The 144,179-nt window shown below is 35.9% G+C and overlaps 1 protein-coding gene and 1 long non-coding RNA gene across 3 annotated transcripts; one reads left to right on the top strand and one right to left on the bottom strand.

Moving 5' to 3' along the window:
- Window positions 1-23,424: 23,424 nt before the first annotated feature.
- Window positions 23,425-132,844, bottom strand: LOC147652672 (uncharacterized). The gene is made up of 4 exons (XR_015288209.1): window positions 132,658-132,844; window positions 56,423-56,483; window positions 35,155-35,258; window positions 23,425-25,356 (listed from the first exon to the last, which is right to left on the bottom strand). It is a non-coding gene; the product is annotated as an uncharacterized LOC147652672 (long non-coding RNA).
- Window positions 91,539-110,516, top strand: LOC147652673 (uncharacterized). 2 transcript variants are annotated; one of them, XM_086893527.1, is made up of 5 exons: window positions 91,561-91,831; window positions 92,053-92,135; window positions 96,354-96,546; window positions 102,626-102,734; window positions 109,105-110,516. In XM_086893527.1, exons 1-5 carry the CDS (start codon window positions 91,825-91,827, stop codon window positions 109,175-109,177), a joined length of 465 nt encoding a protein of 154 aa, XP_086749653.1. In that variant the 5' UTR covers window positions 91,561-91,824; the 3' UTR covers window positions 109,178-110,516. The 2 variants fall into 2 exon arrangements, with proteins under 2 accessions (XP_086749654.1, XP_086749653.1); XM_086893528.1 differs by lacking the exon at window positions 109,105-110,516 and having other exon boundaries at window positions 91,539-91,831; window positions 102,626-106,233.
- Window positions 132,845-144,179: the final 11,335 nt, after the last annotated feature.

Genomic DNA, 144,179 nt, shown 5'->3' with positions numbered 1-144,179 from the left:
TGGCCTCTGAAATACTAAATAACAATAATAGTAATTTTGAAGTTTTTTCAGAGTGTCGAAGTCATTTCATAGGAACATTCAATAAAAGTTCAAATATAAAAGAAAATCTTCAATGGTGCATGGAGTAACGCAGGAAAACATAATAAGGTATGCCTCAAGACCTAGAAAGTATGAAAAAAATGTGGCTAAAAAAGGCTCAAAATAAACCTTTCAGGCTACTATGAAGGTAAACTGAAGAGCTGGACTGGGAGAAATACATTTAACTGAACAAATACAGTCAAACATCTGCATGCCATCATTTAACAGAATGGAGAGGGTAGGAAAAAAGTTCAAAGGACTTGAAAGCCTTAAAGCACTTAAATGTTGAAGGGATTTAAAATGAAACTTAACCTAAGAATTTCAGCTTGAATACTATTTTATTTAGTTATACTTCCTCATTCTCTTTTTTCCTTCCTCCAATCCTTCATTATTTTCTTTTTTTTCTTTGATATGACATTAGTCTGGAATTGTTCTTCTTGTTTCAAAGTGTCTCTTCACAACATCAACCTGTGTCTGAATAAAATCAAGCTGGACAGCCCTATAGCCATTGTGGGGGTTAAGCCAATTCAGTGTGCAAAAAGTCACTGTAAATGTCAGCAAATTTCCCAGAGTCAGTGTAGCAAAGTAATTTTGTGATTATTGGCTTCTCTTCATCCATTTAGTCCTCCACAATAAAAAGGTCTCCAGATACCTTTGGAGAAAACAAAATACAAGTTCCAGGCTTTTAAATGAGGGAGCTATTTTTGATCAGAGGAGAAAGAAAGGATGGCAAGACATAATAAATCCATGACATCTCTTTTCTCTTGACTACAGGCAGTTCCTTTATAATCTTCCTATATATTAAAAAAAAAAAAAACAAAAAACCCCCAAAAAACCAAAACAATTTGCATAAAGCTCTCAGATTGTGGAATCTTCAAAATATCTGGATTCTGCTTGAATTTGGCATTGGACTGTACTGGTCTCTAGGCTACCTATTGCTAACAAATTAACGTGATTATGTTAATATTGCATGTTCTTTCTATACCCTTATTGTTTTCATAGAACAACATGATACAGACATTTCTGGCTCCACCAAGATTTTAGAATGATAGATTTATTTATGTTGGGAAAGACCTCCAAGCTCATTGTGTCCAAACATCAACTTAACACTGCCACTCAACTGTGTGTCTAAACACCACATCTATATGTCTTTTAAATACCTGCATAGATGGTGACTCAATCCCTTCCCTAGGCAACATGTTAGAATGCCTGACCACCCTTTCAGTGAATTTTTTTTCCTAACATTCAATCTAAACCTCCCTTGGTGCAACTTGAGCCCATTTCCTGTTTTCTTGTGTATTGTTATTTGGAAAAAGAGATTGGTCACCCTCCTTTCAGGCAATTGTAGAGAGCGATAAGGTCTCCCCTGAGACTCCGTTTCTTCTGAGTGAGCATCCCCTGCTCCCTCAGCCACTCCTCATCAGATTTGTGCTCCAGACCCTTCACCAGCTTCACTGCCCTTCTTTGGACACTCCAGCACCTCCATGTCCTTCTTTTAGTGAGGGGCCCAGAACTGGACACAGGATCCAAAGTGAGGTCTCAGCAGTGCCCAGTTGAGGGGGACAATCCCTGCCCTGGTGCTGCTGCATTGCTGATACAAGCCAGGATGCCTGCTACCCACCTGGGTACACTGTTGACCAACACCCCTGTTTTTTAAAAACAATGTATTTCAAAGAAGACTTAGTAGAATGTTTCTGGCCTAGAACATCTTAGGTGACATAATTTTGACACCGTCATGATTTTTCACCAAAAAAATTTATTTTCACTGTCTTCAGATAAAAAGTTGGATGTTTATTTCTTCTTAACTCTGAAATGCTGTGCATCAAATCCATCAGCTTATGTGACCATTTTTCTTCCTTCAACTTTATTCCCAGTTTAGTGCCTGAGATTTTTTTTTTTGCAAATGTCCTTCCAAAACCCTGAGGTCTAGCAGTAATAACATATTTTGATGTTTTTTCTTGATACAACACACAATATCACATTATTTCTTTATTCTGTTTCCTTTGGGCTTTTTCTAACAGTGTCTGAATTGCTTTAGAGACACTTGACCATATCTTTGAATAAACTTTATTGTCCTTCTTTATCGTTTTGTGATTCTTCACAAAAAGGTTAGTTTTTGCTTCCTGAGTACCTTGTGACTCTAGTGTTGAGCAGTAGAGTCTCTTCTGTTACTTGCATGACTTCCTCACACATCAAAATTTCAAAATCCCTGAATTCTTTACTGTAAGGTAACATCTCATAACTCCTTTAATACTGTTCTCATATTTCTATTTCCCTTAAAATTTTTCCATGTCTTTTTTTTTTTATTATTGTGACACTGATTCACTTTTCCTTATCTATTATCACCAGTATTATCACCACCACTGCTATTGTAATTTATTCATTTTAGCTATTCATCCTTCCTTTCTTTTTTTTTTTTTCTTACATGTCTTTTGATAGTCTGCAAAATCCTGCAACTCAGTTTGGAAGGCACCTACTTCTCACTAGAATGCATTTTATAAGAGTTTGCAAAAAGAATGCATTAAAAATAAAATGCAGCATTATTTATATTCATTTTCCTAATTTTGTGCAGGCACCAGCTGCTGCTCTTGTGAATAGAGTTATTAGGAAGCTAGAAGTGTCAGAAGACAAAAAAGCAAGAAATTTCAATAGGAAGATATTTTTAAATCATCTAAAAGGCCAAGGCACAAAAAAAACCCCAACCAAATAAAACCCCAAAAACCAAAAACTGAAATAGATTTTTAGCTATTGTAAATAATAGACATTCAAGTCCATATCTAAATTTTTAGAATTTTGGGAAAGAATTAATTACTCAATGGAAGCCTGTATTTGATGAGTTTTCTAATGACATGTTAAAATAATTTCTAAAGGGGTTATTTTTTACCTCCTATCATTAATTCAGTTGCAGCTGTCTCCCTCCTTTGTAATATTCAAGCTCTAATGCTTTTCCTCTTAATTCTATGTTTATAGGGATGACTTTTGTTTTCAGGAATATTGTCTCATTTGTGAGAAGAAAAAAGAATATATGCAAGAATTTTCTGTTCATGCATAGCACATCAATCTTGCCTTGTTTTATGGTTACTACTTGTACTTCCAGAAAGTAAACCATTACCAGACATATCAGAATTAAAATATCATTTATGTTTTAAATCATCGCCAAAATGTGTTTCAATCATCAAGTTTTGTCTTCATAAAAGGCTTGCAGGTTTACTGAAAAATTGAAATTTCACGGCATTCATCAAAGTGTTTTTGAGAAAGACAATATCCTGAAGGTATAAATCCAATTACATAGTTTCCATGAAATTAGCATAGTTAAAGTTATTTTGATTCCTGAGGGGATCATTTTTTACATTTCTGAAAAAGGGAAGACATGATACAGTAAAATTTACAATAAAGTAAGAGGAAGGCCAATTTCAGATACTTCTATTCTGGGAAATCTCATAGCTGTAGCCAAAATCTGTGATAGTTTCAATAGGATCAGATAGAATTTCTGATTGTTCCAAATTTGAATTTAACTGCTTTTTCATAAGTAATTTTTACTCCCTTGGAACAAATTGATCAGAGCATTAGTTCTAAAGTAGAACATGATAATATATTATTCCAGTGGAAAATTTTCTGGGAATTAGGGAAAACTAACCATCAGGACAGATCAATCGTAAGAGATTAAACAAACTGTTCTGATCTAAATACATGCTCATTAAGCTCTCCAGGACTCAAGCATATATCCAGACTAATCTAATTCTCTTTCATAGAGTGTTTTCCATACATATCTGGAAGGCTATGTGTCCCAAGGATATTGGGATCCTATTGAAAGGCACGTGATGGAGAGGACTCTGAAAGGAAAAATTAAAAAAAAAATAAAAAAATACCAAGCTAAACTGATATCAGATGAATTTTCAATAAGTATCAAAATTCAACTCCTCTTTCAAAGCATAGAAAAGAGTACATAATATGGAAAATTAATAACTATTCTTTCAAGTAACTGTAGAGAACTGTGTCCTCTTCCACAGGCTAAACAGCCCCAATTCATTTGAGTTCTCCTCATAAGACGTTTTCTACAACGTTCACAGATTTTGCTGCCCTTCTATGGACACGAGAACACATATTTTCAGAAATGCAGAACAAAACTCTAAGATTCAGCTGGATGATAAGAACTTAGTATCTTTTGAAGAAAAATAAATGCAAGAGCTGAAAACAATATACGTCATCTATATTTTAGACATAGAAAATGAGAATAACTTGATATAAACTTTACATACCTGCAATGCAAATTCCAACATCTTGTCTAGTCTATCTTGTTTTCTGTTAAATTTAATGGAGTGAATAAGGATTTCAGGATTAATTTGATAAATGCTATCTTTTTTAAGATTAAGCACATTATGGCTAGATCCAATTATAGCTCATGTGGTATCTGGTTATGATTATTGTATGAGACAGTACACCTGGCCATTGTCCAAATAGCTTTAGGAATGGATCATTACCACAGTAATCTTTGTGTAAGAACACCTCTGTTCTTCACAATAAATCTGTGAAATCTTTTATAGGCACACATGATAAGTACGTCAGTTCAAAATTAGACTACAGGTATTTCTGAGGCTGTGTGGAGAGAATGGTATCAGTCACCAAGAAGTTTTTGGAAAAAAAAAGCTGTAGAAATTCTCTGTGTGCAAAACACTTTATTGTTTGTTATAAATATTTAACAAAAACTTCAGATTTGGACCTGAAACACATCAAGATGCAGGGTTGTGCAAAGTCCAATTTTTGGTTAACTTTATTGTTTTTATAGGTTAACCAAAACTAACTATTCATGCACTCATATGGATAATTTTTGATTTATTTTTCTGTAAAATGGAAAAGCAAGCAAGAAAAACTTGTACTTACTTGGAATCTCTGAAAAACTCGAGGAATTGTTTTAGATGAAAGTAATTTCATGAAGGTTTTTGGGGTTTTTTTTCTGAAGTTAAACTTGAGGCAGAACAGACAATGTTTCATTTTATGCTAAAAAATTGTGACATTTTAATAATTATGAGAACATGCTGATCATGACTCACTGTAAGGGTTTTCTTTATGTGCTAAAGCTCTTTCTTTCCTCAGTTTATAAGGTCATTAATCAGCTCTTGAGCCACTGCTTTTAAGTTTAGTCTATCTCGGAAAAATACGTCATGTAATTTAAAAGAACATGATGGATACAGATATGTAAATGAATAACCTGGACATTGTACATTAGGACTGAAATTATTGCCTCCAAGAAGGAATTTTAAACAAAAATGTGATCAAATCCAGACATCAGAAAGAAAACCCTGAACTCTTCTGTAGGGTATTTAAACTCCAGATCTACAGATCAATCAATTGATCAAAGATCAGCACGCATCCAAACTTCTCATGCATACACAAAATTTACTCTTTTTTCATAAACATATCTATTCCATTTCTGTTAAGTGCATTCTTCATTTTTTACAGAGATTGGTTATTTGTAAGGTGAAAACATTCTGTAATAAAATTTGGACACTCTTGAATCATAGCGAGGGATACAACTTGTTGATGATGCAAAGGTCCTCAAACAAATTTCGTGCCCTACTTAAATGTTAACTTTAATGGCAGTGTTTAAATCAAAATCTATCTCAAAATACCTGTAGAAGCAGCAGGAATTCTAATGCAGTGTTTTATAACAGATAATACAGAAATACAGAAGTTTATCATTTTGGAAGCCAGGAGAGAAATTCCTTTGTTACAGTGTCCTCTGCCATACTTTTAGGAACACATACTATGGTCTCTTTCATGCAGCCTTATCAAGATCTATGTTTAAGCTGGCTTCCCTGTTAGAAGACTGTTTGAAAATCTCACTTTTCTGATAGTTAAAAATTTTGAATAATTTTTTCACTCTGAACTGGTTTATATGTAATTCACTTGCCTTTGCTATACATGTACACAAAATAAGCAGGTACTTTGGTCACTACATTCTCAGGGGCAATAAAAAGACAAATTTGCCTACAGCAAAACCCTAGAGAATCCTTGCACAGTTGTCATTTTGATGCTGGATGAGATGCATGCAGAACAAATTATCAAGTTAGTATGCATGTTTCCAACTGTGTGGCATTTTCACAACCATCTCATGTGCTCCGTTTCACTGGCAGCCAGACACTAAGACAACAAGCTATCCCTTTTTCTGAGAGAATGTTAAGCATAATAATGTGTCCTTTTTGTAGGAAGAGATGACTCCTGCTGCAGCAAACATTGCCAACGTGGAAGACAATATGTTAAGATTATTATTTATTTTACCATATGATAATCATATTCAGGAAAAAAAAAAACAAATAGGTATTTTATTACCTTTTTGTAGTTCACTTGGATGAGTAGTTCACTAATCGTGTATCACAAATTATTATTGGCAGTGTGATGCCCAGTTTTGCAAAGGAATTTATACAATATTTGCCTATGCAATGCTTTTCCGGTTCTTTCCTTTTCTCTCAAAGAATACTCTTTTGAAATTAAGTTTTAGCAACACCAAAGCATCTTGTTCATCATGAAATAATTTTGCAAATTAATAAATCATTCAGTGGTAATTACTGAGTTTATAATGGGTTTTCTTCCAAATGGTCAGTTGAAACATATTTCAACATATTGACTGTGAGTCTCAGAACATATCATTTATATTTCTCTGAAAGTTCTGCATTTTAAACTTATTGAGGATATAACTGGAACACTAGAGTAACAAATTAATCAGCTGATAACTTGATCAGTTAGAATGATCTTCCTTAGAGAAAAGGTGTCTAAAATTTCAGTCAACTGAATGCATGTTTTGTTGGATTGGAGTAACTCAAGGACAGTATCACAGGTTTTACAATCTGCTATTTGCTTTGGCTTCCTAAATGTCAGGAACTGTTGGCAATAAGATGTGCAGTTATTCTGTGATAGATACAGTTTTGTAACATCACTGTCAAATTAACATTACAGCTCTTCTGAACCACCAGCTCTTAAGGACAAATCTCAGTCAATACATAAAGTGTTAGTTGGAATTGGGACTGTTTGGAGTGTAAATTTCATCCTGAAAGTTAGGTTTCAGATTATGAAAAACTGTACAAACTAAAAAAAGCAATTACTTTTGCTTTGGTTTTTTGCAGCAACTCTGCTTTTCCAGACGCATACTGGTTTGTGATCCCCAAATTTTTCTCAACATTGTGGAAGGAAGCAAAGTGGGGACCACCCCAACTCGTACCAAAGTATGGACTCAGGCTTCAAAGACAACATATGCTCAAGGGGCCAAATCAAATTGGACAGCTTTCCTGGAGTCAAGGAAAAAAAACAGAAAGCAAAGTTAAATACTCCCCTTGAGGGTACAAAAGAACGATGTGCTCTGAGGGCTGGTGAAAAGAATGAAAACAGGAAATGTTTTAACTCTGAGGGGAGTTTAGATTTAATAGATTTGAAACACTGAAATCTTGCAACACTATAAAAGTGAAATATGACAGAAGTTTTCTCACTGGACATACAGTTCTCAAAGGTCAGCTGAAGGTAAGCTCTTGGCAGTCAATTGTCTGCTTTTTTGTCATGAAGTAGAGGGAATAAAGAAAATCAAAATTTTCAGTGATGCAGAGGGTAAATTACTTCGTAATCAGAGTGTACTAAAATGTTCACTGAGAGAATGTTGAAAAAAAACAACTGTGTATGAGCGAAATGTCATGATAACAAGACACCCTTGATCCTGAAAAAACCCCAGAAATAGTATCCTTGAAAGGAGGAAAGAACAGTGAAAATGGGTTCTGATTCACTGCAATAGGAGAGATGTCTGCCTACTAGTTGGTTTATTGTAGTAGGACTAGCTCCATATATTGGGAACATCTAAAGAACATGTAAATTCAGTGTAATAAGAAAATTTTTATCCAGACACATAGGAAAACCAGACTTTTTTCTTTAAACCCTATGGTGCTATCACTCCCTAGACTGTAACAACTCAAAAATAGATGAAGTGAAATGTGTCCCTGAAGCTCTATTGACAAAAATAAAATAAAATAAAATAAAATAAAATAAAATAAAATAAAATAAAATAAAATAAAATAAAATAAAATAAAATAAAATAAAATAAAATAAATAAAATAAAATAAATAAAATAAAATAAAATAAAATAAAATAAAATAGCTATTTGCTGTAGCTTAAATGTAATTATTTAATATAATTATGATAATATATAAAATTTATTACATGTAATTATTTGATAATTGCATATATGTATGTATAGTATACATATTGTAATAAATAGACAAAATATGTATGCACAATACAAAAATACATATTTACATATAGTTATATGTAATTTATAATAATATATAATGATGTATTATATAATTATGCAAAATTATGTTACAAAATATTTTTTGGTAACAAAATTAATATATCATGGGAACCTAAAACTATATCTAAAGAGCTCATATCCTGATTAGCATAATAGAAGTAAGTATATCATGGAATGCAAGTTCCACAAAAGTGTGTGAGTGTAAAATATTGCATTAGACAAAATTTCCAGTAGATTTGGAAATAATCTAGGAAAACACAAACAACCAAACTCCTTGAGGATACTGTGGAGTAAGGTTAGCGATTCCTGTTAGGCTTGCTCAGTTTTAATTTCCACAGAAATGCCACATGCTGCATTTTAGAACACAAGATCTCTTCCCTGAATTAACTGGTTACTTTGCCCTTCATTTATTTTGGCTTAGATTAGTCCAGTGTATTGTTCTGGATAAATTAAAGGTCTGGGCAATCACCAACCATATAAAGTTCTTAACCCAGAGCGTGGTTGGGCACTGGAACAGGCTCCCCAGGGAAGTGGTCCCAGCACCAGCCTGACAGCGTTCAGGAAGCATTTGGATAATGCTGGCAGGCACATGGTGTGACTCTTGTGGCTGCTCTGTGCAGGGCCAGGAGTTGGACTCGATCTTTTTGGATCCCTTCCAACTAAGGATATTCTGTGATTCTAGAATTATATAATTCCTCTAAAGCTTAATTTTCACTTCAAAGAAGAACAGCTGAAAGAGTCCCCTGTTACAAATATCAGAGCTAATATAACTGCCTTCCTTATAAATGAATTGTTCAAAAAGACCTTTAATATTGTGTGCATTTTTACAGGAACTGACTGCTACCTTATACTCACTTCAGTTTCTGATAGTCATAAAAAAGGAATTTAAGTGAAACATGACTGTGGGCACTATGATAAATATTTACATTTTAAATGTATGGGTTTGGTTGATTGGTTTTATTTGATTTGGGGTTTTTAATGCTAAAATTGGCTACTAATATCACTGTTGATTTTTTCTTTTGGATTTGTTATTGGACACTAGATTTACTAGTGTCCTGTTACTCTTGATCCATAACAGTAAACCTGAACATGACAGTAATAAAGAGCAGCCAGACGAAAAAACTGATTCATATTTCAATCAAATTTAATTGCCACTAACAGCTGGAAACCAGAAGATACACATATTTCCAAAATTTAATTTAAAATTACATAAATTCAAAAATTTCCTTATATTTTGAGGCCATAAGAAAATTATGATCGTAAAAAGAATAAGTGAAGAAAGTTCTCTATGGATACTTGTATGAATACTTTTGAAAATCCTTTTTAGACCATGGGTTAACTTAAGGCTGAAGTTAACAGAGTGCATGGAAACCTTCTGCACTAGTATTGTGCTAGATAAATAGTTTGTTCCAGTTAATAGTTAAAAGATTTTAAATCTGAATCCCAGAGAAGATGATTCTTACTTTAGAGATTTTTTTTTAGTTCATTGCCACTGCTTTCTCCACTATGAGAGTACTTTCTTTTGTCAGGGCTATAAGCACAGAGCTACAGTGAAAATGCAGAAAAGGGGTTGTGCAGCAGCACTAGTGAAGTAAATTTGGTGATTTTAGCATAGTCTTTCACTGTGTGTGCCTGAAAGAAAACTTTTCCACTAAGAGCAGACTACTCAAGTAATGTTCTGTCTGCACGTAGTGGTACACCCTCCCCCTCCACAGGCCTGCACTACAATCTCAGGAGCTCCTGATAAGCCTTAACCCAACCAGCAGAGCAGTGAAGAGCTCCTTCAGAAAGAAGGAACGGTATGAGGTTTGTGACTCTCTGCAATGTTACACACTGCAGGTGCAACTACACAGCTCATACACTGAGCAGCTGTCATCCCTACTGAGGAAGACATAGAGAAAGAAAAGAGAAAGCTTAATAAAGCTTAATATGATCAGAAATTAAAATTGAAAGTATTTATGAACTAAGTTGTAGACAAAATTCCATATACATGACAGGCTCTACTTTAATTGACCCATGTTAAATGTAATTGTTCATAAAAATAGATAGTGTGTTCATAAAAATAATAATGTGCAACAGCTTTAACTCCTGACCACATCAAGGCTTAATGGAGTCATTAGATGCTCACAGGATGGTCTCAGTTCATGAATAACTTCATGAACTCTTTGGGGGTGCATTTCCTCCAACGTATTAGAAATTACTATAGAGAGGAACATGGATTGCTGTTCTTAACTTGTGGTGGTCTTTGCAAACTAAATACACTAAAAAAAAAGGGGTTTCCATATTTCTTACCATTTCCTTTCTGCTTCTTACTGACCGTGAGTTTACAAATTCATGCCTAGTATGTGAGAAGTTGCTAGCTTTTCTTTTTTTTTTTTCTTTTTTTTTTCTTTTTTTTCCACTAGCAAATTCATTTATCACTCAGTGCATTGGACCATCATAGAAGTATACAGAACTGCAATGTAAAAAAAAATTATTAACACCAGCCTTCTTGCCAAATGTAGCAAGCAGCTGATTAATATCTGCAGCTGTTGTGTACCATAGTTTTATCAGTTCAAACTTATATGGACCATAATCTAGAATGTTTCTCCCCTGCTTCATAATACTGAAATAAATTAAATTAAAAGTGAAAAATAATAAACATACCAGTACTTAAAAAGTAACATAATTTCTTTATTAGTGACCTGGTTGCTTACAGAAATGACAAATACTCATTTGAAAAAAAAAAAAAACCCAAAGATTATTTTCATACCATGAATGAATATGCAAAAGTGCAATCAGAACACTGCTTGTGCACCTCTAAATATAATAATGCTTCCCACAGAGGTGGGAATACAATATTACAAAATATCCTTGAGGTTTCATTTCTTGCAAATCACACACAAATGGTTCTCAGTATAGTTCCAACTGAAGGGCCAAATAGCTGTATTTTAGAGATGCTTTCAAGATTTTAATTTTTGCTAACTTTGTCAATGCTCCTGCAAAACAGCCTGATTACAGTTCCAACTAAGGTTGATATAAATATTTCCTTCAAGATATTTTTGACAGGTATTTTTAAAGCAGAAGTCTTTCATATTAATACATTTTTCTTGCTGAATTATCACTGTAACTAACCATAGATAAATAAGATTAGTCTTGTGCAGGTGAGCACAAGTGTTACTGGTGAGAGCTCTCATTTGGAATCTTATGTACAGTAACCAAAGAAGTGTCCATTTCACACCTAAAAATCTGTAATATAGATAGCTGCTCTATACCCCTCATGATTCCTGGATACCAACAACTACTTGCAGCCTGTGGATCTCTCTGGCTTTCTGTGCCTGGTACAGCTCATCCCTTTCTTTCTCCCCTCACAGAGGAGATGTACAGTGATACAACATTCATCGCATACCCTACAGCAGGAGTGTACTTTCTTCCCCACTTAGGCCATGTCCAGCAAGAGAGGAACGTTTCTACTCCTAGTCAAGGAAAATCCCAAACTTTCTCCTCTTTGTCGTTCAACATGAGGAAAAGTATGAAAGATAAATTGAAATATTCATGCTTCAAATAATTATCACAGGCGTTAGGAGGGGACAAGGAGTAATTTAAGAAGATTTCTTGAAACAAGATAGTTTCAAGCAGATAGTCCCTCATATTTCCAGAAATGTGGTGAAGAACCTTGTGCAACTTAAACCTTCCCTGACACAACTTCAGGCCATTCCTTTGGTTCCTGTCACTGGTCACCAGAGAGAAGAGATCAGTGCCTGCCCCTCCTCTTCCCCTCATGAGGAAGCTGTAACTGCAGTGAGGTCTCCCCTCAGCCTCCTCCAGGCTGAACAGACCAAGTGACCTCAGCCACTCCTCATGTGGTGTCCCCTCAAGGCCCTTCACCACCTTTGTGGCTCTCTTTTGGATACTCTCCAATAGATTGGTATTTTTTAATGTTGTGGTGCCAAAATCTACACACAGTACTCGAGGTGAGGCTGTACGAGTGTGGAGCAAACCAGGACACAACAGGCCCTTGCTGCCAGGGCTCACTGCTGACTTGTATTCAACATTGCCTGGTCTGTAAATACGTTCAGGATAACCCCACCCCAGATTCAAAACCCACCACTTGTCTTTGGTAATTGCAGGCCCTCTAATTTTCTTGATACTAGGCTTAGCCATTCTGACAGACTAGATCATGAACTGATTGGATCTTTGCTCTAATGTGGTAGTATTATCCTTATGGCCTGTGACAAAATATTCAAGATTCCAGCCAGGCTTGGTCAAAATATCTTTGTTCTGTTTCTCAGAAAGTATTTTTATAGACTTCAATTGTAGCATATAAAGTTCCTTATTCTTTTGTGATGTTTTCTTCCACTTTAATTGATTTTTTTTATCTAGCTTTTTTCTCTGTTAATCCAATACAGCTAAATTATTGATGACTTTATCTTTCTGATTCACCTCTGAAATAGAGTCAGAGAACAGTAGTGTCCAAGTGAATTAACTATGGTCAGCTTAATTTTGAAAGGTTACAGAGCTCTCCTTCAACTCTATTTCAACAATTAAGACAAGACTAATTCACAATCAGTGACTGTTTAATACGCAGAAAAGACCTGTACCAGGAATACAAAAAAGGAAAAAACTGGATAGGATTGACAAGTTGCACAGCCAGAGCTCAACTGAAAAGTTATTCTTGGACATCTGAAATTCCTACATGTTTTATTAAATTATTGCTTCACTTATATTTTCAGATTCTTAGTGTTACAACACAGAGTTACACACCTAAGACACTTTGCCTGCAGTAGTAATGTTGTTTGTTTTTTAATTGACTTCTGCTTTTCTCAAGGACATTCCTCTTAAAAACTTGCCTGGCTCGGGATTTCTGCAGGCAGCTTGTACAGTACATTTGTCTTTATGACTGTGAATTACTGACTCTAAGTAATGGCCACATATTTATTTTACTTAGATGGCACCATTTTCTTTATATATGTCATTTTTAGAAAGGTTAGAAATGGTTCTCTTAAAACAGAGGCAGAACATCTATCCAAGTAAGTTAGTTAGTGGATGGTATGAAGGATGATAAATCATCAGGGATCTTCCATCCTGGGCTTCTTAGTCTGTGTCCATGGCAGCAAAATCGAGTAGGTCCTTACAGGAATCTCATTTATTCAGTGCTAAGCCTATTAACGGCTCCCTCTAAGTGGCAAAATACTTGTTATCTTGAAATACAACATGTTTTACTTCCAAGAGAAAATTTTTTGTAACACTAAAACAAAGTACATAAATGCACAAAGCCATTAAGACACTCTCTAAAAATTCACCTTTTCAAGAGCAAGAGAAAGGAGTGAGCCCAGAGACAAACTTCCATGAACCAAAGAATGCTTCATTTAAGAATCAAAGCTTAGCCAATGCCATACAAGGAGCCTGTTACTGTACTCCCAAGTAGCTTGTGCAACAGGAAGCAACCTTGATTTCATAGAATATTCTGAGCTGGAAGGGACCCACAAAGATCTTTGAGCACCACTCAAATTGAATGGCCCTTAGGAGGATCTAACCCACAACTCTGGTGTTGTTAGCACCATTCTGTAACCAACTGAGCTCATCTCAGGGTATGCAGTCCTTCCTTATGCATTACTTAACACCTACTGTGAACATCATACTGCCTTTGGCATCACAGTTCTTCCTGTGTGTGACTTTCTTCAGAGATGAAGATACAATACCAGCTATAAATCAATGCCCAGAGTCTGGGAAAAAAAACCCAACAAAACGGCAAACAAACCAATTGGTTGAAATTCATTGAGAAAGTCATTGGCACCTTCTAAATCATTACAGCTGCCTAATAAGTGAGTGCAGTTGAGTCCATTATGGCCTGTGATGGCCCATCAGCAGAGATGAGCACCTTCAGGCTAGTGGGAGTGTACTTCCCCAGCAGAGGAGTTATCACAGCTGAGCTCATTTGTGTAAGCCCAAAGAAACAGTTCCCACAGCTTTTAGGGTCTGCCTCTACATGCATTAACCTTTTTGTGTTTGAATTTACTTGGTTCTTTTCTGTATTTTTTTTAACGATTTTCTTACTTTATCTTTTTTGCATTCTTTCCCCATTAATGTTTGACTGTTTTCATGCATTACTGTACGCTTCCATAACAAGCTCCCATGGCTCCAATCTGCACAAAATGGCTAAAATGCTAAAGATGTTCTCTCTTTGCTCATTGCAAGATTCTGTGTTTAAACCTATTTCAGGGTTAAATGCTTGGCACATTTCTTAATGTTTAGTATCTTCCCACTTCCCTCCTTCCCAAGAAAGAGAAAAAAGGTAGGATACCCAGTAATCAATTTTAACTTCATCCTTGGTATTATTGGGAAATATTGGTATATGATGAAATAGATGTAAATGGCCCAGAAATAATATTAAGGTGACAACTGGGAAAATATTTCAAGCTGTAACACTCAAGTCCATAACAGTTTTCTAAGTAAGGGACAAGGAGCTAAATCTTTTAAAGATTGTTCCCCAAAAATCAAATTGATCATTTATCAATGCAGCAGTGATACTGCAGATGCTATATTCAGCCTGTAATGGGTGATTGATTTTCTTATTCTGAGGGCATAATGAAGTAAAAGTTGAATTATGTTTTTGTATCAATATTTTTATATTACAATTCTATCTCAAAACACGTACTTCAGGGTCTCCCAACGAACTGTAAAATGTGAATTTTCCTTCCTGACTACCAGCACCCTCCCACCTGCAAATCTAAAGTGGGGAAAATATGAAGAGGAAAATTGTATTTTGAAGTGTGATAGTTTTCTACAGCTAAACCCAGAAGAAACCATGTAATGATTCCAGCAGAATTACATTTTTGTTGTTATTCAGGAATGTTTTTTATTTAGCTGTAAATGACAGTATCAAAATGACATTAAGGAACAAATTTTATCCTGTTCAAGTTGTCAAGAAAATAAGATGTTTTCATTTTGTGATTTGCCTTTCTCTCTATCATAGAATGTAGTCTATTCTTGAAGGAATGAAGAACAATGAAGAAGATGGTTTAATATTTCCTAGTTTATACTATAAACTAGAATTTTCTCCATAAAGAATGAAGGAAGTCCTTGGTGGCTCCAGGGAGGAACTCCTTAATGAGTCTGGATGGGAAACCCCAGCAGCTCTAGAATTCCAAGTCTTCCTCTTGATGCATCATTTAGAAATGTAATGTCTAAAACGGTACCCTGACTAGGGGAAGTTACTTGGGCGAAGTAACAATAGGTGTTACGTTTGGCTCAGACCTAAACACTTCAAAATATCTCATGATTGTAAATATCTGCTAAAACTGCCTGATGTTATCCATTGTGCTTCAGAGTAAAGTTGAACTTTTCTGGATCACATGGAAACAAATAACATCCCACTCACTGTCTAAGGACTCAAAAGGATTGTATGCAATAATGGTGTTTTTCTTCATTGCAGGGTTTATCAACAAGAACCAAGCAGCAGGGGCAAGCTAATGGGGTAGATAAACCTAGGGACTCTCCCTCCATGTTCCTAGAAATCATTTTCAGCAGAGATATTTTTGCAGGGATTACTTACTGCTTCAATACAACGTCTGCCAAATGGCATAAACATACCCATGCAATGACTTTTATTGTTCAAAATAAAGATATTGGCAATTTTTAACAGTTGTGAGGCTTTTGCAACAATGAACTCCCTAAAGTGTTGAACTGGAATCTCAAAAATAAATACTGTGTTATTTTTTTTTTTAATATTTGGATTTAATTATCAATATAGAGCTTCACTTCTCAGCAATATTGTAAAGCTTTTAGATATATAAACTTCTCCCACTTAATTTTGATTCTCTCAGAATTGCTTAAATAGCTTGTGCCTATTCACACAAAGGAGCAGCCAGTGATAATTACAATTAAGCGTGTTCTAGTAACATGCAGATACTTATGGCAAAGCTCATGTAAAAATGGACAGTAAAAAACAGGCTGAAATGAATATAATTAATTGCATAGGGCTCGAAAGCCTTACTGTGAATTCTTCCCTTTGTGCCAAATAGCTACTAAAAGTCCTGGATGCTGCTATTAGTTATCTGCAAGCTGTTCTGGTGGTTTCCAAATGTTTGTGACTCCCAGCTATGTTTCTAATGCGCAAAATAACGAAGTCCAGTGAAAGTGTTACTTTTTTAAAATGCCAAGTTTGAAATAACCCAGAACCCTCTTTGCTCAATATGTTACACCTCCATCTCCAAACCTACAAGCAGTATGGCTATGAAATTATATTTTCCCCTGCACCTTTTTTAAGTTTGAGGTTTTTTTGTAAATTTTGAAAAATAATGATGTTAACTCTCCTGTCTCTGTATTTTAGTACCTCAAACTACCATAATTTGGTGTATCTTTTCAGTTCTCAGCTTTGTAGATATTGTTCTGCTCTTTCTGTGTGAAATTTTCTGTGTGAAAATTTAGTCACAGGATCAAGTCCACTTTATATTGCAGCTAGTGGTTTGCAAGACAGTCATGAAAAATAAGCCAGTAAAATAAAAAAACTCTTCAGTAACACATTATTTTTTTTTTAATTTGAATTTTACAGCAATGAGTTTATATCCATGCCTCTTTTATTTTTTTTTTAAACTGAATTAATAATGATTCTAAAATCTGAAAATAAACCTTTTTATAAACTTTCTGTATTGTATGGTGCTTCTTCCTGCCTGAAACAGTTCCTGTAAAAGAGTCAATATTTTAATGACTGCGTAATTGGAAGATTCATAAATCTCTGCAAGAGACTCAAGTTCTGAGCCATGGGACTATTTATATTTTTGAGTTGCACTATTACCAATTTAATAGTGTTTATTAGAAATGATCATATATGGAAAAACCTCAATAATTTGCTAAATCTGAAGATCTGGCTGATTCCAATGAACAAATAAATTTTATCTAACCAAATTTTGCATTGCTATATCAACTTACTGCAGCACTCATTGTGAATAATAGACTACTTTTTTTCAGATTCTGTGCTAAATTCGGCAAAATTTTGGCTTAAATTAATCTCTCTAGTCAAATTATTATGTCTGTATCTTATGTATTAGCAGAGTGGCTGCCCAGGAAATTACTACTCCAGACCCATTTCATGTGGCAAACTAAGCAAAAGAATTACAAATGAATACTCTGATGCTCTTTTTTTTTCTTTTAGCTGTGTCATGCTTCATACATTAATATGAAGACCTTTAGACAATGACTGTCAAATAAAGTGTCTGCCATTTATGATAACCTACCATAATTAACAGTTGTAGTTAAAACATTACATGTTAACATGCAGAAAAGGACTTCAATAACAGGTATAAATCCAAATGACCAGGACTCTGAAGATCATCTTCAGTTAGGATTTCTTTTTATTTTAGCAGCAGAAAATACATCACTGGGTCTGTTTCATGAATACACCAAATCAGTTCTTCTACTGGAAAAAAATTCATTTTAAAGAACATGAAATTACTGAAAATGCCATAAATTACTCAAACTTTCATTTAAAACTTAAACCACTCACAAGCCAATTCATTCAGTCAATGAGAAACAAAACTTTATTTTAATACTTTTAGCGTTACAAAGTTCCAGATAAACCAGCCAGTTATCATTAAAATATCAGCCAAAACCTGCAACACCTGGAGCTCGTTTCACACTGTTACTCAGGCATTTTGCTTAAAGCAATTTCCTAAACTGTCTAGTAACAGAGGTATGGGCAAATAACAACTTAGGTCATGACTTAAGGGTTTGTATCTTCCCAGTGATTACAGAGGAAAGCAACGAGATGTTTAACTTTTGATGGTTAGTGTAAGATGAATCCTTTTTCCATTATCTACCATTTGTTTTCCCAGACATTTTTTTCTAAGAAACTTATTACATTAGATCTGACTTTGTACTGTATATGTATGTACTTGAGCTATTGGCACAGATATACTGTCTTCTTCCTGCCTTCAGAAAAAAATATAACCAATTTCACAAAACAGTCTAGAATAAGATGCTGGAGTAGCTATTCCCAATGGAGTTATATCAGTTTCAAATATCAAGGGGTTTTTTAGTATAAAACTAATTTGGAATCATATTAGCCATTCCAGAACAAGCCAAGCAGCATGGTAAAAAAAGCTTCTCAAAGCCAAATTAACTAATGCCTGAATTAAGAGTTATAGAGCACTCTCAGCATGGTACTAATTAGTGCTGCCTAAATCACCCACATACATCTATTGTAATTTTAACTGATGCTACACCAGCAAGAATTACAGTTCCCTCAAAACTATTTGAGTGGTGTCTATTCTGCATTTTGCAGTACAGGAATGCCCACAGGCACACATATTAGAATCTGGATTGAGATCTGAGCTCTGGTGACCTCAGAAGCTTTCTACTGACCTAAGCAAATTCTTTCTTCAGTTTCTGTTCTGAAAGGCTGTGCAGCCTTGCTATGCTGCTCTGACACTCGGAGATCTTTCCGCTTGGAAATCGCTGTTTATGTTTAAGTCATTTTTATCCCTTCCAGAGTTTCTTCCAGACAAAGGTACTGCAACACTTCAGATGCCCTCAGGGATCTCCAAATCTAATTATTTACAAGAGTCAGATTTTAAGACTCTAAGAAAGATTTTACATCTCTAAGGAAAGTGTATTGTAAAGGTTTCCAATGCAATGAGAGACTTCAAAAGAATTTCCACCAAGTGAGACTTGTCTCAGTCAAACTAAAGTGGAAAAAGCTGGAATTTTAACTCTGGGAGCTCTTGATTTTGCCTATTTTTGCCTGGATCTTTAATTTTACTTCTATCCCATGATTTAGTATTTTATTAAGGCTCCAAGTAATGGAAAGCATTTGGACCTGAAATCTCATCAACATATCCAATAAAATGCTATTAAATTCTGAATAATTTAAATATCAAATAATTTAGGGGACTTATGTGCTTTTAAATATTTAAATGTGAATAGGTAAAAAATATATTTTTGCAGTTCAAGGCAAACTGTCACACAACTGAATTATTTTCCATTTGTGACTCTTAATCCACCTGTTCTTTTTTTATAAAATATTTAATTTTGGCTATTGTATATATACAAACATAGTTCTGAAACTTGCTTGAGAAACTAATTTGTTTATCAAGCTTCTTTGGGGTGGGATAACCAGGGGATAAACCACTTGCAATTTGACTACAGCATATTTTAAAAGAGAACTCTAAATAAAATCTGAACAAGTTACAACAACTGTAAAATTATTAAAATCACTTAGGTCCTGAGAATAATGACTACGTGTGTGAATTCAACTTAACCAAGGGTAATTGCTCTAATTCAAAGGTGGTTCCAAAGCAAAATGGAGTTCCTCAGGGGAAAAAAAAATGTCCAAAACTGACCTTATTATGCAGGTAACAATATATTCAGACTAGATGTATTTTTAAAATACTGAGATAAAGTAAAGTTGATTGAATACATTTTTAAAATAAAAAGTTGTCAGGGTCCAACACCAAATCATTTTTCTAAGTAGCTGTATTCCATACCTGTCTTCCCAGACCCAAACCTTTATTTCCAGATACTAATCTGCAGAAAAACCAACAAATAAACCTCCAAGCAACCAACCAACCAGAACCCCACAATACACAAACACAAAACAGACAAAAAAACCCAGATAAACTAACCAACCAACCAAAAAAAAAAAAAAAAAAAACAAAAAAAAAACCAGCCAAAAACATCCAAAAACAAACCAAAACCACCAAAAGACAAAGCAAAACACTCTTAAATACTCATTCCAAGGCCATGTAAATATACCTTTGATGTCAACTGTCTTAATGAAATTGCTGGTTCTAGGTCTGCAGATAAGATAGGTACCTCAGAGTCACTGAGATAAGTATCTATAGGAATCAAAAGTGAGGAATAGATGTTTGAGAACAGGAAATCCCCACTTATACTGAAGCAGTACATGAATTTATGAAAATACTGTTGGCACTTTTTGAAGTCCATAAAATGTTACAGTGCTCCCTCTGTAATGTCATTCTGGGAATTCTGTAGATAAATGGGGGAGAACAACTTGGTGATTAAATTAGTACTGAGAGCTCTAACAACATGAGTAGGTCTGCTGTAGTGTACTGTGTAAGAAATACACAGGTACTTCAGTTTACTCATCTTAAAGTGACATGCATTATTAATTCTTATTCTCCAGACAACTTATAAAGGTGATTTAACAATCTTGTCATGTTATGCATCATAATTTTTACTTTACCAAATAACTGTATTAAACATAACAGGGACAAAACAATTAATTTTTATGCATGTTCTCATTGTATCTGACAAATACTATTCCAGAAAGTTTCACTGTATCTGACCTGACTGAGATTCCTTGCAGTGGGTTTGTTGGTGGATAGTCAGACAAAAACTTTAAAGGTCACCATTATCTTTCCACCTATTTTTACAGTAATTGTCCTCTGTTAATTTATTAGAGATTATATTTTAAAAGTACATCTACATTCCCTTCCTATAGGAAAGGAAGAATTGCTCCACACTAAACCAGGGTAAGAAAAGAAATTTTCCTTCAGGCCTACATTTAATTTTTTTTATTTTTTTTTTTCTTAAATAATGAGAGGAAGAAGAATTAGTTAACAGAGGGTAATATCAGCACCATATCAGTGGAGATGTTCCCAGAGATATCAAAATATCAAAGCTGAGGGTGGGTAGCACAGTCTGAAGAGACTCATTCCTTTGTATGACTGCATAGCAGTGATAAATCACAGCAATCAGGAATATTACATGCCAGCTTTTGTTACTCACAGATTATAAGATTTCAATGCCTCTGAACCTGTATTCTCAGTAAGTTTTAGCAACCTTGTGATTTCTGCATAAAGATATCTACTTCTATTCTGTTTGTCTTACTTTTGTGTAGAAATTATATATAGTGGATCAGAGGACAGCAGGCAGTTTTAGTACTGCCTCAGATAATACATCTCTGAGAGCTGTAATGAAACATCAGCCATGTGAAGCATCTGAATGAACATCATGGCCATATCCACCACCCTACAAGGTTTTCTAATTGCCATTCTCATAGTCTTGAATATGAACAATAGTATAATGATGGTTTCTACTTCTATTCAGTACTGTTTAAAAACCAAGCTAGCAAAGTTTTATTGTAACAAAAATGAATTTGTTTTTTATTGAGGAAAAATAATTTGCTGTCTTTAAATGTGATGTTAATTCTCCATGTATGGCACAATAAAATGACATTCCATAAAGATAAGAATACAGCTTAATCTGATAAAAGACTTTAGATAGCAGTCTCTTCAACTCACACTTCAACTCTACAATCCTACTGCTCTTCAGGCAAACCTAGCCTTTCAGTTAATGAACTAGATAGCATTTTGTAAGCAGATAAAGTTTTGCAGACTTTTGCTAAAACTCTTCTAAAGCAAGTGTAAACAGTTTCTTATTCCGTGTTTTCTCTTGCAAGCAAGTTGCACTTTTAGCACCATTAGAGGAAATTCCAAGTATCTTTTTAGGCTTTAGAAAATTAAGTAAGTGAAAGTGAGCTTCACTTTATTTCATTTTTGTTACCTTAAAGTGAGATACCTATTTTGACTATGATAATATAATCTCTCTTTGCAATCAGTGGTAGCTGATAATCTTTCTCATGGGCTCACCCATGCTATCCTGGAAAAGAGCCTATGGAAGCCTTAGACTTTCCACTTATAAAGCCAAAATCCCAATTCAATCTGCTTGAAGAATAAATTTGTACTTCTGTTTGATCTTTATTAATCTTTAATTATGTTTCAGTAACCTTTGGTACCTATTTATATTCCTGAATAAGAAATAATACCTTCTTTAGGCAGTATTTTAAAAAAAAATATCGCATGGTGCACATAAATATAGTTTAACCACTGACAATAATTTCCCAAAATGCCATGCTGTCTTCATGTACAGTAAAATATGTCTTAAAGTTCATGTGCTTCATTAAAAATGAACAGGAGGATGACTTTGTTCCTTTCTTCTGAAAACTGCTTTTAATACAATGTGGATCCTTTTACTTATAATGCCTTTCAGATCAGGCACTTCAGTATACATGTAAAACATGCTATTCCAGGGGGGCAGAATATTCTCTGCTTTCCTCAAACCTTCCTTATGAAAACAACTCTGAATGATAGCTACAGGTTTTCATTAGTGGGTCAAACCACGTTAATGAGGTCAGTGTCTTCTCTGCGTTTAACCCAGAAATCGCAGTACTAAGAAAATCAATTTGACTAAGGCTAGTCAGTTCAGTGACAGAACAAGAAAACATGTTTTCCCAGAGTGTCATTCCAAGTCTCTAAACTAGACTGTTTCCAAACTAATGGTTTAGAAAAAGGAGCATGTAGGACATTCACAAATACAATTTGATTGTCTGTCTTACTTTTTAAATATTTCTTTACAGAATAGTAGTCATTTTTTTTCTGAAATAATCACATGCATACAGAGATACAAAGTCAGTGAAGTGAGAAAAATATCTGCAATTTCTACAAGTGCATATCCTGAACTTGTACCCTGAATTATTTCCTGAATGGGGCTTTTTTGAAAGGTTTGCCTCTTGCCTTAAGAACTGCTGATATGTCACAGAAGATTTTAAGAGGCTAAAGAAGAGTAAGAAGATGTTTTTTTCTGTAATTCTAAGATTCTTTTTGGTTTTTTTCCTCATAAAGGACGAATACTTTCCCACTGTGTTTGAGTTTGTTGTTTTGTTGGGGGTTGGGTGGGGTTTTGTTGCTGTTGTTTTGGGGTTTTTTCCTCAATAAAAAAAATGATCTGTAGAGATTTTGATCTGGTCTTCAGATTTATTTTATACCTAAGTGTTTATATCCTCATTCACTCCAATCTATGCTGGCATTATACTTTAGTATTCCTATTGACTCAGTGTTCAGAACACAGAATTAATATTTGGATGATATTCAAAATCACAAATCACACATCTTACAAAGCCTTTTGCAAAGCTTTTTCCAAAATTTGTGGCCATCAACATATTTTATATGTGATCATGAAGAAAAGGGTATATAGAAATGCCAGGCACAAAAATATATATATGTGTGTGTGTGTGTGTATATATATATATATATATATATATATGTATATATATATATATATATGTATATACACACATGTATATATACATGATTATTCAGTCTTTAATTGCAATGTGGCGTAGACACAACAAAACCTGAAGAAAATTTCCAAGTTTCTGTTAAACTGGTATGTCCTAATATTGTGTGGTTAACACAGCCCTGAAGTATCTTTTCAGAAGTATTTATTTCACAAACAATTTTGTAATAATTCTGTGCACAAAGCAACAAAAATAAACTCTGCTTTCTGCTTCTTTAATAATCTCTCAGCTGTGAATTAAAGTTTAAACAATGTACTTTCAATACTTGAGCATTTCATCAGCAGAAGTTGAAGAGTGTCTGTCTATAACCGAGTCAATGGAAGACTTAATTTCATATGCATCAATTCCACATACTGTGCTGATGAAAGGTATTTTTTTCATACAGTTCCCTTTCTTAGAAGAATCTTTTTGTATGTTTAATAAAAGGATGGAGGTGGTGTTTTCCCAGATCTTATAAAACATTTACCAAAAGTTCACCAAGTTCACATGTCTCCTGGGAACCCTCAGACTTTCCATGTATCTCTAGGTAAATATCTGTCCATGTTTCTTTTGTCATTATGAGGCTTTTAAGTTTAAATGTTTCCATTATTGACTTGATCTATTCCCAAAACTTTTTTAAGAATTAAGTGTCTGAGAACTGTGGCCTATATAGGTAGTTTCTTAGAAAACCAAAACACAATTTGAAATAAAGGGAAGTTCTCTAACCTGATGACTTTCCTTGGAAAATCCTTGAGATGCAGTGTAAGTAACAGAGATGCTACCATTTTTATAATTAAAAGTGTTGGGAAGCTAAATGCAGCTGTCATTTTCATTTGTTTCTATAATAATTCTTTTATAATTTCTTTTTTCCACCTCAAAGTGCTTCACAAACTGAACCTACTTCCCTTTTCACAGAATAAGGATCTTCCAGATTAAAAAATCAACTGCTATTTTAAACAAATAGAAACACCAGAGGTACTTGAAGATAGAACTTGAAACAACTTCTTTTATAAAGGACAAAAGAAAATTCTGTGGTATTTTTGCAACAGAAAAAAAAGATATTCATTTGTAGAAAGATAAGAGATGTGAAAAAGTGTGCTAAGTATCAGTAAATTTCAATTATTTCCTATAAACTAGAAAGCAGTGATAGGTGTATCATAATTGGTATGATAACAAAGCTGTTCTATGTCTAGATAAGCTTTTATATGGACTAACATTCAATACTTCAAAATGACCACCAAAGAGAAAAAAATTCTGAGCTAAGGGTTCTGCATGTTTCAGGGATTTTCACCCCCAACTGTGTATGAGGAGGGAGAACTGCTCTAATTCAAGTTCTAGTTATCGAAGAGGGCATAGTGTGCTAGAAGGGTAATATGCCTGCTTCCCTACAGTTGCCACGTTAAGACAAAATAAATTAAACCATTAAACCCAAGCTTTCAGGATGGTATTTAACTGCACTGTAATAGGTCAGGAAGTAGCAGGTGTCTTTTAAATGAACTTTTGCTCCAAACTAGATTGTTTTACAATATTTATTAGGAAGAGGATTACATCAGTACTGCACAAGATTTAGCACAAAGATTCATATAGATTTTCAACCCAATTGCTTTTTTTGTGTTCTCTCTCTCTCATACATACTCATATACAACACTCTATAGACAAATATTCATTATTATGAATTTTGGAAATTACGTGCTGTGTGAAACTGGTTTCGTTTTCAAGTGGTATCTAAGAGAAAAAACTAGTTCCTGACAAGAAAAGACTATCTGGGTTTTTTTTGTTTGGTTTTGTTTTTTGAAGTCAATTCTGCATATTTTATACTTACAGAATGTGCAGTCATCACATATTTCACAGCAGTTCCCATGGAAACTCTGTTGCATTTCTTTGTGTTTCTGTTTTGGTTTTTGATTTGATGCAGTAACAGCTGGTGGTCATCCTGCAAGTTAAATTAAATAAAGAGTTCACTGATTTTACTGCCCTCATATTCTCTTTCTCTCTCCAGCCTTGACCTCCTCTTCACATACTGGCTAAGAAGCATATCATGAGTGAATCTGTATATCCCCTATGCATTCACTTATGCCATATGAGCAAGATACACAAAGGAACATTAAATTATTTGGTGGGACATATGGAAATAAACGGAGCATTGAAAATGGCATTATGAAAGGGGTGAACTGGTACCTAAGAATAAGATATGGGCTTTGCATATGGCCAAGCATAAATAAATCAGTTTGGGTACAACATGAACTTCAACCAATGCTCAGATAAAAGTTATTTTAGTTCAAATAATATTATAAAGCATTTTTTCAGTTGTCATGTGCAAAACACTCTCAATACCAGGAGTATCACTTCATTTTGTTTATTTACAACTAACATAAAATTTTAGTTATGGTTTCAGGTATTGAAAAATGAAAGAAAATCAGCTTGAAAGAAAATATACCTTTTATGCTTGTTTCTCAGGTTTTCTCCAGTCCACCATCTTCCTTCCCCCTTTTCTAGTCTCAATTTCCCTTGCTTTTGTAGCACAATACAAGCTTCCCACACCTTTTGGAGAGGCAATGGGCAATGCAAGAGGTTGAGGCCAGAGCACAGCTGTTTGTTTCTGCTGCCCTTTGCATCTTATTCTTTTCCTCCACTGCTCCTCACTTTTTAATTATTTCCTGTGCTCCAGTGTGGAGCATTCACGGGCGGCTGTACACTTCAGGATTACCCTGTCCGGGTAAAGGTCCCTTCATGGGCCCCAGTCCCTCCACAGCTGCATTCTCTGTAGGTCTGCTCCTGCCCTAGTGTGGGTTCTCCCTGGGCCTGGTCCCTCAGGGCTATCTGTGACCCAGTGTGGGTTCCCATGGACGGTGCCTCCTCTGCCAAACCACAGCTCCTCCCCAGAGAGCCTCTCCAGCATGTCTCCATCAATGCCCCCATACATGTTCCTCTTCCATTTCATCTCTGCAGACAGGCCTCTTCACATTCCTCCTCACATGTCCTCTTTTTTTGTATCTTCTCCTGTCTTCTCCCACATCTCGTACTGCTTCCTCCTTCATGTGCTCTCACGGACCTCCTGCACTGGTGTCTACCATGCTTTCTCACGTACATCTGGGCTGGTACACTGTGTACTTCTCTGACAGGCTGATCTTCCTGCATCCAGTGGGACAATCTGTCTCACTGGGATTCCCTCACTTTCTAAATTAATTTCTGGTAGCACTTTTGTTTCTTTTCAGATGCTCTCTTAGAAGTAAGAAACTCAATTGGCAAAACAGCCGAAGACCTTGGGACTTGGAAATCAGCAGAAGTCTGGGCATTTCTAAATCATAACCATGCCAGATTGAATAAAACTCAAAGTGAATCAAACTTCTTTTCTTTTATACATATGGTCAATATTGGTTCCAGATGCCTCCTACAATCTCCTGTGACATCTCTAAAATATCTTTCAGTACTCTTTGCTAAACCCAGCCCTCATCTTTTCACCCTCTCAACTCAGAGGTAGAACTAGAGTAGATAGAGCAGGCTGCAAAAATTAGGGATCCTTAATTTGAACAATTATGAATTAATTTATATACAATCCAGACATTTCTTCTGTCATTCCTGACACATATCTGTGCACATGGGTTGGCATAAAGTGTAATGTGTAAGGAAATGTCTGCAACAACCTGGTGAAACTGAAAAATAAATGCTGTTTGGTGTCATTTTGGCAAGTGAGGATTTTGCACAACATCTCCCACACTACAAGCAACGGAAATTTTTCTATATGTAAAATTATATAAACTTTCATTTGCTAATCACTCACTGACTTTCTATCAAACACCCAAATACTGGTAAAATAATTTCTTTTTTTTTCTTGGTCTAATTATGTGATTTTGAATCCCACTTTTAAATATTTTCGGCATAATTCAGGGCACCTTTCTATCTCTCTTTCCTCACCTCCATTTTCCTGCAGATTAACACCAAAGCAAAAAATCTGTGGGAACAAGAAAAGCTAGGCAATTTTGTTAGGCATGTAATAACTTCTTTACAGGCATCATGACGCTCAAGAGGAATGAACTCATGACCTTTTACTCTGCTTATTAAAGGAACATCTTTATTACTGGCTGTAATATCAGACAGTAAAGTAAGGATATAAATTCTATACACAGAGAGATAATATCAGGTCTTATATTCACAGAAGACTAGATTAAGCTGAGGGTGACATTAGTTACTGGAGTGAGGTGTGAAGATCTTTTAGAGAAAAAGAAAATGTACTTTCACTCTCTGCCCTCTTGCAGCTTTCCATACACATATGCCACAGCAGACAGAAATTACTGATGGCTTTTCATTTCCAAACTCACAATTTATTATTTACTGTGTTTCTGTCTCACGCAAATATATTATAAAATTATAATAATATTCATTGTAACAATTGCTTAATTACAGACAACTAGCTTTTTACAAAGGTATGTCTATTGACTAAAAGAATCAATCAGAAAAGATGCTTTCTTTCTCTCCAAATTTTACTTGGTTTCAAAAAATCTAGTAGGGATACATGGATAACACATACTATGAAAAGAAAATTTTATAAGTAGGTATATAATCTGAAAAAGAGCTTAAATTTAATTTGCTGCTAGTGATGTTTTGTTCCTTTAAGAGAATCTTTCTCTTTCAAGGGGCAATATTAAAAGCAGTTTTACCCCCTTGGAAACAACAATTTTATTCTATTTCCTGCACAGAGAAACAGGCCACACACATGCTAAGTGCTAAGATCATTGCTACCCTGAAAATACATTTTTTTAATTAATATTTATATTCAAACAAATGAGATAATTTTTAAATGAAAGAGTGATTCTTCTGCAGACATTTCTGATATATTTGGCTTCCTTGGATTATAAGGATGTAGAATTACTTTTAGAAATGGAGAGCAGTAAGTAACAATGGTAAGGTGTCTGTTCTGAATTCTCTACTTTGAAGTTTTACTTATTAAAGCAGAGAATTTACACATCTATCCTAGTAACAATGAGAGATAAGTGACAACATACACCGGTTTTAAAAATTATGGCTGCACAATATTTAAATGAATACGTGTGGAAATGTTGCTTGTGCGGATATGCGGATGACTGAATGTTTTGGTTTTTTTAAATAGTCAATTATGTCAGTATATCAGTAAAAAGCATAAAACCTTAAACCTATTGTTGTCATTGCTTCTCTCCTTGGCAACTACAGCCATGAGAACGAAACGTCCTTCCATTCTGTCACAATTTTTCTTTAGGACTTTTTCTCTTTCATTTCAATGATTTATTTTTCCCCAAAATGTCTTAAATGGAATTTAAAAAAAAAAAAAAAAATTACATGTGGTGAAAAGACTCTTCCACTCTCAAAATATTGAGGATTCTGTACTATACTTATCAGTGAGGATTGCTGTAGTATAGATAAAGCTGCTTAATTTCATATTTTCTCCTTGTCCATGAGAATGCTTAAAAAACCCTACTGATTTACAGATATAGAAGTCTACCTGTGCAAATCTCATAAAAAAGGACTGAGAGTCCAAGAACTGACAGTGCTTACATCTGTCTCATGTCCCTTCAAATAGATTTCTGTGCTAGTTTTTGTAGTTACCAGATACTGTTTTAGTATCTGGTACTAAGTAAGTTTGTGTGTGTCTGATAAGCAGTTACTAGACACCCTCAGACAGACTGGAGGTGAGCACTTCATTCAGCTGTGTCACCATGGTCCAGATCTCACCACTGGAGATCTGACAGAGATTCTGTGTCTTTCTCTAATAGCTGCCTCCTTTCCTCTTGATCTCACTCTTGTCTGTGTGAATATTTCTTCAGACATCCACAACCTGCAGCTGTATAAACTATGTATGGGAAGAGCAAGCTTTAGAGACACTGTGCTATACTCTTCCATGAATGCTGCCATTGTGCTCTGAAAAGGTCATAGCCTGAGACTGATAGATTATGTGTATTTACCTTTCTAATTTGAAAAAATATTCTTACATTGTAATAGCTGTTTTTGAATCTGTTAAACAGCACAGAAACAGAAAAAAAAAAAATATCCCTGTACCAAGGAAATGTTAAGAAAAAAGTAAACAAAAGGCAAGAAAGAATTCTTAAATAATAAATATGTTTAATGCAAATGTCTTATCAGCAATTTAGGTGTTTTTCTCTCTGTTCTGGATAAATGAAATTATATCTTTCTGCTGAGCAGGTATGACATGATTTATTTTACCTTCTAATCAAGATAATGATCTATTGATAAGAGACAATGTTTAACAACTGAAAAACCTGACTGGAATCAGCTAGTCACCTTTTATAACAAATTTTAATTTGGATCATAAATTGCAATGGGAGATCATTGCCTAAAGATATAAGGAGACGTACATAGGTTGAGAAGAAAAAAATGTTCTTTTTTCTCTCTGAAAAAAACATCTCACCCTATTACTGTTTTTTTTAAAATGCTTATTTCTATGCTAAGAAATTAATATAAGTATCTTTTGAATTCTGTAATGTGATCCACAGGCATGAACTTCCAAATACTTTTATAATTGTTCATGTCAAGGGATTCTACAAAGATTTACAGGTTTCAAAACAGGATTGGAGTAATGCTTTCCTTTGTAAATAGATTTAAATCAATAAACCTAGGTTATTTCAGATACACAATGACATCTCTCTGGGCTGGCATAAATCTCTGTAGTTCAGCTGAAATCAGTACATCCACAATAGTGCAATCTGGGCTTTACAATGCATTAACTGAAATCTCTACTCCAAACTCCAGAGACCAGACAACAGCACTAGAGAAAGTAGCTACTTGAGAGTTAATAATGTGGTGAAAGGAGTAACAGAGGGAGCCTGAAAATGTAGAACATCAGAAAGGATGTGAGAGAAAAGCAAAGGTAATTGTTTAATGTAGATCACAAATGTCTTTTACAATGAAAGACAGGGGGCTAGAACCTCACAAACCACAATAAAAGAGAGAGAGAATGGGAATAAACAGAAATACAGGGGGCACAGGAGTGAATGAAGGAGCACTAGGAAATTTGGGAAAATACAGTAAATAATGTTATGCTTTTAATCAGCCATAATCTCAAAGTGCTATGATGTCTTCGAGGCTTTTCTTTTTATTTCTTGCAGAAACTATGTGGAAATATCCTTAAGCCATCCTGTAAGTATTCATTAAGACAGCTTCTGACTCAGATATTGTCTTTTGAAGTTATATGAAAATGACAAGGTTTCGTTGCTTGTATTACCCTATTTCCTCTTTTATTCTTATATATAATTTTTAATTCCAAGGTTTCTGTCTGCCCAGATTAAACAGAACTCCAAAAGGAAAACTGACCATGAGCTGGCTCCCTCGAAGCTTTATGTTTTGGCCAAACTTCCCCTTTAAACCCTTTAAACCATGTGATAAGATTTCATTCCATATCTGCATCTTTTTGTGTTCCCAAATCTAGTTATGTTCTATGGTTAATAAGAAACTCATTTGCATAATTGATCCAATTACCTAAAAAAAAAATTCTGTCAAACCAATAATATTCTTATAATAGCTTTATTGGTGATAAACCGTAGAATAAATCTAACTGAAGGAATCTTGTTTTGGCCTTTCCTGTAGGTATTTGTATATTTAATATCCATTACCTCGGTTTGATTTCATGATCTCTCTGACAATATATCCACCATATTCCTGCTTAGAAAACCCTCTCTACAGAAACATAAAGATTTTTTTTCACACATGTCAATTAATGTACCAGCTTTTGCTTTGAAAGAAAATTGTGTAAACGTCCCCAAACTTAAAATAGAAAACAGTATCATGTTAATTTCTGGTGTTTCATTTAAACTAAATCTTTCAAAGATCTCCTTGGTACTGTAGAAATATAGTCCAAAAACAATCCCTCCACTAAAGCACTCAAAATTCTCTCAGACATCCCCTGAAAGCATTTAAAGTAGTTTGTTTCAACATCTTCTGTGGCAGTAACAAATTTTAGGGGAAAGTGCATTTACAGATTGAATTTTGGGGTGATAAAAAGGCACTAAATTAAATTTTTAAGATAAAAATGCATTAAATTAAAATTTTAAGAGAAAAATAAAATCTGAAGCAACTCCCAGCAAAGCGCTTAACCACTGTTCAGAGTTAGCATTTATTGCAATTTCCAGAACAACTGAGTTCCCCGTTAGACAATCAAAACTTCACCCTATTCTTTCAATTTTTATGTAACCATTTTCTACCTATAGATACAGAGATACTGGGCTTCATGATTGTGGAGAGACAAGTGGAATACACTAATTACTAAGTAATACTTTTCCCCAACTATTTACTATATTAGCCTCACTAACTCCTTGTATATCATCTAACAGGCTTTGCATGTTATTAATCTTTTTCAGAAATCTTTGCTATGACTTTGTATTCAGTACTCCAAAGGCACAGAGCAAAAGCAAGAACATTTGGCTTGTTAAATAGTAATTATCATTCACCACAAGAGTGTAGATGAAGCACAGAACCAAATCTCTTGTAAGAAATATGCATCTTAAATAAACTGTCAGTAGGAAGCTGGTACAACTTGCATACTATTTACAAAATTGAGAACAGCACCTTTTTCATTATTTCTTCAAATTTTGTGCAGAAGATGTCTATCCACCTTAGATTTTACAGAACCTTCCCACAGAAAACAGAAGTGCCGAACCGAAAATGGAAATACAGTGAAAATGTGAAAAGACAATCTCATTGCAGTGAAGAAAGGGACAGGTTTGTTGGGCGTTTTTTTCATAATCTAGGTGTTTGAACCTCTTTTAGGGTAAAATGTCTCTGCAGCATCCATCATACGTATGTCTGTTCTACTGTCACTGCCCACTCGCAGTGACAAACTGTAGGTGTCTCCATTTAGCAAACAATTGCAGAATGTATGCAGCACACACAGGCAATCCTACAGTCCAGGATGCTAAAATGCATCTATGTCTTATCATCAAACAACTCCTACTCCCAGCTGTCCAATTCCCCCTTCTATCAAGGACTTAACTTTCAGTTTGCATCCATGCTAAATTACCTTGTGTTTTAATGGTAAGGTTTGTAAAACAGCAAAACCAATCTTAGTAACTTTGAACTGAGGATGCAAACTCCTTAAGGTCTTAATTTGTGTGGGCTAATTGAGTTCAAAAATCCAGGAGGACCTGTGAAATTGGATTTTTTTATGAAGAGGGATTTCTAACTGGTTTCCTGGTTCTCTTGCATTCCTGTAAGACTGTTTTTGGTTTTTTTCTTAATCCCTCTTTCATGACCACTGTTTTCTCTTCTACATTCACTTTGGTAACTAAGGAATATGTGCAGGTGTATATACAGAAGCAACAGATTTATTTCTTTTTACATGTGTTCCAGAACAATGCTATCTGCAGAATGGTCTTTGTGTCCCATACTTTGGCCATACTTTTCAAAAAATGTTGCTACTGCTAATAATGTAGAGGTTCAAGTGCTCTGAGACTACCTTGTGGGTGTAAGGGTACTGATGATCCTACTGGTGTTTTTTAAGGCCTTCAGTCTTTATTACTGAGTACACAGTCCAGCATCCAATTCAAAAAATCTACCTTGATATATCTAGAAATATCTATCCCAAGGAACCAAGAGGTATCAGGTTAGGAATCTTTTATGGTTTCATAGCTGAAATAAAAATGATCTAGAAAATAATAAATATATGTGGATATACAGATTGTAATAGAGTGGTGGATGCTTCTTTAGAAGTCAATCCCTCCAGCAGAAATGTTTGCTTGGGTGAAAAACTGTTTGCATATTTCTAAATACTTCAACAGAATTTTCCTCACACTTTGTTAGAGCAATTTACTCATGCAATTCTTAGGGAGAGGAAGCAATAAAGGCCTTGAAAGGTATTTACTAAATATTCCTCTGCAACAAGAATGATTTGTGGCTTGCTCATACATCATGTTTTAGTGGCAGGTCTATCAAGTGAAGATGTTTCTGTCTCACCCACCACCAGCTGTGCTGCTGCCTCCTGCCAGAAGTTGCCATGCCCTCAGATCTGCCTGGGCTCTGCTGCTCAGCTCTTCCCTAGCCCACTGCAGCCAGAACACGACAGCAGCAGCACTCGAGTTCAGCTGCCCATTGCAGCCCATATGGCAGGCTTTTACTTGAAAGCACTGTGCAATGCAACTCGAAGGAAATCACTGCCCTTCAACCAGGAGGCGCTTCAAGGAACTAATCAATTGTGATGGGCAAATGAAACCTGTCTACATAAGACATCAGAGGTTCCTTTGAGCCTGAATTTCTACAATCATGCAGTTCTCAAGTGTAACAAAATGAAAAGGATCTGAGATTTAGGTGGGTAAGGCCAGAGCAAAAAGAAATAGAAAAAATTCTTAGCTTTGTATTAAATGAATTGTGTAAATTTTTCCATATGAGAATAATCTCAAAATAAAGCAGAACATTCTGTGATGATTGAAGATTTCTGTAAATAATCGTTATGATTGAAAAATCATAATTTTTCAAATGTTTCTGTTGCAGGTAGTACACAAGATGGTGTATGCATGTGTATGAATATATGTTTGCATGTCAGTGGTCACAATTCTGAGAAATAATGCTTATCAGCATTATTATTCTTACAAAATATGAAAAAGTAAAACTATAGTAAATGTAAAAATGTACTCCAATACCCAAGATATAGATGAAAACTATGAAATAAATTCTTAAGACTAGACAAATTGGCTAGAAAAAATTATTTTTAAGAAAGATACTTTTTTCCTCTTTTGATTTATATATTGCATTCTGAACTATCCAGTTTTTATTTAGAAATTCATGTAGCTTTTTTTAAGAGGTAAAACCAGATAAGCTGATATGATACATTAAGTTTTGATTAATGTATTTGATTGATTAATACATTACTATTGTATATTAATATTATATTATTGTTATTATAACAACTTGGAATGTAAACTGAAAATTAATCTACTTGTTTTCCAAATGATTTTAAAAGACCTTTGCAAACACACTGAGCAACGAGATTAGAACTCAAACTGATTCTGGTAATTGGAGAAGTGAACAAAAAAATTAACCAAAAGAACTTCAATAAATAGAAATGCAAAGAACTACACTCAGGAGAATCAGATGAATAAATGCAAAACAGAATACTAGGAGAGTCAGACAGAAATACGTATATTGTAGTGGAGAAGGGCCAAGGAAAGAACAGTAGTGTAATGGAAAAAAACATCTTTTTGGAATGTATTTGGAGGATAAAGAACAAGAGAAATTGTCCTGTTCTACTCAGTAGTGTGAAGACCTCTGTCAGAGTATTGCAGCCACGGACAGCAGAGACTATTCTGAAATATTTCATCATGAACACACAGAAGGTCATGTAAGGCTTGGAAAATAAGCTCTTTCTCTCTTCCCAGATAGATTATCTTTTTTGAATTCCACTGTGCATCAAGAATATACAAATTAGTATCCTTGTGAATTCATTCCTTTAATTTTACCATTAGGAACGCTTGGAAATGAAATATGAAATTTCCCCAATATTGCTACGTTACGAGACTAAAACATGAAGAAAAACATGAAAGCATTTTTTAAATTTTTAGAGGCTATTGTAAACAAAGAATAATTTCCTGTACTCTCTATCCAAGTAGATAAGAAATTTTTAGTTTTCATTTTTTAGATAAAATTTAGGATACAAAAGACCTTTCACCTAAAAGGGCAAAGAATGGAAATGAACCAAGGAGAGAGGTTGAAGAATTTATTTTATGGTTTCAACTGCATATTGATAAGTACCTACCTCAGGCAACCCTAAACCATCTTTGAAGAGAAGAGAGGTTTGATGTTCTTTTGAGTTTCTTCATAGTCCTCCATTTGTTTCTTTTCTTCTTTAACTTCATGAATCTGATACAAAATGTAAGAAATTTAAACATCTTTCAGATTCCTGTAGGGCCACAAAAATTACCAAAATTTTAATGAGTTTATATGACTATAACTTCAGAATTGCCCAAGGTTTATTTTAGGTTATTACAGACAGAACTACTGTTTAGCTTCAGAAACAAAAATTATAAGTGAGGTTTTCAAGTGGAACTTTGGTAATTTTTGCCTTGAGTGCTGCCTAGAAGAGCAAAGAAAATGAAATGAAAAGAAAGTGTAAGGAAACTCTCTGCAAGTTCAAACAGAAAAGAGAATTCTAACGTAGTTCAAGTTTATGTGTGTTATATAAACCCTTAAAAAATGGGTATAAATTTAGAATGCAAACATCTGGTAAATAAATCCAGTAAGAAGACCAAAGGAATGCCAAAATAATGTATGCATTTAATGTAAGGCATAATAGATATGCTACGTACTAGCGCTCTAGAACAATAAAAAATATAGTGTCAAGGCAAAACTAAAAAACAGACTTTGCTTGTTTATTGTAAATAAGATTTTAGCCAAATGCAGTGATCATGCAAGATGCATTCTGTTAAAATAATTCCTTACAAAGGTTTTGCTTTGCTTATAGCGAACAGGTACCCAGTGATTTGTCAGCAGCAGCAAAGTAGTAAAGGAAGCATTTTTCATTTAATATGTTTTAAAAAACTGTATTCAGATTTATGGCAGAATTGTTACGAGAGTATTACTAGAGTATTAGTAGTTACTTACAAGTTACTTACAAGTATGAGAGTAAAAAAGATTATGAGGAGTCCTTCCAGTGGTTTTTTTTTTTCTTTTTTTTTCCTTCCCCACCTCCTTTTCTCCATTTATTACCACACAATACATAATGGACACAATTATTAGAGGCTTTGCTTATTCTTGAAATTATTAAGCCTCAATTATTGTTTGCATGGTTGTATCTATGGCCTCACAGAATTGCCTCAGAAAAGCCTGATTTTTCTTTTTGTACAAAAGCAAAATTTGAAGTTCACTAGCATGACCTGTATTTTGAGGAGGGGATTGGTGACTGTTCTAGGTAGTTATTTTTTGAAATTTATTTCTAAGAATGATGGTTGCAGTTACTGGGAAACTGCCTAGGTCTAATGACATTTAATAATTAAAAGAGCAAATATAAATCTGAAGTAACACCATTATTGTTATTTAAAATATAGCACTTTATATTAATTCCTTTTTTTTAAAATTTCTTTTTTCTGAGGCCATTAAGCTCTGAGTTCACTAGCTCCCATGTATCTCTTGACAGGTAGGAGGCAGACTGGCTAAGTCAATAGGTGTCCATAGTCAAATGGTGTTTAATTAAGTGTTCTAGCTGTAGTTTATCTCTAAACAGACTGGGAATTTTTTTTTTTTAGAAAAAAAAAACCTGTTAAATTTCAAAGACTAGAACTTAAAATTTTCTGAATATAATGGTACCTAGGTAGGAAATTATTTTGACATTTGCCATCTTCTCCTTAGTCCTTGTAATTAATAAGAGTAGGATCATATACTCTCCTCGGGGGAAAAAAAAAAAAAAAAAAAAAAAGAAGAAAAAGAGTGTCAGGGATTGCTTTAACTCCTTCAAATTAAAAGCAGAAATGCATTTTTATTATTTCTGAGGTATGTAGCTTAACACACCTAAAACACAGCAGTTATCTTTGTCAAAAAACCAGATGTCAACTGTTTATACACATAAAAATTTTCATTATCAGATAAAATTATCTGTTTTTGTGTCTTTCAAAACTATATCACAGAATTACAGAATGCATGGATAATACAGGATTGGAAAGGACCTTAAAGATATCTGGTTCCAACCCCATTGCCATGTGCAGGGACAACTTCCACTGCACCAGGCTGCTCAGAGTCCCATCCAGCCTGGCCTTGAACACTCCCAGGGACAGGGCACTGACAACTTCTCTGGGCAACCTTCTCCTGTGCTACACCACCCTCATCCTAATTTCTTTCTAGTATTTAATCTAAATCTACTTTTTCAGTTTGAAACCATTCACCCTTCTGCTGTCACTATATGCTCTTGTAAAATGTCTCTCTCCATCTGCGATGCTGCAGACTCACCTTGAATATTGTGTGCAGTTTTGGTCACCACAATATGAGATGCAAAACTATTAGAGAACTTCTGGAGGAAGGTAACAAAGATGGTGAAGGGCCTCGAGGGGAAGCCATATGAGAAATGGCTGAGGCCAGCTGATCTGCTCAGCCTGGGGAATAGGAGCCTGAGGGGAGGCTTCATTGAGGACTTCAATAGCCTCACAAGTGGAAGAGGAGGGTAGGAACTGATCTCTCCTCTGGTGATCAGTGACATGACCCAAGAGAATGGCATCAACCCGAGTCGGGAAAGGTTTAGGTTGGATATTAGAGAAAGACTTTTCACCTAGAGGGTGTCTGGGCACTGAAACAGGCTCCCCAGGTGTCACAGCACCAAGCACCAAGCCTGACAGAGCTAAAGAAACGTTTGGACAATGCTCTTTGGGATGGTGCAGTGCATGGCCAGGAGTTAGACCCAACGATCCTGGTGAGTCCCTTCCAACTCAGCTTGTTCTTTTTTTGTAGGCTAACTTTGGGTACTGGAAGGCTTCAATTAGGTCAGCCTTCTCTTTTCCAAGCTGAATAAACCCATTTGTCTTAGCTTTTCCTCATAGGAGAGGTGTTCCATTCCTCTATAAAGACTACGAAACCGAGCTAGTTACTTAGTGTGAAAATACTTTTCCTTTTTCACTCAGTAAGGACATAATTTCAACCAATGTAACTGTGTAAGACTTATGCTATCTGAGAAGCTAATTCATTATTCTTTGATAACAAAAAATCCCAGATGAGATTTTTAAGGGGCTGGTAGAAGCCTATAAAGGATAATTACTTAATTTATTAATGAAAGTCATCAAATTTTTGGATAGATTGTGTGGCATATGGCAGAACTACCACTGGAATGCAGTTTCTAGATGAAAAATGGCAAAATTAACATAATCAGAGCAACTTATCATGAACTGAAATGAGGGAAAAGTCCTACAAGCATTCCACACTCTTTCAGAAATTGATTTGTGATATTTATTGATCCATAAATACTGTTAGCTATGTCTAAATCAAAAAGCATCATCTGGCTTTCCTTGCTTGTTTGCTGTGACAGCAGTGTTTATTGCATCTTTCTACACTGTTTCCTTCCTTCCTACTGGTATCCTCTGCTTCATCTCTTCCCTGTGGCCAAATATTACATTTTTCATGATAGGATCTCAAAACTTCAGCTTTCCAGAAATACATTTACTGCTATCTGAAAGTTTTATACAATCATAAGTTTTTATCCTTTAAACCAGAAATTTTGATCATTCATAAGAATAAATTCAGTGGAAGATTGCAGTGGCGTCAGTGTTTTAAGGTGGGTCAGGTGAATACATTAACATATACAAAGATTTACATCTTTGTTTAAATTATTATCATTGTAATTGCAATAAATAATAGAAATATATTGAATATTAAAAAATTTTATTCACAGATTTTTGTGGAATGATTTTGCACTGATATCTATCCAGTACCCCCAAATAAGAAGTCTGAAATCTGTATATAAGTATAAAAAAAATGGAGAAAAAATGTGCACGCAACTGTAGTCAAAGCAAAAAGAGTACAGATATCACTGACTAAACCACTCCATCTACTCATACTTCACAGTTCCAGAGTCCACTCTCCTCACCTAAAGCCAACCACACCCTGGACTGCATCCAAAGCAGTGTGGCCAGCAGTCTGAGGGATGTGGTTCTTCCCCCTGAACTCTGCTCTTCTGAGACCACACTGAGAGTGCTGTGCCCAGCTCTAGGATGGCCAACACAAGGATGAGGACCCGATGGAGCAAATCTGGAGAAAGGCCACAAAAATAATCAGACACCTCTCCTTTAAAGACAGGCAGAGAGATCTGGAGTTCTTCAGCCTGGAGGATAGGAGGCTCCAGGAAGACCTGGTACCTGAAGAGAGCAACAGGAAAGGTGAAGAGGAACTTTATGGACTGACAGGTCAAGGGGGAAATGGCTTCAAACTGAAAGAGGATAGTTTTAGATTAGATACTAGAAATAACTTCTTTAAGGTGATGGTGGTGAGGCACTGGAACAGGTCCCAGAGAAGTTGTGGATACCCCGGTACCTCATCCCTGGAGGTGTTCAAGAACAGGTTAAATGGGAAGCTGAGCAATCTGGTTCATTGGAAATGGTCCTTGCCCATGACAGGGGTATTGGAACTAGACGTTTTTTAAGTCAAACCCAAACCACTAAAGGATTCTCTGGTATTATCTCCAAAACCTGTATTTCAGAAGGAACAATGAAGGTTGCACAGATTTTAAGGGAGAGTCAAGTCAGCACAAACAACACTCACAGCTAATAAAATATCACAGGACATAAATCTTTGCTTCCAACTATTATTTATACCATTTAATACAGCAGAGAGGATTTTCACTGTGCTATTCCCTGAAACAATGTTTTTTGCACCATGCAACCAACAAATTTCATCTTGTCTTTATGATGTTCTTCATTGTACTTGTAATCAGCATGAAAAAAATGTTCCCCTCAGTTCATTAGAGCAATTATCTTACTAAGAGAAATAAAGTGACCCTGAAGTGAATTCAATGCAAAAAGAGTGTGAAGCATCTGTGTACAGTATGATTGTGTTCTTCTGTGAGTTAGAGCCCCATTAGACATATAGACAGCATCTTGAGAGCATCAATCCCAGCTCCTTAAAGGAAAACTGTAAGCAATGAATCAATGATATTCCAAAGCAGGGGAAGGCTGTTAAACATTAGAACTTTTCACAGCATGCAAGATGATTAACAGCATGCTAGGTAATGATGTAAGTGCCATAAATTAGTTTATATTGTACAATGTAAATACTCAGCACAACTGATGTCTGAACAAAGAAATCTAGACTGAAAATGAGAATTTGGACCAAATCCAGTGTGCTTTCCAATTACTTGGTTTTGTTTTGTTTTGATGAGTAAGTCCAGAAAAATTTTCTGCATGTATATATAAAATATATAGCACATAAATATATTTTTATATGTATATATATTCTTTTTTCTAATCCAAGTCTCTCATTCTCCCTGAAAAGTTCCTCTCCCTTTCTGCAGAGGAATAAAATTTATAATTATTTTTACCATTTTTTAAGTACAAGCCTTGAAAACTAATTTTGATTAAATTCTACCAGGTTTATCTTTATAATTTGAATAATTAAAAAAAATGCAGCATATGTAAATGTTTTCTGTGAATGTGTGTTCGTAAGTAGCACTAAATGAAGTCAAAAGGTCAGAAAATAATTCTTTAAATAGTGCATGATTAAGCTACTGGGCATACTGAAACCAAGGATTCTAACGAGGTTTAGATATCACATGGGATAATGAAAACACAGAAAAATAGCATAATTGCATAATGGAAAAAAACAGGAAAAAAAAAGTATACTCACAGTATACTGTTCATAATTCAAGTGCTGTTTAATAGGTGTTAGGAGGACATGTCTATAATTGTTCACTCTGAGGGGTTTTGGATTTTTTTTTCAGATGAGTGAGAGTAGAGAAGTGGTAGAGACTCCAGCTAGATGCATTTCTGGCATGAAATACTTTTGTTACACTTCTCTTGAGATTTAGTCTTATAAATTTACACCTCAGAGGGTGATAGGCTTGTAAGCATTGACACTGTATATAAAAAACAGTCTAGCAGACTTACAAATATGGTACCAATGTGCAATAGCGGCAAATGTGCAACCAGAGAAAAATCCTAGTTATGACAGTGACTGCTAAATTAATTTTTTGGTGTCTATACTGAATTTATTTTCAGTTTGGTAGCCTGCAAATTCCTGTGGCTTAAGCATATTTTGCAGGAGTTTGAAAGAGGGTCATAAGCCTTTTTCAATACTGTTCACACAAAGTGCTGGAAAGGAATGGCTTTTTTCTGAGTAATTCTCAGACACATCTGTTTAAAGGGTCTCCAAGTAATCTGTGTTTCCATGTCCAAGATTTAAAGTTAAAACAAGGAAATTCCACATTTGAATAATGTAACAATAATGAAGGAAACTTATTCTGCTGTGACAAAGCTCATACAAATCTTTTACTTGCTTCACTGTAATGGTGCAATGTTCTAAACCCTTGAAACATTGTACTTCTAGAAATATGAAAACTAATTCCAGTTCTTTCAAACCCTGATTCTAACCCTGGAACTGTGAATTCTCTTACATCTTGTAAGACCACAAAACACTGATTATAAACAACTCAAGTAATTTCAGTGACTCAAATGGATATTAAAAAATAAAAGTTATAGCTATCAGCAAAAACACTTTCAAACTGACACATTTTTTCTCAACTTGCTACAATATTTTTTAAAACTACACTTTTCTTCATTGAAATATGTCACTTAAAAAAAAATTAACTATACCACTACTTCATATATTTTATCCTGCCCTCTATGTACAAAGCAGTTTTATTTGTAAAGTTCCTTAAGGAAAAAAAAAAGCAATTCTATTCTCTTTAACATAAATTTCAAGTCTATCTTGCAAACAAAAAATAGTCACTGCATGTTAAATTTCACCAGACATGTATGAATAGATTAAGAAAAGGTCATTCAATAAAAATATGACATTCATACTAATAGAACAAGAGAAATGAGATGGCAGGAGACAAACAACATTACAATAAGAACAACTCAACACAGAAAAAAACATACATTCATGTGATGGAAGCCCAACTTGTACTTGAGTACAGGGGTTGATTAGGTCAGCAGTGACCAAAATTACTTAGAAAAATAGAAATCTGTCTGAACATAAAAACCTGAACTCTGTCAACATAGCTATAGTACTTCTGCCAAAGCTGAATAAAGGAATAAAACCCATTTGCAAACTGGTTAAGAAAAGAGTAATTAAGAAAATTAATAAAAGAGTAATTTTTGTTTTAAACATCTTTACACTGGAGCTGCTACAAAGCCATGTTCAGATCCCTTTGTTGAGAAACCCCCACCAGGTCAATCCAGAGATTTGCTTTTATCAGGGGCTTTGCAGGTTCACATAGGAAGAGAGCTTTTTCAATAAAATAAAGACTCCAATAATGGCTAGGTAAACAAATAAAAAAAAACTTAACACTCACTTGGATGCAAATAAGACACCAAATATTCTGAGTAATACAAGAAATCCAATAATACTGTTTGCAACAAGCTCAGTAAGTGACTCATTGCACACTTCCTGGAGTTTCCAAATCCTCTTATTTTCCATTATTTAAATCAAGGAATGTGTTTATCTTTATTCCTCACTCTCTTCTGCCTACTCCATCATGTTCTTTTTCTATTATCTAGACTATGTTAGGCAGGTTTGTTTTTTATTTTTTTCTTTCTTTTCTTTTCTTTTCCCCTCTTACTCTCTTTTTCTGGTCAGATAATTTGGTTACATTTTATTAGTGCTTGTTGAATTAAACTCTGCTCTCGTCCTTCTAGTAGAATACAAAGAGGTCATTCTTAAAAAGGAGTACAAATGGATAAAGCTTAATTCTCAGACTATTACTTCCTAATAGCCTGTTGCAGTGTTATAAATGGAAATTTTTGACTATGGCAGTGGAAGAAAGAGAAGAAATGAATAAAACCTATGACTCAGTGAAGTTTTTCAACAGTGAAGATGAAATAAACAGCAAAATGCTTTGACCTGTGAAAAAGTAATTATTGATGAAAGATTTTCAGAGATTTCTTTGAAACAGTATTTGCCTTTTTGTGAAAGTCACTGTCTGCTTGTAACAAAAACATTCCTCAGTTGTGAGAAGCAACACGTCTGGTGAAATCATCCCTTCTAAAGGAGTTTGCATAGCCTCCATCACAGAATAGCTCCCTTCTTTTTATATCTCTCTTCCCCATAATCAGGAAATACCATGACATCAAATTTCCTTTTATAGAGCTTTTACTTTCTGTTTATTTTGATGTCATAAATACATTATAACAGTGTTAAAAAGGCAACAAAGCCAAATGCCGTCATATCTGGGGGGGTAATTCATGTTTGTATCATTTACTGCCATGAAAAATCTGTTCTTTTTCTGGCTTTAGAAGACTTTTTTAATGAGTGTTTTATGATATTTCTGTTTACATAGTATTTTTACAACTGTTGCAAATAGATACAAATATGGTAAATTACAGGAAAAATCATCCTCAGCTTCTTTCAGGCTTAATATGAAACAGTTACTAAAAGGGGAAATGTGTAAGTGCTGCTAAAGCCTATTTGATGAATTCCACATGAAGATTCAAGTTGAGATCTCAAGTCATTAGAAAAATATGAAATCCCATATCCTGCCTTCATATCTTATTTTAAAAGTAAACAAAAATCCAACTATAATTATTAACATATTCTCATCAATTTATTTGTGATACACAGAGATTTAAAAAAACCTGCTGATTTCTTTGGCCAGAATACCTGAATATTCTTGGGAGTATGATGAGGCCACAAACAGTACTCCTGAAGAACTGAGAGGCCTAGACCTCATGCAGGTAGAAACACATCTCATATTCACTAACTGCATTTAATAAATTTATGGCCAGGTAAACGTTCAGGTAAAAAAAAGTGATTCATATATAATTCAAAAGGTAAGTAGATAATAATCAGTAAATCTGCTGAACTAGATTGTATTAGAGGAAATAGAAGATAATGCATCAAAGAGTATTGAAATGCTGATCACAGATGAGCGCTGCCCAGAAACTGCTCAGAGAGCAAGACGAAAACTCTTACAGGAGAAGGATTCAATACTTCAAGTAGTTTCACTGCAGTTCCTTTGAAGCTATTAATCACTCTCTGTTCATACAAATGGCCTAAGAAAGCATATTTTTGCAATATGTTTGTAGCATGAGGTTTTTTTTCAAAGTTCTGTTATTAGCACAATTTTCCTCCTTATGTTCGTCAATTACTTTTCCAATGTGATTGACAAAACAGCTCTCTGGAAATGCAAGCTTTTATATTTCTAATATTCAAACTCTTGTTACTGAACAAGGGTTTGTTCAAGCTCAGCTGAAAATCCCAGCTGTGATCCATAGAGTAATTCCAAATCAGGAAGTCCTTCCTATTCCCGTTATTTGATAAACAAAAGTCTTTAAAAATATAATTTTTGTGGCATGTTTTCTTTCCCAAAGATTCATTATCTATGAGCACTACCTTCTAATACCTTCTGCCAAGTATAATTTGTTCCTAAAATATTCAGTTTCAAGTAATCTTAACTCCCAAAAACTCAGTAGTTTTCCCCCTTTGATCCCTATGCATGGAAGATTCAGTTCTATAAAATAAATTCCCAGATTCAATTAATCACTTTGATAGAAAATGCAGCCATAAACCTGAAGAAAATTCATAGAAAGTTGACTAACAACAAGCTTACCAACAAATGTATGTGAGCTGATGATGGCTACATCAGTTAAAGACTTCTGTAAGTGAAGTCAGTTGTAAAGTGTTATTTCCTGCTTGTTGATAATGCATTTTTTAATTTTGAAGCATTTCTGGAGTATAACTCCTTTTGCCCACTGGTCCTCTACAGGCCTCTCAATTTCATTGTGATAATATGAAACCTCCATTGCTCTTCTATGATTGAGAAGCTGAATTAGGTAGTTTTACAGTTTGCACATAAAACATGTATTCAGAAATAAACATGGTTAACTTTCGCATGAAAAGTGTGTCCCACCACTTGAAACTTTGACATACTGATCCAGAAAACACACTAATAACTCAAGATAGTCACAAAAAAAGCTGTTCATTCAAAAGACTGCAGGTGGTGAGTGCTGACACAAAGAATGGAAAACTGTTCAGATTGACAAAGAGTAAGATTTATCTTTTTTAAAAACAGCTGTATATTGGAACAAGTGCATTCCTAGAATAAAAGTCATTAAATTTCCTGTTAAATATGAGATGAATGGGTTAACTAAGAGTACAGAAATTTTCATTCATGTTCTGAAGGCTTTAAAACCTTAAGCTTTATAACTAAGTAACTTGAAAGAACATTGTATTATTGATGCTTTCATACCATGATTGCAAAACTTCTACAACATAGTATCTGTTGTAATGTAGCTATTTGGTGACTCAGTGGCCTAGAATTCCTTATTTCAGACAAATTTTGTTTACTTCCCCCTTACACTTATATGGCAGTTTTTCATTTCAGTGAATGGTCTGAAATTTAATTGTCAGCAGACTGAACAGTCTTCTCTTTTAAACTACTTATTCATATCTGAGGGTTATTCATAAGGCATTGTATGATAGGCTTGTAGTTTTAAAGCCTATGACAAATATTGGCATTACAGAAAGTAGACTGGGGAATCCAGGACAAAATTTGAATGCCTTTTTTTAGAAATGAACAAATAGCTACTCTAGGAGTCATTCAAAGAACAACTGAAATCTCCAAACCCTTCTCACTAGTTTGGTCAGAAATTAATAAAAAAATACAAAAAAAAAAAAACAAGGGAAAAAAAAAAGAAATAATAGAAATAAAAGAAATAAAAATCAAAACCAACCTATAAACCAACAACATAAGAGCCAAAACCTCACTCACTTAAATAACAAGAAAATCAGAAATAAAAGCATTCATTTTTCTAGTTTCCTTTAGTGTAAGGGAACTTCTTTAAATATTGTATAGTTTACACAGGTCATTATTAGCAGGATTCTTGCAACCACAACTACTGTAAATTTTGCCTTCCTGCAGCATATTCAGTATATTCACATCAGTTTGTTTTCCTCCTGAACATGAGAAACTTGTCTTGTACTGCAAAAGTCATTAACACTTCAGCATATATTAAGGTCCATTACTCACATTCCTGACTATTTGCACATGATAGACCAGTATCTGACTCTGAATCATATTGCCAAGACAAGAAAAGAAGAAGGAAATATGTAACAAAATGCTCCATACGTCAATGAAGTAAAGTCTGCACGTTAATTTGTTTATGGAAAACAAGGCTTTGCCTGGAGGCAAATTTCAGTTTGCGTCTTTTTTCAGTGCACAGTTATATTTTTGCTTTATCACTGTATGAATTACCATTATAAACTACTGTATATTTGATGCTTGCCTATGGCTATCCCGAGATCTCTGCTAATGGAAGGCTGAACAGCATTAGGACTGCATTAGAAATGGCATGTTTTATTTAGGGGCTACGTTGGTAACTTAGTACCGTGTTTCCTTTTGCAATTTGCTTACCCTAATTGTCAAAACATTTCCTTCTTTTACAGAAGTGCAGCTGTTAGAAAAGCCTCCAGATGAGGCAGAACAGGCCCTACTAATAGTACCACACTTGCATTGTTGACTCATTGATAGTTTTTGCAACTTCTTGTTACGAAGTCAAATTTATTTCTTTCGTCTCAAAAGTTTCAAATATCAATTGTAAGACTAAATGACTCATGAATAGACAAAGCATTCTGAAACAAGCAGAATGCTTTAGATCTCTTAATTTTAACAACTGAGGACATTCCAATGACAAAGACAGAAGCAAGCCTTTGGAAAACATAACTTCTTATGTGACCTGCTTGAGGCTAAATTGCGTAACTGAAGGAAGAAAACATTTTCTGGAATTAAAAATGTTCTTAGGTTGTTTGTCTGTTTGTTTGCTTGGAGTTTTATGTTTGTTTGCTTGTTTGTGGGAGTTTTTGAGTCATAAATCCTTTCAGTTGAGTTCAGAGACCCTATATGAACTCCTATCTGACACAGTGGGATTAAATATTTATTCTTCAACAGACACTATAATTGAAGTCTGCATTGGCCTGAATGCTCTACTTTGCAGTCATTGGAGGCAACTTCATTCCTTTTCAAAATTGACTTTAGCTGACTTTAGTTCCAGTGATTTTTAATCTGACAGCCTATGAGAGTTATGAAAAAGCAAGTTTTGAAATTTGAATGCTTGCTGGCAAAAGTTTGGATATCTACTCATTGCCAGAAATGTTACTGATGTATGAGCATTTGGCTTGATACAAAGTGACTTCTTAAGGAAAAAATTAGTACTAAATACACTTTTGCATGAACAGTGAAAAGATAAACTTAATAAAACTATGAACTCATTGGCATGAGATATACTTTTATATGGCTAGAGATCAATTGCAAGATGTGGGGGAACATCAGGAAGCATTCCTTAATTAAACACAATTAACTACTTGAAAATTGCTGAAACTTCCTCTTGTTTGCATTATTTAAAGATGGATTATGCAAATCTCTAGGAAGCATACTCTTTGGAGCAATCGAGTCTATGATAAAAGGAAAAAGGAGGACAGGATCAAATAATTTCATAGTTATAATGTATTAAAACATCACATACTTTTGCTGTAAATGGAGAGAAAAAACAAAAAATATCCACAAACAAAACCCAATCATTCATGCTAGAAAAACATCACATTAGATTTTAGCTGCACATCCAAAGAATCAAAATTTTTGTACTTCAGATAAGGTTAATGTAACAAATGGAAATATAAATAACAGAACTGTGCTTATTTTTTTTGTCAAAAAATCTCATTTTCATTTCTGCTTTCCAACTATCATCAAAACTTCAGTATGCAGTAGAAGTCCATCACTCTCAGATTATTATCTGCCCAATATTATCTTGTGCTGGTATAAGCTGCTATAGTATGCTCTAAAAATCAATAGCTGCCAGCAAAAATTTGCTGCACATTAAGTTAATGACCTACTTGTGTAAGCTGTACAGTATATATGACAGTGCTCTATCAAAGACAAAATGGAACTTTTGCTGCAAATATAAAGACAAGAGTCATTCACCTCCATAAAGCAAGGACACACTGAATTGGCAGAGGGTATAGATTTCTTTCCCTGTCACAAATTATGTAATAATGATAATATATTGTCTTTATCATTATGTTGGTTTTAATCCATCATAAAAAAAAATTATACTGTACCACCTGGATGAAGAGATTGGTGTACAACAAAAAAAGATGGAGTATTTCAACCAGTTATTTGCTTTGTATTCAACTGCTCTAACATAAATCAGAGAAATAATAAGCAAGGTGATGTGGGATTTTACAGTAAAAAATATCTTAAGTGCAAGTAAGGGTAGAGTTTTTTTCCAGTTTATGAGTCAAGAACAAAGCCAATGAGGAATGTCATCTATATTGATATACTTTTCTAAATGCATAAAATATATGTGCTTACAATGCTGTTATATGGATACGAGAATTGCATGATGTGCAGAAGAGATAGCCTACAACATGACAGCTTTAAAGAGAAATGCCTTATTCTAGGTGATACGGGAGCCAGCTTTGCTGACAGAGCTTTTGAGGAGAAAATGTGCTAGATAAATATGTCATGGGCCAATATGCTAATATCTACACAGATCCTGTGCAGTGTATTTGAGATTGAAAAAAGAAGGAAATACTGTTAGAAAGGCAGCTCAAGAAACACTGCACCAAGTTACCTATATACAGATATAGGCTGCCTCAAGGTAAAACAGCATGGGCTTGGACAGGTGAACATGAGAGACATACACCAAACAATCACAAGCATCAGCAACCCAGGAGCAGGTCACCTGCTGAGTGACACTAAGATTTTTACAATGTGTAAGCACAGGTTCTATCTCACATGACAGGGTAGAAATCCAAATTTCCACATTCTTTTCTCCTTACTGTTACCTTTGTCTACAGCTGGCTCAGGGTTAAAAGGGCTGACCACCTGAAAAGTGATCAAATTTTAAAACACTTCAAGAATGGGCAAAAGTTAAGAGAAGCGAATGTATAAAATAGAAAAGGAAACATCATCGTAATAAATATGGCAAAATAGGGAAAGTATCCAACAGCAGAGTGGCAATCCTATTTTATGAGTTGATTTCAGCTACACTGCTATCTGAAAATTCAGTAGAAATGCTCAGAAATTTTATAGTTTTCTTTCTTGTTAGAAAATACATATTTATTATGATTTTTTAAAGTTTATCATTTCAGCTACTCTTTGTCACACAGAAGTCCAAAACAATTATTAAGTAAAAGCTGAAAGATTCAGTGACAATTCTCTGTTCTTTAGCTCCACTGTTTCATTTTTACACAAGAGATTTAGGATTGTCTAACTGGTTGAATTAAAAAAAATATCTAAAGAATTTCCAAAATGAAGAACAAAAAAGACTTGACATAGTTCTATTATTAAACTTTTATTCTCTAAAGGATGTATGGAGTAATTTCTACAGGCAATTTCAATTTTAAACATTTTCTCAAGTATCTCATGAGAGTAAGTAAAATTTAAGTTGTGCTGCTCACAGTTATAGAGAATACTCTTTTTTTCCCTATTAGAATGCAAATACTCAAAACTCCATTTTTTCCTTTGAGCTACTTCACATTTCTTTGCAAAGAGCAGTTTTCCTCCAACAGCTATTACTGCTGGGTATCACCTTTATTTTTTGGTGTGTAATTTCATTGACAAAAGTACTGGCAATTATGAAAATAGGAAAGATAAGTGCACTAACAAGTCAAACTAAATGAGTCAATATGCTTGCAGAGTAATGACTAGGATTGTTTTCCTTACTTAGGTATCTCTTTCTTTTCTTGGATCATGATTCGAACAATCAAAAGAAATCACCTTTGCAGCTTGGCTTAGAGAAGAATAGCTTACTTAAAAAAAAAAAAAAAGACTTTGTAAAAAATTTATATGTAGTTGTGCACATAAGAATAAAAGCAATGCAATGCTGAGTAAGTTTCATGAAGAGATTTGATTTGAAACAGCAAGTCAAACCAAAAATGCACAGATGTTTGGAGGTTTACCTCTGTGACAACTTGAAAGATAGATGATTTATGTATTTTCATTTTATAACCCCCTTTATATGATGGGAACAGAGTGAGGTGAACTGTTCTGTAAGTAATAAGTTATGAGATGTTGAAACATGCTGAAAAGCTCAGTGTCTTGATTTCCAAGCTCAGTTGTTCTGGCTTATTCTTTACAGCTGGGCTCACATAACTTCTGTTTAATATATTTTGCATTATCAAATATTATTATTAAACTCTTAAGAAGACATTCAGAAACAAAATCTTTTACAACTTCTCTATAAAGACGGAAACAAAGCTGCACAAACTTTCTTAGCTCTATATCAAAGAAACCTGGTGACATAAGGAAATATTAAGTGCTAGTGAAAGCAAGAACTGGCTAAGAAGGTTTTTCACAGAAATATGTAGAATTTTGCACACATCCGAAATATTCAGAACTATAAAGTCTCCACATGAACAGACTTCATATTGCACATGATGCCAAGCCAGATGATTGCAGTGTGAAAAGAGCTTTCAGTAGCATTAGAATATTTCCATTTTCTGGTAGACCAGTGAGTTGGCTTAAGATGACAATATAGCCAAATTTATGTCATTACTTTGATGTAAAAACAAGAATAAATTATATAACCTGTTTCATTAGAAAGACCAGCTGTTTCTGTCTTCTATTACTGAACATGAACTTTTTCTTTCCACTTTTCTTTCCCTTTTTTTCTTTTGCCAGTAATTTCTTCTTTTTTGTCTGCAAACCCCAGACTTACACCCTGCCTTAGTAACGATCATTTACCTGTAGAAATAAAGAATAAGCCTTTGAAAATTATTCTTTTTTTATATATTTGACATTTCACGTTAATTTTATAAGTATATCTTTCATAAACTCATGGAAACAAGAATTCTTTTTTCCAATTGTTTAGTAGATGTATATTTCCCCCAATTATAAGCACAATAAACATGGAACAGGACAAGCCCTCTCCTGAATATCCAGCAGGATAACTCCAAGACCAGCCATGTCTGGTAAATATTTAAAATACTGTACACAGAAAACTCTTTCAGCTCACTGCAGTAGGGAGAATTCCCAGAGAAGGATGCAGTGCCCATGAAAGCAGAAGAAAGCACTATAAAACCACATAAAATAGTTAAACCTGATTTAGAAGAATTTTGCAGTATGTTTGATGTCCTCCCCAGAAATTACATTGTACTTGGAAAGTTTGCCAGCAAATAACACAGTCTTTCAACTGAAACCAACCATATCAGTTCTTCCCAAGCCTATTGTTCTCCAAGGACAACAAAGATTGGTTCCCACACTAGGGGAAAACTTTTACGAATAAGAGAAGCAAAACGTGACTGGGATGTTTTCTGTTTTCAGAAAGTGCAATATCCATTCACAGGTTTCACTCCACAGTCTGTGGAGATATGGTCCTCTAGAACAATCTCCTAATGTAAAAGGAAAGTAAAATTAGTGTATGGATTGAGGAGTATGTAACACTGATGGTTCACAGAGATGTTTCCATAAGATTCCGAAGGTGACCCATCTGGTGGATGCAGGAAAGGCTGTGGATATTGTCTACGCAGACTTCAGCAAGGCCTTTGGCAGTCTCCCAAGTCATACTCCCGGACAGCTGGCAGCCCATGGCTTGGACAGCAGCACTCTTTGCTGGTTAGGAACTGGCTGGATGGCCAGGCCCAGAGAGTGGTGGTGAACAGTGGTGATGAATGGTGCTGCACCCAGCTGGCCAGTCACCAGTGGTGTCCCTCAGGGGTCAGTGCTGGGGCCAGTCCTGTTCAATACATTCACTGAAGATTTGGATGAGGGGCTTGAGTCCATGTTCAGTAAATCTGCAGATGACACCAAGCTGGGAGAATATGTTGATCTGTTGGAGGGTAGGAGGGCAGGCTGGTCAAGGGCTTGGAACACAAGTCCTATGAAGAACAGCTGAGGGAGCTGGGGTTGTTTAGCCTGAAAAAAAAGGAAGCTCAGAGGTGACCTCTACAATGGCCTGAAAGGTGTTTGTAGTCAGGTAGGGGTTGGTCTCTTTTCTCAAGCAACCACTGACAGAAGAAGAGGACACAGTCTTAAGCTGCTCCAGGGAAAGTTTAGGTTAGACATCAGAAAAGAATTCTTCACTGGCAGAGTCATTGGGCACTGGAATTGTCTGCCGAAGGAGATGGTGGAGCTACCATCCCTGGACATGTTTAAAAAAGGACTGGACATGGCACTCAGCACCATATTTTAGTTGATAAGGAGGTATTAGGTCACAGTTTGGACTTGATGATCTCAAAAGGTCTTTTCCAACCTAGATCATTCTGAGATTCTGTGATAAGAGGATGGTGTCCAAGTGCCAGCAAGTGTGGCATATTAATTCTATGGGGAAGGTACTAAAATGGGACAAAGGCAGGAACAAAGGGTGATGGGTGATGCTGGAAGCACAAAGAGACCTTTGAAGCTTGAATTTGACAAGATTGGGAAAGGAATTAATTGAAAAAAAGATAAAGATCAGAACGATGGTCTCAGTGCAGTCAACAAGAAAGATAATTTGACTGCAGCTTCCCTTTAGGTTCTTGAAGAAAGGTGAATATAAGACAAAAAAAGTAACTCAGTGGGATTAAACAGAATGTTCTGGAGATTCTTGGGAGAATGAACAACAGATATCAATATGGCTTTGACAAAGTGGTCAAGAGGAGTGTGAAAGATGGGCTAAAAAATTATTTGCTGTAGACAGAAACAACTGTAAGAAAAATTTTATTAACTGTTTCTCATATCTAAAAGTGGTTTTTGAATCAAGTTCTAAGTGACAGTTACAAATATGCTAAGCTAAAAATAAAAATCTCTACAAAGGAAAAAATAATTAAGTGATTCATTTGAACAGAAAGTCTCAAGATTATGAGTTATTATATTCCTCTTAGATATGAAATAGCAGAACTGGATTAATGGCAATTTCTATTGCTAATTCTTCAGCTAGTCATAACATTTAAGCAAAAAGGGAAGAAAAGTGCATTAGTGGACTCAGTGTAATAAAATGTAATATGAAAGCAACAAAAGTATAACACTCATTCATAAGTTCATTTATCATATTTATTTTTAAAAAAGAGAGCAAAACTTCCTCAATAATTGTCAAAATATGATGCTCTAACTGATGCCTCTCAGTTTGACTTGAAACATAAAAAGTGAATTTAACTAAGTTTGGGGAAGTTTTTGTTCAAATATTGTTTTGAAGATAAAGAGATAAGGTAGATCCTCTGCCCTAAAGAACATCTTAAACATGTGGAATGGTGTGAAGGACAAAGAAAAGCTTTAATGTGGACTGCTGAAGGAAGCACAGAAAGGTCAACACATGAAAAGAAAAGAGCATGTAGGGAAAAACAGGTGAATATAAGCTCATTTAACTAATCCACATGACCAGGGTAAGACCTGGGGAGAACTGAGGCATCTTCAGATTGCATAGGACGTAGGTAAAACTTCCATGCTTTTCACAATTCCTCAATGAAGTGAGGTATGAAAAGTACCACAGAAGAAAAAGAACAGCTCTGAACAGCAATCAGGCACGCCATGCTTATGGGCAATTCTGTCAATGTGATTTTTAGAACTGATTTTGTTTTCAGTGGCTCAAGAAGGACTATTTCTTCTTTCCCTAAGGATAGTGATATTTGTTTTCAGAAAAGACAATTAGATTAGATGAAATAAAACTCTATTACAAAAGTAAATGTAATTGCCAGTAAAATTCTGCTCCCAGAGAAGACCAAGAACAATCATGGGCTGCTCATAAAACTAATAATTTATATTCTGAATTGTTCTAATGACAAATGAAAAACTCTCCATCTCATAACTCTGCTGATAACAACCTAATTTCCAATCTAAAGCTCTCTCTCATTTCCCTGAAATTTATATATTATCATCAAGATTCATCAGTCCCAGGTGATTAAATGTCTCTCTCTGAAGTGGAATAATCTGTTTTCAGTAGGACTGAAGATATTTGATTATGATTTACCAAATAAAACTCTCAATTGAACTCAGGCAACTATCAAAATTTGGTCCAATATCTATATATATTATTAAGCTACAATATTAAATGAGCTTAGCTTTTTATATTTTTGCAGAAAAAAGAGTTAAAAGATAAATTTTGGCATTAACCTTACCTATTGCTTTCTTTATACAAACAGATTTGAGAAGAAAAGTCTTTCTGTGCAAGATGAAGCTGAAGTGAAAGTTTAGACACAAATATTCAGAGAGCTGGAGAAACGGCAAATTCAAAAATGGGATATCTACAAAGTTATACAAATAAGTGGATGGAGAAAAAGAATTAACAAGCACATTAATTAACACAAGTCGAGTGTAATTTACCTATGAAACTAAAATCAAGCTATTTTCTAACTCAGGAGCTACAAATGTATGCCAGTTAAGAATGCTCTTATCATGCATTTCAGAGCATCTTGAATTGTTGTATTATTATCTGAAACTCAACCACTTGAATAGGAAAAGGAATATGATTTTTAAATGGAATAATTATTGAGACTTTCATGGAAATGTCTCCATTTTGATTAGAATCAAAATGAAAAAAAAAAATGTCCTTGAAGAAGCCATGTCCTTCTATATAATAACCACATAGCGCTCTATGAACATTCAAATTTACAATAAGTTCCCTTTTCAAGCTACAAAATGTAATTACATAATTTCTCAGGTGATAAATCTAGAAACTAGATTCCAAACCACAGAACAGTGTCCTGGCATGTTTCTGTTGCCTGGAACTTAAGACAGGTAGAACCAGGGTAGATTTAAGAGAGAGGAAGGGAAGATTTAGCTCAGAGGAAGTCAGCAGAACACATTTCCACTAAGAAACACATTCTTGTAGGCCAGCCCTATCTTCCAAGGCATGACAGAACTGTCCTGATTTTGAAAAAAAAATGCATTATATACATGTTTAAGCTCCAGCTATTTATGTAAAATGTAGATATGTACTTAAAATGTAGATATGCACAGTGTATACACAACCTAAATTAAAGATTATTGCTTACCAAATATATCGTCCAATATCTACTGGAGGGAAAGCAGAGCAGAGCATAAGCAATCCTGGACATTCCTGGAATATGTTTATCATAACTTCCTTTTCCAAGTCACAGAGGATCCAGTGAGGAGGTGCTATGCTGCACCTTGTTCTCAGCAATGACAGGCTAGTGGGGAATGTGACATTCAAGAGCAGCCTGGGCTGCAGTGACCATGAAATCACAGAATTGGGTTCCTAGAATATCAGACAGCTTTCTTGGGCACCTGTTCAAGCAGGTTCCAAATGCCAAAATTTGACCTTTTGAAGTCCAGGGTAGTGAGCTTGCTGTGGGCCCTTCTTATTGCCTCAAAGATCTTAGCTAAATATTTTAAGATGACTTTGTTTTCTAAAACTTAAAAATAAATATTTCAAGCTGCACCAGTAGAGGTGCAGGTTCAAAATCTGGAAGAATTTTTTCACTGAAAGGATTGTCAGGCATTGGAGCAGGCTGCCCAAGGAAGTGGTGGAATCACCTTCCCTGAAAGTGTTCCAGAAAAGAGTGGACATAGCACTTAGCGCTCTGGTTTAGTTGACAAGGTGTTGGTCAGTCAAAGTTTGGACTCAATGGTCTCGGAGATCTTTTCCAACTTTAATGATTCTATGATTTAGGAACCTTATTGCATAATTCTGATTTATTTTTTTTTTTCCTTTTCACTAGATTTCCTCTACTGTGGAAATGGATGCCTTGTATAAGTTGTATGGCTTACCTGCTTATGAATATCAACATGATAGCTTTTGGTCATATGTATAACATGAAATGTAGCACAAGGAACTAGTGAAGATAAACATTTATTTTTACTGTTTTTCAGAGGTAAAAGTGATTCAGTATTTATAGAAAAATACAAAAAAGGCAAATTATTATTTGCTTCTAAACATAATAATAAAAATATTTTTTTAATTTGGTGATTCACATAGTTCTGCTCTAATTTCACAGAATGATTTGTATTGGCTTATAAACTGCACAATAAAATTTTAGTATGGTAGTATACAAATTACTGGAATATAAATATTTGGAGAAATAAACAGCCAACACACTTGTCTTGATTTTAAAATAAATAAAATATTTTTGAGAACACAAGCCTGAGTAAGTTTTTTTTTTAAAATGTCTCATCATGGAGTGGAAACTGGCCTATATTGAAAAATCAAAAGAATTTGCTGTTTTCATTTTAAACTACTAATTTTAAAATTATTTGTTGTTATTATCCATCTCATTTCCCAGCTTGAATGTACATCATCCTAATGATTACAGAAATCAATGAGGGCTTTTTCAAATATATAACAAACCACTTTTTCTTTCCTTTTTGTTCTAAAGGTTTTAACCTGGACATAATGGAATGGCTCAGAGTCTGAACCAAGGACCCAGTTTCCACTAAGTATGTACAATCCAGTCTTTGCCATGATTACCTTGAATGGTTGTTTCAAGAGATGGAGATCACAGCTCTAGAAGACTTTACACATTCACAGCCTGTAGTGAAGGAAAATCATACAAATATCATTAGATCTGTTTTGTATTATCTGCAGTTTCCTGAACAGTTAGTAAAAGGGTCACACAAAACTAAGTTTAGCTAGATCAGAATAGCCTTAGCTGCTATCCCAATGAAGTACAATTGGTTAAAACCAGGAAACTAATCAGGAATTGGTGAGGCAATTAAATAGAGAAATTGCTCTAAAAAAATTACCAAACAACAAAAAAACTAATAAAAATTAAGTGCATCAGATACACTGCTGAAGTTACCCCATGCTTTGAATATAGATACAGGAACACAGTTTTTCTTTCAGGAGAAACTGAACTGAAGCAGGTCAAAACTCCATGTTTAAGGCAAAGACTGTGTTTGAATTTCAGTTTTGAATTTGTACAAAGATTTCTCACAATGGTGAGAGGAACTGCATGGTCATCTGGAGTTGATCTTTCTCTACTTGCAAATCCCAGGATTTAGTGAAGGGAAAAAACAGTAGTAAGTAGCAACTAATATAAAATGCTCAGGTAGTATTTTGTCCAAAGCTATCCTGGAATTAAGAAAGATCAACTCAGAAAATTTGTTTTCAGCCTGGACATAGAAGCTAGTCTAAAAAACTTTAGAGTCTGAGTATTACATATTACAAATATCATGCTGTGTTGATCATGTTATGCCACACTAGCACAGCACTTAAAAAGTGCAGTGAGTCCAAAAGGACTAAAGCTGGCCTAGAACAAAGGAGATGAAATACATGCATTTAGACTCATTGATGCAGTTGTATTTCAGGCCAAGCAAAACACAAGCAGAGGAGGGAGAGTGTTTGTGAGTGGGGTGTATTTGACATATAACAGGAATCGTGTCTGGCTAGTGGAAAGCTTGTTTGCTAAAGTCATTATCACTTCTTTCTCTTATTCCTGTATCTAAGCTTTCTGCCATTCTTCCTCTTAAACCTGAAACACATGCCTTAACACAGAATGTTCTTTTCTCTTTTAAATCCCTCCTATCAGATGCAATTAAATAGATTGCATATATGTTAGGGATAAAAACCAATGGAAAATTAGTCTCAGGCATGCAAAAATCAGGTATTAATTTTCTGCACTCATGCCTCCAATAAGGTTTTATAATACTATGAAGTGTTACCCACGTAACTAACAATATGGTTCCTGCCACAGATTTTAAGAGTGAAAGCAATGAGGTGGAAACAAAATGAAAAATGCCAACCTGCATGTTCTCCAAGTGTCTCTGTACTTCAGATTAAATGCATTTCATATGGACAATTTTTTTATTTCCTAACCTGGATAATTTTTAGAGAGAGATTTTAAGTCCATTCACTGTCTTCCTATCAAAACCCCATTTTTTTTTAATAAAATCTTCAATTAAAAATTTGTTGGTTGCAGAAAATACTGCTTAAGAATGGCATGGTACTTAGCAGGCTAAGAAAGCCTCCTTGTGCAGATGGGTGGTTTAAGTTTGGTTCTTCTTAAATTCACCTGTAAATTGCTCTTCTAGCTCTATGTCTCCATACAGGTCAGAATAATCCAGAGCACTACACATTCAGCTCCCTACATCATGTACTGTGACATTTTGAAAACTCCTGGTTTTCAACCTGGTCCATGATTGAAATCTCCTAGTGGGAGGAAACTTTTCAGAAAATTTCCATTGAAGTCCTGCCTAGCAGATTGTAAATGTAGAAAATATCTGATGGGGTAGCTACAGCTCTTTTTGTATCAGGCTGTTTGGTAGCATGAGTAATTTCTGTTGTAGAACTGTGTTAACAGGTAATTCATTTTGTTGAAAAATGTCAAGTCAGCTTTCATATTAAAGGATATGTAAATATACTTCTCCAGAAACCTTGGATGCAAATTACTTTTGCCTTATTAGTTACAATAATGTGATTGCATCTTTTGTCTGGAACTGCAACCATATCTGAAACACTGTGTTTTCAGAAGATTAATATCCTCTAAGTTAAAAGAAGAGCTCCAAGTTCCCCATTAGTCCTGGTGTTTGGATAAAATGCAGGGGAAATCCATGACCAAATCTACAAGTAATAACATAGAACTAATATGCTGAGGGGTTTTTAGTAATATTACTAATTTGATGATGCAATATAAAATTTGAATCAGTTTTATGTGCCTCCATTTGCAATGAAATCATTATTACACAACTGACTGTTGTCTGAAATTCATTCAGCAAATTACCTTTGTTCAATGATCTCAGTGAGCCCTAGAGAAAGAAAAAAAACTAAATAGTTTAATACCTATTCTTGATCTGCCAATTGCTGTCAATATCAAGAAGCTGATATTGACATAGAATTCATTCTGTTCATTCAAATGAATAGAATAGGGCAAATGTAGATAATATTTTCTGAGAAGTACTGCTAGTGCCTCTTCTAGGTCTTTATCTTTTTTTGTTAAGTTTGTGAGTGGCTGATCTTAAACAGAAATCTGGCTTTATTATAGATAGAAGAAAACACTGCCATTTAGATCCACAAAGACAGAAAAGTTCTGAACATCAGCTGAAATCAATGAGATTGAAGTGTTAAATATTTCCATTCTTCAGTCTAGATTTATACATGATTTAGTTACCTAAATTATTAATAAACGTATCAACAGATTTATAAAGAATAGCATTGTTAAAATGAGACAAAATAAACATTTTTAATAAAAATACTAGAATTATTTTTATAGAAGAAAAAAAATTAGGGATTTAGAAAAAAACATTAGGGTGTAGCAATACTGGGTCAGCCTTTTCTCCCAGGCAACTAATGACAGGGTGGGAGGAAATGGCATCAAGCTATACCAGGAGAGGTTCAAGTTGGACATCAGGAAGAATTTTTTCATGGAAGGGATTGTTAAGCATTAGAACAGGCTGCCCAGGGTGATGGGGAGGTGCTCAAGAAAAAACTGAATGTGGCATTTTCTTCTTGGTTAAAATTACTTATATTTCTTTGTACATCTAAACATTATTATGAATCAGTCTGTCCAGTCAATGCCCATTATTATATTATTATATTATTATATGCCTAAGCATATTTCATACTCCATTATGTAGCTTCCAAAGATTAAATACCCCAAACTGACTTCCCAATGACCAGAGAGGTATCAAAACCTTTCTATATGAGTAAGTAAACCACATATTTAAGCGAACAGTCACAATATGTGTAAGTATATGTGATTTGTTCTAAGTGAGGCTCATGGCCAAAGATGTTCTCTGTTTTGTTGTTCCTGTCCTCCCCCCATGGCTATTGGGCTGAAGAGTGAGTCACCTCAAATTTCTCCTCGAATAGAAAATGTAAGTTCCATCAAACAAAAAGACTAACCTGTCATTAGGCTGGAAAGACCCATTGATTCATACAGCCTGAACAATGCTACTTGTTCCAGCATGGGAGAAGCAACAACAAAAAAGGGGAAGAATGGAGGGAAAAAAACCACAGATGCTATTTTTGACAGGACCTGGATACCTCTCAGGAGTAGGTTCCAACTTCTGACTAGGAAGGGAGGAGGACTCTGGTCAAGGTAAGGAAAAAAGATGGGAAAGAAAATGCAACTTGAAAGGCTAACCAGCACAATCAAGACAACCCATTCATCTGTTGTTGATTTCAGAGAATAAATATACTTTTCTTACATATTTCAGCATAGTAAGGACATTGATAAAACCAGAAACTCTCAGTAAATATTTTGAACAGAACCAGTTTTATTACTATCACCATCCCATTAATTTTCCAAAGCCACCCTTCTGATCCCATATTAGTAGCCAAGCTCAATATATCTTAAATTTCCTTGATGTAATAATGTAATATGTAATTAGGAATTCCATTTCATCTGTCTTTGCCATTTTATTTAAATCATTGAATCCGTAATATACCATTCTTATCCTTTATAAGAATTTAAAGAATTTCAAAGATGAATTTAATTTAATTTCAGCTTCTTATGGTAGTGTGGAATGCACAAAAGACCTTAATTCTGTGTAAGCAGTGCTCAGCAATAATGAAAACATCCCTGTGTTAGCAACACTGTTTTAAACACAAATACGTAACACAGCCCCATACTATGCATCAGGAAGAAAATTAACTCTACCCCAGAGAAAACCAGCACAGTTTAAAGTGTGAAACACATTAACCACAAGAGTGTTTACTGTGGCTTTTCAGTTATAAAGAGGACTTTTTTTTCTGCTGTAAAAAGGCTACACTTTGAAGCAGAAGCACTTAAGCCTTAGTGGATCTATTGAGTGCTACAGAATACACTTTCTGTGCCTGATTACAGCATGTTTTAGAAGTACTCTAATAGATAGTGAGGCTACTTTGGGCATTGCTGTCAACTTGTATCGCAGAGTGCATCTACCATAGGCAGCACAGAAAAACTGGGTAGAGGAAAACTGAGCAGGTGCTGTGTCAGTAACACATTACCATGCTCACTTCTGGGACCAGGGATGACTGAGGAATTTTAAAAAGGATATTTAGTCTTTTGGAGCAATAGGATGAAGATTGGAAATTTCTATCGTACAAAATTCTTGACTTGAAATATAGAATGAACTGTGCCATATGCACATGTATTTTGTTTTATGGATGCTCCATTAGAAGAAAAAAATAAATCCATCAAATCACAAGCTTTACATTTGTCTGATACTGCAGAAAGAGAGGATCCTACAAAAATATTCCTGTATTTCTCTTGATGAAATTTTATGGAAGGCAGATTAAGTAGGGCATCTGGATCCAACTCAGCGGCCAGAGGTCTAGAGAAAGGTACTGCTGATTTTTGCCATACTTAAATTATGTCATAAATAGGACTGTATACAGGAGAAAAAACCCAAAGACACAGAGAAAGAGAGAAAGGGGGGTAAGGGTTTGACATTTCTAGAGACAACCTTTCAAGTATTTCACATAAAACAATTTCGGAACATATAATCTTAATGTCTGCTCGATCTTGGACATTCTACACATTTTTTAGATCAAAATAGAAAAGTACCATTCATACTAGTTATGCATTCCTTAACATCATTGTTTTCCAGGCTGTTCCTGATGTATTCAGATCAAAATCAGACTAATGATAACCAAATCCAGAAGAACAACAAACAATAAGCACTCAATCATGTCACTGGAGCCAACCACTCTTGCATTTTTGATATTCCACTGATACAGAGGAAAAAACTATGACTTGGAGTTATTGCAAAAGTATTTTCATACATAAAACAAGCTACTCTACCTTTATGCAGTATTTGGTCACCCAAAGACATCTAAAATAAGGAATGACTGCCTATTTTTCCTCTTAAACAATACTGACAGAGATGACAGAATCACAGAATCACGTAATATTCTGAGTTGGAAGGGACCCACAATATGACTAAGGAGCTATGTGTGGTCTAGATAGTCTGCACCTAGGGCAAAAGTGCATTGCTCTGTTGCCCTGTGTGTTCAGCCAGCTGTCCTGCCCTCCTCTGCCATCCCTTTGTCACTGTTTCTCCAGGACACTGCAGGGTTGGGGCCTTCCACATGCAAGACTGAGCAAGAAGTATGGCACAGGGAAGTGGCCACCTCAGAACTCCCCTCTGGTCCCTGAGATGTGCAGATCCTTCTCCTCCTGCCTAAGCTAAGCCCCACGAGTCCCCCAGGTGGAGAGACTGTGTATGGGGTTATGAGAGGAATCAATGGCTGCTCCCTGGTTCCTGGTCCCAAAATATCAAACAAACACAGCTCTACCTGTAGGGTACACCTGTGGGCAACAGCACTAAAATAAAGTCTCAAAAATGTGTCCACTGTGTGAGCAACACAGTCAGGATATTTACAGCCAGCCTGGGCATTTGTATTGAGAACTGAAAAAACAATGACTATTAACAGCATGTGACTTGATTTTTTACCAAATTTAAAAAACTATTTATTGTTTGCTTTGTTTTAGAAAGCAAATGTTTGTTTGGTTTTGGTTTGGTTTTTGTGTTTTTTACTTTAGAAGGGTAAAATAGCAAGCTCATGGAATGAAAGGTGAGAACTTCATATAAACTCAGTCATGGTTTCTCTTCAGAACAGCAACAGTGCCAGTATGTCCTTATGCATGCTATACTGCAAGCTAAATTATAACAGCTCCTGGTTAGAATATTCAAGTCTGTGTAAAAGATTTATATGCTTCTCTTCTCAATCATTACATATTAAAAGTCACAGTATCACGTGAATTTACTCAGAGAATTCTCCTGTATAAACATATTTTATAATAAAATAATAAGACATATTATAAAGCATAATAAAACAAAATAAAATGTTAACTACGTGTATTTGCATTTAAAATAACAATGCAGGAAAAAATGTAACTATCAGAAATACTTGTGATACAGACAGAGAATTTGCATACATGAAAAATTACTGATTAAATCTTATTCAACTTGTTTGTTATCTAATTTTGACAGGGAGATCTCTCAGTGGCATTCAACATATCACCACTCACTTTGCAGTGAAATTAAGTACCTACTCAACACTAAAGTGCTTGGCTGCTATTCGACCGTGTTTGCTCTTAAAGCTTTTAAAATCCATTAGCTCTCATGGACCTTATTCAGACTGACTATGTTGTACAGAATGAACAGTTACCATTAAGTTAACTGGAAGACAAAACAAAACAAAAAAAATTAACTGTGAAAACTTGAGAGTTTATATGTATTGATCAGGAAATGCCTGCTACAAAAGAAAGGTAAAACCACATAAAACTGTAGGAACATCAATACATTTCCAGGGCTGAAAAAATGAGCATTTGTATCAGGGTTCCTCAGAATCACTTCTTCTGTTTTCACAGAGAATTGAGGGAATAGATTGATGCCTGGTGTAATTGATTATGTATTAACACTAGCTGAAGATGACATGAGGGGGTAATGATAATGCATATGATTTATTATAGCTATATACACTGGGTAATGCTACACCAACCGAACAATTATTACTGGCTGTATCAGCTCTCTGCACTGATCTCACGTTTGATATACAAGAATTTATTTATCCTGAAAAATCTCAAACAAACAGACTATTCTTTATTATTTAAACAAGATGGGCATGTTTTATTAGACATTACATCATAGTAAATAAGACTCTTGTGAATCACCTCTAAAATATTAATCTCCCTTGTTTTGGGAGATGGGCAGAAAATTTTCTCAGATCTTAGTAAAGAAAGTACAAATGTGTTTTGACTTCAGAAAAATAAGTAATGAGCCTTCCTTCTCAGAAGCCTTTTATATTCAATAAAATTCTAAAGATGCTACAACAGCAACTATCCAAACCATCCCAATTCTTTAAGTAGAGCTTAGAGGTATGTTTTAAAGTTATTTGGACTTTGAATAGATCTGAGTCCAAAATGAAGCCAGGTGCTGTACAGGCTGACCTCATCAACACTCAAACACAGAGCAGGCTCCTTGGCTTACCAAAATCTCTGTAGCCACTTCAAAGAAATGCATAATCTGAGTATTTTGAAACCTTCAGGGAACTCTGTATTGGAATCATATTGCCATTATCTTGACCTGCTCTCTAATTTTTAAGGGTTATCCAAAAAACATAATAATAAAAAAAAAAAAAAAAAAAAAAAAAAGAGAAAAACATATATGCCAAGAAAACTTAATTTAAGATATCATTTCCACAGAATGATGAAAGAAAGCTATTACATTTTCCATGTTACAAGATCTAAGCTTATGGTTTTCTGTGCCATGGCACACCATGGCTGCCCTATTTCAATCTTGTTTCTTGACAGTAATTGTTAGGAATGCAGAAACTCCAGCAGTATAAATCTTCTAAATTTATAGTGGTTTATAGCTCTAGATACAAAATTCCAGCTTTTTCAGCAGTGTAAGAATTGAGGTTTTTTATACCATCCTCTGTGAAAGGATGGAGTGTCTTGGGCAACGGGATTGAAGAAATTAGAAGTATTCAGGCCTGTTCTCTCTAGGATTAGGATAATCAAATTTTCCATAGTGAGCATTTGTTAAACATGCTGATGCTATGCATTGAAGTAACAAGCCAATACTTAATGTAAGGAAAAATGAAATAGGACAAAAAGTGCTATGGAAGATCAAGTGAGAAATTAACAAAACACTCAAAGTGAACCGAAGGGTTGTTATTAGAAAATGGAGCTTTGATAATTTGCTCCATTTTGTTAAAAAAATATTTATTTATTCTAAAACATGAAGATCAAAATTTAACATCTATTTCTGAGAAATTAATTTCTATCTGACAGGAGAATATTCCCCAACATCAACTCCAGATCTGCTGAAAGATCAAGATAAGACAGTGATCTCTTACACCAACAGCTGTATTGAGTAACACGAGTTTGAGTAGCCAAGTTGTAAAGTGTTTCCTTAGAGCAGAAAGCAGGTTACTCAGCTGTGTCTCTGGACAGTTTAAGAGACTTTGTTGATCGGTAAAGACAAAGACAGTTAGCAGATAGCTAATAAAGGCTGCACTTGTCTAACTCTACTTCTAATAAAATTAATAAAGATCACCCTTAATATGCAGGTATCAAGAGAGAGAATATGCAGCAAAGCTGTATTCTCCTACTGCTTTAACTGATCTGGGAACTGTTGAACAGGAGCAAAAGTGAATGCTCAGTTTGCTTTGCTTTAACATTCTCTTCTGTCAGGCAAATTTGACATTAAACTAAATTTATGATTTGTGAAAATATTCTTATTACATCCTACATAGATAAGCATAAACAAAGTTTACTGCAAAGCTGCATACTAAGGAAGAGTTTTGGAAAATTACAGAAAAAAAGGCCAACTCTAAGTGTAGAGAATCAAAGTCGTATCATCCCAGACTTTAGCTTTCTATCCATCACAAGACACTTGCCTCAATGTAAGTAAACTTCTATCTCTTTCTTGCAATAACTGGAACAAATCTCCTGTAAATAAAGTCCTTGTATATTTGAAGCTGCTTTCATAGCATTTTTTGTCATTGATAAGTTTTCCTGAGTCACCTTTTTTTACCTTAACTTTCAGCCTTTTCACTGAGCATCTGTTAGCTAAAATGAAGCCTATAATAAACATTTATGTCCCTCTTTATGCTGATTGTTGTTTACACCTATGTGGCAAGGCTGTAGGAATATATTGAATATTTATGTTGCAAGAAATTGCACCTCCAGACTATTAAACACTGAGTGGAGCAGCTGGGATTCTCTAAATGCATTCAGGCCACTAGCAGTATCCATTATTTATCTACACTACTAGCTGCACTTGCAAAGATTATTCACTCTTTCTCCTCTAACACCTAATGACAGCAGAATGGGAGCACATCCTTTTTAACCCCAGCGACATCCCAATTTGTTTGGAATTGCATTCTGGTCTGCATTCTCATTACAGTCAAGTGGCAATGTGAGAAAGTTGAAAGTCACTACCTGCTTTTTATGAGAAAGAAGATATTATGGGGATTGCTGGCTTCCCCCGCTCCTCCACTCCACTGCTGTGAGAAGCCACCTGGAGAACTGTGTCCAGATCTTGGGCCTCAAACATAGGAAGAATGTGGACCTGCTGGAGTGAGTCCAGAGGAGGGACATCAAGAAGATCAAAGGGCTGGAGCACATCCCTTTTGAGGAAAGGCTGAGTGAGTTGGGATGGTACAGACTGAAGAAGAGAAGACTTTTGGGAGACCTTAGAAAAATACCTAAAGAGGGTTACAAGAGAACTGGAAACAGAACTTTTACAAAGCCATGGAGTGATGGGATAAGGATCAATGCCTTTAAATTGAAAGGGAGAAGATTTAGATTGGATATTAGGAAGCAATTCTTTACTGTGAGGGTTCTGAGGCACTGGAACATGTTTCCCAGAGTAGTTCTATATGCCCCTCCCTGGAAGTGTTCAGGGCCACACTGGACAGAACTTTGAGGAACCTAGTCTACTGGAAGGTGTCCATGACAGGATTGAAAATAGATGATCTTTAAGGTCCCTTCGAACCCAAACGATTCTATGATTTTATGACTATTTAGCAAAATTCTGATCAGCTGCAGTTAAGTCAGTGCCAGTTCTTTTGCTTAAGTAAAGTCCAAAGAACAGCATGAATCAACTCTGGAACTTTAAATTTTAAACTTTAAAGTGAGTGTACAGAAAGTGTGTAAGAGAAAAGAACTTCTGAACAAAATGTGTGTAAGTGTATGAATATAAAGTGATGGACCTATTTTTCAGAAGGTGTAAAATTGCTCATTATTCGTTTTTCAACAGCACTGAGCTATTTGTATTGATCTTGGACTTGAGACTGCTGTGTTTTTAGAACTTTCAATATTGAAATGATTAAGGGAAATCACTGATGGTACAAACAGAATACTTCCTGCAAGCAGATGCAATGACAGCTTCCTCCATTTCTCTTTGTGGCTTTGGATGATGTATCTCCTGTCTTCTTTTGGAAATCTTGCAAAAGATGTTAGGTTGTCACAAATAAGTAAGAGACAATGCCCAGGACATAACATCTTACATTGTTTTCTAAAAAAATAAATACATTATGTCACAGAAAAACTCCTCTAAGTTTCAATATGCACTGCATTAAGCAAGGATTTATAGATATATACTTCTGGAATCTCTGTCAGAGCAATGAGAATATCAGTGAACCATAAACTTACATGCTTGTATCTTTTCCAGGTTTAAAGAACATTCAATGCACGATTTCAGTTAATTCTTGAGATACAGTTCAGGGAGTTCCAAGCCTTTAACTAATGTGTTTACCAGCCTGTTATCCAATTGTAAATTTACTTGTTACTTTTCAGAGCAATCATTTGGTGACATATTTATTAATGTCATTATACCAAAAAGCTTGTTGTACACAGTGGGATAGAATTGATATGTTTGCTGTGTACTAGTGTAGCTTATCAAACATGTATTTTGCCAGTACTAATAAAGGCTGTAGGCCTTGTGCTGATCTCACAGAGTAAGGTCTTAGGATTTGTCTGAGCTTGCCTTTTCATCTTTTCAGCTTTTGCAAATGTATGTAGGCACTGAATGATGAGCAGTAGCCCTTGAAGCTAAGCCAGGATATTGACAAGTCAGTGTGGCATCTCACCTAGTCCGTACTCCAGGAGCACTGTTATTGTCAGCCGAGAATCCAGAGCGATTTTAGAAAAGACGTAGTTGTTGATAAGGGGTTTCTTCATAATTGTTTTTAAAACACTATTATTAAGGAAACATTTTCTGTATTCATTTGTACTAATAGGTTAGTAATAGCCGTTTATTGCTTTTAATTAGATTGCTAGGATTTTAATTAATATGATAAGTTGTTGGCTTTACATATAAAGGGTACTATATTTTTGCTTATATTGATATGATGTTCTATTGGATGCATTCATCCTAAGAAACTTGCAAATTTAAGGTAATTATTTGCATCCAGTGGAATGTGTGTACACCAAAACAGGCCTAGAGTACATGCCAGCCTTCTGAACAGCAGTGTCATAAGTTGTATGCATGCTGAAGAGCAATGTTCCAGGAGGGTAATGTTCCTCATTAGCAGTCTGAAGTTGCCCTAAATCAAACAAATTGAGAGGATTAGACTGAATGTTTTTCCTAGAACAAAACATACAGAGGTCACAATTATTTGAAGACCATCTTAGGAAGGAAATTAAGGTTGTTAGATTTTCTGCCTAGACTTGTGCACAAAGATCTGGTAACATTTCCAATTTCTTCCTTGCAGAGCCCAATGCAGTGTTTGCTGAAGCATCTGAATCTTGTCTGGACAACAGCCTTGGTCCACAAAAACCCTGCCCTGAAACCATGCAGACAAACCTAGATTCTCTGTATATCCAGTTATATCCATATACCTTTAAAGTCTTTAAGAAGTACACAAATGATCTCTCCCAAACTGAAAACATAGGGAAGACCTGAAAGATATGGTTTAGACCATGATAATGCAATGCCTGTTCTAGAGGTCTGACTAAGAAGTACTTTATTAGACATTCTTTATAGGAGTATTCAAAAAGAAAAATAGAATAGAAGTTATGCTATTATTTTCATTATGTATCCGTGTTCCGATACCAGAACTCCATTAATTCAGGCCCCATTATGAGAATATAATACTGAGAACAATCAAAACCAGGTATCAGAGAAAATTTTATGCCATATAAATGAAAATGTCTTTAATTGTGCTTTTCAGTGCTGCATATACAGTCTTGTGATAATTTCTACCAAGATTATTTTTATTCATAAGTGGTCAAGCCAGTAACATTTCTAAAATAGAAGAAAAAAATGTCATTATTTTGCTTGCAAAAAAGCAGCAAAGGAAACCAGATCAGGCAATGCTACTTCAGAGAATTGTCTTTCTAATATGGTTATTTTGTTTATTTGTAACCAAAAAAAAAAATCCCAGCTTTAATTATCTGCAATCAGAGTTGTTAGAAATGTTTGTAATAAAGATCTACTGAACCTGAGAAGATTTTAATGCTTTAGAAAAACCAAGCATGCACTCTGTGTTTGTGGCTTTGGCAACATGATGACTCAAATGCTGCAGTACCCTAACAGGCATTATGCAGAATATGCATTACCTCATTTACAATTTTTTGTTCATTTTTAATTGATTGTCTTACATATGCTCATCTTTCTTGATAAATCTGCACTGCCTCTCTGCTAAATCTCTCCTTTTTCTACCTTCACAGACATCCTGATTTTCCCTCAAACAGCTTTATGCCGTTTTCTCTCAGGCTTCCTCCATTTTCTAAATCCTGTTCCTGTTCCTCACACCAGAGAACTGTCTGAAATTCGACAAAGGCAAATGCAGGGTCCTGCATGTGAGGAAGAACAACCCCAGGCACCAGTGCTGGCTGAAGGTCGACCTGCTGAGAAGCAGCTCTGTGGAGAAGGAGCTGGGGTTGGTTCCTGGTGGACAACAAGCTGTCTGTGAGCCAGCAGCGTGCCCCAGGGACCAAGAAAGCAAATGGAATCCTGGAGTGCTTTAGGAAGAGCACAGCCAGCAGGTGAAGGAGGAGAAAAAGAGAGAAAATGAAACTAAATAAATAGACACTTTTTTTTTTTTTATGGAACATGGACTGTATTCATCAAATGGTAGAGCTGCTGTAGATTCCTAAGTTAATTAAATTTTTTTTCAGCTTTCAGCACAGACTCATCTGGCATAGCAGATTTTAAGCACATTAAAAATGCACTGATTAGGGAGCTCTTTGTGTGTTATTCTAAACATCATTTGGAAATCCACATCATTTTGCCCTGGGAGGGATCACACATTCCTCTCATGCTCTCAGGAACTCAAATATTTCCAGTGTAGCTCATTCTATTTTCCTTCTTTGGATCCCCAGTTTGCGCTTCTAAAATGAGTTATGTGCAGCATGATTTCTACATCAACCATTAACAATGCTCATAATTAAATCCATCTCCCAAATGATATTTAATAGAGTCTTAAAGCAATGTTTCCTATTGCCACCAGAATGGCCATTCATTACATATTTAACATAGAAATAATTTTTTTTAGTCATCACAGTTTTTTTCTATCAATTTAATTTGAATAAGGGCTGGGCAAGTGAGGAAAATGAAAAATTAAATCCAGATGATCTTATTGATTAGAGAGATCTGACCCCCAATTTGAGCTTCATTAATTATCCTAGTTTCCACTTCAGAAAGCAGAAATTCAAAAGTTTTAATTACATTACTTCACTGCATGAAGCATCAATATCATTTATGATGTCTATATTATTACAGACTCATTAACTGCATGCAGTCTTTACTGTAAAAGGTACTGCACCTTCAGTTTGTACATGATGATCCAATTTGGGAGTAAATATAATCCTAGAAGTGCCTAAATTTAAGGATTGTTAAAACTCTATAGTGATGTTTGCAGCACTAATCCAAATGAAGGGGAAAACCAGTTAAGAAGTCTAATTAAGGATTCAGGTTTCTTGCAAATCACTTTTCAGAATACCCCACAAATTCTACTGATTTCATCTACAAGACAGACATACCTAAAGCACCAACCACTAGATTGTGGCAGATTTTCTACACTAGACAAATGTGCTAGACAATGTTTATTGCAAGATTTTACAGAAAAGGTAGACTGTTTTTTTCCTTAACACAAGAAGATGGAAGATTCGATATGTTACTAAAGCACACACTCAAAACTGGGAAAACTGAAGGAGGAGGTAAAACAAACCCAAAATATTTAAGTATCTCTTTTACTTTAGATATTTCTTAATTCTGTAATACATACATTCATCATTGATTATAGGGTGTGAGAACCAATTCTAAACACACCTTTTTTGAAAACAGTACAGCCAAATCCAGGATTATAAAGATTTTTTTTTTCCACCATCTTGAAGTGTATTCATAATAAACTGCTTTCCTTCTGTTATTCTACTTTCTAGATATTTAGGATATATCTGGCTCTAAGGAAGCCTTGTATCTTTTTGCTGAAATCTCAAATGGTCCTGAAACATGTTTTTGCCTTCGAACACAGACTTTTCTGTATTTATTTTTGGTGTATGGTGACTCCAGCAATTTCAATGCCATTAATATGATGTGATAAGAGATGATTATATATTTGTTGATTTCAAAAAAACATGCAATTTTCCATGAGAAACATGGTTATGTGAATTTTTTTATATTGAACAAGGGAAAAAAGAGATGCATGAAAGACCAAACAGGAGCATGCAACTCTTGGAAACAGACATAAAATATTACAAATATAAAATATTTATAGTCTTTAATGGAAATGTATGTGAATTTGCCAACTGAGAAGAGATGGAAAATGGTGCTTAAACAGAGATTATTCTTCAACCATCCATGAATATCTGAAAGCAGACTAAAATCAGTCATTCTTCCTCTACCTTAAATCCCTTTTTTCCAATGTGCATTAATTGGTCCAGTGGATTTTGCTCAAGAAAACAGGACTGTTATCTAGGAAGTTCAGGAGGCAAGTATCTTTACAATCTCAAGCATCAAATACATTAGTTGGTAAATAACTATGCCTAAATACTGCTGATTAAGTCATCAGATTAACTCAACTAACAATTCATATTTCAGACTATCTAAAAACATATTGTAGTTCCTGCTCTTAAAATAAGAGCAGAATGGATCTTTGAACTACTACTTTATTTAACATCCTAATTGTACCATCCACTAGAACAAGGTTGAAATCATCAAGGCCTTAAATAAGAAAAAACAAGTCAGGAACATATGGAGCAGCAATAGTTCTTCCGAGAGGTCTTGTAATTTTTTTTCTAGCCCAACTAATTGTATACTCATTTACCTACCAGGAAAAATTATTAATTTCTTGCTAAACCTTAGTTCCAGTAATGAATATAAAATGACAATTATTTGATTAATAGAATTTTGCAGTCAGGTGTTGTGTTTGCATGAAGAAATTTTAGTGCTGACAACATATGAAGATATCAAGAAAAAAATTAACATATTTGTTTCTCTCCTAGCTTTCTTCCAATGACTCATTTTGTCACTTTCAGGCAGAAAAAAGAAATACCCAAAGAGCCAAAATACAGTGTTCACTTTATTTTCTTAAATAATGAGCCAAGATCTAGAAATTTAAGAATTTGTGTGAAATTTCATTTTTCCTTGAATGAAAGTAATATGGCCTAAGAAAAGAGCCTTGATAGTCAAATGGCAGATCCCCCAGTAAGAAGCAAACTTCAACAGCCAAGTAACAGAAAATACAAAATTTAACCAGGTCTAAGAATGTCCTACTGTTGAATTATATAACTGAAATGAAGTCCTCTTCCACTTTCAGGGAGGAGAGGTCAGCTCTATCTATTCTTGTGAGACTTCAGCCCCCTGCAATTCCATACCCTGCAGCTCTCTTCAGTAGGGACTTGTGCTTGACCTCCCCATGTGACTGATAAATGGCTATGGATGAACGAAGCAGGAAAGCCTTGAAACACGTTGAGCAGTAAAGATCAGGCATGAATTCCTGTTTGACTGCCCAACCTAAATTTACCCAGACAGGTTGAATACCTCTGCCTGAAAGCAGCAGCTCTGCTGTCAGGAGCATGGGTACTAATTAATGACATGTTTTGGCCTGACTTTTTGTCTGAAGAGCCAGAACTTGGCACAGGAAGATCCAAAAAAGAGAGGAATTCATATTGAGCCTAACTGAATTGCTCATATCAACAGACTGGCATTTGCAGGTTTAGCTGCAACATCGCTCCCAGTATAACAGGTCTTACTGGTCCAGAGCAGAAAAACAAAATGCCACAGATTCCTTGCTGTCAAACTGACTTGGTCCAGTTTCCATGATCATTAGAGAATGACTTTTTCCAACTAAAACATAATACTGGGGGAAGCCAGACATTTTGTGATTGGTCTTAAGAGATGGCCGTTATCTGCAAGCTCTTATTCCATTTTGCCTGTTTTTTATGGTATGAAAATACAAATGTTACCTCACTCATTGGATTTTGTTCCCCTCATTCCTCCTTTCTTTGCCTTTTTTTCCCTGAATAATGGGGTTATATATAGCCAAGACTTTACTAACTAATGGGTATGTGTGAAGAAAAAACTCTTTCAGGTGTAACTGAAAAGATAATATTTTAACACAAGAGTGAGAGTGCAGCCCAAGGTGAGGGTTCCATAGGATTGTTTTGGACTTTTTTTTAAAAACGGATTTTAAGACAGTTTCCTGTGTAACCCAATGTAATAAAATAATATTTACATTCTAATATTTACATTGTGCTTCTCCCTCCAGAAGATAATTTAGTAATCCTCTATCACCTTTTTCTCTTGGAATATTTTCATTGTAGGAAATCAACACTATAAATGAGAAGCAAAGTTTCCAGGAAAGTAGAAAGACATACGTGTGAGCATGCCTGAGTGGCTTTAAGTCCATAAATTGCATAAATCTGAAAAATGAACAGTTCATGATTACAAAGCACAAGACAGTTAAAGACTGTAGAATACAAAAGCTAAATTTATGTTACTGTAGCATGTAGAAATTCCTAAATCTCATCTCTTTAAAGAAAAATTATGGAACTTCAATGTTTGCTGGTTATAGGCCCACTACACTGGGTTAGTCTCTCCCTACCTTCAGTTATGATTTTTCACTCCACCCTCCAGCATACAGTTACTTATACCTCACCATCTACAGAAAGGACCAAGAGATAACCAATTCTTTGCATAAAGTTTGCCTGGGAATTCCAATGGAGAGTCTAGAGAGAAGGTTTTGAAAGAGCTGTTGCCACAGACTTGCTGTGCTGGCAGAGCTCTGGAGGGATAAGTGGTACAGCCAAAGGTTTCTTACACAGCACCAACATATATGTGTGTAGTCTCCATCACAGGAAAAGCATTTTCTATGAAAAATGAAAACAAAGCTGAATTTGAGCAGAGATGGCTGCTTGCTACTGTTACCAATTTCCTACTTCAGAAACATCAAATTAAACATGTATAATGAAATAAGGGGGAAATGGTTCAGCACATCGATTGAACCAAGTATATAGTCAGGTTTGCTCACAGCCTTGAGCCCCAGGAGAAGTCAGAATTCTTTGAAAGCTGAGACAACATCTTTGTTTTCTGTATGTTTCTTCTTCCCAGAGTCAACAAAAGCTCAGCTACAAAGAACTAGCCCAAATGTCATTCTCTGTGTAACTAAAAGAGGCAAGGAAATTTGAACTTTCAATAACAATAAGCTACAGAATCTACCTCTTACTGAGTTTCATTCCCTCCAAAGATGAATTTTTTGCTCATCAAGCACAAAAGAATCCTGTATCCTTGTATTAGGAGAAATCAACAGCAGGATCAGCAAAGCAAAAGATAAATAAGATATATATATATATATATTTTCTCCCAAAGAGCTTTAAAAGTCATCCAAATATTTCCTGTTTAGTCTGTATCCTGATGAATCTGAGACAATGTTATTCCCTATGCATGTTGATTAAAGCAACATGGTTATTGATAACAATATTTAACATCAACAGGATTTGCAAACTCCAAAATTCCAGTTAGAACAACTTCCTAAAAAAGTCAATTATATTCACAAGGCCAGATTTGTATCAGATGCCTTCAACACAGTTACTCTCAGGTGACATTTTTTCTGATATTTGATAGCATTGTCAAATTTTGATTTGCTTTGCAGTGATTAATTCCAGTTGCAGGTTAATTCAACTCCTGAAACTCCCAGTCTTTCCCATGTTAAACAACAATGGAAGAGGTCATGACAGGTGTAACTGTATTTCCATTGATGGATACATATCTTAGATATGTTTGACTTACAGTTTAACCAAGACCAACATTCTGCTTTTTCACTGCTGTAGCTGTAGTAAATTAAACTTGTGCTATATTTAGTTCCTGTTCAAAAGTTTACAGAAGGGATATTATCTATCTATTAAATCCAGCAATGATTAAATTCAGTGACTACAAGGAATGACAGTACACTCAAAAAGGAAGTCAGAAGAAATGATAGGTAAAACCTCTTAGGTACATCTTCAATTCATAAACTCTATATTAGACTCCTTTGTGCAAAATATCTATTCAAGGCACCTTTTTGTCTTGGTCTTGAAATCAATCTGTAAAATCAATTATCCCATCACCCCATGGGAGCTGACTGCAGGCCTCTCATTCATTGACCTTAATATACTGTAAGGATCTGATAAAACAACTGAGGATTCGTATGTCAGGAGGAGTTCGCCAGATAAAGTCATCTTCTTCCTACCATGTCAATAGAAAAGTAAATCTGCTTTGATACTGCCACCAACTGAACTGGTAGTTTCAGTTTGCATCTGCTGTGGTTTAGTCAGCTGTGTTAGAATGAAATTTGAGACTAAACCAAACATTTACATGCCTGAATGCATATTTTTTTTCATGTAATGTAGGTATCTTGAGCCACATAATTGTCAGTGGATATCTACTCACTATAGTCAATGGAGCCAGAGCAGGAACAGTGTTCTCCTGAAGATAGTCATTAAATTACTGACTAAATCATCCTTACAATGCACATACACTTCTTCTTTCAATTTGTTAGTTTCTTCTATGCTTCTGTGTACAAAGTGAAAATAAACAAGGAAATCCATTTTTTTTAGAAGTGCATGCAGTAATCACCATTGGGTGGCTATGAGGACCTGGACAAGGAAATCATGGGCAAAATAAAATATTGTTAAATTAATTAAATATCAGACATGTACAGGCAATTGTAGTTTTTCATGCCTGAATACAGCCAAAATACCATCCAAGCTGACTATAGCATTGTGTATTTCAGCCTAACTACTGGCTTCATAACATAATGTTGTCACTGATTCTTCTATACATTTATTGAAAGAGTGATTCCATGCCAGCCCTTAGCTCTACATTTTTACATCCTTTTTCATTAAACTATTTATTGGCTGATTGCATGTTTTATCACTCAATACTTAGTTTCTAATATTTTTAGAATTTTTTTTCCAAAGGTTAGCTACCGTCAAAATTTGGGTTTCTCCAGACCAACTGAAGAATTCTTCCTTGTCTCTTTTGTAGCCTTTACTTTTATGTTATAAGCCTTGTTGGATTATAAACTGGGATTTTTCTGATGAAGTTCAAATGGATAGGAACTAGAGCTGAACTCAGTTGCCACCACTGATTCAGCCTCTGTTCCAATCCACTTCTGATGGAGAAGGATACTTCAGAATACAGTCACTGCTTCAATCCAGCTACCAGGAACACAATGGAAAATTGAATTAGAGAAGTACTTTGGTAGTTTCAGGCATATAGCTTAAACATTTCAGTCCCTCTTAGACACCTCAATGAAAGCCCCAAGGCCTGAAAGCAACTGTAGGAAGCTGAAAGTAAAAGAAAGCATTTGCTAAGTAAGAAGCAAGCCTTTCTTACAGCTGGGTGCAGCGGAATGCCAATGGAATTACTTCATCCATTAATGGGTAGGTTTTGTTTTCTCCCTAAAGAGAGACTCATCCATGTGAAAATTTCTAAAAAGGCTTCAGACCTGCTTTTAAACCTTATGCTCACATTAATTGTCTTCATATTTTACTATTCAATTTGTGAATGTGACTATGTTCTCAACAATAGTGAGAGTACACTACTACTGCAGAATAAGGATCAGCTAAAGGCAAAAAAAACCCTTTAAAAATCCCAAGAATTGTTACATTTAAATATGGTCTTATTTAGAAAAAATATAATTGTAAGAAAAACAAGAAAAATAGGACCATTTATATATATCAGTCTGCACCTAATTTGTTTGCTTTAGGTCAGATTTCCTTGGAGAATCAACTCAACCATTTCACCCACAAATATGTAAATCTACAACTTCAAACTGCTGAGCTGGAAGCCTCTGTGGAGGACTCTATGAAATCCCCTTGCAAAGCTTTAAGTAGTTCCCTTGGTTTTACCATACACAACCATCAGCACAAAACCTTCACATTCCTAATATTCACTAAACTAAACTACTTCAGATCTTCCTGGGTCTCTGTGCACAAAATTCTCTTTCTGACTGAGAGTACCAATGCCCTGTGTTGAAACTGAAATGGTCCTTTCCTCTAATGGGGCCAAATAATTATCTCCTATATTTGGGCATAAAATATTTCCCATAATTCCAATAAATTTAATCAATATTGCTGATTTTTTCATGTGTATACTGCACAGTAAATCAGAAATTACCAATCCCATCCCTGGTTCTATGCCAAGAAGGCCCAGCCAAGATTGTGCATAGAACCGTGCACAATCTAAGAACCATCTGTCCTTATAATTTTATTTATTATCTTTATTTATTTATTTTTATGATGCTCCTACATTTCATATAGCTGAACTACTAACACTTAAGCTTCTGAGCAACATCTTAAGACTTGTTTCCAGCTGATGTCAGCTAGGGTGAGGCAGAAGCATCATGCCACACCATCAGCAATCTAGCAAATATGTAGTGAAACTCTGGCTCTTTAAATCTTCATTTAATCACATGCTAATAGTAACAAATGGGATGCAAATAAGCTGTTCTCCTTCCGGACATTTCTGTATAGTTTTTAACATAGTGTTCTTTCTGTGAAAGCACCAGACACTCTCATATCTAATAAACTTCCTTCCTAACCCAGATTAGGATGAGGAAAAGAAATTAAAACACTGGAGTTATTTAAAGCTGAGGAAGGTTCTCTGGAGATGTAGATTTCAATCAGAAACAAAATTAATGTTGCAGAAAAAAAAGTCTAGTCCCTGATGTGGAGCCTGCAGAGCCAGTGTAGAGTTTGGCATGATAAATGTACTGATACTACATGATTTACCAGTGTCCAGGCTCCTTGATCTCATCCAGCACATTAGAAAATGTATCTCCTCAAGGCTGCTATAAATGTTTATACATTCCTGGACAAAGTCAAGGAGACGTTAGTCATATGGGATATAAAACCAGAGCACATCTCCTGTTTTTAAGAATAAAGTCATATAGTACTTCTGATTGAAACTTTTGGTCTTATTTAGTTCATGGAAGAGAAATGCCACTTTCTACAGAAAAGGGAAGGCACTTTGCCTTGCCATAGTTCTTGCTGCGCCTTGAAAAAAAACACATTCTGGACTATCCTCACTGGATTTCAGAGACTCACTATTTCTCCTGGTTTCTCTGTGATGTTAAGACGGTCCCTGTAACTGCATCCATACCTAAAAAAATATTATTATTCATCCTCCCTACAGACAGAAAGGTTGCACAGTAATATTGTCAAATGCTTCACTGGATATGTTGAGATTCATGCAACATGTCAGATGCTATCGAGAAATTTGCTGCCTGTTTCCATTTGCTCATGAAGAGTTACTGTTTGTTAATTTTGTACTGTATTTATTATTTTTCCTTACTCTGAAACAAAAATTATCCAGTTAAATATATCCATGTCTGATATTTTGGTGTATTTCACTGGTTTAACACCAGCTGGCTACTAAGGAACACAAGAGCCATTTACTTACTCTCCCTCCTAGGTGAGATGAGAGAGAGATTCAGAAGAGTAAAAGTGCGAAAATCCGTGGGTTGAGGAAGAGAAAGTTTAATAAGTAATGCAAAAGCCATGATCACAAGCAAAGCAAAAGAAGGAATTAATTCCCTATGTCTCATCCTGAGGCAGGTGTTCAGCCATCCCCAGGAAAACCAGGCTCCATCACATGTAATGGTTACTTGAGAAGACAAAACATATTTACTCTCAATGTTCCCCTGCCTCTTCCTTCTTCCCCCAGGTTTATATGCAGACTATGATACCATATGATATGGAACATCCCTTTGGTCTCTTCTTGTCAGCTGTCCTGCGTCTGCCCCCTCCCAACTTCTTACGCCTACTCAGCGGTGGGGTGGTGTGAGGAGCAGAAAAGACCTTGTCTCTTCATAAGCACTGCTTGGTGATAACAGAATCACAGAATGGGTAAGGCTGGAAGGGATTACTTGGTGCAACCTCCTTGCTCAGACAGAGTCATCCCAGAGCACATTGCACAGGATTGTGTCCAGACAGCTCCTGAGTCTTTCCAAAGAAAAAAAGCTCCACAACCTCAAAAGAGAAAAATTCTTCCTCATGTTCCAGGGCAACTTTCTGTCCATCAGTTTCTGCCTGTTGCCTCTTGTCCTGTTGTTGGACACCACTGAGCAGAGCCTGGACCCTTCCTCTTGGCACCCTCCTCTCAGATACGGAAAGACAGTGAGGCATTCTCTCAGTTGTGTGTTTGTGAGGCTGAACAGGCCCAGCTCCCTCAGCCTTTCCTTGTAAGAGAGATACTCCAGCCCCTTAATCCCTTACTCCAGCCCCCCATTTTTGCTCACTACTGGATCCACTCCAGGAACTCAATGTCTGAAGAGCCCAGAACTGAACACAACTCCAGCTGTGGCCTCACCAGGGGTGAGTAGAGGAGTAGGATTGCTTGCCTTGACCTGCTGGCCATGCTCCTAATGCACCCCAGGACATCATTGGCCTTCCTGGCCCCCAGGGAACACTGCTGGCTCATGGACAGCTTGTTCTTACACCATTAGAGTGTAACAAAAATATACCTGAGTTTTCAATACTGTTTCCAGCACAGAGTAAAAACATAGCCCCTACTAGCAATTATGGAAAAAAATTAATTCTACCCCAGTCAAAACCAGCGGAGGTAGACAAGCGATAATTGTGAGAAAATCAACAGTCAATAGAGAGGGAACAAGACAGTTCTAATACTGGGTTGTCAAAAGGAAGTGTTGCTTGGTAATTCTGGGTAAGTCAAGACTGTACAAATGTTCTAGAAGGAACTGTGAAAATACTTGCTGATAAATTATCTTTTCACCTATGTGCCATTCCTTTTTTCCAGAAATGCATATAGATAGATTATGATTTGCCTACATGTGTTTATTTGAAACAATGTGTCCTAAAGTAATATTAGATTATTATTGGTATATAGATTTAATTTATAGCTGCCTTCCAAGTATTGAAAAACTATAAAAAAAGGCATGATTACACTTTTAATTTGCTCAGTTGTGTGCATCTGTCTTTGAACTATGTGGAAACAAACTCACTGTTTGGTTTGGCAATTCTCTTCTGATGTATGCAATATGCATTATTTAAATTAATTTGAATACTAGTGATTTTTGAGAAGATACAAACACATCAAGATGTGCATCAGTTTCATAGGAAAATTAATATTAGTTTTAGAAAATTTCATATGTTTTAAGAACATCAATGTTTTTCAACCTACCTTTCTCAGTAATGTTATTGACATATGTCACTAACATTAAAGATTGTCTTTTTAGTGTCTGTGTGTATAAGGAGTCTAAGGGCTGAATTTGTGTGCTTATCAAATTTCAGTTTGAGAGACTTATACATTCCTTAATTTTCTACTGTTGTTACATTTTGTTACAGTGTTGTTATTTTTTCTACTACTCTAGGTCTTACTTGCTGAAAACCTTCACCGCTGACAAAAATTACTTCCAAACTGCTTTGAAATATTTCTAAAGCAAAAAGATAGAAACATGTGAGACAATATCTTCTACACCAGATGATGCTTAAAAACAATCAGTCAAAAAACCCGAAGACAATAAGCAGTTCATTTTAAAAGTAGCTATTTCTAAATCAGTCTTCAGTTTTTAAAGTACATTAAAATAAAATAACCCTCAATTTTACATGTCAGTTACTCTTTTGCCATGAGCTTCTTCACACAGACAAAACTCATAGCAGACATATCAAGAATGGTGGATTAATAGCTGTAGTAAAATAAATGTATCAGAGAATGAAATAGAAAAACAGCAGCTAATATTTACCAAATTCAAACTCAATTCTACAACCATCTGTGTCTTATTTAAAGCCAATCAAACCATTGTCTAGGATTTTGATAAGAGTAAATTAGGACAGGTTCCCAGCTAATAGGATGCCACTTCTGTAAACGACATCAAAGACTTCTCTGCTTGCAAAATAAATAAATCTCACTTCTTTAAAATCACTTTGTGGTAACTCTGGATTTATAAGGATCTTTTTCTTGACTGTAGCTCACTGTTCCTCCTGTTGCACATCCTAATCAAATTTGCATTATTTAATGAGTTAATATTTACTTTTTTTTCTTTCAAAGTGAAGAGAAAGAAGTGATGGTAGGATGGCTCACAGGCAGTGAGATGTAAACCTTACCCATCCTTTATAAAGTAGAAATACAGAAATGAAGCATGTATGTCACATATGTTTGGATGCCACTATACTGCCTTTTGCTGACTTCTTTGTATTTTTTTTACATATGACCCTTGAGAATGACCCTGCATTGTTGCTACATAGGATTGCAGCTGTGATTAATATAATGTGATTATACACAAAGGCTGCTGTCCCAGGGTGACTAAACCAGGACAGGTGTCCAGGGAAAATCATCTTCCTTGCTATCAAAAATACATCAAGCTTTCTGCTGTATTATTGCAGGAAGTGTGTTGTGCTGGATTCATCCTCTTCAAGGCAACCCATCTTCTGGTAGCATCCTGAAAAGGCTGCTACACTACATGCCAATTGTGCACATATTTTTTGTAGGCAACTTGTTTGCAGACTGACAATCTGCCCATCAGGCCTATGAGACATAAGGGCCCAGAAACAGCTCAGGTGTTCTGGTTCTCTTTATGTGTCAGAAACACAACCATCCTGTGAAAGGGGAAAACAAAAAAGGATTCTAGGAAACAGAAAGGCAAAATGTATTTCTTTGTATGAGCAAACCCAGTTTTGACTGTTTTCATTAAGACACAAATCTGCTCACGAAGAATCTTTGTTCTGTATCTCTTAAAATAGAAAAGGACAAACATTCCACATTAAAATATCACATGTGAAAAGGACTAGAAGGCTGTAATAGAACATTACTGAGAGAATGAGTCCAAAGAACTTTAAAACTATCCCATGAAAAAACGTAATTTATTTTCATTTTGTTAATTTAAACCTTCCCTTAAAGAGCTTTAAGTTTGCATATTTTCTGGAAAACTCTACTATTGTCCAAAAATCATCCTGTAGTTCTGGCCAAGCCAAGTCACACATTGCATATGCCCACTTTTAACCACAATGTGCTACCTACACAATGAGCAGATGGATGGTATTCCCTCTAAAGGATGTCTCACTAACTTGTCCCAGTCTTACATTGGAAGGAGTCTGGAGTAGGGTTGTAACACTGCACAGAACAATATTTTTTTTCCCAAGAACCCTTAAGTCGATCTAGGATTATGATAAAATGCCATTTGGAGATTGGCAAAGAAAGTGTAGAAGAGAAAAAAGAAAATTCACTTGTATATTCACTGGATTTTTTTGACTAAAAACTCATCCATGGTTGAGATGCTCAGCAGACAGGACTGTGGTGCTGGCCGTGTCTGTGTGTATGCAAACATATATGAAAGAACCAAGCTGTCCCACTTTGCTGGTCTCCTTTATCTTCTTCATACAGATGGATATGCTTTGCTGCAATAATTTCTGTGTGAAGATGAAACCTATTATTCATATTCTGGCCAGCTGCAGGGTTCACCTGTGTGTTTGACTGACAAGGTTGAAACCTACAAGAATGACTAAGGCTGATGTACCAAAGCAACAGCTCTAATCACAGCTGGACTGAGTGAGTGCTGCCACCACACTGCCGTGTGCTGAGGGACTGGGAAGAAGTCAATGTTGATTTCACAAGATAGAAGGGAGCTATGTAAAGGAAGGGAAATATTATAGGAGATGACTACATACGGCTCACACTTGGAGGAAGCTGGGCTTATTGAAAATGCATGATGAATACACATTTTCCAATAGTGATGGACTGATCTAAGACCATATGGCAGTTCTTTATTCTCTCCCTGTCCAATTTGAAAGTTGGAGCTGCAGTGCCCCAGTACAGATGTGTTGCAGGTTTGTAGATGGGATGGGAGGTCAGAAGTGTTTTAACAATACACAGTTTTCTTTCAGCTGGAAAAGTTCATGCATTTCTCTGTAACATTCCAAGGTCAGTAATATATTGATATATATATTCATGGAATATATGAAAAGAAACTTTTTACAAGAACTCTACATCTCTCCTGTCTGACCAGCTAGGGAAGGATCTTTCATTTTGAAGAGGAAATGAAAGATTATTCTATAAACATTCAAACATGTATGATGTGGAGATGTTTGAATACAGAAATATCACACACTTTGGAAAAAATACGTACCTGTTTTTGAAGAGACAGAAATAACAGTAAAGGCTTGAGCTTATTTGCACCTCTTAAAACTGGAAAAAAAAAAAAATAAAAAAAAAAGAAATTGTATCAGAGTCCTGAACCACAAATGCTCCCAACAGCAAAAGTTCTCCTAAAGGCCAATAGAGACACAAAACAGAGTACTGTGGTTTTGTGAAGAGAAACTAAACTTTCTGCTTGGCTGATGACACTGGCCTTCCTTGTGCTTGTTCACAAAAAATCTTTGAAGACTTATTTCAGAGGTGAAGGATCACACATTAAGACACAGAGATTTGGTTTTATTTCTCATAGTTTTCCAGTCTAGAACTGATGGAATATATCAGCTCCAATCACACAGAGCCAATGTTTTGATCAGAGTGTCCCATATCTATGAGATATTTCAGCAGGCCACAAGAAAAGTTTCAGGTTATCTACATTCCAGGAGAGTCAGAATCTCATATTGAGCAGCTTATGTACAGTGTGACATTATCAAACACCCAGGAATAAAGGTCTTATCCTGCCTATATGTTACAAAGCTATGTCTAGGGATAGTCTTCTGCAGTAGGTTATATTCTACTTCATGGGCTAGTCTGATAGGAAGTCCACACTGTTCAGGCAGGTGGTGAAATGAAGTCACAAACACAAAAGAGGCTTTTTAAAGTAGTTAGCAGAAGGGGAAAAGAATGTCCTTTTTTTTTTCATGGTACAATAACATCTTTCACTTGAGGATCTCAAAGCATTTTAGAAGCACTGTAATTAAGCTTCCAATCTCTCCATGTAACATAAAAGATTTTCAATGCCTTTTAGCAAGAGAAGAGAATAAAAATGAGCTGGAAATAAACTGGTGTTTGCTCATTTAATTCATAATGAGAAGAAAAATATGCACATCTTAATAATTGCTCTTATTTTAATTGTTCATAAGGAGCAATCTTTCTCCTTCCCACCCTAATTATGGAATAGACACGTCCCAGAGTTTGAAAAGCTATGGAGCCTGGGATCGCCCATAGCATGACAGGTTAATTCCATTAATGCTTTCTTCCCAACATTTTCCAACATTTTTTTAGAAGGTCTTTTCATCCACTGTTTTCTCCTGATTTAGTGTTTCAATATATCTTCCTTGACATACTTTTACTCTCTCGAGTGTGTTGATTCTTTTTTAATAAGATATTAAGGTGTTAAGATCTCAGCAGAGAGAGGAAGGGAAAAAAAGATGTGTTGTATCAATTGAAGAGTAAAGAATTTAATGTGACATAGTCTTCATTCAAGACAAAACATAAACACTGAAATAAATGAAAGTGAGAAAAAACAGTACTTCATGTGGTTATGAAATTTCATTAAACTAAAGCATGAGCTGAAATGATTTTGTTGTCCTAAAGAACAGTTTGTCCTTTCCTCTACCATGTTATCTTGATAGTCTACTACGAAATCTGCTCAGCAGGGAACATTTTCATGTCAGAATGTTGTATTTTTAGTCAATTGATTGGCCCTCTACCAGGGCAGAGGGTTAGCTGCCTTTCAAACTGGATGAGACATCTGCAGCCAAAAGAAGAGTCTCTCCATTTATTCCTGGCAAGACAGGAATTACAGTGTCTACCTTTGTGCACTGCAAGTTCAACATCGGTTAGCAGGGGTCAGGAAGCATTATCTCCCATCACACAGTGCAAAAGCAAGTTCAGCTCAAAGTTACCCACAGCCTTTCAGGAACAGTTCGTGGATGTTCCCTATTTTTCTGCTTCTGTACCCAACACACCTATCTGAATGATTCTGGGGTTTTGCATTTGTAGGAGCATGTGTCAATGTGTGTTGACCATTTATGCTGCAAGACCCCAAGAGAGGAGCTGTATCTGTCCTATGATTTTATAAAACACTGGACACTAGGAACTCAGAGTTTTTCTCTTACTCCTCTCGTGCCATTATTTTGAACTGGTAAGAACAGCAACAGTGTAATGTTATTTTAATTCACTTCAGTACCTTAAAACCTCCTCAGGAAAATTACTCATCTCTACCTATTCTATGCTGGTTTTTACCTTTGATTCCATAACAATCTAACCCCTAAACAATAACAGTGTTTTCTACACCTTAAAAAAAAAAATCTCTCCTGGGCACACTACTCTTCTTCCAACTGTGAATTGACCCAGAAATTGTAAAAGGTGCCAGCTTGTTTTATGCTTTATAGCTGCCCTGTTAACCAATTCTGAGGCCACCAGTGTATTAAATGTTTTGTGTTTGCTTGGTTTTTTTTCCTATTCTGATTGATTTAAATGTATTTTATAGTTGACAACTGCACAAAATGAGTTTATTCAGTAGTAATGGACCAGCATCAGCAGTACCTGTGACTCAGCAGGGATGGGCAATGAACTAGAACCACCTTGCAGCCCTGCTGCAATGAAGGGACCCACCCAGTGGCTGGTCCAGCTTCTATTTCAGACCACCTCAATGAGAGTCACACAACACTACTGTCACATGCCAACAGTTTCTGATCTCTTTTTTTCACTTGTCACCTTTTATAGCTGGGTTAGCCAACATTCATTCTGAAACTGAATACCCTGAGAATCTATCAAGGGAAACTGCTGTATGAAGAGACATTTAGTTGACACCAGGGCAAAAGGACATATACCCCACTAAATTCATCAGTGTTCCATTTTTAGTACATGACAGTTACAGGATTTATGGTGCATCTCTTCTCATGTATTGCTTTTCATTTACATAAAAATAAGTATTCTTAGCATTTTATATATTACATCTGTTAGTGATTTTGTGGCACAATCATTAGAATGTCTTACAACTGTATTAAGTATATTTTATATTTAACCATGACATAAATAGAGAGACTTGCAATGATCACTGGAAAATTGTCTTAATTAACTAACTTCACAACTTGGCCTTTGTAAGCCTCAGTGCATCTGAACACAGACTTACTGGTGACAGTCTGCTTTCCATCGAAGTCAGTGTCAGGACTTCTGCACTCTTACCCAGTAAGTCAGAGAGACAAACAGCAACATTTACTCATCCGGCAAATGAAAAGGATCAGCTTGGTGAATGCCCATTTTTACTTATGAAACATATCCCTCCAAATCTATTTAATGCATCTAGAGTCTAGTCCTCCTCTCACCGATGTCATGATAAGTCATGGGTCCCCAGTGAAATCTGTAGGGTTATAGCAAAATCAGAATGGCTCCATACTCCCTCATCCTATTCTCATTTTGGCAGATTTTACAGTGTGCGTGCAAATGCCAAGTTCAATGAATTATCTCCCCATTTCCATTCATGTAACTGATATCCCCACCTTGCCTTTGGGGTGATGTATCAAAAGCTAACTATAATAATATATCACCCCTAGCTAACAGAGATATCCTTGTGGGTAGGAAAGGTAAAGTTGCTATACCACTGAGTCATTTTTTTTTTTGTTGTTGGACAGGATGGGCTGTGTGTGTCTGCGTGTATGTGTGTGTGGTGCTCCTCATCTGTAACCTTGTCATCTCAACACCTTAACATTTTCTCTGCAAATACTGATGAAAAGTAGAATATCAGTAATAGAAAAAGGCTCATTTGCATGAAGAATGGCAGCCTTATCAAGTTCTTAACAGCCCTATGTGATCCATTCAAGTGTATTTGAAGTAGCATCCAGGTGCCTAGAGGAAGGAGGGCCCTAAACTGCCAAATCACTTACTGCAGTAAAAATAGGTGAAGAAGATGATTAAATACAGTTGTGTAATAAATTCAGCTGGAATATGGATGAATGACAGAAGTGTGTAAGGGAATGGAAGCCACTCTATCACCTCCCATTGAGAATGCAGTTAACAGATTACAGCACAAAACCTAAAAACCCACAAATGGGTTTAACTTGCCTCCAGTATGACAAAATCTGTAATAATCCCTTCTGTCTAGATTTTACATTACTGTTTCATTTTTTTTTTCCTTCAAAAGTATTGATTTCCATACCTCACATAATTAAGTATAGAAACAATAACCAGGATGATGAGAATTTGTATTTTTCAGCCTGAAAACAGAAGGCTACAGGGTGACCTAGCTGTGGCCTTCCTGTACCTGAAGGGAGCCTACAAAAAAGATTAAGAGAGACTTTTTATGGTAATAGACTAATAGGTCAAGGAGGACTGGTTTAAAATTGAAAAACAGTAGGTATAGATTAGACATCAGGAAAAAAATTCTTCATTGTGAGGTGCATTGGAACATGTTTTCCAGAGAAGCTGTCAAAGGCCCATCCCTGGAAGTGTTCGAGGCTGGGTTGAATTGGGTTTGCAGCAACCTGGTCTAGTGAATATTGTCCTTCACTCAGAGTGTTCTATTATTTTATGATGTTAAAAGCTCATGGTAATTTTATTTAGTGGGATTTTACTCTAAGTTGGACTACAGCAGAGATCTGCACCTTTCAGTAACTCACCTTCAAGATACAAATACTAAGACGTACACATGTTCCCTGATAAATTACTAAATAAACTGAAGGCAGGAGATCCTCAGTCTGACAGGGGTCGACACAGAAACTTACTTTGCTTAATGTTGAATTTGCAAGATTATATATAGAGTATTCTAGAAAGAACATGCATTTATTGTAACATCAAGAAAATTACAGAGGCAGGATGCTCTCAAATGAGCTGTCCTCTCCTCCCATTTGCTGTCACTAACAGTGACCATAGGACTGATCTGGTTCCAGGTCAGACTCTGCAAACAGATTCAGTTCGCAAAAAATATCAAAGCAATCAAATACACACAGGAAACGTATCTTTATAAATTTGTGCATGTGTGGAAATAATCCAACATACATAAGTATTTTGGTGTGTCTGTGTATTCATAAAGGAGCAAGAGAAGGGGAAGGGGGCTTGCAATTATGTGTTGTTGTCCCTTGAAAAATTAAAGCCTAAATGCCTGTGAGTCTCGGTTCTGACAGCACAGATGCTCCCACTGGTCAGGCAGGCTTCTGCAGCAGAAAGGTCTCAGTCCTACCTCCTTTGCTGGATGCGGTTCCAAGAAGCTGTGGCAATCTGAGGAACAGCAATTAGAGACTTGGAACCACCCACAAGAATTTCACTCAGATGCCCTTACTCTGACTTCTTGTTGGCGTTTACAAATTATACCACAAAAAGGGAAAAAAGATGAGACTGAAAAATAAGAAAACTTGTAGTTTTTAATGTTTTGGGGGTTTTTTTTCCACATGTATATGAATATTTCAAATGAGTGAGAAAAGTACCTCATAGTCCATCAAGAAAAATGCAGTGCATGCTGTTTTTGATGCAGAAGACATCATCTTTTGAGAGAGTTATCTGTAACGTTTTCCATGGATATAGGTCAAACAATAAATGCATGAATGGTTACAGTCTTGTTGGTCATGTCATACTGCCTCACATTTTTTGGGAAGTCCCTCTAACTCTGCAGACCATGATAGATTGGTCTGTCACATTTGCTAGCCTGCATTGCAGTGATCTTGCTTCCTACCTTCATCTTTTCTCTTCTACCCTTTCCCTCCCTCCTCAAGCCATTTCCATTTCATGGCAGTCATTCATTGTATCAACAGCTCCCCTTTAATCAGAGCACTGCTTCCATCTGAAATAGCTGGTTAAATTACTGAGGGTCCATTAAGTGAATTATTTCAAGCTCTTGCCCCTCTCACAAATCTGCCCCTAAAGCAACGCAGCAAGTAATAAATTTGAAGCACCTCTCAGTATGGTGAGGGAAGCAGACTGCATTTTACAACTAGCAATTAGCCTTAGGACTTCAGATATTTTTCTTTTCTCACCACAAATGAACTTGCTTGGGTTTTTGTTTGTTTGTTTGTTTTGGTTTTTAAGGGAAAATGCAGGCCTTGTTCAGGGTTGGGTGTCTGAGACTGCTAGATTGTCTTTAATATTCTCTTCCCGGGATTATAGCACCCTAATATATGGTGATATTCTGAAACATTTTATATTCACTCAGTGATGGAGAATTATGGGAAATTGTGATCCAACAATGCCAAATATCAAGTAGATTTAATGCCAACTCCATAAACACGTTGTCTGCTACTCACTGAGGTTCACATAGCTTTAGGAAATGCAGGGAAGCATAGGACAGGTATGTACAAGGTGGTTTAGAGAATTAATCACCCTGTAATTTTAATAAGCACCAGGATTTTAGTTCTGTAAGCAGTGACAGACATCATAATAACACCTAGAAGTATGTGAAAGGAAATCCTTTTTACCTCTACAATGTCATACAGTTCAGATGCTTGATTTCAAACAGTAAAATGCAGACAGAATCACAGACCAGTTTCTTGTCTATTCAGTATGTCATGCTGTGTGTAAAATATAGGTTACTTCACTACTTTCTTGCTTGGCATTCAAATTTGTCACTCTTTTTACCTTTTCTAATGGAACTTATTTTGAAATTTTATTATCCAGCTCACCAAACTTCTATCTGCTTTCTCCTTTCCCCTTTCCCAATTTTCTTTCTTTTTTTTTTCCTCCCTTGGGACTATCCACATGAGAAGAAATTTTTTATCTCTCTTTCAGCTTTATCTTGTAGTACTTTTTTATTTTCTGGCTTTTCTTTTTTTCCCCCTGCTAAATTTATATGCCTTGTGATACAGCTTTTATCAGTCTCACACGTTCTGTTGCTATTCCTTGTTCCTGATCATCCATTTATATGCCATCAAGTGCACCATGTGCTCTTGGCAGAACATCTGAAATTACTAGATAGTTTCTCATCTGAAAATGCAGGGTGTTACCATCACTGATATAATTGAAGCGAGCTGTGGTTATGGACTGTGATTAGGTGGGTTTTTTTCTGTGACAGAGATTATAAGGGAAACAAGAAATGCGGCCCTGCAGTTTTCTGAAAAGACAGAAGGGTTTTTAGCAAGGTTCAGTGAAGCGTAGAGCAGGCATAATATGCTAGAGACTTCAAATTTTGTTGTCATCAGAGGAGAAGCTCTCCATACAAATGAGACAGAAAATAATTTGGTTTGGCATCATGGTTAGTATTTGGCTGTGCAATAAAGGTGAATAGAAAAGTGACTGTCAATTTAGGGGGTATTCTGCACAGTTGACAGTGATTTGTTTAGATAAATATTGTTCAGTCTCAAATAAAATCGTGGTTTATGGAATACAGATGCTTTTCTCTACTCATACTAGAAGTTAGTAGCCATGGCCATTTTTTGTAAGTGAGATTACTATTTTTCAGTAGATTATCCTATTATTGTTTTCCCTTATTACCAAAGAAGCAGTGGAATTCAGTAATTGGTAAATGCCTCTTAGCTGATAGCTATAGATACTGTTTTAAACAAAATAAAGTTAGAAATATATTGCAGCAAAGCAAAGATCAGTCTGAATGTTCTCACCACCAAAAACATTTCAGATTTCAGAAAGGATTTTAGCAAGTCAGCCTTGGTATAAATGAAAGAGATTAAAAGACTGTCCAAAAAGATGTTCAAAAGTTTGACTTGCTGTTGTCCAATAACACAGGCAAATTCAAATCAGTGCTGCCATTGTAAGATCTTCTGTGTGCAGGAGTACCTCCTACACTATTATAATATATATGTGTGGCTATACCTAAAATACATGAATCACTGTTTTAACTAATTCAAGTATCTATTCACAATGGCAAAGTTCTTGCATTTGTTTGACAGTGAAGCCCACATACATCATGTAGTTTTACCTCTGAAAATTTCTCCTAAAAATTGAAGAGAATAATAAGACGGTGGTAACTCTGGAGCAATTTATCAGGAAAAAAAAAAAAAAAAAGCAAGTATTGTGTTCCTTTTCATTATATGACACTTAAAATATCACTGAACCAGTTTCTCCATCCTTTGCTGTACCAAGAGTTCATTTAGATTGGAAATTCTTAATGAACACCTGTTGCATCTCTCAAAACAAGCATAGGTTTCATCCTAGATTACGTCCTCCAAAAATAACACACAATGTTTAGTTATTAGAGAGCTTTCACGTGTTTGAGAAAGGAATTGTGCTGGGAGGAAAGAGACTCACAGAATTTCATGGAAAGGATGATTAATTTTGGTTTTGAACTGTGTTTTGAATCCCTCTTTGAGTCTAGCAATGACAATGGGGCACACAAGTGGTTGTTTGGCACTTATATTTCTAGTGTATGTTGATCCACGGGATAGATGATCTGCAGAAGACTTTTCTACGTTCTTCCCAGTTGTCACTAGTTATTATTTAGCATGATCCAGCCACATGTCTTCAGCAAGTTTTCCTTCATTGTTATCTGGATGGAAGCTCTCTTCTGATTCCCTCAGCCCTGAAAGAATTCCCAGAGGGCTTTAAGGCTTCTACATCTCCCTGTCATTAATAATAACTGATTATCTTTCTCTTAAAGCACATTCCTGATCCACTCCAGCACATCCAACTCCTTCCTTCCTTCCTTCCTTCCTTCCTTCCTTCCTTCCTTCCTTCCTTCCTTCCTTCCTTCCTTCCTTCCTTCCTTCCTTCCTTCCTTCCTTCCTTCCTTCCTTCCTTCCGCACTTCCGCACTTCCGCACTTCCGCACTTCCGCACTTCCGCACTTCCGCACTTCCTTCCTTCCGCACTTCCTTCCGCACTTCCGCACTTCCGCACTTCCGCACTTCCTTCCGCACTTCCTTCCGCACTTCCTTCCGCACTTCCTTCCGCACTTCCTTCCTTCCTTCCGCACTTCCTTCCGCACTTCCTTCCGCACTTCCTTCCGCACTTCCTTCCGCACTTCCTTCCGCACTTCCTTCCTCCCTCCCTCCCCCACTTCCTTCCACACTTCCTTCCCTCCTTCCGCACTTCTTTCCACACTTCCTTCCTTCTGCATTTCCTTCCGCACTTTTGCACTTCCTTCCTGTTTCCTTCTTTCATATAAAGACATTTTTTCCCTCATCTCTGTTAGAAACTGCAGATGGCAGGTGTGGCAGTAAAGAATTTCCCCTATGAACTTCAGCTTTTTTATACCTACTCAGAACTCCTTGCCTTTTAGAAAGCTTGCTTTCTATGCCTTGCTTTCCATCTCCTTTTTTCACCAATTTACTCTTTAGGACCCCAATACAGTTCTATTATTTATACTACAATTGAAAAAACAAGTACTTCTAGTATTTATCATCATCTCTCATTGTCTTCTTTTCACTAGCTCCTATTGATTTCTGCAATTACAGTGTTTGCAAGTCTGCCACAATTCAAGGCAATGGTGTGGTACTATTCCAGATACCCAAGGTATCACCGAAAAGTTGCTGTTTTCATTGCATTGTCAAGTTAACATTTCTGTGTTATACCACTGAAAATTCCAGTTTCTAAATATCATAATGACAGAGGACCTGGCTTCTACTCAAATTGGAGTAATTACTCCTTGACTACTGAAAATTATTCATTTGAATTCTCAGTGGATAAAGGAAATCCCCATCCATTGTTCTGAACAGTGAGCTTAACAATCAACCAGTATAAAATAGCTATTCACTTAAAAATACTGAAAATCTGGAATATTTTATTGCTGCTGTATTTTTCTCAGTGCTGCTTAATTTCAGACCCATCAGAGACTATAATTCATAGGGAAATGAACTGCTGCTTCCAGTCCATACCTTATAAAACAGTTACACTGCAACTGTCTCCTTTCTGCTGCTTTTATTCAAGACAGAATCCCAGAGGAACTACTCTAAACAGGTGCTCCTAGGACACAGAAGGGAAGCAGTCAGACCTTTTGGTAGGAAATGAAGTAGATGAACCTAATGTAATTTCTCAAGGTGAGACGTTCTAGACAGATATCAGAATTAAAAATAAAAGCACTGTTGACAATCTAGATACTCATGCTAGAGGTGTGCTCAAGTAGTGAATGCCAATTATTAGCAGCATTTGAATTAACAATGACAATGTCCCAAAGGAGATTTACTTCTTCTCTGTTTCTTTAAATTCAAAATGCCATTCAAGAGATGAACAAAGGGCTTTGTTGGAGAAGAAAACATTTTAAAGAGTACAAAGCAGGTATAAAGAGCTGTGGTTCTCCTAGGATATTTTGTTTGTCAATTCTAAACTCGCTCAAGCTCTAAACTTACACAAGCAAGCACTGAAGTCAAAGAGACAGTTTTGCCCTTTGACTCTCTGTTTGCCACTTCAGGATCCCAAGCCAGCTCAGATTCCCTTGTAAAAGAAGGACATTCACTCTCTGAGAGCTCTCACTGGGTGTGCCCTGCTCTACAGAAAGGTTTTTATAATTCATGGGCATCTCCTGTTTAACCACTTTGTCTAATGTAGGGTAACAGATTGTAGATTTTTAAGCCTTCAGAACCACATGAGCAGCGTGAATTTGAGGAAGTTAGACACCAGATATCCCAAAAGTCCAGATACCCTCTTGTTTTTACCAGAATAGGCTGCTACACTGGTTATAATTAGGCAGCACAAATATAATTAATAATTATATTATCTGATATATATATTTATATAATTCTATTACATATATATTTATACTTATATATTTATACAAATTATGTGTTTATATTATATTTTATATCATTTATAATATATAAACATATGACACAACTAATCTATTAATGGAAAGTTTTGCTTACAATAAATCTTAAAAACAACTAATCTTAGCTAAAAGAAAAGTTTTGCTTTGTTGGGAGTTAAAGCAGCATAAAGGTCATTCACAAAGAAAATACCAGCATACAGGGAAAAGGCCCTTAGCGTGAGTCCCTCACTTTTGAATGTTTCTGATTCATGCCAGATCCTTGCTCTCTTAACTGTAATGGAAATTAAGATATTAATTTTTACTGCCACTCTGCATATGTTTTCTCTCATCTGGTGTACTTAATAATAAAAAGGTTTCCCTCAGACATTTCCCATTTGAAAGAAAGAAATTAAGAAAAAATATCCTTTGCCCACTTCAGGATCTTTATCTTTGTTAGCACAACCTTACATTGGCCCCCTGAAGAACATAAGATGGGTTTTATTGTGCCCTGTAGGGCTTCTACATCCCTAGAATCCTAGGGCAATGGCAGTGGCAAGTTGGCACATTGTAGCAGAAATGTCATTTTTTAATTATGTGGTTCTAAGGGAATCTATTATCTACTGCTGAGATGCTGAAATCAGACGATTTATCTCCAAGGCAGGTCTGTCTACAATCTAGAATATATATCTCTTGTCACTGCAGGAAAATAAATGAAAGGATGTTTTTATTTCTGCTGCCTTATGTTTATAAATTTATTGTTTTAAGTTTTGCAAGCAGATTTGTGGGTGTAGGGTGCTGAGGGGCAGGGTATTAAGTCACATTCTGACTCTTCTCTGGGTTCTCTTGATCTCTCTAGTAGATTGTCAATTGTCAAAAGGGATCTAGTCTCCCTTCAGTCAGGGTGTCATACCCATTCAGGGCAGGCAGGATGTCATACATGTCCTAAAGGGCTCTTGTGCCAACCACAAACTAGCCTGGAAGTCATTGTGCTGAGAGTTCCAGGCACACAAGTGCTGAGAGCACTCTAAAAGTTAACACAAACAAAAAGGCCAGGCACCTTGTTTACCGTAATTAACATAAGTACTAACCTCTGCTTGACATTTCAGGGCAGGTATCTGCAACAATTTGGAAGAACCTTTATTTCTTACACACTAGGTGTTGTTATCTGAATGAATAATGATATATCTACCATATTATTCCAAATGACACTGAATTATTTCTCTTTTTTCTCTAAGTAAATCAAAGTTTAGTACATGGTGTTTGTATTTTTTAATCTGCAAAATTCATTACATGAACCACTCCATGAAGCAGGATCTGAGCTGCCAGCAGTTTGTATCTATTAACGAAGAGGTACATTCCAAGTACTTTTAACACAATCCCACTCAGACATATTTTGAATTAATGTATGCTTTCAGTATCCTATAAAAGTTTACAAAAAAGTTGTAGGGGAGGACAGAGAGAAAGAAGTATCAAATATTCCATCAAAACTGTAATTCTTGCATTGCCCTCTAGTGCACATGTAACAGCATGACACCCTTTTTTTTTAAAAAAAAAAAGTCTTCACACTATAAATTACTAAAATGAAATCTTTAATGTCTTTTGATGGTTTGCTGCATTTAATTTTGACAGAAACATATACAGATATACAGCTTGTTTGAAATACCTTGCCTTCTGGCGAATCTGAAAAACAGTTTCATTCATGTTGCTGGCAGAAATACAGGCCATGTCTGCATTTCAAAACTAAATAAGCATGATTCCAAAGAATCCAGACCCAAAAAACTTCAGTCATCAAAACCACCTGAAATGAAGCATGTATAAAATGGAGGATACCTATATTCTTTACTATATGAGAACAAAGTAAAGTCTTTAGCAGTATGTCATTAGTCTGCATACACTTTTAAAAGCCAACTACCTCCCCCACACAGAGAAAGATCAGCATACACAAGAACACTGGAACCTGCACTGTTGTTAAACTGGACAGAGAATTCACATACCAAGATGAAATCTATCATAAACCATTGTAGAGGCAAATATTTCAGTGACTATGGATTCAAATACCTTGTTACTTAAGTGCTTAGCCAGGAACAACCTCTAAGTTTCAGACCAACCATTTGTGGCTTTATGAATAAACTTCAGGGCATATTCAATACATTTGGAAGAAGTAAATTAAGTATAAATTTCCTCTAGTTTCACATAAATTATCATGGAAAACCCATTTCTGCCTGTAATAAGAGTCCTAGTAAAAGAAAATACTTTGAGAAATATTTAAGAAAAAAAAAATACCAGGTTACAGTAAGGAATATTTTAGAAATCCTTTTTTACTGTTGTACCTGCAAAATGCACTATTGCTAAATTTTGGGTACTACAGTATGAAATGCTTTTGCATTTCAGAGTTTTGAGGATCTTATTTCACCAGCTCTTTAGCATGTAGTCCTTAAAAGCATAATATATTTAGAAGTTTTTATGTTATGTATCACAATATCACAGACAAGAAAATTAATTTTCTTCTCCACCTCTGCCTGGCGAAGTTGTGGACTCTTCATCCCTGGAGATGAAGGGAATCCCCATCCCTCTAGAGAAGGTTAAGGTGTGATTAGATCTAGATAAGCTCTAGGTAAGAGCTGCACAGGGCTCTGAGTAACCTGGTCGCCTGGAAGGTTCCTTGTCCATGGCACAGGGGTTTGAATAGTTGTTACACAGATTCTGTAGAATTATTTGGGTTGGAAGGGACCTCAAAGTTCACCTGGTTACCACTGTGCCACTGACAGGGGCACTTTTCACTAGACCAGGCTTCTCAAAACCCCATCCAAACTGGCCTCAGAACACTTCCAGTGATGGGGCATCAACAACTTTTCTGGGAAACTTGTTCCAGTGCCCACTATCCTAACACTAAAGAATTTCTTTCTAATATTTACTTTAAATCTACTCTCAGTTTCAAGCTCTGTCCTATCACTACATGCCTTTGTGAAATGTCCCTTTCCTGTTTTTAGGCCCCATTTAGGTACTGGAAGGTTGCTGTAAGGTCTCCCTGGAGCCTTCTCTTCCTCAGCCTGAACAACCCCAACTCTCTCAGCCCATCTTCACAGGAGACATGCTCCAGTCCTTTGATCATCATCTTGTTCCTCCTCTTGACTTGCTCCAGCAAGGAGGCCCATGTCCATCCAGAGGTGGATGCAGTTACAGGTAGGGTTTCGTGAGTGGATAAGGGGGCAGAATCATGTCCTTAGATCTGCTGGTCATGCTTCTTTTGGTGAATCCCAGAATATGGGCCAGATACCATTAAGTATTTTTTCAGATCTCTACAGAGAACATGAGGTGAAATTGCAGCACCTCCCCTTGTCAGAATATCACAGCTTATGCTTTCACAGCCAAAGTTACACAGTGATCACTATAAAATCTCATAATTTTTCAGATGCTATTCTCTCATGCAACTGTTAAATACTTGAGTATAGAAGACATAGTTGCATCTGTACAAGCAACACTTTCAGAACAACAAGCACCTGGATAGAATCAAGATTTGAATAGCAGAGGGAAAGAAATGGGATACTATGAAGATACAAGTCTGTAATTGCATTGTGTAAATGGGAAAGCATCTACTATCCTTGTAGCATTAGTGAAAGCACAGCTGCTGAAGGAGCTCATCAAATAAATATATTCCTGGCCTGTGTCCAGCATGATATGCAGTTTGCCGCTACTGAAGTCAAGAAAAAAAATTATACACCACTTTAATAATGTCAGACTTTTATTATGGTGTGACACTGCTATGCTGATAATCTTATTTCTGTATTTGTATAGCAATCTTTATCAAAGACAACTTCTGGACAACTTTTGAGAATTAATTTTGTTCTTATATCTCCATGTAAATGCAGGATGCAGATGTGCTTGGGTCTACCTCATTGTTTTGTATGAAGCTGTTCCTGTAGTAATAACAGTTCCTACCTCACCAATTTAATTTCTCAGGATTCTGATACTCTTGTTCCTAATGCTTCATGATTTTTTTCTGGACCCATAACCCAGAAATTCTAAAATAATGATAGCAAGGTTAGCATAGTTACAGTTCATCATAACCACAGAATAAAAATAGTCAATTTTTAAATTAATGCTTGAAAATATGTTGGCATATAGCTGTTAATGGATCATGAGAGATAATTGAGACTTTGATCAATTTCCCTGTTCACAGCTTTGGAACAACCCTACCAAGAAGCCAGAAATAAAAATCTTAGCATTGTCCTGCCTGCCAGGCACAGCCCTTTAGCCACTGCTGGCTAGCTTTTGATTTTCAGTCCACAAATCTTTTCACAAGGCAGAAAATTGTCATCAAGCCGACATGGGACAGGCAAGGGGTTTTTTTTTATTTAAAAAACCCAAATGAGCAGTATGTGATAAAACTTTCAATTTGGTTATCACAGAATTACTTTCTTACATTGAAATATATATAACTACTTGTTTAAAAATCTCTCATTCTTTGGGCTTACAATGTCATCCTCACAAAACCTGACTCTAATCACAGTAGATTACCACCACATTTGTTCCCTGCATTTCAGGGTCTCCTTCTTAAGCCTGCCTCTGCCACCCCAGGAAAGCAGGATAAAAACAGATAGACATCATGATTGGAAAATGGTCCTGACTACAGAGCTGCTATCTGTGTTATGGAGATGCTTAGTTTCACATGCCATTTATGTGGTTTCACCTTCTCTTTCCACATAACACACTGTGTTGACTTTGACTGGGGTAGAGTTAATTTTCTGCATAGTGGTTGGTATGGGGTTATGCTTTGTAGTTGTGGTGGAAACAGTGTTGAAAATTCAGGGATGTTTTAATCATTGCTGAGCAGGACTTACAGCGTCAAGGTCTTTCCTACTCCCTACCCCATCCCACCATAGAGTAGGCTGGGGGTGCACAAGGAACTGGGAGGAGACACAGCCAGGAAAACTGACCCAAATTGACCAAAGAGATACTCCAGACCTTATCACATCATTCTTAGTGTATAAAGCTGGGGGAAGAACCAAGAAGTGGGGGAAATTTGGAGCGATGGTATGTATACTCCGAAGTCATCATTACACAGGATGAGGCTCTGCCTTTGCTGGGACAGCTGAACACCTGCCTGACCATGGGAAGTGGTGAATTAATTCCCTGGTTTGCCTTGCTGGAATGTGTGGCCTCTGATTTACTTTTTAAACTGTCTGTATCTCAACACTGGAGTTTTCTCACTTTTAGTCTTCTGATTCACTCCCCCATCCCACTGCAGTCAGTGGCTCTGTGGGGCTCAGTTGCTGGCTGGAGTTAAACTATGACATATACAAGTAGCAGAAAAGATGTCACTGATTCAAGATATAGCTACTGCTTTCATTACCTTATGCAACTGTTTTTTCTCTCTGTTTCAAAGGCCAGTATATTGCATGATCACTGGAAAAATCGTGTCTTGATGTTTTTTCTGGAAAATTATTTCAGTCTTCCAGACTCACAGCATTCACACCTTGTAGCTCTATAAATTCCTTTCAATCAGAGGCAGCTTATATCATTGAAGTGGAAACTCAGCAACACTAGAAAACTAGATGAAAAGTGCTCAGAGAAGCCGATTAAAATAAAAAAGTCATAGTTCAATAATCTGAAATAATGAATTTCTTCTTCAGAACATCCTGAATGGTTTGAAGTCTTCTGTGACTGATCATGAATGCATCAACACTTAAGGTCTCGAGGGTTACTCCTTTTTGTATACCTGTGTTGTTGTTAGCTTTATTTTAGGTCGGTTTATTACTGGTTTGGGGGGTTTTGGCAGGGTAGCTGTTGTTGACTTGATTGTCTTGGATCTTCCTGTGTGTGTGTTTATTGGTTTTAATTTTTGTCTACTAATCTTCAAAACGTTAAGGTTGCTTTCCCATCCACCCCAAACTGGGGCAAAGACTTGAAATACTGCTGTTATTTTGTGAATCAAAAGGCTAGCAATAAGCATTCAGCCAGAAATTTTTCTTATCCTGTACTTTACAGACTGTGTTCTGCCTTCTGAATCTGAGCAAGTCACAGAACCACACAGTAAGTTGAGTTAGAAGAGACTCGCAAGGATCATCAAGTCCAACTCCCAGCACAGCACCATCCCCAAGGAACACACCATGAGCCCAAGAGCACTGAACTCTGTCAGGCTTGGTTCTGTGACCACTTCCCTGGGGAGCCTGTTCCAGTGCCCAACCACCCTCTGGGTCAAGAACCTTCTTCTAATATCCAACCTAAACCTTCCCTGACACATCTTCAGGCCATTCCTTTGGGTCCTGTCACTGGTCACCAGAGAGAAGAGATCAGTGCCTGCCCCTCCTCTTCCCCTCATGAGGAAGCTGTAACTGCAGTGAGACGTCACTCAGCCTCCCCTCAGCCTCCTCCAGGCTGAACAGACCAGGCTGAAATGACCTCAGTCACTCATGTGGGCCCTCAAGGCCCTTCACCATCTTTGCTGCCCTCCTCTGGACACTCTCTAATAGCTCTATATCTTTCTTATATCATAGTCACCAAAACTGCTCACAGTATTCAAGGTGAAGACACACACCTAATTCAAGCACATAACTTTGTCACCTAAATTAGACTTCTGGCAACCTTATCCAGAAAAGACAAACACTTTCTGTAACTAAGCCAGACCTTTCATATTCTGGAGTAATTTTAAGAGGAACATCAATTTTCCTTTGCTATTCCTTGATTTCTTTCCCTATGTTTTCATTCCCTGTTTAAATTCATCCTGGGATATTCATGGACCATAACCCAGATTTACAAACTTTATCTCTGAGACATTCAGAGTACATAACTTTATGATATGTCATAGTTTTCTTTTCCTGAAATCCTTACACTTTGTTTTTCTTCTCATGAAAGTAAAACATTGGCTTAACAATAATAATGAAAAAAATAATAATGACTTTTTGAACCATAGTATTTCCCTCTACAACAACACTTTGACTCTACCAGTATTCCCACTGATGTATTCTTTTTTTTTCCATAGAAATGGATTCTTGGCTAACTGATTTTGCTAATGTGCCTTTCATTGGCATCCAAATTTGCTTCAGCATGTTATGGGAAAGTAGCTTAAAAATGGATTTTATTATTCTATTCTTTTAAGCAACTGACTTATCCAGGCCAAAATCAAAAGTGCTTGGTATGAGGTTTATCTTAGACAAGGATTTCTTCTTTATCCTGTTGAATATCAATCTCTCATTAAGGATTACTGAAATGCTTGGTTGAACTCATGTTGCAAAATAAGTTCCTGGTGAAATCAGGCTCAACAAAAGCTAATGAAAAGTGAGAAATGTAAAAACAGTGTACATAAGATCACACAATGAAAAAATATATGTGGTACACATACACTGGATTTTCTAAGTACTGGTATCTGATTCTAAGACACTAAGGAGAAAGCATAGCCAGAAACAAATTAATGCTCCCAAAGAACTGCTCGGTGACAGTGAGGTCCACATAAACATCAGGATGAGACATATGGCATTGTACTAGCTGAAAAAGAGATCCAGATCTAATCCTAGGTGTTTACACACCAGCCCCTGTGGATATATGGAAGACAAAAATCCCTGATAAAAAATATCTGTCCATGTCTGTCAAGTTGCTCATGATTTGCACTGGAGCAAGGCAGACAGGAAATTCCTCTGTAGGTTTTGTTTATATGGACTCTTTTTCTTCTGTGCAAGACTCCATTCTCAATTTTGCTCTTAGACAAATTTACCTTCTTAAGTAAGTTATTTTATCTGTCAAACCCCTACACAGACATTGACATCTAATTATTCAAATTTTGCATGGATGATGACAAAACAAAAGAGATGATGGGACATGCAGAAAAAGATTTGAGTTTGAGATTTTCTTTCACTCTATCTCTATCAGTCTAGGAACCTGACAGTTACTGTACATAGAAATATCATAGAGGTATCCCAAATACTGACAGCATGCCCCTGCCACCTAAGAATTATAATGTTATATTATTTGCTTGACCCTATAAAGTCCAGCAGTGCTTTTTTTGCCTTTTTTTTGCCTTTTTTTTTTCTCTCCCCCTACAATTTTTTTCATGTGTAAGTGAAGCAGAAAATATTTGAAAGATTATTTCATAGGGAAAAAAACTGATCCAGTTGCCTTCAGAAGAGGTGTTCCTCAGGTTCCCACAGGTTCCTCAGAAACTTAAAATTTCCTCAAGTTTTTCATTCAGCTCCACAGGGACACAGCCAAATCTGGCAGACTGAGATGCAGAGAAACCTGAAGACTTCTTACCTGACAGAGCACACGGAACAAACAGATCCTGGGAAAATAATTAGCACCTCCATGTATTTTGTCACCGTAGCTTTTCCTCTAGATAATTTCTAAAACAACTTCCAAGCATCATCAAAATAAATATTAATGCATTTTTCAAGCACATGAGTACTAAAATCAAGCCTAAGTGTTTCCTCCAACAGAGAGGAAAGGGCTTTTCTGCACTGGTGAGAAATTTCTGCAGAAGGTTATTTTGTAAAAGACAGTACAAACCCCAGGAGTCTAATATCTCTTTAGCATTAGCCTTCACTGAGAAGACCAGCAGCAATGAAATTGTTAACGTAACTGAGGGGAGTGAAATGAGTTGTTCTACATATATTATATGGATAAATAGAAATCCAGGTTAAAAAAGATGCAGCATTATTCCAACTTATGGCAACTACACTCCCATATGATATAAGTTGTTTAAAGCTATTTAGTATGATTCCTAATCATAGTACTTATATTTTAAAAAAAACCAAAACAAGAGAACAAAACCTTGTTGAAAATTAGGGGCTTAGGTGGCACAGAACAGTGAGTTTCTCAAAATACTGGAACAAAATAATCATATTCTTTCTAGTAAGCTTAAAAAAGATAGGACATTAGTAGCAGTTGGTGTCGGCTAATCAGAAAGAGATTGTGGCAAACCAATCAAAATTCCTTACATAATATGTTATTCTATTATAAATAAAGAGGTAACATTAGTTGTTTTAAACTTGAGTTTCAACAACCCTCTATCATTATTCATATAGCTATCATATTATCATATCTATTATATTAACATATCAGTATTTCCAAAAGCATGCCAAGAGACCTGAATGAAGGTGTCAGGTAGAAGCCACGTGCTGAAAAACCACAGTCACCTGGTAGCTACCAGTTGTTAAGAAATACCAAATTAGAAGAGGTATTAATCAGAAACCCAGACAGCTCTGTTTTGAGCTGTTTATCTTTAATAACTTGAATGATTGAATAGATGGTCCTCTGATTATTTTTACAGGCAATGCACAAGACAAGGAGAAGGTGAAGAATCTAAAAGGATTTTCATTTCAAATAATCCTGACAAACTGCAGAAGACAAAAGATTGCGTACATGAATAGGAACAAACAGTAAGCTATTTTTAAAAGACCACTGGCAAGAATACTATCACATTCTTCTTTTTTCCTTTTTTTTTTTCTTTAATAACTTTTTTTTCTCTAATAACTTTCTTTTCTCATTCCAAAGAGTTTCTCACAATGTCATCTGTAAAAATAGTCCTAGTGAAACTGCCTTCTTTGAAATATACTTATCTGTGTCATTAATATCAATGAATTCTCACTTGCTTGTAAGGGGCAGAGAAACTCACCTTTAAATACAAAAAGACTCTGTAATTATAGCAGACCACAGTCAGAAGGAGTTGTTACATTCTCTCTTGCCCACATTTTTCCCTCCTGGGGTTTGACTATGTGAGATAAAACAACACTCCAAAATTTGCAGGTTCTAAGAGATGAGAAATGCTAAAGATCAAATATTATGTTGTCAGATGGTGAGATGGTGACATGATACCAGAAATCACTAAAGAATGGAACAAACTGGAGAGAGTGGGACAGGACAAGACAGAAAAAGGGACAGGGACATGTACAAGGACATTAAGGGACAGCTTCATGTACAAAAATACACCAAAAGAAACCCAGTGTATCTTTGAAGCAACTGTCTGAAACAGCAAGGTTGAAATAAGGGAAAACATTTTTAAAAATGAAACGTTGGGGAAAGCAAAAGCAGAAAACATTGTGATAATAGATAATGGAAATAAATAAGCTGAACTTAGACTGAGACATATGTAGGTAATTATGAAGACTGAAGTCTGATCAGTAAGTAGGGACTCATTTTCTGGACTGATACAAAGTAGTATGTAAAAAGTTCCACGGGAAAAGATATGTCCTCTATGCTGCATGACAGTATGTTAAACTTTTGCTGGGCAGCAGATTACAAACTGGACTGTCAATGTCCAATAACTAAAAGAGAACCCCTATTTGCTCTGGAACAGAAATAAAATATCATCTCACTTTGTGACATGAAAGTCCTTTTGCTACAGTTTTTGGAAGGTGCACAGCAAGGTCACTGAAATCAGTACTCTCTCCAATGTGCCATCAATGTTTATTTTTAATTTGGGACTGGTGAATAAAGATTTAATGGGATTTTAATGGCCTGTTGGACACACTTCAGTGTCCAGAGATGTGGCATCATATCCAGGAGTGTCGTTATCTGGATTAATTATCAATAGCAGGCAGTTATCATTAGAGAGAAGTGAAAATGAAAGAGGTAGTAAATGAAATTTACAGGGCAGAGATGCTCATAAATAAATAAATAACATCAGAGATTCACCAATGGATACTTCAAAATCAATTTCTGTTTGATATTTTGCATTACATCTGCCACTTCTTTTGCTGCTCCAGAATCTGTAGTGACTGAAATATTTCCCTCGCCAGCTAGTATAAACTCCTTCTTCATAATTGTAGCTGTACAACTATATATTATATACAAAATTAGTATCCAAATTTGCTTTTTAATGTCATCAACCGGTTAATGTGAAACCTTGAGAAGACTGCATTAGCTTAACCAGTAAATATTTTATAATGTAAAAAGGGACCCTTGCTGATAAGTCTTTAACAAATGATAGTTAATGTTTGAGTGCCTTATTTAAGACATGACTGATAAATCCTACTGCAAATATGGGCTATCCTGAGTGATACAGAGCATCTTGAATGTGACCTAATGTCTAAATGGTAGTTCCACTGATGTAAATTATATTCAATTTTATGCATTGATGCACTTGAAAAAAAACCAACATTCTTTAAGGTTTTTTGACTGTCCAAGACTTTTATATAAATCTCGAATTTATGAATGTTTAATCAATCAAAATTCAGCAAGATTTGTCTTAATATAGGCAAAAGCACTATTAAGAGTGAAAAGAAGGCAGGTTGTCATCCTCAAGATGGTGAGATCTATTGTGGGAAAAAAAAAAATCAGAAAGGATTTAGGATTAATCTAACTACTTCATATTGTGTGAGCTGCAGGACTTTAATAAAAAGATAAATCAAATATTCCACCTGTCTGTAAACATCTGGGCATACATGTGAAACTAATGAGACAATATTAAAAGGAAACAAAAAATTGATACAGTATTTACCTTCTTAAATATTCAATCCCCACTTTCAAAATCTGGGTTGTGTGTTCAGAACTTGACAAATAGTATTTAATTATATGCCCTGTCTCTGTTTGTTCTGCTGTCTCTCTGGAAAAGTATTGAAGAACCACCTTTAACACAAACAGATAAAAATTTCATCAGTGGATCTCTGTATAGTGTAACAACAATTCACTGAGATAAAAACTATCTTCTCCTTCTGCAATGTATACCCTACTTTAGAGGGAATATGATGAATTGTTCCCTAAATACACAGGAGAAGTTCAATGCTGCAGATCAGAGGAGGTATGCCAAGAAAATTAAATGTCTGCCCCACCAGCAATTTGTTCAGAGTTTGAGGAACCTTCCCAAGACCACATCAGTCAGCACTTTGCTGCCAAACTAACACAACTTCTCAGTTTTATTTTTGTCTCCGCTAATACAAGGCAATTGAAGACACTGAAAGCTAAGACTGGTGGTGGTTGGTGCAGAGTTATTTAATTTTTTCTTGCTTCTGAGCAGCAAAGGTAAACAGATGCACTAGAGAAGCCAGAAATGTTTCTGAGCTAAAATAAGGCAAATTATGATTATAGAGAATTTTTCACTTAAGAACCTTAAAATTACTGTGCTAATGCTAGGCTAAATCCAAAGCAAAAATTAATTTCAGGTCCAGATTACCTAATTATGCCTCATATAGCAAAGAGGACCTCAGATACTAAGATCTGTCAAACCAACCAAAACCTCAGTACTGAACACAAACAGCTCATCTAATTCTTTTTTATGAGCAATTCCTATCTTTGTGGCAATCTGAAACAGCACAGCAGATCTGCAAACTCTCACAAGGCCATGTTTTTGACATCTGCTCTACTTTTTCATTACCAAATTCTTTTAAGAATCTGGCCCATTTAGTGCTTAACAAAAGAAAAGGACTATAAATAAATTCTGCCACTTATTTCCCCTTTGCTGAGAGATGAAGATGGTTGACCTCCCAAGGATTCTATATAAATGCTGATTTTATCTAGCAGCAGGTCCTTGACCTTGGTGAGGGTGACAATTACTCTGATCAAAAGGATGAAAATGGCTGACAGACAAAAAGGGACTTCTTCCACCAGAGATCCATAGGTCATCAAAAATGAGAGATCAAAATGAACTACACTAAGGAAATTTTGAATTTAAATGAAAAGGAAATCTAGAGCTAGGAATGAATAATTTAGATTAGAAAAGTGAGGAAAATTCCCCTTCCGCTTGTCCACATGTGTCTGAGTTTGAGATCCCGCATCTCTGGCTTATTTCAGTTTTATTTTAAAGCTATTTTCTCAAGCAAAGACAATGTTAGCAATGATTGTATATATCCATAAATGATCATATAGAATATAATTCAGTTATTTTAAATTATACTGTTTCTTTAATTAAGCTTTTTAGAAATAAATTATAATACATATTTATATTTGTATTTATATCATACTAACATATGCAATTTTTTTTTAGTATCTGATTCCTAAGTACATTTGAGTGCAAATATGCATTATTTGTGCCGTGGGCAACTACGATAAATTTTTGAATTAAAACATATCTGGAAAACGTAGAAAACCTATACTAGAAATACTGTAATTAAATCTAGTTTTCATTGAATCTTATTTTTATGCAGTTTATATGTTAGAGTTACATTTGCTGGAGTCCTCTTTAAATTATAGTATTGTCTCAGTATTCAATGTTTGTAACTTATAATCACTGATGGGTGATTATGAACAAAAGCAGTGGCTCTCTTTTAAATCATCAACATCATCAAGTCTATAACATCCCTGAGCTTGCCATAGTTGACTATGGAGAATATTGATTCCATTTACTCTGGAGAAAATTCCCAGATGACAAGCAAGGTAACTTCACCTTTTCTAAATTCCCTCCTTACTATCCACAGCATGTATCAAATCTCTCTGAGCTGTGAGCTGAAAGCAGGAGTCGCTACATGATTTTACAAAATAGCACAGTTAGAGCATACCTGGCTGGGAAGCAGTCAGGTTGGCGAGGACAGTCTGCTTAGGGTTCCTTCTGCAGACTCCCATCAAAAGCAATTGGAGATTTAGTCATGGCATGCTCTTTTCTGACCAGATCTTCAGCTACAGCAAATCTGTTTAACAGCACAGAAAACTTTTTCATAGGCTGCACACTGAAAATAGAAGAGATCAAGCTACCCACCTGTATACTTGGCTGTTGTATTAGAATTAGAAAGACAGTCTAGACAGACTAGAAAATATTCTTCTCATCATATCACTATTTCAGGGTCCATAAAATTGTCTCCCTGATTTTACTAAATATCTGTGTGCACTGTTCTGTGGCACAGCTGGCTGTGTGTTTGAGACAAGCTTGTGTAGCAGCTGACAGCTTTTGATGAGTGAAGAAGAAAAATAACTCTAAGTACTTAATGAAACAAATATAAATAGGGTTGAATATATGCTGAACTTAAAATACATATAATACAATAAAGGGGAAGTGAAAAAGTCTTTAATTTTCTGTTCTTCATATGAATCTTAAAGCTCAATACAGTAGGAACATGTAGGTCAGAAGTTATTTTGAAATACCAAGGCAGTGAAAAGAACACAGCTTTTTGTCAAGCAGCATAGTGATTTGCAGTGAATTAGCAAGGGATGAGCAATCATCAACAATGGAGTAAATATATTCATGCAGCCAGTGGGCACTTTATCCAGATGCTTGTCGAGGTGCATTGATGGCCTGTACTGTTTCTATGCACACATCAGGATTACAGAGCTGATGCACAAATGGCAATTGATGCACTCATGGCTTTTCTGATTACATGGAATTTTACCTCTCAAGTGTCTTTTGTTTCATGTAGTCCACTGTGATTTTGATTTGCAAGCTTCAGTCTTTGTATAACTTTTAGACCGAATAAGTGAGACAGAAGTTACTTTTAAAAATTAAATAAAGCTACACTCTAACTGCATAAAGTTACACTCCAGCTAGTATCATGTCTTCAAACCATAGGCTTTGAATTTCAGTCTGGATTTCTTCCACTCCTTTCCAAAAGTTTGTGAAATAAATGAGAAAATTTTTCAGCTCTGAGAAACATCCCATTAACCAAAATTCACTGAAAGTATGTGAAATACATACAACCAACTTAAAAGTTGTGGTCCACACCTGCATCAGAGATGACCTGACTATTTTATGAATTCTATGCTTACACATTTCTCTTTTTCCTGTGTCATCCTCAAAACACAGTTTACATAAAAACCCTGACATATTTACGTCATTCCTTCATTGTTCCAGCAGCAAATGTGTGATGCACAATAAGCAAAGTTTTGAAAACAGCAGGTAATCTTCATGTTTTCCATGGACAGTCTGTATCTATGGCTAATTTATTACTAGATCTCCCACTCATTAATGATACAGAAGGCTACCTGATGCAGCTTCATCCAGAGTCATGATATGTTTTGAGAGAAGACCATTTGAGAAATCTCCCTAGCTTTCTTTCTACCTGGTATTTTGCTTTTCTGATTTATAATGGTCTTGTCCAATGGGTAATGGGACTGATGCTCACTTGCCTTAGTAAAAGGCTGCTTGAAAGACTATAAAGTTAATTTACTGAAATATAATTAGCACTACTATTAATTTTTACCATGCTTACCATCATCGGTTTTCATGCCACAGATTCAATTTACAACGAACTGAACAACACTGGGAGACATTTGTATTAATTCATCTGGTTCTTCTCTCCTGTAGTAAATCATACTGTAGGGCCCTGAACACCAAGAGTGAGCAAGAGAACAAAGATTTTTTGAAATATATATGTCCTTGATCTTATTTAAGTCATTTACTTTGGCAAAGCCTGCCAATTTCAAGGCCTGAAAGTTGAACTCTGCTTAAACAGAAAATGAATGCAGCGGGTCCCACAGTAATTCAGGCATGCCACTCCAATTATGGTCTCAAAATCTAAATGGAAGGGTTTCTGCAGGTATTCCCTATTGACCTTCCAGGGCACCTCTGATCATTCCTCTTATTCCATATAAGTTTACCCCAGTGGAATCCACTTATCCATCAGCTTAAACTTACACTACTGGTAATTTAGTGTGTTGGTGATAATTAAAAAAAAAATGCACCCTGTAGCACTCCACAGGTTATTTGTCTGCCAAGTCTGACTTACTTGATTTTTTTACACTTTCATAGTACCCAAGAATGAAAAAATGATTTTTTACAATTTTCGGAATAGCTCAAGGAAAGAAAAAATATACTTTTAGAAATACATCTGCTTTACTTCAGAAATTGATTTATTTCTAGTATAAAAAATTGTCTTAATTTTACAGACTGGCAGAGAGACAGAGGGAGCCCAGTACCCAGATCTGCAGAAATATCTCGATGCTTAATCACCACCATTAAATCACAGCCATTTGCAGAGTGCATTAAGCAGCGTAAGTACTGCACAAGTAAGCGCAGTTTAGAATCTCACTCTGGGAGTCACAAAAGCAAATGAAATGTGTGAAGATGCAGTAGTCTAATGGGCATTGAGAAATCATCACCTAATCCTCAGTACCTGAAAACTCACCCAGTCACCTCCATCCCTTCTCCACTGTGTATCACAGGAAAGGCTAGTGTGAGTATTCTTTACATCAGGAACAGACAAAGAGCATGCAAATCTTGTGAGGCACTGCAGTTACACACTCTCTGAGCAGGAGTTTTAAAAATTCTAGTCCTGTAATTAGGCTCCAAAGCTTATGACGAGTTTCTGCTAGCTCTAGGCTTAAGGAACATCTCAAGATCCCGCAGAAAGGCTAGATCTCGGGTGTTTAAGCTGCAAAGCATCCCACCACTACTTTAGTAGGGAAAAAAGAGACATATAGAAGTCTTCTGCAAATTGGATGTCCCCAGTACTGCATCTGGTGGGAGTGTTCTCCCCCAGATGCAGTAATGTAGATACTGCATAGAAAGAAGAAACAAGTGTTTGTGAGAACTTTAATAATTATCTTTAGTGTGCTCTTCTCCAGTGTAAATCTGACTTCCATTGTTTATTCTCACATGATCTGGTTGTCATCATTGAAAGAACCATCTCTCCTCTTGCTTCTAACATCTGGAGTTACATTCCTATATTTCCTTACCTCACTAACACTTCACCTCTTTTCTGAATTTCTGCTATGAAATCTTTTCTCAGTTGCATTCTCCCTCCCTCTGCTTCTCTTATTTTCTACCAAAATTCTCTTATTTTCTACTTCTCTCATTTTGTTCAGTACATGGACAGCAACCACTAACTGCAAAAGCACATTTAAGAGCATAAAGAAGGCAAGCATTTTTTTCAGGTTTTTCACTTGTTTCTATATGAATGTATACAAAGCTGCCTTTATTCATTTACCTGTACTTAAAAGCATATGCTGACAAATCACCATCTATGAAAAAAAACCCCAAAAACCTTGGGAGATTTCTGTACTCATATCACAACACTTACCCACATTTCTCCCACCATGAAATATGTGTGCAAGTTTCCACACATACATATGAATATAGAAAAGTCAGAGCTGTCACAATTAACAATTAATTCAAACTGTGTACTCAAACTTTTATGAAATATGTATCATTAAAGCACAGGTTAAACACATATGTCACAGCTGTTTAAAAAATAAGAAAATCCAGGAACTTATAAGAAAAATATGTCATAGCTAAAATAATAAAATAAATACCCTTCCAGATGAACACCATTCATTAAAAAAGCAAACAAAAAAACAAACTTGGAGAAACTGTGTGTAGAAGTTTTTATTTAGGTACAGTTTCAGTGTTACTTAAGTTCAAGTATATTTGAATGAATTTGGAAAATATTGCTTGATAATTAGTCTCTTTCTTTACAGATAGAATGAAACAGTTGAAATGAGAGAAGAATGAGGGGGTTTAGTGTATACATTTCAAAACTACTCTATCAATATATTTCAGTATGTATTTAAACCTAAGTTTGAGCTGCCTTGTTTATTTAAGTAGTACATTTAACTTTTTTAAGTGTTGGGTTGTTCAGCTATGCAAACACTCATATGATCAGGTTCATTTGTTAAAGAAAATGGAAGTGATTTTTGTTTTTATGTTCTAACGAGATAATTGGGAAAATGCAAGTAAAAGAAGGTAAACAACAGATTAAGATTCAGGGAAACATGAGGCTTTAGATGTAGATATTCTTTAAAAACGTCAACGGTCAATGACAACTATGATTTAAAGATGAAAGGATAAAATTCAAGAAGCATCAGAAAACAAAAGAAAATGTGGATGACCAGAACAGCTTCTTTTCCTAGTTAATGAATGAGCCCAGGCAGTGTTGCTTTTCATCAATACAACAAAACTGGTTACCAGATACAGTACAACACCTGTTTTATGCACTGTCAGCCCTGCTCCTTCCCAGAGGGTGCTCGACAACTGAGCCCTTGAAGCAGACCAGGTGAATTGCTGACATGCAAGAAGTGTCTTCCCTTTTAGGAAGTCATTTTAATACAGAAAGCTATCAGCTTGAAGAACACTCATCTTTAACATGACTGTATCCTAAAAATTTCAATACTATATCTGGAAAATTTACACGTAAAGTGTGAGGTGTCATTATGCCCAGTCTGTACCTCTTATGACTCAATGTGAAAATGTCAGAAGGTAAGGAGACTAAAAATAGTTGTGGAAAAATAATTAATAAATTAAGCTTTAAAGTTGGGAAAAATTTCAAATAATCTAGTCCCTTCTAAGTTGGCTTAGTTGATTGATATTTTTGGAGATTTTTTCTTCATCAAAACACCCTGCCGGCCACACAGAAATATATGTAAATAATATATTCCCATTTTTATATAGTTAAGGAATGCACCACATGAGGTGAAATTCTGTATATTGCACCTAGACAGTCCCTGCAAAACAAACAACCATGTTGGGCAGGCAACCGAGTCCAAAGACGAGTCCAGGCTCTGATGCCTCCTCAGCAACTCTTAAAATTTACCTGCAGCCTATCAGATTTTCGGACACAACTGAGAGGAGACCTCTGTTGTTGTCATACTAAGACATGGCTTTGGGACTGTGGTTTTGTGTTGACCAGCCCATTTGCTATGCCAAGTCATGATTAGGGAGTAAAAGCCTGTCAGACAGGGACAAAATACCATCTTCCCCAACAATTTATATAAGCAGTGTTTACATGAGAAGCTGAGAGAGAGCAGATCTTGTCAGACTGAAAAGGCCAACAGAAAGTTGTAAACTGGAAGGTCATTTCTGGTGAGGCACAAGGACAAAAGAAGGTCAGCCATCCCTAATAAAAAATTCTTGTTACCTCCAAATTGTTCAGTATTTATGTGTTTCAATGTGAAGAGCTTGTTTTGACTTTGAAAAAAAACCCACCCCAGAATGTAATACATCTATGAGGAATAGTATGAGTGAAAACTGCTACATTAGATTGGCTAGAAAATGTGTGAGACATGGACCTACACAGAGATGTAGGCATAAAAACTGGGACTAGAGGAAAGTTCCATTCTCACCTGGAAGAGTTTGGAACAGTTTGCTAGTTTTTCTGAGTTTTGCTTCTTTCTCTGAAAGTCTGGCACTAGCTACTATTGAAGGTAAGGCATCAGTTTATATTGCTTTGTTTTGACATATTTCATACTGAAATACAACAAATCAAGAGATAGTCTTGAAAATCCTGATCAGTTTGCACAAGATAAGGCTGCAGACTTTCATTAATATATGGTCAGTGTCACTCCATGAAAGTCAATGGACCATATTTTTTCTCTTCATTACACTAGTACAGCCCCATTAACTACAGAAATCATTAATCATACAGCAACACTGAACTCTGTGATGCTGTGCAGGATATAAATTAGGCAAGACTTTGGCCTCCTGGCCATTTTTTCCCCTGGTTTGTTCCTGGCAGGAAATCCCTTGCTTTATTTTGCCTCAAAGTTTTAGTCAGCTGGATTGATAGTAATTGTATTGCACAAAAAAAAGCTATATTCTGATATACAACTATGAGAATGAAAATAAATTAACATACAAATAAATATTTAGAAGTTTGGCCGTAAGAAACTGATAGATTTCTTGTAACACTTTGAACTGCCCCCAATATTTTTCTCTCCCTTCTCCATTTCTCTTCAAAATACAAAAAATAAGACAACTTTCTCTATTAAGAGGAAGAATTATACATAAATATTAATAATGTTAAAGCATTCCAATGCATCTGATATAGGGGCAAGTCAAATCGTCTTCCAACTAAATGCAAGGAGGTTTGTTTTGTTGTTGGCTGTTTTGTTGGTTTTATTTGGGATCACTCACAAAGTGAGGACAGAGGTAGCAAAATTGCTTTCTCCTTCATATCACTAAGAAATCATTTACAAAAAAATAAGATCACAAGTATTAGAAACATAGAATAATAAAAAGATTATGAGCTGGAGCACATCAAACTAAGTAAGGCAGGCAAAAATGTCCACTTACTAGAAATAAATTAGTTTAATTTGAAAAGAGCAGGAAAAAATACCAGTACTTAAACTCACAAAAGAAAGGTTAATTTAGTATTTGAATCCATTCTATCCTCTTTATCTACAGAGCTGCAGCCTATATATGAAGAAAAGTCTTGACTAGGGTTTCTTGACCGAAAGTGGCTAAGGTGGTACTGCTTACCAGGAAATCTATGGTACTGGCAGACTGAGGTTTACATGAGCAATATTTTAACCTCACAAGTTCTTGCTAAATGGTGTGAAGGTGAGAGCTCCCAAAAACAAGCCAGAAGCATCAGTTAAAAGACTATTTAAAACCCAACTTCACTTGGCAGAAGTATTTTCAGTACTGCCACAAGAAAGTCACTTGTCCTTACGAAGTGAGAAATAGCCAGCAATCAAGAAGTCATTTTCTCTGTGTCAATCATCTGCCCAGACATAAATGGCTGAAATTAAAGGAAGGGAGAAGTCATTTGACTTGTACCTCTGGTCATGAAATAATACAAGCTAGTCATTTTCCCATAGTGCTCATGCCATTTAAACAGACTTAAAAGTAACAAGAAGAAGCAACCGTATAATGCTCTCAATGATTATGTAGAAGGACAGGAGCACAGGCTCTTGGAAGTGACTTGGCACCTGTTTGTATCAGTTACACCAGTGAATTGATGTAGAGGTGCATTAGCAACTGTGTACTGCTGAAGCACTAGCATTGTTCAAGCATATTTACTGAGGGTTAAGGGCAGTGTAATAGTAGTGTCTGCATATTTCATATGCAGCCATTGTTACACCCCATTAAATTGACTGGTAATGATCCACTGCCATTTAATTAATATGCAATGAGCATGATATTAAATCTAACATGTAAATTAAAGCCTGATTTAAGTCACTTAATTTTGAAGCATGATAGAAAACTTCTTTAGACCTAGATGGCCTGTGTTTGTCTCCTTCACTTGTCTCCCTCTGCAGAGCTCAGATTATGTTGGGAAGACTCTAGATAGACAAAAAGGGAAAGCTTTTATGACCAGAAATTTCAGCACAGTAAATTAAAAACAGATTGACTCTCAGCATTAAGCAATGGACAGAAAATTGGCCAAATTCCAAACATCATATTTCAGAATGTTCACACTCATGATTAAAGATTCTCTCGAATTCAGAAAGCACTAATAAAAGAAGTATATGATTAAATTTGACAGAAATTTGGAAATAAAGTATCCAAATTCATGTGTTTTGATCATTATCTTTTCTGAGGTAACTTAAAGTTTGAGACAAAAATATTTAATTAGACCTTAAATAACATTCAAAAGGATACCAGTCATGTTTTCCAACAAAATGCAAACAAATGAACAAACAAACAAAAAACCCTGTATAGTACTAAACATAGATTTTGCTTCTCTTCATATTAATATTGTTTGTAGTAAGTAACAAAAGCAGAAGTAGCTATATTGGTGAATGCTATCACATTTTCATCATTATAATCAATGTAGGCCAAGAAAAGTGACACAAATCCAAATATCCACTCATGGTTACATACACAGAAAATTTGGAAATTAGGTAAGTGAACAGATTAGGAAGGACAGAATCACAGAATGGACCATAGTGGGGTCATCTGGTCCAACCTCCCTGCTCAAGCAGCACCATCCTACAGCACACTGCACTGACAGTTCTTGGATATCTCCAAAGAGGAAGACTTCATACCCTCTCTGGGCAATCTGTTCCAGGGCTTGGTCACCTGTTAAGTTTTCCTCATATTCAGATGGAATTTCCTGTACATCAGTTTCTGCCTGTTGCTTCTTGTCCTATTCCTCAGCACCACAGTGAAGAGACTGGATCTATCCTCTGACACCGTCCCTTCAGATGCTTATAGACATAGATAAGGTCCCCTCTCAGTTGTCTCTTCTCAAGGCTGAACAGGCCCAACTCCCTTAGCCTTTTCTCATGAGAGAGGTGTTCCAGACCCTTGATCATCTTTGCTGCCCTCCCCTGGACCCGCTCCAGGAGCTCCATGTCTCTCTTGGACTGAGGAGCCCAGAACTGGACACAGCACTCCATGTGGTCCCTCACTTAGTAGGTCCCTGGGCTGAGGGGCAGGATGACATCACTCAACCTGCTGGCAATACATTTTCCTAATGCAGCCCAGGATAACACTGGTCTTCTTAGCCACACTCCTCTGAGCCTATACAAAACACATAATATAAGCAATTTGTCTCCAGAAACCATGCCAAACCAGCACTGGTGGGTGCAGTCAGTGCACCCAGGGTTCAGTGTGGCCAGACAGGCAGCAGACCAAGCTGGGAAGACATGCAAAGATGCAGCAAGGGATCAGCCACCTGTGTCTCTGCTGCCTGTCCTCAGCGATGGACCCTAGCTGAAAATCCATCTGTCATTCATGCATCAGCAATATTCAGCAAAATGTTGTTCCTCCATCAATATTCTGATTTGCTTCTGACAGTAACAATGTAACATGCTGTTTAATTTATTTACACCACTGATCCAAAAGAGAGACCAAACTCTTTAGCTAGTTCTGCGTCTGATATAAGCTTAAGAAGTTTTCCTTTGTTCACCTTTTCTCCAGGCCATCTGCAACACTGTATTTCTGGCTTCATTGACATTTAACTGTTTTATGTCTTTTTTCCATGTGCTATAATATTCTCCCATGTTTCATCATTCTTCTAAACAGCACCTACACCTGCTTAACAAGAGAACGATTCAAAAGAAAACTGAAAACTATTAAAGCAAAAGTAAAATAAATAAAATCCTAAGTAAAACAGTAAACTATTATTTTCCTCAAAATATTTTCTGGGGTCTTGTTCCTGCATTATATCAAGAGACTTCAACCTTGGGAGATGGCAATTTTCTGCAACTTCTTTGAGGTTCATTAGAATTTTCTGTCAGAAGGTAATGTTTAGCAAGTTTTTGAATGAAGTCCTTACATTTCCACTGCCTCAAATCTGCTATAGTTTACAGAAACACTGTAACCAAAGAACTCATTCTAATTCATTCCAGCTGCTTAATCTGATTATCCTCCTGAATAATAAAAATTGCAGAAATTCACAAGCTACCTTTGCACATTTAACTACAGAGAAGGAAAAATAATAATAATAAAAAAAATTATTGGAAATGCAATCAGTTCAGTTCCTCGAATATAAAGAATAATTAACCCAGTCAATACACTGTATGCTGCCATGCCCTAAAATATGCCATTTAATTCTTGATGCACCCTGGCATGTAAAAATAGCAAACAGCAGTGCAAGAACAAGGAGTTGTATGTCGCAACAGGTTTTTTTTTCAGAGCTCTTAGAACTGCTGAAGTTACAGTCACAGTCATCAGCTGATCTGTGGCTGTGCTGAGGATCCAAAGGATCAGGACTATCAAATATTCAGACATATCAAGCTATAAATAAAAGAAAACCAGAATATGTAAAACTACGTGCTAGTCTATGGAGTACACCCCTTTAAATAACAGCAAAAGACAGGAAAAAAACTAAAACATGCAGAAGACAGCAGTGATGTACGACCCAGATACAGACTACCTCTAAGCTGCTTTTATATTCCCCTTCCCATTTCCTGGTCCCCACTTGATCCCTGTTTCTAGCCTAATGTACACGAATACTTTGTTTTCCAGGAGCCATTAGGCTGGAGGATGCTTGTTAAAGCATGTCACACTTCACTCCTACTCCTCATTTTCCTCACATGTCCCAAATATGCAATACACAGAGGGTAAAGGGTATCCCCATTTGCTGTTTCACATTGGCACTTTTCAGATCAGAAAGTCAAAGATTTGCAAGTTCTACAATAAATATTTCCAAACCATATGCTGTACCTATCTCTTTAGGTATTGCTAATTGCAATATATTCAAAAACTCCTCCAAATCCATCTATTAAAATTTTAATTTAGTGTAGCTAGATGTTTCTACAATAGAGAACCAGCAGATCTTCTTGATTTGACTGAATCCTTCTCCTTTTATTATGAAGCAGAAAGAACTATTGGACATAGAAAGAACTATTTATTCTCACAGAAAAAAAATGCATTACTTCTATACCCCTTCCTTGGGGCAGAATTTTTTTTATTCCCTATCTCTTATCCTTTCTCCCTCTCTCTCCACACAAAGCTCCCAGTGCTCATGTCAGTTACCACTAAAGTATTTTGCAATGCACAGAACAAAATCACAATTGTATCATGACTTTCATCTTGAGCTAAAAAGGAAAATGGAAAAATATAGTGCATCAGTGTCAGAAGAAGTGATTGAGATGCAGCTTGCAAAGTTGATGACTGATCATTTTTTCAAAATGCAAATGAATTATTTAAATAGAAGTGTCTAATTGTTTCATTGCCCTTCACTATCAGCGGTCATTAACATCCTTTCAGAGTTAGTGCAAAGTGGCCCAATCAAAATAAGAGCATTTTTGCTATATTTAACACTCACCTTGCTAGAACTATCCGTTCTTCTCTCTTACAAAAATCTGCCAATGTCTGAGCTATTTTTTGGTGTGGTTTTTTGGGTTGTTTTTGTTTTGTGTATTTCTTCTCCCTGGAACATAGGGCTTCAAATCTTTGGCACTAGAATGTAAGCTATCATGAAAAGCACATGGACATTTTCTTACGTTTCAATCTACCATTGTCCTTAAATTAGAACTCATTTGCATTCCAAAAACATAAGAGCAGACTTGAGATATCTGAAATTATAAAAAGCCTTGTGTAAGGTTGTCCTAGCAAACCCAAATTTTGGCTGTTTAATATGTGGTCTAAATGCTATTTTGAGGGCAGAGAGAAGGCCTAGTACTATTTTACATTAATTTTTCAAGTGTGTTAACTGTTTCCAAGACCTTAGGCCATAGAAGTAACCCATGTGTTTATGTAATTGAGAAAAAATAACAAAAGGTGAGCCACCTACTCTTACAGAGAAAATAAATTTATGCAAGGTCACATTTCAAGGCTTACACTTTCCATTAAACAAGCAATTTCAAGGCACTTATGAAACACACTAACAAAGAACAGTATAAATTAATAGAGTATCCTGAGCCATACAGGGAAATTAAAGGTTATAAATTTAGACCAAGTATGAAACATAACAGTGATTTCCAAAGGTAGTTATATATGGAATGAGACACATTTTGATTGATGATACAGTCATAAAGTGAACATTGCATATGTATGTTTCTCATATGAAAAGTAATTTCTGTGGCAATAGTTTAGAAGAATACCATATATAAGAAATAGATGTCTGAGCAGTACCTGTTTAGCAACAGCAATATATCCACACTTTTAACCAGTGTGTCTGTCCTACCTCTCAGACTTGTAAACAGAGTTTGTAACTTTCATGCTGACACATGTAATGAAACATTTAATCACTCACCATTACATTCCTAGTTATTTTTTCACACTACTGTATGTATCTTAACAGGTGTTTGAAAATAATGACGATAATTTTGGGCATGCAAGTCGGTTTATTCAGGTAAGCTTCCATATTTTGTGTGTGCAGTTTAAATATCAATGAAAAATAAATTGACTTTAAAGCTGAGTTTATCTACCTTTTTTCCAAACAGCAGTATAGCTGGCACCTAGAATCACTGAATCATAGAATCTCCTGAATAGAAAAGAACACACAAGGATCATCAAGCCCAGCCTCTGGCCCTGCACAGAACAACCCCCAAATTGTATCACATGCCTGAGATCACTGTCCAAACACTTGAACTCTGTCAGGCTTGGTGCTGTGACCACTCCCTGGGGAGCCTGTCCCAGTGCCCAACCACCCTTTGGGGGAAGAACTTTCTCCTAGTATTCAACCTAAGCCTATTCTGAGGCAGCTCCATGCTGTTCCCTCAGATCTGTCACTGGTCACCAGAGAGAAGAGATCAGTACCTGCCCCACTTCCCCTCGTGGAGAAGCTGTAGAAGGACCGTCATGCTGATGCTTTCTAAGAGTTTGGGATTAATTTGTTCCTCTCTGTGCACTAGCATCTTCTTCTGCAAAAGGTAGAGATGACTTTCATGCTTGGAAGTTAATTTAAAAGCTATGGATGAAGAACCGTGCAGAAGCTCAGTAAGAATAAAAAATAACCTTCAGAATTCCCACTATCTTATAATTTTATTAATTCTTCGGAATGAAGACAAAAGATCTATAAGAACAGTGTATTTACACTCTGCTTTTGCCAACTCAGTATTTGAGATGCACTACTAGAGAACTTGTACATTAGATGACCTGGTAAAGAGCAGTCACTTTTGGATATAAGTGGAGAAATTCTTTACAGAAATATTTGCCTCTTTAAGATTTTAACCATGTTAGTTTGAAGAGTTCAATGTAACCGAAAATCAGAGTTACTGCTGTAGAAAAATAGGATATCATGGTCTGTAGAAATAATTAAAAACCATCACACCATCGATTTCATAAGTATAATGGAACATGACTCGTTCTCTGACTTTTACTACATGATTGCCTTTACTCCCACTGTACATGCTCATTGGAAGAAAGGATTATTTTTATGAATTGTGGGGTAAGAGAATAGAACCTCACTGGGACTGCTTGAAATTCACCCTTCTTTAGGAAAGGCTGTATTTTATTTTCATTTGTTTAAAGATTTTTCAGACAGCTCTGTAAACAGATGGTATTTTTTGTTTGCTTCTATTTTGGTTTAATTATCTGTTTACAAATGTCTGAATTTTTAAGGCCAGCAATATAGGAACATAAACTTTAAGGAACATCAAGAGTTAAAATTAGCATAATTAATTTTGTTCTAAATGTATTTTCTCTCTGTGATTCCATTTTGTTTAGCCAAAGATAAATGAACACTTTTAAGAGGAGAGTTTATGCGGTATTAATGAACACATAAGCCTAGAAAACACTGAGCTTAAAGCACTAGTCAGGAGTGTTTGAGTTAATAACTTTCACAGCATTCTGGCTGATTTCTCCTGGACACTATAAGGTTTTGTAGACCATACAGACCAATGATATTCCAGTAATTCAAGCTTTAATGTAGTTTCAGTGATAAAAATTATTCTGGTATGTGTTTTCTGTTATATATACACTTCATCAAGTGCAAGAAAAAAATTAAGAGCTTTGTGAAGCAGAGAAAAGCAAGATAAAAAACTTTCAGGTGAAACCAGAAAGAATTTAATTGCCCAGAGTATCACAAATTGTTATTTCCAAATAAATATTTTAATCTGGGGCTATTTCCCATTAAAAAAACCAACAAACTGTTAAGTGTAGCAATGCAAGCACAAACATACTATGTAGTAACAAACAGGAAAAATATCTCTCTAGGAGACTAGGATTCAGAGATCAGCCACATGGCAGGAACTTATGATATCTTTCCTATCACCACAGGGAAAATGTGAATCTCTTCATAAAGTGAGTATTTCTGGCATCATGAACTGTCACAAAAGAAGCAGGGTATGTTGAAACTGAATCCTGTCAAGAAAATACCAGACAAAATAAAGCCTACTACTGTAGTGCTGGGAGCTACAGAAAGGACTGCAAGGAAGAGTTTCTTCACTACAGAGTCATTCATGGGCCCCGAAACCAATCTAAATCTACTCCAATTTGAAGCCATCCCAAATTTTCCTGTCCCTTGTAAAAAGTCCTTCTCTAGTTTTCTTGTAGGCTCATGTGCTGGAAGGGTGCCATAAAGTCTCCCTGCAGTCTTCTCCAGGCTGGACAGCTCCAGCTAGGAGAGGTGTTTGTGCCTTGTGATCAAATTAGTGGTTCTCCTCTGGAGTTATTCAAACAGGGAAATTGTATTACATTGAGGACTCTAGGGCTGGATGCAGCACTCCAGGTGGGTCTCATCAGAGCAGAGCAGAGCAGAAAGGCAGAATCCCCTCCCTCTGCCTGCTGCTCACACTGGTTTGGATATGTTTGGGTATGCCCAGGATATGTTTAGCTTTCTGTGAGTGCACATTGCTAGGTCACAATGAGCATCATCAAGCAACACCTTGAGTCTTTCTTCCCAAGGCTTCTGCCAACCCACTCTCTCTCCAGAGAATGTGCTTGGGATTACTATGACCTTGGTTCAGGACATTGCACTTGGCCTTGTTGAACTTCAATCAGTACTTTTCACAATTTAGCACAGGGAATAGATTATCTCAGTGATAAACCAGCACTGGCCAGACTTTCTGAATTCCTAAACAATCTTGAGTGTTTAGCTTCTTTCTTAGTGGTGTTGTGATGTGATCAGGAAGCCACTTTGAGCACTTCAAGACTTCTCAAGCTGTGAGATTTACAGCAATGAGTTTATAGTTTTCTGCCTCAATAACTCAAAACATAAGAAAAGGGAAGTTCAGTGAGATAGGTCTTCTCAACCTAACCTAATGCTAGAATTCTTTCTAAAGGAGAAACTGGGATGGAAGAGCTCTGGCTTCAGAGTGGAGATGAAGACTGAATGCCAACTCCAAAAACCAGTATGAGTACTGCACTATTCAGCTATACACTCTTTTGGCCTTTGATAATGTAGATCAGCACACTGCAGCTAGTAATCTTGGGATAGAACCAGTCTACAGGAGACCACCACCAAGCTCTAATCACACAGCAGTAGTTGGTGTAACATGCTGCCCAAATGCCCTTGACTCCCTCTTGTACCTCTTCCTGTCACAGCCTGGCTCATTGCAGAGTGAACTGCCACTCTAAATTTCAAAGAAGGTGAAACAGAACAATTCCTTCTCCTCCACCTGCAAACATAACACTATTTCTGGCTACTGCCAACAGTGTCCAAGAGAAAGTTCCCACACTGTGATTCAATCCCTTTCGTTTCTTGGAACTCATGCTCTTAATTTTCTTTTCCTTTCCTTCTAGCCTGCAGACAACAGTGGCTATCAAGGAAATAACAGCTGACTACATATAAAATACATAATCATTCTTCAATAATAATGAAGAGAGAGCTGAATAAATCCCTTAAAATAATAAATATTTCCATTAAATGTAACTAATTCAACCTGGAGACCTGAAAAAGACAGGTCTCTTTACATTTCTGCATTGTTCAGTAGGAGGAGTTACCGAATTTTCTGAGATAGTATCCCTGTTGAAAAGAAGGTATCTCAAGAATCTATGGGCTGATGCTTTTCTGTGCAGGGCAGGTCTTTACCAAAGTATGCCAATTTCTTGAAACACCTTTAAGATTTAATGCTGGAGCAGATGTTTGACTATGTGGATAGTGCATGCCCTGTGAAGACATAGCCCCAAAACTGTAACATAAGCACAGCCAGAATCTACAGAGAGTTCACACACTCTGTCCATCAGCTTAGCTGTGCTCAGACAGGTCAGCAGGGGTAAACCATCTCCTAACACAGCTGTTGTGTCGAATGTGTTGCCCCTCAGATCACAGGAGTTCAGTGATTTGGAGGCCACTGTTTTCCATGTCTGGGGTGGGTATGGTGGGAGGCCAGCATCTGGTACAGCTTGTACCATAGGTAACGTATGCTGAAGTTCCTAAGTGTTCTGGACTTTAGTGCTGCTTAGGGCAATGCAGAAAGGGACCACGGCCATATTCAACAACATATTCTCCATACTGAAATTTCCATTTGAGAATTATGCCAGTTTCTCTGTGGAAATGATATGAGGAAAAGTCTCCCTGAAGACAATTAGCATAGCTTGGTGGGAACTATGAAGTGAGGCATGTGTATGAGTCTGGTGTTCCTGAGTCTGGGGACCGGATCTTGGTGCAAAGATGCCAGAAATGGAGGATTATATGCCACCCTACCGTGCAGCTTCACTCTGTCAAGACACTATTTCTAACAAGTATAACTGTTATAATCATATAACTAGTTAACACAGGAGACTAGTTCCTCTCCAGACATGCCTGCCTGTAAGTTGCTGATAAACTTGACTGCACAGTAAAGAAGTGAAAAAAAAACCCCAAAACCAAGCAGAAGAAACTGGAGAAGCACAGGACCTAGCACCCCATCAGCTTCACAAGTGGATCACCTAAATGACCAGGTTTGGGAATTTTGGCAAACTACATTGGCTGCAGCAATCATACCTCCTGCTGACATTTATTAAGTTTTCCCAAGTTGGTATTTTATTGTATTTCCTCAATAACATTATTTTTAAATCTTCTAACTTATGAGTGGAGAGACATTGCTCACCAAAAACACCTGCAATACATAATCTAACTGGTCAGGGTTCTACAAGGTCTTGAGCCAATATAAATTTTTCATTATATAATCTTAGAAATTAAAAATTGTTCTTTTAATGCTCATATAGTGCCTGGAAGAAATTTTACATATGTAAAATAGTATGAAGAGTGCAGAAAACAGCACGTTTGAACACATAAAAGGAAGAGCTGATGACAGATGGCCACATTTGGTTACGAGAAATTTTTCCATTGCAATTATATTTCACATTTTTCTTTCATCACTGATCTTTCTACAAGCTCCCCATTCCTTTTTAAGGTGCCATTAATAAAAGCAGAAGTTGTCCAAGTCAGGCCTTTTTTATGCCATTTCTGGAAAGTAGCCTAAGGAGAAAGTTAACATTTTCCTACAGCAAGGCCTTCATGACAGAGCTCCCACTGCAGGAGAGTGAAGTGGTTGAGCTTTTATAAACAAGCTACACATTTCAGCAGCAAACCTATACTGTCAAACTCTACCTCTGCAGAGCCAAAGCACAGATGCTTCGATTCCACGCACATCTCTACTGTGTGTGCTCCACTGCTTTGTGCCTATGTGAGTTGGTAAGGCCTGTGCCGAGTTCTCTTCACCTGAAGTGGGATAGTTGTACCACTCTAAATTGAAAAAAGACTGTCTGGGGAGACAAATATGAACAGAGGAATTCATCTGGGAGATGGATGCAAAGAAACACACCTCAGAAAGTGATACAGTGACATAAAGGCACATCTGGGTAACTACAGACTGTGGAAGGTTCTGCTACTGAATCCATTCAGTTTTCCAGCTGATTAGCTCTCCTTTAATTACAATCTGTATTTTCTACTTCACTGCCACCTTACACAACTCATTTCCAATGGAGTAAATGTGGACATTTTCCAGCAAATTACAACAGGTTTTCTGTGTGTCATCCATTATTTACAATGGAGTCCCTGATAATTTAGATGTAATGACACTATGAAATAGTGCCTGGATCTTATCTGGTCAGTAACAAATAAAAATGTGCTGAACAATACACTCACCACTGTGTTAATATTAGAATTTATTTCCCCAGAGGGGAGTGCTGGGCCATAAGAATGAATTAATATCTATCCTTTATAATAAGTTTCACTAGACTTTTTTTCTTCCATTTAAGCAATTCCCAGAGATGTACTTTGCTTTTCAACAACTTGAAATACATCAAAATAAAGGCGATTGGAAAATGTTTCATAGGACAGTCTTTTCTTCTCCACAAGAAAATCCTGATTCCTCAAAACTGAAATGCTTTACAAGCAGAAAACTGTTCTAAGAATCAGAAAGAGACTTCAGATGTGACACAGAATGGTTCTCTCAGTCGTTGCAGGGAACAGCTTATTTTCAATCAATTGTCTCACATGACCACAAGTTTAAGCATCTCTATAACCTGATTTTTACGAGGGATTAATAATTAGTTACCTATCATCTGAGGTGACAGTTTTTAGCAGTTAGAGTGAAAGGCAGTTTGGCCTGGTGAATGCTTAATCTCTTTAAGAAGTAAAACAGTTTCCATGGCACACCTTTCCTCAATCTTGTTTAAGCACACTGCTGGAGAAAATACAGATTAAATCCTTGCCTTGGAGGTTCATAGAAGAAGAATTTGAATTTTGATCGTAGTCTGGAGTATTGTGGGTAATGTTGTACTCATTAATCTTAGTCCTTTCTTATTCTAGAATCATTTGGGGTTTTTGGGGAGAGGGCTTGTGAGAGTTTTCTTGGTTTTGGTTTTTTTTTTTTTCTTTTGTTTTCTTTACACAGGCTGGGTTTTCAAAAAAATTTTAGGTTTTTTTTTTTTTTTTAAATTTCAGCATTATCTAGAAGAAATTAAAAAAATAATTTTGGACACTATGTAAAAAAAAAAAAAAAAACAACCCAGCCTATCTTGCCTATTAATGTACTTGTTCCATACCAGATGCATGAATATACTACACTGAGTCCCTAATCTGATACATCCAGGAGATAAAATAAAAATGAAAACTCCTAATCCATTATGATTATATTTATTTTTTACTTTTTTTCATTTACACATGGTCCAATCATATTACATTTTTTCATTCTCCTTATCCTCCTTATAAAGCTAAGGACAGACCAATAATTCTGTCCCTGGATTCACATTGAAAAAGAGAAAGATGTTGAATTAGCATAGTAGTTGTGAGGCTTCAGTTCTGAGATTATAGAACTGAAAATACTCTGTGCTAATTTAGGTATTTTGTCTGAAAACCTGTAATTCTATGGCTTTACTCAGTTTTGATTTCCCATTAGCATGGAAGGCACCTCCAGATCTCTAATAATGAATCCAAGAAAAAAGACAAGCATGAATGTGGCACACTTTGTAAGAGATGTACAAAACAGATCAACATTTTTTTCCCTTAGCCACTATCCCATACATTAAGTTCAGCAAAATTTAATTAGGGTTACCAACATCATAATTTGAACCGTTACCCATGATGCATTCTGCTCTTTATAAAGCATTTCCTTTTGAAATTGTCATGACTTATATAAGCATATAATTTTTCCCTGTGGCTAGCACTTGGTCGAAATATTAGATTCACTGTGAAATTCCTGCAATTACTGTTTCACTCTTATCTAGTTGAATATAGAAACATTTTCAGTACCCTCTTTAAAGTATGTCATTGACTGTATTAGTTCTGACAATATCTCAAGACTGCTTATCTATGAGTACTTTTAAATTGGCAACTTTAACTAACCCTTCTTTATTCCATGTTACATATCTTTGGTGTCCAGATAAATCTTATATGTGAAAACAAAGCAGAGACACTTGCAGAAGATAAAGGAGATGAGAAAATACCGATTGTTCAGAACGCCAGACCTACAGGAGAAACTCTGGTTCTCCACGTACATTCTAAGAAATATGATTTAGAAGGGGATCTCCTAGGAAGGGGGATTGAGAAGTCACATCAAAAATCCCCTAGGTTTTCCAACAGCTATATGGAGTTTACAGTTTCCTCAGCTCAGATGTTTTGTCTCCAAAACATCAAAGAAATATTGCAAATACAAGTGAGTGCTGGTGAATGTACCTACTCTGAATTTGAAAGCTCCATTATCTGGTATAAACATTTGGCAAGGCTAGATTATTTGCCATTTACTGAATAACTTCAGACAACGTGCTTATTGGTGATATTCCATGCTGCAGATCTTAACTCAGTATGTTGGAACCTATCCTGAAATTTTTGCTTTAGCTGGATTTTTTTTTTTCCAGTTTAAATGAATGCACAATTCTGTATTGATCTAACACAGTAAAAAGTAAATAAATCAAAATATATCTTTAATAATAACATTGACCAAGACTGAAAGTCTGAAACTCTTTCTGAAAGTTCAATGCAAAAGTTATGTTTGAATCATGAGGAATGTTTGAGCCTTTCAGCCTCATATGAAGAGTAAAATTATGGTACAGGTCTGATCTGAATTGACAGCTTCCTTACAGTTTCATGTCACAGAATCTAAGAATGGCTTGGGTTGGAAGGGATCTCTGGTGGTCATCTGGTCCAACAATCCCTGCTCAAGCAGGGCCACCTAGACCAGGTTGTTCATGATATGGCCACATGGCTTTTGAATATCTCCAAGGGTGGAGACTTTATAACATCTCTGGGAAACCTGTGCCAGTTCTCTGTTACCTTCACAGTAAAAAAAACCTTTTTCCAATATTCAGAGAAACCTCCAGTGCTCCAGCTAGAGTGCATTACCTCTTTTTCTGTCACTGTGCACCACTTAAAAGAGCCTGGCTCCCACTTATTTGAATCCTCCCTTCAAGTAATAATTGTACATATTGGAAAGATCCCAAACCTGAACCTTCTCTTCTCCAGGCTAAACTGTCACATCTGTCTCAGTCTTTCCTCATGGAAGAGATGCTCCAGTGCCTTCAGCAATTTAGTGGCCCTGAAATGGACTCTCTTCAGTGGCTCCATGTCTCCCTTGTACTGGGCAGCCCAGAATTAGACACAATATTCCAGGTGTGACACTAGATAGAGTCACCAGTGTTGAGCACAGAAGGATCACTTACCTCAACCTGCTGGTGATGCTTCTCCTAATAAAGCCCTGGACACTATCAATTTTCCTTGACACACTTTGCCCTGCTACTAGCAGTCCAAAAGAAGACCTATTTCTGTCTCACAGTTCCAACAGTCTGTATGGATTGGCACTCTTTGGACAATTTCTGTCAGAGAGCAAGAATTGAATGGGAATATCAATCCTATTTTGATAATAAATACAAAGAAAAAGAAAAAGGTTTTCCTGTCTGTAGATTCAGATAATCCCAAGATACCACAGAGTGGGATGGCTAGACAGGTAGGTTATAAACACCTCTTTTAAGACTATTTGAGAAAAGCTTTAGCCGTTAGGGAGGTAAAATTAAAATGACTTAACTTGAATTCTCAAAGCATTATCTTTAACAGAATCAGGCCTTTAATAACCATTGAATTTGGGTCCTAGAATAAAAACTTATTCTTTTTTAGTGATTTGACTTCTGTTGTATGGAATGAGCAGCCTGGCTTCTCTGTTCTAAGAATGTCAACCAGCCATTTCCATACAGAGAGGCTAATTCTGAACCACATCACCTCCTGAGAAGAACCAAGCACAGCAGGGAGACAATTGCTTTGAAAAAATTGATTTACAAATGAGGAAAGTGGACAGGCAGAATCGATTTTTGCAACCCTCCTCTCTTCCTGTACCTGACTGGTCTGCTTCATAAACTTGTGAAAGTAAAGTTGAACTGCATCTATCTACCACATGTCTGAATGGCAGAAGAGGTAACATGATCTACCTGTCAGAAAAGCTGGAAGATCTCTATGTTGCATCCACAGGAGTTTAATTTGTTCTGGATTTATGTGTCATTGTGCACAAACAGTACCACAGGGCTTTCTGGCTATCTGGAAATATAAATCCTTTGCACACCAAAGCATGACACTGAGTCATTGTCCAAACCCATAGGACTGAAAATGGTAGTACTGGACAATGTGCAATAAAACTGAAGGGTATAACATTGTTACTACTTCTTCTCCAGAAGCAGTTTGTATTAGTAGCTTTGCTCTAATTTTTCCAATGCATTTCACTGAGTCAGAACTGAAATATTCTGAGTATAAAGCTGTGGTATTTTATATCTGTCATTGGAATTTTACAAAATTTTCAGATTTTTCTGAAGTTTGAAATGCAACAGCTAACTATTTTGTCACTGGCTAAGCCAGGAGCTTTGGCAGTTTTACTTGTTTCCTCAAGTAAAAGTGCTAAGTTGTAGATGCTCTAGAATTAGCTGCCTTTTCACTTTCAGGGCCCTTTAGAGATTTGTTCATCGGTCTAAAATCTAAAAAGTAGCATTGGGGTATTACATCTGTGAAATCACTCCAGGACTAAAACTAATGGCTGGTCTGTAGCTGTAACTTAAAATTGTCTTGGAAGTTGATATCAGCAAAGTATTTATGATAAGAAGCAATATGTAACATCAGCTTTCCTTTCTGCAGGAGAAATATGAAAGGGAAAAAGGAGTAAATTGTATTAGCACACTTATTAGGTGCCCTAAAAGCCAAGTTGTTCCTTTTAAGTATTTTGCCTTTCACAAAGGTATGCAAATAAAGGATAGATTAGGTATTTGATTGTTACGCCTTCATGCCAAAGCAAACCCTTTCACACAGTAAGAGCATGTATTTCCATCAGGAGATTCTGAACAAAACAACTGATAGGAAATTTTTTTTGCAGATTAGATAATATAAAATTATTTTCCTGAAGATAACAAAATCAATGACATGATGGGATGTTCAATTTAGCTGAATAACAAAAGTGATTAACAGAGTATCTGAAAATAAATTTTAACATTTTTTCTTAACAATTTCTAGATTCCTAATTTTGTCTGGAAAAAATAATAATAAGATGCTACAAAAGTCTGATTTTAATAATTTTCAGAATAATTTGTCAGCATTTCGTTCTTAAAGTTGATTTTCCTAATTTAGTTTTTTGCATGAAAATGCAACAAGTCTTTCTGCACAAGGTTGCTATATTGGCTGTTGACATGAAAGAAAAGCTTCCTTTCTTTTTGTTTTGAAACATTTCCTAGGAAACAGAATCATTTGAGTTTGTCTTTTTTCTTCTCTTCCAGTGATTTGCTGTTCCAGAATTTTTGGTTTGGTTTGAGCTTAGAGTGTTTGTGCCTAACAAGTGGAATTGAGCAGAAAGATTAATTAGATGAACTCTAAGTTTTTTTTCCCACACGTTATTTTTCACAGTTCTGTAACACTGAATTTAAATCCTGATCCTTAAAACACAAAGATAAAACAACTGCATGTGTAAAAACAATGTGATAATGGCAGCAAAGACAATTAAAGTTACTATATTCACAGTCCTACCTAGAAAAACCAAAAACTAATCAGTCAGAAAATATCAAACCAAAAAATAAGAAAAATCTGTTTGCAAATGTATCTCATTTCGCTCACACACATCTCTCCTACTTCCTCAGTATGTAGTAAAATTCAATCCAGCTTCTTTTGACAGTAACATTTAAGGTGATGATTCTTTGGAGGAATTAACTTTGAAAAAATAATTTCATTCTTCACATATCTTGGCTTCAAGCATTTGTCATCATTTACTAAAGTAGTTGAAATCTTAGAGGAGGATGGGGACCATAGGAGACTGAATGAATGCTAAATTTGCTCTGAATCTGAGCTTATGCCATCATACACAGAACTGAAGATCTTTAGTCTCCATAGCTATATGCAACATTTACCCATTAATATAGGAACAACTCAATTAGTGGCTCTGTAGGGATCAGAGCATAACCCTGCTTTCCACAATTTAATAGCTACCATACATCATCAAGATCTAATTCCCAGGCTGAGTAGGATGTAAATGGCAGTAGCCCACATATCTATTTTCTAAAAATTTGAAATCCTTGTGACTTAATACACTTCCCCAAGCCCACTTGTATTGTGCATCCTGCAATTTTGTCTATAATTCACACCTGGCATCCTGCAGATTGAGGTTGATGACTGTTTTATGGTTACATTATTTTATTTCTTAAAAACCATTAACATGAAAGGGAATTATTTGCCAGGTAGAATTTGTTTGTATCATCAGAGGTTTGTTATCGCAGAAAAGTAATAGAGTACCCTGTTTTGTGCTTCCAGTGGTCTTCAACAGTATTACTTGTTCAATTTTCTTAGGCTTATTTCAGAGAAGGCTGCTGGCAACTCACTGAAGCTCAAGATCAAGTAATGTTCTTATTTAGTCCATTTAACCTGGAATCTAGAATGCACTCCTTTTTTTTTTCTTCCTTTCTGTATTTCATGAGACAATTTAGAATATGTCCCATCATGTAATGGAATCACAGGAAATTCTATGCTCCAATCATAAACCCAGACCCAGCAACTGCAATCCTGATTATCCTGATTTAGGCTAGATGTAAAACTTGATTCGTTTGTATACAGTTAAATGATAGGGAAATGTGAAAGACTTACCTCATACTTTCTGTATGAGGGCTATTCAATGTATCATGTACAGGATTGCTCTGAGCAGGAGGAAAGAGGAACAGTTAAGCTCTGAACACTTGTTTGAGCTTTTTGCTCACTTTGCAATTGATAATTTAATCAGTGTTGTAAAGAGCTAAAATTTGTTGATGGATTTGTAATTATTGTGTAATTAAGAGAGATGTTATTAAGACATTAATAGGCTGTCCCATTCCGCTGTAAAAGGGGAGTTGGGGAGAATTATTTTTGATAGATTTCTCAGATGAAAATAAAGCACAAATTGGGCAACATCATATCTGAGAACTTCTTGCCGATAAAGAAAGATAAGTATTCCTACCGAAGAGGGGACAGGAGAGGGAGCAAAGAGTGGAAAAGAGGCAGACATATCGTTACCTCACGCTGCTCCCTACAGTGTGCTGTTGGGCATTTTTTCCCATTCATTCCCTCCCTGGGGACAGGGCTCCCAGCACGGGGACAGCCCCTGGAGTAATTTTTCACCTCATGTACAACATATGTCGAGGCATAAATAAAAATCAGATTGGTCCCTCTCGTAGACAAGCGCAGATATTGCATACATTTCTACCACACTCTAATCTCACTGTTTTGAAAGACGTAGAATGGGAGGTGAAACTCACTAAGGAAACAGGACAGATGCCAACAGACTTTAATTCTTCATTTTGAATGTCAGAGTCTTCAAGATATCCCAAGTCCACAACTCCTCAATGTTTCCATTAGTGACTGGAATGAGATCTGAGTGTACATTTATTAAATTTCCAGAGAATATGAAGCCTTGAATGTTTGGAAGTACATTAGACTGAGATTTGGAATGCAAATCAACCTTGCAAAATTATTTGAAAAAACAGGGACGAGTTTAAGAAAAGCTAGAGTTCTATTTTCACTAGATAGAGTTTACTTTCACAGTGTAAGGTGGAAACAACTGGCAAGGAAGCAATTATACAGAAAAGTTTTCTGCAGACTGTACTTAGCAAGCATTAAACATGGGTCAATGAGATCACACTTAGGTAATAAAAAGTGGAAAAGGAAAGAAAGCCAACCCATCCAGACACACATGAAACACATTAAATAACGCCTGCTCTTCCATTGCTTTTGTCATTCAACGCTCTTAAATGAATTAAATGGGTCTATGAATTAAAAAAAAAGGTCACACCAACTGGATCTTTTTCTTCTATTACAAAAGAAATCATGCACAAAAACATACGAACAATGGGTGATAAAACTGAATAAGAAAAAAAGAAAAAATATATATGGAAGATACAGCACAGCAGAAGGGTTTAAAAATTAAGATGTTTCTGTAAAAGTAAACATTGTTCACGCTGGATAGAGTAAGAAATACCAGGGAAGAAACAAAAAATCTCTACTATTGCAGGCTTTTAATAAAAGTAACTGCCTAGAATAACTCAAACATGACTATAAGATGGTATTTCTAAAGTCCAGGACTGAGATTTCATTCGCCATGGAAATGGATACAGATTCTGATTTCTCCACCAAATGACTTTGGTTAGACATCAAAAGTATGTCAGTTATATATTACAAGTTGGTTGTTTTTTTTCTCTTTCTTGTGTAGTTTTTGCCTTTTATTTTTTATTCCTGCTTCTGCCCTGGAAATTTTGACTTGGATTAGAATCACAAGTGCTAACAGACACTAAGAAAAGCAGATTTCCTATACTTGCAGGTAACTTTCATATACTATCCAACCTGACCCGTATGGGAGCTGTTAGAAATCTTAAAAGTGAGCCCATCTTTTTTTTTTTTTTCTTGGCTTCTTGGTTGGTTGTCACAGTGTCCCTTCAAGAGTTATCACTCCACCAACCCGGGCTAGCTCGACACCACTGACCTGCGGGAGGACACCCCTTCGAATCCTGGGATTCAGAGGAGCAGCTGGATGGAAGAGCCTGCAGCGACTATGGAGGAGGCAGGAGTCAGGCTCTCTTGAAGGGCAAAGTCCAAGGTTTATTGAGTCCCCACAGGGACCTCCAACCCCATGAGTGCTGCCCCAGGAGAATCCCTGAAACAGCAACAACACCAATTGAAATCTTGGGGAGGAACCAGGGGAGGGGACAGATTGCAAACCAATGGGAAACAAGGGAGGAGCGGGATAAGGTCAGAAGGACATCATGGAGACCCATGAGGACGGTTTGGGGCAGGACTTCCTCTGTCTCTGCCCTATCACTCGACAACCTTCGCTGAACTTTCTAGAAGCTGGGAGGAGTAGCAGAGTGACAGACAGAGCCCAGAAGGGAGGAACAGGGAACATTCAGGAACAAGGGGCAGGTGCCAGGGTGGATTGACAACTGGGGTAGGAGGGGACAACTTGGGTAAACAACAAAAACAGAGGGGAGAGGTGAACAAGCCATTAACATAACACCATGGGAGGCAAAATTAACACCACAATGCAACAGTTGGTTTTGTTTGGAGGATTTTGGGGTTTTTTTGACTCAGTAGATGTTAATATGTCCTAGGTAAAATTTAACTGCTCAGGTTCAGTTTTTGAAGTTTACTGATCATCAGTGATTATGGAAATGGGCTTTTCATATTTCTCTTTTAATCGGACTCTGCTTAATATTCCTTAGGCAGCCCATGGGCACACTAGAAGGGAAATGGGAATTGTTATATAAATAAAATCAGTTTTAATATTAATTGTAACAAGTCTTTTTTTGCTGTTTAATTTTGTTTTTTTTACCACATTTTCTTTTATATTATAAGCAGGGAAATAAAAGTGTGAAAATGTTATGCTGCTACTCAGCAGCATGACTTACAGTCTTGGCTCCAATTCTTGAGGTCAGTATACCATGTGTAATCTGCTTTGAGTACATATTTTTTTATTCCTTATTAGAGGAAGTGCCCGTATATCCACTTATCTCACATTCAGACTCTGAATTCTACTTGAGTATTCATTGCTCTGAGTTTTCCACCTGGTTTGATTACTTGCATAATTTTCTCACTCAAAGAGTCAAAAAATTAGCCCTGATGAAAGGCACAAAGTTGCAAATTCCGTAACACTGAACTTGCTACATATTGATGTGTCATGGCACATAATCTTTTTCTCCTTTGTGTTACTTAATTTTGAAGTATAACACATTGTCTGAAAAATAATTTCCAGACACTTTAAAATCCATTTGAAATCCATTGTAATCACTTTAAGATCCATTTTAATTAAAAAATAATTATATTCATTGTTTTGAATGCTTTAAAAATAATTAAATAAATAAATAAACATTGCCAAGAAACATAAGTGGCAAATTACCTTTATTCTCTGCTGTCATCCAAGATTTTTGTGGGCAGAAATCCTTCTCTACATTCACAGCTTTATCCACAGTTTTCATTCTTAGTGTCCTCTAATTACGTCCAAGGCTTCTCTCTATAGGAAAGGTCTTTGCTTTGGTATGTTGCTGTTAAATGTGCCTTGAATATCTAATCCCGGGAAATTGTGTTTTGTAAATACTTAGTAATAAATATATATTATCAACACTGCTGCCAAATGTGTTCCAAGGTGTACCCTAAAGGTGTTGCTATGAATGATGTGAGTTATCACAGGACACCTAAAGCAGCATATGCAAATTGAAGATTGAAAAATCATGGAGCAAGTGCATGCAAACCTGCCAGGCAACAGAAAAAACTGGAAATGCAAAGTATAGGAAGTCAAGCATGAAATCCTAGCCCCAGTGAAGAAAATTGCATACTACAATTAATTTCAAGGAGGGCCAGGCTTTTACTCTATACACAGATGGAAAAAAAGAATCCTTTCCTACTCCCCAAAGCCATTTGTGTAGGTGATGCCATTTGTGCACAGTGCCAACTAATTTTTTCCTTATTAAAACTAATGATCCATAATTGCTTCTGGTATGACAGATCATAATATGGATTATAGTGTGAAAATCTGATAATGACTGTTTCAGGTTTGTGTCCAGATTACTCAATCTGGACTCTCTAGGTATAGAAACATCCCAGTTATTAAGATACTATTTTTTAGTAGCTATGCATGCTCAAGTAGTGTATTTAATGTCCAATGAGTCACTTCTGACTATGTCTATGCAACAGGATTTGAGAGCTCTTCCACTCTTTAGGAATCATATATGTGCCTTTGAACTAATTCGATTCCCTGGCAAAATGACACTCCAATATGTTCTATGCTCCATCTGCTGCATGGTGGAGACCAGGCCAATGGGTCAGGAAAGAGCTCTTGTACATTCTAGGTCCTAGTCTTGAGCTTTGAGACATTTTAAAGCTGAAATATGGCCACTCAGCCCAAAATTACAAAGAATATGACAAAAGATTGTCTGGGATTCATTTGTGATAGTCATGTTCTGAAAAATTCTTTTCCCAAGCCAGATAATCCAGAATTTTTGTTGTATCTCAGAGATATATCAAGAGTGGTAAAAACTATGATAAGCAAATTATATCCGAAACATGAATACTTCCTTTTCTCAAAACTCCTTATATATTTCAATGCCAGGTATCCTGTTTTCAAAAGAGAAGTTGTTATGTGGTTCATTTTTCACCATTGCTGTCTTATTTAGCATCATTTGAGCCTACAATTTATAATAATAGCATCACTATTAATAATCATAATAATAATGGTATCAATCCTAATCTTCCAGTCTATTTAAATAAATTTGACCAGGGCCTGTGGAAAGCCTAGGGAGGAAAAATATGCAGCTTTTTTATACTTTAGTCAAACTATTTTCATACATGGCATATATATTTATTGTTGAGATTATTTAATCAAAATGCACAAAATTAATTTTCCTATGAGAAAAGACCTACACAGCACTAAACTATTCAAGTACCTTTGTTCTCAGTTTTGCAATTGCTCTGAATTCAGGTCACTGAAAACAAGCATTCATTACATTTTAAGGGATAATTGCTATCAAATAATTTATGGCTTCAAAATGCTACACATAGCAGAGAGACTACAGCTACTTATAACCCAGTAAATTAAAACTAAACCTTCGGTGTGCTGAGTATGTTGCATAAGATTAATTGTATAATATTAGCCTGCTTCCCTTATAAAGATCAAATGGAAGGAGACATGACATAAACTTTGTGTGTGTATCAATGTAACCTCAACTCAGCAGTTGCTGGTTATTTATTGGCTGCAAACCTAAGATGTACCTAATCCTGTTGTGGCAGCTATTCAGGAAGATAGAAAGAAGAAAATTTCTGCTGTGCGTAGTTGAGAAGAAGATAAAAATCTTCTAGATCTTATAAAATGATGATTACCTTTGGCTCATTTTGACTTCAGTGACTACTCAGCACCAGACCAGCAAGAACTTGGACACAAAAAAATTATTCTGTCAATTTCCTCAACCTTTTTTCTGTAAAATGTGTCAGGCAACTTGGAACATGAAGTGACATCAGTTTCTTTAATTAAAACAAAATGCAAAAGTATTCCTTTATTCTTAGGTCCAAATTTTTATTGCAGACTTGCTTTTAAATTATGTTTTCTAGCTACTATAAAGTGAAAATAGCTGATTGTAAGCAATTTGACAAAACTTATGTTATTGCAAAGAATACTTGTAGATGGTTGAGCTGAATAGGTTTCTTGTTATCAAGCCATTTATAATTTCTTTTTATAATTTATTTTTTCTTTTGTCATTGAAAGTCTTGGTGGTATCTGGGAAATAGAAACACTTCTTAAAGGCTCTTTTTCTACAGTAATCCACATTAAATTCTGCATGTGCTAAAAAACTAACTACATAAAGGATTAGAGGACAATGGAAACCAGTTTGGTTATTTTCCAGAGTCATCCTAGTCAGTTCATCTTTTCAGTGCTTCCGGAAACAGATGGGTTGATGTTGCTGACATCTCATCTACATTCACTTAGAACTTGAAGGAGGTAAAAACTGTAGCATTCTGGAATTAAACAAACATGAATTAAACCTGAATCCACTTCAAAATAATCACTGTTCTTAGCTCTAATGGGAATGGGGTTTCTTTAAATCCCATTATACCAAAGAGTGTCAAAAGAAGTGAAATCTCCATTCTGATTGCTTTACTCTGTCATGTCCATTCAACATTTCATTAATTTTAATTACTGCCTTTGTAAATAGCTTATGATGTTCTGGCCATGTTCCTTTGCTTAATCAGCAAGTTGCCAATGTAACACTGGTTTCTTTTTCCTATGGCATAATGAAGAAAATAATCTATTCAGTTAATCTATCTTGAATTTACAAACTCTTCAGAGTCTTTCATTTCCACTTAGCTGTGTCTAACAAACATATCAATGCTCTGGCCCACCTTCAGGAGCAAAAGTTAAGAGTGTATGGGAAGCTTGCTGTAGTACTGAGTCTCAGTGTCCAGTGTGATCAGGCTGTTGCTATGGACACAGATAAACCTAAATGCATCAGAACTCCAAAGAATTTGTTGTGGGACACAGCACATCTATTAGTTGAATCACAAGCTTTTAACAGAACTACTAATCTGTTTCTAACATTTATTTTGGCAAGGCATCTCCATGCCTATAGCAACAGCTGTCCCAAAAGTTGGAGTCATAAAAGAGAAAATAGCTGATTGTAGTGAATGGAGTAGGAGTTTGTTTTCATGTTGTTGTTAAAAACACATGCACAAAAAACTCACAGAACTTTTAGGATGCTGTTTCAACTAACTTTGATCAGCTCTAAGCCTTGCTTTTGTATTTCTAGTTTTCTGTAGGGTATGAACTGTAAATAAATAGAAAGTCAATGGAAGCATTAAAGAGTGAAATTAACATCCTCTGACAAAATCCAATAGAGGATTCTAATAGAGGTAGAAGCCTAAATGGTAGAAGAGTGTTCCTATGGAAATATTTAAATAGTTTTACCATTAATTTGAGGCAAAAATTATATTAATGGAAGTGATTGGATATCTTAAATATCTTTAAATGTAATAGAATAAAATATTTAAGAGCCAGACATACACAAAAGTTTGTTTTCTCTGATGCAGAATGAGACTTGTTCTAATTCTAACAAAGCAGATCTTTAAGGATTTTAAAAAAAATAATTGAATAAATAAATAAATAAATAAATGGCAACATTTCAGGGAAATCCACCTCAAGTATTTTTGCCCATCCATATTTTGTCAGGCTCTCTAGTGGTGCTGAAGGATGCCAAAGCATTGAGAAGAGTTGGAGTATACGTACTCTAGAGGTCTGGGAGTTCCCATGGTCTGGGAATTTCAAGAAAAATAAAGTTCAGCCACATCAAAACCATGGTGACAGGGGATTTTTGGCCAAATTTCCCACTTCACTCATTCACCTTTACCTTAAAGTGAAGGTTGCTGGGGAAAAAAAAAAAAAAAAGTACTATCAAAAGCCTTAAATTGTGGATAAATACCCAGCATGTATTTATACAGATATATATCTGTCTGATATGACACCAGACCAAATAACACATTTTCTTTCACCTCTTTTTGCAATAGCTGGAATAAAAAAAAATGATTGGGCCCTTTCATTTCAGATATATCCCACATGCTTACAGTGTCTGATAAAGTCTAATGACATTTTTGGAATAATCTGTAATATGTTAAGTCTGCATAGAAATGCAGGAAATCATAAAATAATTAAACAACCCGTACAAAATTTCTAAAAGTAGAAAGAGTGCAACAAAAAATTGAAGTATGTAAGCCTGTTAAAAGTAATCAGTGTCTAATTGCATAGCTTATTTAATAAAAGCCATTGTAAAATACAATTGAGGAAGACAGTAATATCTAAACCAGTCCTTGATACCAAAAAAAAGCATTGCTCATAGACTATCAGTTATTGACAAAAAGAGATAATTAGATTAATTTCTAACAACAGGCCTAGAGAACAAAAGAAAAACAAAATTTCTGGTCTATGTAATGACATAAAACAGTATGCATCATTTCCACCTTTTGGAAAATGGTGGTAATCAACCTCTAAGGATTCCTGAGGTTACACTGAAGTGGTTCAAAAAAACCTGTCAAAATAAGACTATGTCCTGATATCTGAACTGAATGGAAATACAACTCAAATTTCTCTCAGGTAATCTGTTTGGGATTATCCTGTAGGAGTCTGGGCATCTGTAATGTGGACATCTACTTCTTAGTTCCTTTCCAGGATTGTGTTATGTTCAGTGGGGAGTAACAGGCAATTTAAGGGTGTATTTTTTCTTACAGAAGGTTAAAGTAGGCCAAATCAGCATGTGTTTCTCTATAAAATTAATCAAAACAGCTAAACCCATATTTAAACATCTAGATTGAAATATAAAATGTGTATTCACTCTTCTGAAATAACTATGGCTTTTTAATCTGATGAAATTTAGGAAAAAATACCCTCTTATTTTCAGACTTTTAAAAGGCCATGAAACATTTTTTGCTGACAACTGCAGAGCATTTAGTTTTCAGTCACTGTCAGCAGTTACACTCTCAGATTTACTCCTGAACTTGGAATCAGTTTTAATATATGGTTATCTGTTTCAAAACTTTAACCTTATGAGATTTCTCTGATTCTGAATTCTGTTTGGTTATTAAAGTGCTTTTTTAAATCTGTTTCATGTTCTAGACATAAAATAGGTTATTATTCTCAGTACAAATTAATTTTCGGAGGTATGAAGGAGGATGGAAAGGTAAGTCACATCAGTGAAATAGGTGGGTTTGATTATGTTTAGGAATTTCCAAATTTATGGTTCATTTTCTAGCTGAAATAAGAATTAAAGCAGTGAAAGGATTGTTCAAAATTTAAAATTAGAATGTTGCTCCTAAAAAACTCTATTACAGTAAAGGCTGGAATAAACACACTAAATCTGTAGGATCTCTCATCTGTCTTGGTCAGAGATGTCTGATCACCCATCAGAGGAGGAACAACGCCTATTTATACAAATTTGGCTCTACCACTTTAAGCCAGAAAAGTCTCCTTTTCCATCTAGGACAATAATCAGGTCAAGACCACAATCTAGAAATCTGACAATACAGCTGAAAGAACAAACTTCAACAAGACAGGAGTCTTCCACCACAGAGGATGGAAGATGCTGTGAAAATGAGAACCTATGAAAAGTGTATCCCGATTTTTCTTGGTTTTTGTTTTGGGCAAAGGTTAACGCATTCCAGTGCTTTAAAAGACAAAACAAAAATAAGGACCAAAAAAAAATGGACATACAAGAAATTAAACTGGATGGAGAATTTGGTAGGAATTCTTTTAAAATCTCTGCACAATATGTGTCATCTGAAGTTAAGATGAAAATGTTTTTTTCAGTTATGAATCCAGATTTTGCATACACACAGATATAAAAAACTTCAGAATCTGTCAGTATAAAGGCAAGTAATCAGTATAAATATTTTAATTAATTATTTTGACATTCAAGAAGATGATGTGATCAAGGAAGGATAATGTGTGTGCAGCAGGTTGCCAAAAGGAAATTGATAAAAAGAGCTATTAAGGCAGAGTATATTAAAAGAAAAATGCCTTTAATAATAATGACTTCAAAAGTGCATCACACCAAGCTGTTACAAGATTTTCCAGATTAGATTTCTAATTATGTGAGTCAAGACAATTTAGGTTTATTCCAAATAAGCTAGAATCAAATTGAGTTTATTTATATATTTATAGTATGTTCTACGTAACCCAGATATCTATCTAGCCATCAGATTGTTTTCAACATGGAAACTGTACATATCATTATGTTTTTTGAAGTAATCTTCTCTAAAAAAAAATTTAAATTGTTAAATTTAAATTTTAAAATCTCTTTTGAAAAATACTATATTGTGAATCAAATCCCAAGCAACATGAGCTTATTTTTAATTTTGTCTTGCTTACATGCAAGTTCATGGTCATTCTATGTTCCAGATGCAGAGTGTATTATAAAAATCAGTGTATAACTCATTACAAATTCATGTAAGTATAAGATTCTTATATTCATAACTTTCTTTTCTTCTGCTTGCATTTTCATCAAATATTGAAAGAAAAAGGTATTGCATCTACCAAAATACTGCAACAGAAGGTACTGTATACAAATTTTTGTAATGGCCCAAGATTATTTGTAATAAAGAATTACATATTTTGCTTCCAGAATTTATTCTGACCTTTTCCCAGTGGATTTATATCAGGCACAGCATCAATCATCATCTACTACATTTGGATGAGAAGATGTAGCTAGAGCTAGAGAGAGTAAAACTAATTGCTAAGCACACAATTAGAGAAGCTTCATACGAAAGGTGTCAAATAACAAATTGCCTTTTTTTGTAGTCAAAAATAGAAGCAGATTGTACCATTTCAAAAGTACCACGTAATTATCTTAATGTACACACTTACAGAAAGATGATCTGTGCATGAATACATACCTATGCACAGCAGTATATTCATGTCAGTAGATACTAAATTCTCTACCAACTTTAAACTCATCTAATAGTTGCAGTAATTTCTAGCTGGAGACCCTATATTTACTAATAGGCTTCTCAAAAATTTCTTGTATTTACATAGGTATGAGTATAGGTTTGGCCACTCTCTTCAAGAGAATAAATGGTCTCCTCCCCCCAAAACTTACTCACTCAATATTTATCAATACAGGTTAGGATTGCTTCTGACTGTATTTTTGTGGTTTAATTCCTCTCTTATTTCTGTCCCTTAAGCACAAAACTGGTCTTGTGGCTGGGGTGGAAAACAAGACCTGAACAACAAGAAGAAAGTCCTGAACATTCCCGAAGAACTCGGTCTTGGAAGAAAGCACTACGCAGACAAAATGCCAAGTTTATTTTTTGTCAGTCATAAGAAATTATTCTACGTGAGTCATTTCAATTTGTCAAAGCATCTCTCAAAGTCCCCTCTGCTTCCGCTGATATGAGTTCATGTTGGCTAAACCGAAATGTCAAGTCAGATCTCCACTGCAGATGGTCCCGTGGTGCATCCCAGGGAACTTGGATGCACACCTTGACTGCTGGAAGGGCAGCCAGATCCTACTCTGCATATTTACTCACATGAATTTCAGAATCTGAGACAGGCAGCCAAAACTAGAGACTTCTACCAATTACTCTATTTAACCTTTGCATTATTAATTTTTTCAAAGTTCATACCATCTATCTCCACAAAAAGTCTCCTCACTCTTGAAGAGATATTGCAAGGTTCATGTGCCTTGCCATTACTGTTAGTTCACCAATCAATAGTCATAAATCATAGTTCAACAAGTGGCATTCCTGCACAGCTGTAAGAGGACCACTCATTTATTCAGGGGTGTATAGATGGGAGGAACACTGGCTAGGTTATCACAGCCAGAAAAATGGCTTTTATGGATGCACCCCAAAGCTCTCTGAGCTGACAGCAACTATGTAAAGTCAACTCAGAAGTGGAAGAGCAAGTCAAGACCTCACAGAAAAGGGTCTGTACATTTGGTTTGGAAGGGTCTGTTCTAGGTTTAATGTATCAAAGAATACCAAAATGACATGTAATAGAAAAATGAAAATTCTTGATGACAGGAAGCATGATATATCAGTGTAATGTAAGTACATCAAAGCTTCAAAACCTGTGTTGGTCATTTTGATCTGTTAACACATGTCCTGAGGAAAGATGCTTGTATGACCCAACCTGTCACCACAAAGGATGGCTTACATATATGAATTTAATGTGTACATTGTGTTTTCTCTAAACACATACTTTTAAAATGAAAATAGATTAGATCCTGCATATTTCATGCTCTAGGTAACATTAACAAATATAATTTTTCTAAATTAATGGGAAGAAGACAAACAGCGGCCCTTATACTAAAAACCCAATTGCCAGAGTCTACCTGTACAGCAAAATCTTGATACATTACATATATACATTACATATGATACAAACACAGATATCAGAATACAATGTAAACTGAAATATTTTTTAAAATTTACTTTACAATTTGAAAATCATGGTTTTTCACTTTTCCTTGAGATGAATCTGAAATTTTTGAATTTAATTTTGCACTATTTTTCTTTTTTATTTTGCACATTCTAATATCTGAGAAAATTCTAAACCAGGATTTTTCTTTCTGCATACAGCTTCATTAAGCAGGTCTAATAATTCTATTCAGGTTTTAACTTAGCATGGAGAACTTACTACTAATAAACCTATTGTATTACTCCACATTCTGTTGAAAAACTGCAAATAAGTTGCTGATGCTTAAAATTGAATTTTTATAGAGAGATGAATCATCATATAATTTCTGTCCGTAATTATTGGTACATAGATTGTTCACATGCAATCCACTGCAAATATCTAATATCTAATAGCCAAATTTTGACTGAAAACAGCAGTGTTTTGAAACAGAGTTTGACTGATATATTTGTTTCTACAGTGTAATGCTGGGATTACTTGATTGTAGCTTTCAGGTTTCAGGCTCAGAAAATTCTAGTGACATGTAATGTTATTTTTTCACTTTGTTTAAAATTGTCTAGTAACAAATAAATATTCTTTCATCCATAGAAATTCCTACTTCAAATTCACTAAAATGGCTATTAGTATATTAAAAATCAAATACTGTGATAAGGCTTACTTAATCATCTCATACTAAAATTATGAGAATACATCTAAAAGAAAATCTATTCAGCAATACAAACACTTAAAAGACTGTAGCTGAGATGTATCCAGGACTTTCAGATTTGAAAAAGCCAGGCACATCAAGCCATGCTTTGTTGGTAATAGTAATAGTTGCGACTTGCACCTCCTTTAAAGCATCAGGATTATGCTTCTTTAATGTAATAACCTAGAGTTTTTATTCTCAGGTGAAGTTTTCAACCTGTTAATTGTACTTTATACAGCTACAATACCAATGCAGCATGATGTTTCTGAAGTCTGGTATGTTTTCTGTCACTTTCTGAAACTGCAGATGTATACCTGCCTTCGTATTCAGGCCCATTCAAAAATGAAATATTTTTATTAAAAAATGCCGAAAAAATCCTCATTTTTTTTCTGAAATATGCAATTAATATAGCAACTGACTTGTGGCAAGGATAGAAGAAGTCAAAGGCCATTCAACAGTTAAAAGTTAAATAAATTTTAAATAGCCTCTCCTTACTGCTCATGTCCCTGGGTGGACTTGCTTTCAAAAAATGTTTAATGCTTAACATGCTAGGAGGGTGAGGAGAAATGTTTTCCTGATTTTATATTCTTTAATATCAGCTTGGTTAAAATAGTGTTCTTCCTTTCATAGAATTATTCCAACAAAAAGAGAGATTATTTGATGCATATGGTTCCTTGTTGGAAGTGAGGTGTTGGTCTAAAATACATTTCTGTATTTCACTATAAACTAATTGATCTTCTAATAAAATGTGAATACCAAACAAAGGGAAATAAGAGATAAAATGCAAAAAGAGGTAATCTAATCAATTAATAGGTTATATATTTTCTTCTCAGACAGACTAGAATACCCATTACGTATTCTGTATAATTTTTTAAGG

This window comes from Cyanistes caeruleus, chromosome 6 (genome assembly GCF_971803275.1).
Source record: "Cyanistes caeruleus chromosome 6, bCyaCae1.hap1.1, whole genome shotgun sequence".
Lineage (NCBI taxonomy): Eukaryota > Metazoa > Chordata > Aves > Passeriformes > Paridae > Cyanistes > Cyanistes caeruleus.
This window is presented reverse-complemented; position numbering and strand designations above follow the sequence as displayed.

Coding starts and splice junctions, on each gene's coding strand:
- LOC147652673 (XM_086893527.1), top strand. Junction 92,136..96,353: donor TACTATTCCAGATACCCAAG/GTATCACCGAAA, acceptor TCCTGTTTTTAG/GCCCCATTTAGGTACTGGAA. Junction 102,735..109,104: donor TACATGAATAGGAACAAACA/GTAAGCTATTTT, acceptor TTAATTTTACAG/ACTGGCAGAGAGACAGAGGG.